Source organism: Rhipicephalus microplus, chromosome 3 (assembly GCF_043290135.1).
Source record: "Rhipicephalus microplus isolate Deutch F79 chromosome 3, USDA_Rmic, whole genome shotgun sequence".
Lineage (NCBI taxonomy): Eukaryota > Metazoa > Arthropoda > Arachnida > Ixodida > Ixodidae > Rhipicephalus > Rhipicephalus microplus.
This window is the reverse complement of record NC_134702.1, coordinates 180,641,196-180,785,374: the sequence shown is the minus strand read 5'-3', so window position 1 is coordinate 180,785,374 and position 144,179 is coordinate 180,641,196. Positions and strand designations below refer to the sequence as shown.

Sequence of the window (144,179 nt, the reverse complement as noted above, 5' to 3'; positions counted from 1 at the left end):
AGCTGTTCGCTTTGTTGACCCATTATGAGCAGAACATTCGAAAAGGCTCCAAAAGGTTCCAGTAAAATTAGGCATTGCCTGCACAGAGTGATTATTATTTGAATTATTATTATTTGATTTGCATACACAGATACAGAAGGACACAGAGGAAAGAGGGAGAGAGCAGGCTGGCAACTGCCACCTGGAGGGGCACAACGCGTGCTCACTCTAGTGATAGCACGTTTATTCGGAAAAAAGCTGTCGCACTGGAACAGAAACAAAATGAAAGTGCGCATCTCAACATGTAGTCTCGCAGCAAGTCACACTGATTAGACGTCACTGACAACAATGCATAATAATCGCATACTCATTCTTACATTAAATCAAGACATAATGCGAGAAATCAAAATAATTGCCTAAATCGATCTGCTCCACACACGCAAAGCCGAATGTTCCGCTTTGCGTCCTCTTGTCCACGGTTCGCAGCAATTCCTTCTCTCAAACCATCGCACCGCCTTTCTTTATTATTTTTTGTGTCCGCGGAAGCCCGAGCGTAATTCTATGCTCGCGACTGAACAGCCTCGAGGACAGACTTCTCGACGTACACTCCCGCAATCTCTGGGGCATTCCACCTTGTTGTCCTTTCATAATTATATTCGCCGCAAGGGGTGGCCGTCACGTGACTCACTTTCCTATGTACACCTTCGTCGCGTGCAGCTCGCGGACTTCGGGGAATCGTCACCTTGGTCTACTTTCGCGAATACACTGTCTCTTGATCCAAACACGGTCTGCGGGCAGAAATGATAGCTGCTTCAGCAGAACGCCTTCAGACCCACAGTGGCCTGCGAAAGCATTTCTGTTTTCAATGCCCGCATAGGTCTTTTGCGCTATGGGAACACGATTTTTGTGCTAGTTGTGGTTTCGTCAGTGTTAGTGAGGTGCTAAACTAGTTGTCTTTCTATTTTCACAGCAAGAGAGCTTGAATCGCCATTCATGCTCTTATATTTAAAGGCGTTCCTGAAAAATGCAACAGAACTTTACAATGAAAAAATAAATTACTTTGCACAATGAGAACACTATATAGAACATTGAACGTGCTAATCTGGTTGGTCGTTGCGCGAGGAAACTGTTCATAATAAATTTCTATTGCTGTCGTTATAAAATATTTTCTTTCACCTACTAGGCTTCATACCATAATTATTATGTGGAAAGCGACTATTCTGTATTGGTATTTGTTTCGTGGTTTATTGTTTTTTATATTTAGTTTCAGTGTTTAAGATGTCTCTGCGAGAATGACAGTTCAAATCAAGGACATTACATGCAACTACATTTGATGCAAGACAGCTGTGTACCCTATGTTAATGTTGTAGATGGCTTCGACGCTTGAGCACCGGCGTTGGCAGGCATCTTTTTCGGGGAGGTGGGGGACACCTTTTTGATGTCTGAGAGAAGTACTCCCATGAAATGGGTGTCATTTTTCGCTTTGTATGCAATGACAAAAACAACCTCAGGGAGAGACAAGGGGGGAGGGCTTTGCATGCCACCCTCTGTCTATGCTCTGCGCAGGACCATCATGGGTGACGTGATGGCTTTGGGCGCTGTGGATACTATAACAGACCAGTAAATACATACATGCATACACACACACACACACACACACACACACACACACACACACACACACACATATATATATATATATATATATATATATATATATATATATATATATATATATATATATATTTATATATATATATATATTTATATACCGTGCAAAACCAACGTGCGTCGTACTCTATTTCCCCTTATTCTACCGGGACTAGCGTTACTTCCTTGCTGCAACTGTTTTTCCGCAATGGCCCCCGCAACGACGCCGTTAAAGCATATCAGCCTGAGGTTTCCAAGGACCAAAACTTCCACAGTCGCCATCGGTGACTCCCGCTCAAAGTACTTGCACCAATACTTCGATCCTACTTCTCTCGGTACGCCAGCTTTTATTTCGCTAATTGGCGCAAGGATTGATGATGTTCGGTCACTCAACTTTGTGCCAGAAACAGCCAATACCCTCATGCTCCTCGTTGGAACTAATCATGTGGCAATAGGAACCGCAGAAGCTGCGTTCGACAAGTATCGCTCCGTGTTTGATTTTGTTATGAATACTATGCTGAACATATCCAGAATTTATGCAACACTCGTCCTTCCTCGTTGCACCAACCGTCGCTGCGGTAACTGCAACCTCTCGTTCGTCCGACGTTGCAACAGGGAAGCAAGTTACTTCAACCGACTGCTACGTGGATTCTGCAATCACTCAAGAAAAGTTTTTTTTCCTGGACCATGGCGCCCACCACCTGCCCCCAGCGCGCGTACGGGCTGCCGACGGTCTTCATACAGGTTTTGAAGGTGTCACTCTCATCGCCAGCCACGTTCGTGAACTTTGATGCAAGCGCAACAACAAAGTGTCACTGTACAGTGAATTCGCGTCGTGTTACCCTTCACATGGTGCTACGCAGACTTCTCCAAGGGTGTGCTACCCTCAACCCTGCCCAGACGCCTAAATCAACTGTTTAGTTCTGAGCCGCCAGATCTTGAGTGAGGAAACTGCACAGACTACTCCGTCCTTGGGCCGCCGCTACCCTTCCCGGAAGAATCCCACTCGCGACAACGCTACCAAATGACTGCCAGTTCCTGGTAAATCTGTTATGCATGCGCCTTCTAGGACATTTCTGAAATCTAGGAAGATTGTCGAGAGAAGCATTCGTTCAGAGCTGCATGTCACTATATTGTCGGCATACTTGAGTGCTTCTAAAGTTCCTAAAGGTTTACAGCTAAGATTGCAACCAGCCACTTGTGATCTATCTTCTTTGCACAAAGCCAAGTGGCAACAAGTATTGAGTGACGCTTCACTAGAACCACTACGTATAGTTATTGATCACTACAAATCCCGTGCGCTTAGACTCCATAGCGAAGAAGCCTGCCTTACTGCTCAGTTAGGGTCTCGTGAGTCGGAATCCTTAGAAGCCTATAAACATAAGAAAAAGAATAACTTAAGTACGCTTAAATGCAATAAATTCATTCGCGACGGCATAGAACCGTCTGTATATACCGCTAATACGAATAATGCTCCTGTTAAATCATCGGTCAGAAGCATGCCCACTGAACTCAGCGATTATGTCGTAAACCTATCGGCTATCGCTCTCTCTTGTGCTCAATTAGCTGCATTGTCGAAAGGTCTTACTTTTTGCCCAGCCTCAGGTGGATTTAGTGAATTCCAGCTTTTAAAAGATTTGGATAACTTTGCACGTAACATGCGCCTTAGAGAATACACTTATGACCGTGAAAATGCTAATAACAATACAATACCAGTACCTTCGCACAAGAGGTGGACACCACCACCACAACGTAATCAATGCCTTGATATTTACATCAGGGCTGTACATTACGACGTCCTTGAGGCGTACAAGACCCGTGTTCATTACCGACAAAATTTAACAAAGGAGGAAAAGGCAGCGCTCGAAGAACTATCCAATAACCCTGACGTTGTCATCAAACCTGCCGATAAGGGAGGAGCAATCGTCATTCTTGATAGGAAGGATTACATAGCGGAAGCTACCCGACAACTCTCCGACGACAGTTTTTATAGAGCCCTCCCAACCAACGCAACAGATAGTTTTAAGTCCACCTTGCAAGATAAACTAAAGACTCTAGCAAGAGATAAAAAAACTAGAGGAAATAATTGTTCGGTCACTTATTCCGCTCAGCCCTGTAGCCGGAAGATTTTACATACTCCCGAAGATTCATAAACAAGGTAATCCGGGCCGCCCAATCATCTCCGGTATAAGCACTACAACCGAGAACTTGTCGCGCTATGTTGATTCCGTTATTATACATATTCCCGAGACATTTCCATCATTCGTCAAGGACACCAATACTTTTCTTCAAGACATATTAGGTCTTAACAATCCCCAGAATGCAATACTTCTAGCACTGGATGTCGCTTCACTCTATACTAACACACCGCATGCCGATGGAATTGCTGCAGTACTTAATGCATACGAGGATTCTTGCCTCGATAAACCAATCGATAAAGAAGCCCTACAATTGCTATTGAAGCTTATCCTTGAACGCACTAACTTTGAATTTAATAATTGTCATTACGTTCACATCAGTGGCACGTCAATGGGAACCTGAATAGGCCCTACTTATGCTAACATTTTCATGGGCATTCTAGAGAACAATTATCTGTCCAGCACTGACCTACAGCCTTTGTTTTATAGATGGTTTAAAAATGATATATTCTTAATTTGGACACATGGGGAGGACGCGCTCTTAAAATTTATACATAGATTCAATAATTTCCTTCCATCAATCAAGCTTTCGCACAGCTATTCAACAAATTCTGTTAACTTTCTGGATGTCACCGTCGCGCTTTCTGAAGGAAAAGTGATCACAAAATTATACCGCAAGCCTACTGATAGAAACCAGCTTCTCCATTTTCAGACATTTTCAGAGCAGTCACGTGCGACATTGTAAGACAAGTATTCCTTATAGTGAGACTCACCGTTTTAAGCGATTGTGTTCCGATCGCGAAGACTTCCTATATAACTTCGAGCAACTTAAAAGCGCTCTCATTAAACGACGGTATCCCGCAGACTTGGTCGATGACGCTATAGACCGAGCAGCCTAATTAAATAGAGCCGACATTCTTAGCGCAAACAGTTTGCCAGAACAACGTGCTGGCACTAATCTCGTATTAACTTACTCGGCATCAGTGCCAAAGGTTCTTTCTATACTCAAACGCCACCACAACATCCTTATCCAAAGTGAGAATCTCAAAAATATTGAAACGAAGATGCGCGAGCCTACGGGGTGCGGAAGAAGAAGAAGAGTAGTGGAGCAGCGCCTGGACTGTGTGGTTGGGTAGAAGCGTTCTAGGCCTGTCTGAGAAATACGCTGCTCTTTCACAACGCTATTTCACCTTATCTTTAAATAAACACAGTCACTCGTAACAGTTTGGGGGAGGTGCGGGGTAGATCGACCTGGACGACCCAGCTCTACCGATTTTGTGACGGAGCAGACGCTTGGCAGGCTTGCCACCACAGCTACCAGACATGGAGGACGCGAGAGCAGGCCAGAACAACCTCGTTGATGATGAGCAACACGCTCACCCGCCAGGACAAGATCGCTGCGGCATGCCGTAACGTCAGCCGAGGACCTTTTCAGGGCAGCCGGATGACGATGTTGACGACTGGCTCAAGCACTACCAAAGAGTGAGTCGCAGCAACCGCTGGAGCGCTGCTAAGCAGCTCGAGAACGTGGTGTTTTTTCTCGTCAGCACCGCGTCTCTTTGGTTCGACAACCATGAGAGTGCATTGACCGCATGGGACATTTTCGTGGACGAGCTGAAGAGATGTTTTGGTGATTCAACAGCTAAGGTCAAGCAGGCGGAGCAAACGCTTTCATGCAGAGCTCAGTTACCTGGCGAAACATGCACCACCTGCATCGAGGCCGTCTTGAAGCTTTGCGGAATCTTGAGTGCGACCATGTGTGACGAAGATAAGGTAAGTCATCTGCTCAAGGGAATCGCGGAAGACGTGTACAATTTTCTTATCACTAAGAAAGACTTACACACACCTTCCGACCTAAGGAGACACTGCCGAGCGTTTGAAGCGCTAAAGAGGAGGAGAGTCCTACCGAAATTTGGGCGTCTTGAGAATGTGCCCACGATTGCAAGTGTCAACCTTCCATTGCAGGACATCTCTTCTCTTATAAGACGAGTGGTTAAGGAAGAACTTACTCAACTGCAAGCTGTGGACACCGCTGGTGTCTGCCATCATTGCTCATTCGACCAACGGCCCCGTGAACCACTGGTACCTCGGATGCGACAGAGCTACTTTGAACCTCGCCCGAATTACACCGATCGGTTCAAACAATGGAGTGAACGACCACTCGAAAACCAGGAACGCAGGCAAGCTGCATCACAGCGATTTACTCCTCGGCCACCATCGCCCGGCTTTTATCAGACGACGAGGTCTACTTCGCCGGGGACGACTAGACGCGACACCCGTACTTGCTACAACTGCGGGCTACGTGAACAATTTGGTAGTGCGCGAACGCCGGTTATTGGCTGTGACTCGGGCGACAACGTAATTCACGTCACTGAGACAAGTGACTATCACGAATGGGCCGGAATAGTTTGCTAGAAACTTCCGGTACAATCCTTTTCTACGAACAGGAGTTCACAGCCACACGTAGTCACCAGGAGAAAACTCTACGGGGATATGCTTGGCATCGTAGCGACTCTTGCTGTGTTCTTGCGAAGACAATGTTCGAAGGCGCGCTAGTTGACGTGCTTCTTCAGCGCGACACAACGTCTGAGCGATGGACAGACCTTTCTGATGCGAGAAAGGTAATAGGGTGTCCAGAAAACTCTGTGGATTCCGTGCGTAAAGCAGAAAGAAGGGCGAATGTCCAGTAACTTCATGCTTGGCGGTGTTATACGCGTAAGTAACAAACGGTAACACCTGGACACATCACTAGGTACTGCTACCGTCGCCAGCAGTGAGCTCCACGATTCAACGTGTACACGCCCTATGTACCTGCTGGCGAGTCTCGACAATTTCAGGGCTCTTTCCAACATCAACACGCAGCACGTGCTGACTCGCCTTGCTCCGACCGCAGCGTTGCCCCACCACCCGCACGCCAACAGCGATCCCCGTCTCCACGCCGCCGCTCGGGGACGCCACCACCACTGGGAAACTAACTGGTGCGACCAATGGGGGCGAGGCCGCAAAATCATCTTCCGCAAGACCCCCTTGTGTTGTAATGGTTGAAAACAAACTGAGTGTTTTTGTAGACAATGTGAGTACTGTTGCACTAGTTAATACGGGTGCTGCCGTTTCCATAATGAGCATGTCTTTTAAAAATCGCCTTCGGACGAAAGTAATGTTTGCTTGGAATCAGAGTGCTACGTTCCGCGGCGTAGGGGGAGAAACGGTGAGCCCGGTTGGAGTTCGTTCTTTTTTACTTTCTGTAGGAAATCAAACGTTTCGAGCTGAACTAACGGTGCTTGCACGAGCGACCCACGACGTCATTCTAGGTATAGATTTTTTTTGTGGGAATGTGGTGCAACTCTAGATTGTGGTAGTGGTGGGATTATTTTTCATCCCATATTGCCGTCTCCATTCACAAAAGATACCGTTGATGACTGCTTGGTAGTGTTTTCCGTGTCTGAAGACGTCTGCTTGGCCCCGCATACCGCAGTGTTTGTGCGTGTAAACTCTTCGCGTTCTTGTGCGGGTTCTTACTACGGTTTAGCCGAGCCGAACTTCAGTAACTCACTTAAGAAAAACGTTATTGTGCCTCGTTGCCTCGTGCTCCCCGTCGATGGTTGTGCCGATTTGTGGACTGTGAACATTTCCGGGCAGCCCATATGTCTGCCTGCAGGACTTAAATTGGCAAGCTTTTAAGAGCAAAGTACTCTTACAATACGGTCACTTCAACTGTCGGTGGATGTAAAGAAACCCCACGCCAACTCGTACCCCCACTATTCTGCCAGCATGGACCGTATGATTAACAAGTCACTTCCATCAACTGAACGGTCCCTGCTGCAGGAGGTGATCGCACGCTATGCCTCAGTCTTTGACTTTGCCCAAGCCGAGACGTCTACCGTTACGCCACCGTCTTCACGTACGCAACACCGCATCTATACAGGCCAAGTACCACCAATATGCCAGAAGCCCTATCGTGTATCGCCTTCCGAAAGGAAAGTCGTCGCTGAGCAAGTTGAGACATGCTAAAGCATGACGTCATACAAGAATCGCGTAGTCCATGGGCAGCTCCTGTCATTCTAGTGAGGAAAAAGGATAATTCATGGAGATTCTGCGTAGACTATCGTCGCCTAAATGCCATCACAAAAGAGGACGTCTTCTTTTTGCCACGTATAGATGACGCCGTGGACTGCCTGCATTCTGCCTCCTATTTTTCTTCTGTTGACTTGCGTTCTGGTTATTGGCAAATTCCTATGCATCCCTCAGATAGATAGAAGACGGCCTTCGTAACACCAGACGGTCTCTTTGAGTTTATTGTTATGCCCTTTTGTTTGTGCAATGCTCCAGTGACATTCGAGAGATTTATGAATACAGTACTCCGTGGACTAAAATGGGAAATTTGCATGTGCTATTTAGAAGACGTGATTATCTACGGCAAGACTTTTCAAGAGCATAACCGCCGCTTGTCGCTTGTGCCGCTTGTCGCTTGTCGCTTGTGTTTGAATGCTTACGCGAAGCTGGCCTTGTTTTGAACTCAAAGAAGTGTCATTTTGGAGAACGTCAAGCCCTCGTACTAGGCTTTCTCGTGGATAAAGAAGGCGTGCGACCAGACCCACAGAAGACTGCAGTGGCTGGCAACTTTGAACCCCCATGAACAGTGAAGGACCTGCGAAGTTTTCTGGGTCTGTGCTCATATTTCCGCCGATTTATTAAGAACTTCGCACAACTTGCCTCCCCACTGACGTCCCTTCTTCATAAAGACACACCGTACTTGTGGGATGATGAATATGAGGCTGCATTTCAACAGCTGAAGTTTTTATTGACTTCAGGACCCATCCTAAAGCATTTTGGTCCTGATGCTTTCAATGAACTTTATACTGATGCTAGTGGGCTAGGTGTTGGTGCTGTGCTGGCCCAACTTTACAACAGCCGTCAGCACGTCGTAGCATATGCCAGTCGGGCACTGACCCGAGCAGAGACGAACTACACCGTCACCAAGCTCGATACTTAGCAGTCGTCTTCGCCATTCAGAAGTTCCGACCGTATATACATGGCCGCGAGTTCACAATAGTGACCGATCACCTCTCACTATGCTGGCTTGTGGGACTTCGTGACCCGTCTAGCCGGCTGGCTCGTTGGGCGTTGCGTCTCCAAGAGTACAGCTTTTCTGTTACCTATAAGAGCGGACGATGTCACACAGATGCCGACTGCTTATCCCGCCTTCCTTCAGTACACACCAATGCCGATGACGATGACATTGATGACTATTTAGTTTGTCTCGTCCGACTTCCCAGATACCAGCAGCTTCAAACGTGAGCAGCAGCGCGACCCTACTCTGAAACCCTTGCTCGAAGCTGCACATACCTCCGTCGACAAGCACTTTAAAATTTCAAATGGCTTGCTGTATAAAAGAAACCATTCAGCCGATGGCCTCCTATTGCTTCTAGTGGTGCCGGAAAGCCTGCGCCAGGTCGTCCTTCGTACTGTGCTTCATGGCATAATATCCGGTCATCTCGGTTTCACACGTACGCTACATCGACTACGTGAGAGGTTCTACTGGCCGAAAATGTGGAAGACGACAAAACAGTACGTCGCCAGCTGCACTCTATGTCAGCGCCACAAGTGATCCACCACTGCCCCGGCAGGTTATTTGCAGCCCATCTCTCCACCAACATCCCCTTTTGAAAAAGCCAGCATCGACTTGCTCGGACCCCCTCCTAAGACCCCATCGGGACACCGATATGTTATAGTGTGCGTGGATTATTTAACGCGTTATACGGAAACGGACGCACTGACATCGGCCACAGAAGCCGCTGTTTCTTCTTTTCTGTTACAACGGGTCATTCTGCGTCACGGTGCTCCACGGGTTGTCATCAGTGACCGTGGACGACAATTTATCGCCGATGTGGTTGAAGAAATTTTGCGCCTCTGTGGCTCCTCTTATCGCCACTCCACCCCTTACCATCCGCAAACTAACGGTCCCACTGAGAGAACAAATTGAACTCTCACGAATATGCTATCGATGTACGTTGATGCTGACTACAGGAACTAGGACGCCGTCTTACCGTTTGTTACTTACGCATATAACACCGCCAAGCATGAAGTTACTGGACATTCGCCCTTCTTTCTGCTTTACGCACGGAATCCACAGAGTTTTCTGGACACACTATTACCTTTCTCGCATCAGAAAGATCTGTCTATCGCTCAGACGTTGTGTCGCGCTGATGAAGCATGTCAACTAGCGCGCCTTCGAACATTGTCTTCGCAAGAACACAGCAAGAGTCGCTACGATGCCAAGCATATCCCCGTAGAGTTTTCTCCTGGTGACTACGTGTGGCTGTGAGCTCCTGTTCGTAGAAAAGGATTGTACCGGAAGTTTCTAGCAAACTATTCCGGCCCATTCGTGATAGTCACTTGTCTCAGTGACGTGAATTACGTTGTTGCCCGAGTCACAGCCAATAACCGGCGTTCGCGCACTACGCAAATTGTTCACGTAGCCCGCCTCAAACAGTACCATCATAGGCCTATTTAACTCGCTCAGCGAGCTTCGTCTGCCGCCGGGAAAAATGAAACGAAGATGCGCGAGCCTACGGGGTGCAGAAGAAGAAGAAGAGTAGTGGAGCGGTGCCTGGACTGTGTGATTGGGTAGAAGCGTTCTAGGCCTGTCTCAGAAGTACGCTGCTCTTTCACAACGCCATTTCACCTCATCTTTAAATAAACACAGTCAATTGTAACAATATATTTTCTGAACCAACTCGCGTAGTCTACCGGCGCTCTAAGAATCTCCACGATATGCTAACATCGTCAAAATTGAACGAACCCACAACATCTGGCTGTGCACCTTGCAACAAACCACGCTGCAAGGTTTGCCTACATATGCAAACCACCCAGGAAGCCGTTAGTACGTCGTCTAACTTCACCTTTAAAATTCACGGCCCCTTTAATTGCGATAGCTTTAACGTCATATACATGCTCGAGTGCGCCGTCTACTAAGAACAGTATATTGGCCATACAGAAACATCGTTCTGAATACGCTTCAACAACCATAAATCGCATACCAATACGCAACCTAACCTCCCGCTCTCAAAACACATTCGCTTACCAGGGCACTCGTTCAAAAAATTAGGGTCACTATACTTGAATCAGGCTTTCATTCTCACCACGATCGAGAAATCCGTGAATCGTACCTCATCTACAAATTCAACATCGTGTCATCAGGCATAAACAAAAGTACAGGCACGCTTTCTAGTGTGCCCACCAAGCATTATCAACCTTAACCCATGGCCCGTAGCGTGATCGGTTAAGCTTGTTGGATACCATCTCTAATGCTTCTGTTATTGTGTATATTTGTGTATCCAGTTTTTACAGTCACTTGAGTTTATTAATCGCCGCCGCTATCACGAATGTGCATGCGAGACTTTATTTTAACGCGCACGCGCAATAAAAGCATCAACTACTCATCTTATTCATATCACAAAGACTGAGCTGTGCAAATGACGCGCAATCTGGCTGTAATATTACGCCGTTTTTTTAATATTTTGATATCCATGTTTTATTGTTGTTTTATCATTAGCTATATCCGATTCTTACAGCGGTATGCTGTGGGCACAAAGAAGTAATTTCTGTTCTTTGGTGTTCGACATTTTTATATATGTATTTACATTTTTATGTTTTTTCATGATATCTAACTGTACCGTCATGAACATTTCACGCTATGAATCGTCTAATCACTGATATAGGTCGCCAGTCTTTATTATCCCATGTTAATCGTATTTATAAGCGATTATGTATTATATATATATATATATATATATATATATATATATATATATTTATATATATATATATATATATGTAGTCTTCTCTTCGCAGTGCAGCGCCTTTACCTACCTTTACCGTCGTGACAGACTATCATTCTCTCTGCTGGTTGGTCAATCTGCGTGACCCATCTCGTCGGCTGGCGCGCTGGGCACTTCGTCTACAGGAATATGGCTTCACGGTTTCCTATAAAAGCGGCCAACGTCACGCTGACACAGATTGTCTTTCGCGACTACCGCTTCCAACGACGGAATGTGACGCGGACACCTTCGATACCTACATTGCATCACTCGACCAACAATTTCCCGATAACAAGACCTTTAAGGATGATCAACAAAGGGACAGCACCATATAACAGCTTCTTGCTACCAAACCAAAATCATCGCCTACGCGCTTCTGCATCCGAGACGGGCTAGTTTACAAAAAGAACTACACCAACACCGGCTCACGATATCTTCTGGTGGTTCCGAAAAGTCTTCGCGTTTATGTCTTGCAGGCTATGCATGATGACCCAACATCCGGTCATCTAGGTACAGCGAAAACTCTTTGCCGTCTTCAAGAAAGATTCTACCGGCCCAAAATACGCCAGACGACGGAAGAATACGTGTCTAGCTGTAACGAGTGCCGACGTGATAAGCGCCCAACAAGTGCTCCTTTAGGGCGATGATGATGATGATATTAGGTGTTTTTTTTTGGCCCCCGCAGGGGCGCCTGCGCAAGTAGGCGTTTGGTGTGTAGCGACACCACGGACCCCAGCTAACGGGGGAGTTTCGGCTCTCTCCCACGCCTAGCTGTGCGTGGCTTTGCCGTGTCTGGGGAAAAGGGGATCCTGGGGGTTGAGCTGACGCTGGGTGATTGGACCTTTAAGGCCCCCCGGCCGAGGCAACACACCCCTTTGGCCCCGGCTTCACGTAGACGGCACCCCTGGGCTGAACCACCCAGGGGAAATCGGCAGTCGCCTTTTCCTATCTCTCTGTCACTACATCTTCGTCTTTATCTCTTACTATTTATCTGTCCTGTCTTCTACTCTCTTCCGTTTACTTCCAAACTTCCTGGCGGCTAGGGTTAACCCTGTGCAAATAGCCTACCTTGGTCTAGGCGCATTGGGTTATAGTTGCGTTGTACGGCTGGCGTCTGCAGGTTTTAGCATCCACAAACATGTAGCGTCCCCTCGTTGGGCTCCGTGGTGGGTGGCCGCAAACGCTTCTGAAGAAAATTAAACTGGCATGCATAGAGCATTTCACTTATTAAGTGATCGTACCGCCTTAAAGCGTGTACGCACCGAAGACTTAGGCTTTTTGAACCGATCAAGTGAAAACTTCCCCCATTTTCATGTTATACATAGTGAGATAAGCAGCAAGCAAGCCAGAACTGTATCCCCCTTTGTAGTAGCCAGATGTCTCACAGAAACTCTTGGAGCCGGGTACAAAGTTACCAAAATGGCCAGCGGAGACCTCCTCCTTGAAGTTCGAGGAAAAGAACAGTTTGAAAAGCTACAGAATCTTTCAACTTTTGGTGACACTCCCATCACTGTAACGCCACACAGATCCATGAACACGACCCGTGGAGTAGTATCTGATGCTGAGTTGCTCAGCTTGACTGAAGAGGAACTTCTGGAGGGGTGGAAGAGTCAGAATGTGACCAATGTACAAAGGATCACCATTAGAAGAGACAACAAGGCAACACCAACAAAACACCTAATACTCACGTTTGCTTCCTGTAATCTCCCAGAAAGTACTCAAACAGGCTACACAAAGACGTCGATCAGACCATACATACCTAACCCACGTCGTTGTTTTAAATGCCAGAAGTATGGCCACGGCTCACAAAGCTGTCGTGGTCACCAAACTTGTGCACAATGTGGAGTGTCAGGCCACAATTCTGACAATTGTGAAGAACCATCACACTGTGTGAACTGTGGTGGAAATCATGCCGCATATTCACGGTCTTGCTCATTTTGGAAAAAGAAAAGGAAATCATCACATTGAAAATTAAAGAAAATATCACATTCAAGGAAGCAAGACGAAGAGTGTCGCCATTTTATGGCGCTACATATGCTGATGCGGCGCGTCAGGGGGCAACGCCGCACCAGCCCTCGCCACTCCTTCGGCCAGCGCAGAGCGAGCCGACGGCTGTGGCACCTGCCCCAAGGCGGCAGTAGTTCAGTCTACTCCGCCTCCTAGCGAATTGAGGCCGGAGACTCCAGGGTCCTCTGGTCTCAAGGCCTCCCCTCACCAGGCGAGGCCTAAAATCCGAACCACGAGCTCGCATGTGCGGGCACCCAGTGCCTCTGAGGAGGCAATGGATACAACGGTACCCTTGGTACCAAAAGAGCGGGGCGCCTCCTTGGAGCGTGCCAAGAAAAATACAAAACCAATCACGGGGCCGGACAACCGTCCTGCCACCTGAATTAACAAGCTCACTCCAACACAGGATACTCTTTGTACACACAGCAGACTCTCTTGTTTAAATGTGCAGACAGAAATATTACAGTGGAAAATCCGAGGCCTTCTTCGAAACCTCGATGACTTACAAGAACTCCTCCATGAACACAATCCAAGAGTGCTGTGTGTACAAGAGACACACTTAAAACGAACTAACACAAACGTTTTACGTAACTACATAATCTTCCGAAAGGATAGAGATGATGCCATGCTACCATCCGGTGGTGTAGCGGTTATAGTAAGTCAAGGTATAGCATGCACACAATTACCCCTTCAAACTTCCCTCGAGGCGGTGGCTGTCCGAGCAGTTATTCTAAACAAACTTGTCACTGTCTGCTCTTTGTACATACCTCCGCACCACCGTCTCGAAAAACTTCAATTCCAGTCTTTAATAGACGAACTACCTGAACCTTATCTGGTCCTTGGGGACCTGAACGCACATAATGGTCTGTGGGGTGACTCTCGCTGTGATGCACGAGGTCGTCTCATTGAACAATTCCTCATTTCATCAGGTGCGTGTCTGTTGAATAGGAAAGACGCAGCATACTATAACCTTGCCAACAAAACTTACTCTTCCATAGACCTCAGTATCGCATCTCCTTCACTTGTACCATTACTTCATTGGAAAGTCATAAATAATCCATACGGAAGTGACCATTTGCCTTTAGTTTTGAGTACACCAATAATAAATGAATGTCCACCACATGTTCCCAAATGGCTGGTAAACAAAGCCAACTGGGAACAATTTCAAAAGCTTACTCACCTGAATTGGACTGACATATGCGGGTTAGGCATAAATGAAGCTGTGCAGTACTTCACGGCTTTTCTTACTGACGCAGCAACCAAGGGCATTCCACAAACATCTGGACTGCCCGGCAAACGACACGTTCCGTGGTGGAACACTGAGTGTCAGAATGCACGAAAGGAACAAAACAGGGCATGGAGGTTGCTGCGGAACTCACCGACAGCGGAAAACCGTGAGAGCTTTAAGAAAATAAAATATCGAGGCAGGAGAACGCGTCGGCAGGCCAGACAAGAAAGCTGGCACAAGTTTTTATCAGGGATAAATTCATATACACAAGAGGCTAAAGTCTGGAACATGGTTCGTAGAGTAGCAGGTAGACAAGTACACTCACTCCCACTCGTAAACACACAGGGTGATAGCCTAGAAGATCAAGCGAACTTGCTCGGTGCACACTACGAGCAGGTGTCTAGCTTGTCACACTACACTGAAGCTTTCCAAAGACACAAAGCAAAGATGGAAAAGCAGAAACTAGAATCCAAGTGCACAAATTACGAGGAATACAACCAACATTTCAACTTAGCTGAGCTACAAACATCACGAAACTCTTGCGATAATTCCGCTCCAGGCTACGACCGTGTCACATATGAAATGTTGAAAAACCTGCCGCTCAAAACGCGAAAAACTTTACTCTCTCTATACAATGCTATCTGGCTTTCAGGCACCATCCCTGCTTCCTGGAAAGAGGCTATTGTTATCCCTATTTTGAAACAGGGCAAGGACCCTTCCTCAGTTTTAAGTTATAGGCCCATTGCACTAACCAGCTGCCTTTGTAAACTTTTTGAAAAAATGATAAACCGCCGACTTTTACATTTCCTTTTTAAACACACAATCTGCTCGACCAATTTCAGTGTGGGTTTCGGAGGGTAGATCCACCACCGACCGTCTGGTGCGTATCGAGGCACAGATCCGAGACTCTTTCGTTCACAAACAATACTTCCTCTCAGTGTTTCTCGATAAGGCCTAAGACACAACATGGCGTTTTGGCATATTAATGGACTTGTCTCACCTAGGTGTGCGCGGTAGAATGATTTCCATAATCGAGAGTTACTTGTCCAATCGGAAATTCCGCGTCCGTGTGGGCAGTATTCTCTCGCAAACATATGGCAAGAAACGGGAGTACCGCAAGGTGGTGTACTTAGTTGTACACTTTTCATTATTAAAATGAATTCCTTGCACCAGTCCATCGCCCGCAACTTGTTCTATTCCACATATGTCGATGACGTCCAGCTTGGCTTGAAGTCATGCAACTTGGCAATGTGTGAGCGGCAGGTTCAGTTAGGTTTAAACAAGGTCTCCAAATGGGCAGAGGAAAACGGATTCCGGCTGAACCCAGGAAAAAGCGCGTGTGTCTTGTTCTCCCGAAAGAGAGGCATGCACTCAGAACCCGACATTGAACTGAACGGCCAACGTCTGTCTGTGAATGCGGAGCATAAATTCCTAGGCTTAATCTTGGACAACAAGTTGACCTTCGTACCACACATAAAGTATTTAAAAACAAAATGTTTAAAAGCCATGAATGTTATAAAAGTGTTGTCGCGTACTACTTGGGGTAGTGACAGGAAATGCCTCATGAGTCTGTATAGAAGCATCATTCGCACCCGCTTAGATTATGGGGCTATTGTTTATCAGTCTGCGACTCAAAGTGCTTTGAAGATGCTGGATCCCGTGCACCATTTGGGCATCCGCCTTTCTACGGGTGCTTTTCGCACCAGCCCCGTAGAAAGCCTTTACGTTGAGTCATCTGCAAAGAACTTACATGTCCTTCGTTTATTTCCTTAAGGTGAAAGCAGACAAGAGGCACCCCTCATACTCTACTATTAATGATTTGTCGAGCTCCATTCTGTTTCAAAACAGGCCTTCAATGAGGCAGCCCTTCTCAGTTCGCCTGAAGGGTGTAGCTGAGGACACTGGAGTGTCACTCGAACACAATTTAATGGCTCCTGTAGCATACCTTCCACCGTGGCAGTGGCAGACTATAAATTGCGATGTGTCTTTCGTGTAAGTTACTAAACATGCGCCTATTGCCCATATTCGAACATACTTCCTGGAACTTCAACACAAATACACACGTCCTGAGTTCTTTACAGATGCCTCTAAGACCAACTCCTCTGTGTCCTACGCTGCTGTTGGCCCTTCCTTTTCGGATGCTGGCCCTCTACATCCAGGCACAATTATCTTCACAGCAGAAGCTTACGCGATACTTGTGGCAGCTAAACACATCAAACATTTACAAATACAAAAAGCAGTAACTTATACAGACTCCCTCAGTGTGGTAACGGCGCTGCACAGTTTTGAAAAACAAAAAACCCGGTCCTCATCTCACTTTACTCCATTTTATGCACACTCTACACACTCAACCAACATGTTGTAGTGTGCTGGGTGCCAGGACACCGTGAGACCCAAGGCAACGTGAGGGCGAATCAGCTCGCTGCATCCGTCCACAAAACCACTGCCCCTACACCCATATCAATCCCGGTCCCTGATCTGAAGCCGTCTCTGAAACGAAAGCTCAGGGACTACTGGCAGAGCAAGTGGGATAAACACACACAAAACAAACTACACGTTATCAAGCCACACCTTGGCCATTGCCCACCAGTATCAAAATCACGTCTAACAGAGGTAACACTAACAAGACTCAGGATAGGACACACATACACGACACACACACATCTTTTGTCCGGTGGTGATCTACCATTGTGTGATAAATGTGGTGAGGCATTGACAGTTCTTCATGTTTTATTACAATGTAAAGAGTTAGACACTCTAAGAAGACAACACTTTCCATTACCCTACCGACAACATATACCTTTACACCCTGCAATGTTTGTCGGTAGGGAACCACTTTTCACCCATAAATCATTGTTAGCTTTTTTAAGAGATGTCGATTTTTACCATGTTTTATACCCAGGCATTGCGTAGCGTGACCCCTCAAGAGAGGTTGCTGCTGCTGTGATTACATTTAAAAGCACTTGCCTCGCAGCCCTTGGACACAAGGGCGCTGATGAGGCACGTGTGCTAGTGCCAAATATTTTTACATGTGTTTATTATCAAAACCTTTGTCACCATTTTTATATGCATATCACGCCACTGTCATCTCTTTAATACTTATGTTTTTACCCGCATTATCGCGAGGAATTTTAAGGCCCCTATACAGCCACGCAACCTATCATTGTTCACATCTCTATACTCATTGAAATGGCGCTCTTTGGCCATCAATTGGCCCTTGCGCCATAAAACGCCACACATCATCATCAGGTGTTTTTTGGCGCAAGGGCCATTTGTTGGCCAAAGAGCGCCATTTCATCTTACTAAAAATATGGACAATGATTGTGATAAGCGGCTGTATAAGGGCCATAAAATTCCTCGCGATAAGGCGGGTAAGAACATACAAGTAATAAAATGATGACCATGCCGTGAAAGATGTGTGTGGTGTGAATGATGACAAAAGTTGGTGATAATAAAGACGATGGTGGATATGTATGGCATTAGCACAAGTGCCTCACTCGTTCATACCCTTGCGTCCAAGGGCCGTGAGGCAAGTGCTTTCTTGTGTAACCTCCGCAGCAAAAACCTCCCTGGAGAGGTCGTGCTACGGAATGCCCTGGTATATGATATGAACACAATGAATTTCTTTTAAAAACGCTAACAATGATTTATGACTAAAAAGCGGTTCCCTACCGACGAACATTGCAGGGTGTAAAGGTATATGTTGTCGGTAGGGTAATGTGAAGTGTTGTTTTCTTAGCGTTTATTACTGTTTGCACTGGATTAACATGTGAAGAGTTGTTATTGCTTTACCACATCTGTCACACAATGGTGGATCGCTACCAGACAAAAGATATGTGTGTGTCGTGTATGTGTGTCCTATCCTGAGTCTCGTTAGTATTAGCTCTGTATGACGCGATTTCGATACGGGCAGCCAATGACCAAGGTGTGGCTTAATAACGTGTAGTTTGTTTTGTGTGTGTGTATCCCACTTGCTCTGCCAGTATACCCTGCGGTTTCGTTTGAGAGACGGCTTAAGATCAAGGGCAGGGATTGATATGGGTGTAGGGGCAGTGCTTTTGTGGACGGATGCAGCGAGCTGATCCGCCCTCACGTTGTCTTGAATCTCACGGTGCCCTGGCACCCAGCACACTACAACATGTTGGTTGAGTGTGTAGAGTGTGCATAAAATGGAGTAAAGTGAAATGAGGACAGGATTTATTTGTTTTTTAAGACTGTGCAAAGACGTTACCACACTGAGGGAGTCTTTAAAAATTACTGCTTTTTGTATATGTAATTTTTTGATGTGTTTAGCTGCCACAAGTATCGCGTAAGCTTCCGCTGTGAAGATACTTGTGCCTGGGTGTAGAGGGCCAGCATCCGAAAATGAAGGGCCAACAGCAGCGTAGGACACAGAGGAGTTAGACTTAGAGGCATCTGTAAAGAACTCAGGACGTGTGTATTTGTGTTGAAGTTCCAGGAAGTATGTTCCAATATGGGCAATAGGTGCATGTTTAGTAATTTCTAGGAAAGACACATCGCAATTTATAGTCTGCCACTGCCACGGTGGAAGGTATGCTACAGGAGCCATTAAATTGTGTTCGAGTGACACTCCAGTGTCCTCAGCTACACCCTTCAGGCGAACTGAGAAGGGCTGCCTCATCGAAGGCCTGTTTTGAAATAAAATGAAGCTCGACAAATCACTAATAGTAGAGTATAAGGGGTGCTTCTTGTCTGCTTTCACCTTAAGGAAATATACAAAGGACATGTAAGTTCTCTGCAGATGAAGCGACCACTCATTTGACTCAACGTAAAGGCTTTCTACGGGGCTGGTGCGAAAAGCACCCATAGAAAGGTGGATGCCCAAATGGTGCACGGGATCCAGCATCTTCAAAGCGCTTTGAGTCGCAGACTGATAAACAATGGCCCCATAATCTAAGCAGGTGCGAATGAGGCTTCTATACGGATTCATGAGGCATTTCCTGTCATACCCCACGTAGTACGTGACAACACTTTTATAACATTCATGGCTTTTAAACATTTTGTTTTTAAATACTTTATGTGTGGTACGAAGGTCAACTTGTTGTCCAAGATTAAGCCTAGGAATTTATGCTCCGCATTCGCAGACAGACGTTGGCCGTTCAGTTCAATGTCGGGTTCTGAGTGCATGCCTCTCTTTCGGGAGAACAAGACACACGTGCTTTTATCCTGGGTTCAGCCGGAATCCGTTTTTCTCTGCCCATTTGGAGACCTTGTTTAAACCTAACTGAACCTGCCACTCACACATTGCTAGGTTGCATGACTTAAAGCCAAGCTGGACGTCATCAACATATGTGGAATAGAACATGTTGCGGGGGATGGACAGGTGCAAGGAATTCATTTTAATAATAAAAAGTGTACAACTAAGTACACCACCTTGCGGTACTCCCGTTTTTTGCACAAATGTTTGGGAGAGAGTACTGCCCACACGGATGCGGAATTTCTGATTGGACAAATAACTCTCGATTATGGAAAGCACCCACACACCCAAGCACACACCCAAGTGAGACAAGTCTCTTAATATGCCAAAACGCCATGTTGTGTCGTAGGCCTTCTCGATATCAAGAAACACTGAGAGGAAGTATTGTTTGTGGACGAAAGCGTCTCGGACCTGTGCCTCGATACGCACCAGATGGTCGGTGGTGGGTCTACCCTCCCGAAACCCACACTGAAATTGGTCGAGCAGATTCTGTGTTTAAAAGGAAATGTAAAAGTCGGCGGTTTATCATTTTTCCAAAAAGTTTACAAAGGCAGCTGGTTAGTGCAATGGGCCTATAACTTAAAACTGAGGAAGGGTCCTTGCCCTGTTTCAAAATAGGGATAACAATAGCCTCTTTCCAGGAAGCAGGGATGGTGCCTGAAAGCCAGATAGCATTGTATAGAGAGAGTAAAATTTTTCGCGTTTCGAGCGGCAGGTTTTTCAACATTTCATATGTGACACGATCGTAGCCTGGAGCGGAATTATTGCATGAGTTTAGTGATGTTTGTAGCTCAGCTAAGTTGAAAGGTTGGTTGTATTCCTCGTAATTTGTGCACTTCGATTATAGTTTCTGCTTTTCTATCTTTGCTTTGTGTCTTTGAAAAGCTTCAGTGTAGTGTGACGAGCTAGACACCTGCTCGTAGTGTGCACCGAGGACGTTCGCTTGATCTTCCAGGCTATCACCCTGTGTGTTTACGAGTGGGAGTGAGTGTACTTGTCTTCCTGCTACCCTACGAACCATATTCCAGACTTTAGCGTCTTGTGTATATGAATTTATCCCTGATAAAAACTTGTGCCAGCTTTCTTTTCTGGCTTGCCGACGCGTTCTCCTGCCTCGAGATTTTATTTTCTTAAAGCTCTCAAGGTTTTCCGCTGTCGGCGAGTTCCGCAGCAACCTCCATGCCCTGTTCTGTTCTTTTCGCGCATTCTGACACTCAGTGTTCCACCACGGAACGTGTCGTTTGCCGGGCAGTCCAGGTGTTTGTGGAATGCACTTGGTTGCTGCGTCAGTAAGAAAAGCCGTGAAGTACTGCACAGCTACATCTATGCCTAACCCGCATATGTCAGCCCAATTTAGGTGAGTAAGCTTTTGAAATTGTTCCCAGTTGGCTTTGTTTACCAGCCATTTGGGAACATGTGGAGGGCATTCATTTATTATTGGTGTACTCAAAACTAAAAGGAAATGGTCACTTCCGTGTGGATTATTTATGACTTTCCACTGAAGTAATGATACAAGTGACGGAGATGCCATACTGAGGTCTATGGAAGAGTAAGTTTTGTTGGCAAGGTTATAGTATGTTGCCTCTTTCCTATTCAACAGACAAGCACCCGATGAAATGAGGAATTGTTCAATGAGACGACCTTGGGCATCACAGCGAGAGTCACCCCACAGACGATTACGTGCGTTCAGATCCCCCAGGACCAGATAAGGTTCAGGTAGTTCGTCTATTAAATACTGGAATTGAAGTTTTTCGAGACGGTGGTGCGGAGGTATGTACAAAGAGCAGACAGTGACAAATTTGTTTAGAATAACTTCTCGGACAGCCACCGCCTCGAGGGAAGTTTGAAGGGGTAATTGTGTGCAAGCTATACCTTGACTTACTATATCCGCTACACCACCGGATGGTAGCATGGCATCATCTCTATCCTTTCCGAAGATTATGTAGTTACGAAAAAAGTTTGTGTTAGTTCGATTTAAGTGTGTCTCTTTTACACACAGCACTCTTGTATTGTGTTCATGGAGGAGTTCTTGTAAGTCATCGAGGTTTCGAAGAAGGCCTCGGATGTTTCACTGTAATATTTCTGTCTGCATATTTAAACAAGACAGATGCTGCTGTGTGTACAAAGAGCATCCTGTGTTGGAGTGAGCTCGTTAATTCAGGTGGCAGGACGGTCGTCCGGCCCCGTTATTGGTTTTTTAATTTTCTTGGTGCGCTCCAAGGAGGTGCACCGCTCTTTTGGTACCAAGGGCACCGGTGTATCCATTGCCTCCTCAGAGGCACTGGGTGCCCGCACATGCGAGCTGGTGGTTCGGATTTTAGGCCTCGCCTGGTGAGGGGAGGTCTTGAGACCAGAGGTCCCTGGAGTCTCCGGCCTCAATTCGCTAGGAGGCGGAGTAGACTGAACTACTGCCGCCTTGGGGGCAGGCGCCACAGCCGTCGGCTCGCTCTGCGCTGGCCGAAGGAGTGACGAGGCTGGTGCGGCGTTGCCCCCTGACGCGCCGCATCAGCATATGTAGCGCCATAAGATGGCGACACTCTTCGTCTTGCTTCCTTGAATGTGATATTTTCTTTAATTTTCAATGTGATGATTTCCTTTTCTTTTTTCCAAAATGAGCAAGACCGTGAGTATGCGGCATGATTTCCGCCACAGTTCACACAGTGTGATGGTTCTTCGCAATTGTCAGAATTGTGGCCTGGCATTCCACATTGTGCAGACGTTTGGTGACCACAACAGCTTTGTGAGCCGTGGCCATACTTCTGGCATTTAAAACAACGACGTGGGTTAGGTATGTATGGTCCTATCGACGTCTTAGTGTATCCTGTTTGAGTACTTTCTGGCAGATTACTGGAAGCGAACGTGAGTATTAGGTGTTTGGTTGGTGTTACCTTGTTGTCTCTTCTAATGGTGATCCTTTGTGCATTGGTCACATTCTGACTCTTCCACCCCTCCAGAAGTTCCTCTTCAGTCAAACCGAGCAAATCAGCATCAGATACTACTCTACGGGTTGTGTTCATGGATCTGTATGGCGTTACAGTGATGGGAGTGTCACCAAAAGTTGAAAGATTCTGTAGCTTTTCAAACTGTTCTTTTTCTCGAACTTCAAGGAGGAGGTCTCCGCTGGCCATTTTGGTAACTTTGTACCTGGCTCCTAAAGTTTCTATGAGACATCTGGCTACTACAAAGGGGGATACAGTTCTGGCCTGCTTGCTGCTTATCTCACTATGTATAACATGAAAATGGGGAAAGTTTTCAGTTGATCGGTTGAAAAATCCTGTCTTCGGTGCGTACGCGCTTTAAGGCGGTACGATCACTTAATAATGGAAATGCTCTATGCATGCCAGTTTCATTTTCTTCAGAAACGTTGGTGGCCACCCACCGCGGAGCCCAACGAGGGGACGCTACAAGTTTGCGGGTGCTAAAACCTGCAGACGCCAGCCGTACAACGCTACTATAACCCAATGCACCTAGACCAAGGCAGGCTATTTGCACCGGGTTAACCCTAGCCGCCAGGAAGTTTGGAAGTAAACAGAAGAGAGGAGAAGACCGGACAGATAAAAAGTGAGAGATAAAGACGAAGATGTAGGGAGAGAGAGAGATAGGAAAAGGCGACTGCCGATTTCCCCTGGGTGGGTCAGCCCAGGGGTGCCGTCTACGTGAAGCCGGGGGCAAAGGGGTGTGTTGCCTCTGCCGGGGGGCCTTAAATGTCCAATCACCCAGCGTCGGCTCAACCCCCAGGATTCCCTTTTCCCCGGACACGGCAAAGCCACGCACGGCTAAGCGTGGGAGTGAGTAGAAACTCCCCCGTTAGCTCGGGTCCGTGGTGTCGCTACACACCAAACGCCTACTTGCGCAGGCGCCCCTGCGGGCCCTTTAGGGCGATTACATCTGGTGCCGCCCCCTAGAACTCCATTCGAGCAAGTCGGGATTGACGTCCTTGGACCCTTTCCCCGGTCTTCTGCTGGAAATCGCTGGATAGTCGTTTGCACCGACCATTTAACACGGTACTGCGAGACAGCTGCCATACCATCGGCAACTGCAGCCGATGTGTCTTCCTTCATGCTACGTTTTGTAATTCTTCGACATGGACCTCCCAAAATTGTAATCAGTGACCGTGGCCAACAATTCACACCAGACGTAATGGAAGAGATGCTTCAAGTTTTTGGCACTCTACGCTATATCATCCCCAAACGAACGGTCTAACTGAATGAACGAACAGAACTCTCTTCAACATGCTGTCTATGTATGTTGCATCAGATCACAAGGACTGGGACAGTATTCTACCCTTTATCACATAAGAAACTACCGGCTACAGTCCTTTCTTACTTCTATATGCTCGACCACCTCGTCATACCCTGAATACCATCTTCCCGTGTTTGGACCACCATAATCCCTGCATATCCGAGATCATCGGTCGGGCCGAAGAAGCTAGACGCCTTGCTAATTTGCGCTCTCTTGCTTCGCAAGACCGCTCGAAGGCACATTTTGACCGCCGACGCTGACACATGACGTACAATCGCAGCGACCTAGTGTTGCTGTGGACACCAACTAGAAAACGCGGTTTGAGCGAGAAACTGCTAGCGCACTATGCGGGACTTTATCTCGTTGTAGACCGTATCAGTGATTTAGTTTACCGCATAGCGCGTCTCCATTCAAACGGCCGACGGTCTGCAAAAGCTGAACTTGTCCATGTTGCACGTTTGAAGCGCTTCATTCCTCGAGACACTGTTTGACTTGCCCAGTGGGCTTCGTCTGCGCGGAGGGAAATGTTACCACATGTGTAATTTTGGTATGTGCACCTGTGTAGCGGGGAACATGAGGGTGGCAGAAGAAGAGGACGTTCGGTTGGTTGCAAGAGCTCGCTGCTGCGCGTTCACTGCTGTATACCGTCGAGTCGACCGTTACGTCGGCTCTGAATAAACCCCTCTCGTAGACGTAACAGTATATATATATATATATATATATATATATATATATATATATACGTGTGTGTGTGTGTGTGTGTGTGTGTGACGCTTCACAGGTGAATGTGAGGAAGGAAGATAAGGAAGACGAAGGTTCAAAATAAACTGGTGTTCTGACTGACGCCATGTCTCATCCGTTACACTAAGTCGACAGGATCTACCGCAGCAACATCATGAGCCCACCAAAGAAGATGATCAGCCTGCCGAAATACACCGGAGCTGAAGACGACGTCCCTGTTCACAAGTGGTTGCACCTCTTCGAAACGACGGCGAGCAACTACAGCTGTTCCGTACGAGATCACATCAACTGCATTAGCGAGTACCTGGAATGTGAGACATTCCGCTGGTACCTCACCGAGATTTTCGACGCAGAAGATAAGTGGGAAGGCATGAAAACAAGCATGATGTCACCATTCTCTGCTCCTGTTAGCGACACTTTCCGCCAATTCATACACTGCCGGCTCAAAAAAGAACAGCGCATCAGGCACTACTACGAAAAGAAGACACACCTTGGTCGCCTCGCAGACTTAAAAGACGTTCACATAGTATCAAGATTGACCGATGGTGTACCTGAAAAGATCGAAAGGCGCCTCGCTGGATTGACGCTCACCAACCCGGCCAAGTGGCGTGCTGCTGCGCTCCAAGTGGAAGACTCTGTTCACAGAGATGCTTCCCAACACTCGTCAAAACGGCAGTTCATGCGTCGAAAGCCTCATTCTACGCGACCATGAATCCCTGCAGGATTGATGCCCACCGCTCACAGTGAGTGCCGACATCGTGCATCCGCTGGTTTGCCGAATCAGTTTCACTGGCACAATGAGTGCCCTCGTCGTGAAATGGTATCTGCTCTTACTGACAACCAGGGAAATGAAGAGAGCGGCCCAAAGCTTCATTAATACGTTTTGGTGCACTTGTGAACGGACACATGGTGAACGCAACTCTGGATACAGGAGCGACTATTACCTGTATCAATAAAGTTGTGTTGAAAAAACTCAAGCTGCAGTTGCTCAAGGATTCATGCGTTAGTGTCCAACAAGTCACCTCAACCAAAAAAAACTTTGGGCCGTGTACACATACAGTTGGAAATAGGGAAGATAAAGCGGGCAGGCCAAGCACACGTTCTACCAGACTGAATTCTTGCTAGGCCTGGACAACGACTCCTTTTTCAACCTGTCACTGGATTTAAGCACGATAACTTTGCTTCAAGACAACAAAGCTTTGCGGAATTCCTTTCAAACACAAAAGTGTGTCTTCAACACAGATACAACCCCTCTCCAAGCCGTTGATATCACGCACCTTCCACCACCGCAACAAGCTGCTTTGAGAGAGGTGCTTCACAATTACGAAGACATTTTCTCAAAGTCTCAGATGGACTTCGGATGTATCGCGGATGAACGACACTGCATTACCCTCGGCAACAACGTCCCTATCCACGGACCACCGTATCGATGCTCCCTGGCAGACAAGGAGGAAATTGTCAGGCAAGTGGACTTACTTCTCAAGCAAGGTGTAGTGCGTCCATCTTTTTTCCATACGCGGCTCGATCTCGTCATTCTTGCAGAAAAAAAAGGTGAAGGACACGCACGTTTATGCATTGATTATCGAAAGCTTAACTCTGTCACTGTGCCTGACTACCAACCTATTCCGCGTATGAACGATGTTCTAGACTACCTGGGAAAAACGAAATATTTTTCGACATTGGATATCACAACAGGCTATTGGCATGTCGAAATGAACCCAGAGGACATCACAAAAACAGCTTTCGTCACGCCGATAGGCCATTATGAGTGGCTTGTTATGCCTTTCGGTTTTAGAAATGCTCCTGCTACGTTCGAAACACCTGTGAAATCAGTTATCAGAAAACGTAACATAAAGAATGTTGTTATTTATTTTGATGATATTGTAGTTTTCTGCGACATATTTACTGAGCACCTACAGCATCTCCAAGCTCCATTGCATGCCTTAAAAAAGGAGAATATAAAACTTAAATTGAAGAAATGCCATTTTGCCCAAGATTCTATTGAATATCTGGGTCAGAGAGTGTCGCACGGTACAGTGTCGCCTATACGAAGAAACATAGAAGCTGTATTGCGATTCTGAAGACCGAAATCTCCGAAAGAGCTTTAGCGTTTTTTTAGGCACCACCAACGTTTACCGCCAGTTTATACCGCACGTCAGTGACATAGTTTTCCCACTTACGAAGCTGTAGAAGAAGGACACACCATGGGAATGGGATTCCTTATGTGAACAAGCTTTTGAGAACATGAAATACTGTCTGACCAAAGAACCCATTTTACGAATTTTTTCTTGAGAGAAACCATGCATTCTTTATGGCGACGCATCTAACGTAGGCGTAGGTGCAGCTCTGAAGCAACGAGATCATGATGGTAAAGAACACCCCGTTGCCTATCACTCGTGTAAGCTACTCACGCACAAATTAAATTATGCTATTACAGAGCTCGAATACCTCGCTATAATTGACGCTGTTGACAAGTGGCACTGCTATCTACATGGAAGACTATTCACTGTTGTCACCGATCATGCTGCTTTACAATGGCTCAGAAACATAAAAAACCCACATGGCCGGCTTTTTCGATGGTCTTTGAAACTGTCGATGTATGACGTTAATATTAGACATCAAAAAAGCAGCAAAAACATCGAGGCGGACGCATTTTCGCGAAGTCCTATGGTTCAACTCCTTTCATTACCAGAACTTCAAACTTACCAAGATGACTGCCCTCGCTGCAAGTACACAACGGAAAACGGGGTCACTATCGTGACACGTGAAGGAATTCGCAAAGTGTACGTTCCTCTCAAGCTTCGACTGGGCCTTCTGCAGAAATCGCACTGTCAGTTCGGACACGTCGGAGTAAAGAAAACTCTACGCTTGTTGTCATCGTCCTACTATTGGCCGGAAATCATCACACACGTTTCATCCTACGTCCGCCACTGTGACATATGTTAGCGTTGCAAGAAGCCGAAAACCAAGAGATTCGGATCTCTCGAGTCACTACCACCTGCAGAACAACCCTTTGATCTTTTAGCAGTGGACACTCTAGGTGGCTTTTCAGGATATGGCTCGACAAAGAAGTTTATTCACTTGGCGATCGACCACGCTACGCGGTATGTCTGGCCGTTTCCCCACAAGAACGAAACTTGTGACGCATACATTTCGTGCATCACCGCCATCTTTGCAGCAGGAAAACCCAAGAAGTTCCTATCTGATCGTGGACCAACTTTCACGGTTGGAAAATTCAAACAGTTTCTAAAACGCAATGGTGCCCACCAATTGTTCACATCCTACCGACAGCCTCAATCTAATGGCATGAATGAACGTAAAAATCAGACTATTGTAACCGGGCTAAAATGCAAAATGAATGAGCAGCCACAGAAGTCTTGAGTCAAACATCTTTCGGATGTTGTCAATGAATACAGCAGAACCCCACATGAAGTAACACGATACCCACCATCGTACCTCATGTATGGAATTCTTTCATACGACACAATTTAAGATGCACCAATGGAGGGTGTGCAAGAAGCAAGAAAAAATGCAATCAAGAACACGCTTGCATATTATGAGAAGAACAAGATAATCTACGACAAAAAATTCTTACCACAAGATCTGCAACCTGGTGAATTGGTCCTCTACGAAACACCTTGGCACCCGAGCAATGGAAAGCTCAGTTCAGTCATGGAAGGACCTTACACAATTCTTCGCAGTCTCTCCCGTGAACTATGAGATTGACCGATGCGTAGCTCCGTTAAGCAGTACTACTGACATTGTGCCCGTCAACAAACTGCGTCGCTACTATTGTCCCAATAAGCTGACACTCACTCGGGGGAAGGAGGAAACGTGTGACGCTTCACAGGTGAATGTGGGGAAGGAAGATGAGGAAGACGAAGGGTCAGAATAATATGGTGTTCTGACACGCCGTGTCTCATTCGTTACATATATGCTTAAGAAGTTTTTCCAATGGGCCAAACGTCCTTGGGAAGAAAAGAAACAGAACTTAGTGGTTGTCTTTCTTCTATATATATATATATATATATATATATATATATATATATATATATATATATATATATATATATATATATATATATATATATATATATATATATAAGGGAAAGAATTGTATGCCTTCCTAAGGGCTCGTTTTTCCGTGTTTTAACACAATAATAATGAGATCTAACAGACAGTAATGCCAAGGAATGTACAGGGGAAGTAAGTTATTAGAACCAATTGAATGTAAATAAGAAGAAAGAAAAGTGGATGAAAAAATAACCAGCCGTGAGCAAGAATCGAACCTACGACCTTCGAATAACGCGTTCGATGCTCTAACCACTGAGCTACCACAGCGACCTTCCCTCCATCCACTTTTTTGGGTTTATATGTGAATTTAGAAGTAGGAGTGACAGTCAGCGCCATCTATAGGCCAAGGGACGAGTGTGAAAACACTCCTTTATGCGCATGTTTGGCGTCACGTAGCACGTGAACTTATTATGAGCGGGCAGTTGATCAATAGTCCCTCGTATACAACCTAAACACACCAAGTCTGCCAGTACGAGACCCTTGTTCAGTAAAATAAGGGAAAGAAGTGTATACCTAAGGGCTCGTTTTTCCGTCTTTTAGCTCAATATTAAAGAGATCTAACAGACAGTAATGCCAAGAAATGTTCAGGGGATGTTGTTAGAACCAATGAAATGTAAATAAGAAGAAAGAAAAGTGGATGAAAAAATAACCAGCCGTGAGCACGAATTGAACCTACGACCTTTGAATAACGCGTTCGATGCTCTAACCACTGAGCTACCACAGCGACCTTCCCTCCATCCACTTTTTTCGGCTTATATGTGAACATAGAAGTAGGAGTGACAGTCAGCGCCATCTATAAGCCAAGCGACGAGTGTGAAATGTTTGGCGTCACGTAGCCCGTGACGATAATACTACGTGCCAGTGCATGGAGTTGAAGAAGACAAAGTAGATGGCGCGAGCTAATCTGTGTGGCTGGCGCTGCTCGCCTAACCGGCTGTAAATACATTGGTGACTACCCCTACGAGTCGGTTTACTTCTCTTAACATATTTGGTGGAGGTGCGATCCCCGTCCTCGCCACGGAACTCCGAAGCGGACGCTTCCTCGCGGCTTACAACATGACCACTCAACACTCGGCTACATCCTCTCCGGTCGCCCGCCCTTCTGCCCGGCCTGTCAACCCAGCGCCCGCAACAACTTTTGTGACGCTTCCCGCGCTCAATGTCCCCGGCGTGTTCTCGGGCAGCGAAGGTTCGGACGTCGACTAGTGGCTACGCCTCCACGAACGCGTCAGCGCCAGTTACAGGTGGGATCCCACTCTTATGCTCGCAAACGTCATCTTTTATCTCGACGGAACCCATCGTGTTTGGTTTGACAACCATGAGCATGACATAACAAGCTGGGACAGCTTCAAGGAAAAGATTCGTGAGCTTTTTGGCAACATCTCTCGTCGTGAAGCTGCGAAAAATTAGTTGTCGGCTCACGCACAATCTTCCACGGAGCCCTACATCGGTTACATTCAGGCTGTCCTCTCACTATACCGCCAAGCTGACAGAAACATGTCCGAACCTGAAAAAGTTGCGCATATCCTAAAAGGTATCGCCGACGATGCGTTCAACTTGTTCGTATTCAACAATGTGTCATCTGTTGATGCGATCATTCCAGAATGCCGCCGGTTCCAACAAGCTAAAAGCAGACGCATCTCCCATCAGTTCCAGCGCCTCCCAAACACCATTGCGACGTCCTCGTGTCTGGACACATATCATGCACCAGACACCTGTGACAACTTGACGCGAATCGACAGGCGGGAACTTGAAGCGGCTGCTCCAGCTAAGGTGGGACCAACGTCCTCTGACCCCTCTCCGCCAATTTCGTTGCCTCTCATTCAAGCAGTCGTCCGGTAGGAAATCGCCAGCTTGGGAATTCACTCTACCTCACCGCCTCCCCGCACCGACTACCAGCCCCAATACACGCCTGCACGTCCCTTCCCGACCTGCTCTCCCTCAACGTTACGTAATCCGTCCGCATGGCGACCCACAGTCAGGCACATTTCTCGCTATTGCAGAAGTCGCTGGGGTCCTCCTGCACAACCGTCCTCTCGTCCCTTCTATGCACGTCCTGCCTATCGCCATGAGACCAGCCGCGACCGTTTTGCCCAGGAACCAACTTCTGAACACCGCTACTCCCGCTCTCGATCCCCCCGTCGCCAGTCTCGTTCTCCACAGCCCCGCTGACCATCTTCCCCCGCCTTCCCACGAGGCTCCCCGACAGAATATTGAGTGCACACTAAACCGATTCTGACCCTTAAGAGTGTCAAAAAAAGTGCCGACACCCTAAGCACACCCTTTGAGCACCCTATTCGCGTCTCAGCACTACACAAGCGGAACCTAAAGGGTGAACACAACAAAAGGGTGGAAACTAGGGTGCAAAAAGGGTGCAACAACTAATGGGTGCTGATTAGGTGCACAGTTGCCGACAAAGCTTTGTGAGTAACGGGGTCATAGAGCAAAACCAACAGCTTTTAGAGGTCTACTGGTTAGCCACCATGGTCTCATTAATAGCCCCACCGCAGTAACGGATATCTGAATAGCGATAGTGGCCGGCTGAACGTAAGTTCTGCCTTGGTTCTCGCATTCTTGCTGCTTTTTTGTCGTCGCCTCACGGCCGGCGCCGACCAAGCCATGCGCTACAAGCTCACTAGACGATGGCGGAGTACGCAGCTTGTAGAGCTACAACAGGATTGTGACTTACACATATAGAGCTCTCGGCCTCGTTTGCGCCTAACATTGAAAACAAAGCTTCGTCCATGACAGTATATATAAATGGAATGGAATGAAAAAAACTTTATTTCAGTCCTGCAGGACGCGCTTAGCGCGTAGCGGGCGTCTCCCACGTAGGGACCGACAGGGAGTACCTGGCGGCCGCTTCGTGGGCCTGCTGGACGGCCCATTGCTGGTCGGCGAGAAGTGAGCTCCTGAGGGACCTCTCCCACTTGCTTGAAGTAGAGTCGGCAGGAGTTGTTCCACACTCCAAGAGCATGTGTGCGAGTGTCGCTGTGTGTCCACATGATGGGCATGTGTCGCTGGGGTATGCATCGGGATAATAAACGTGAAGCGTCGCAAGGTTTGGGTACGTGTGTGTCTGTAATAGGCGTAGGGTTAATGCCTGCGGTTGGTTAAGTTTCGGATGTGGGGGTGGAAAAATGCGGCGTTCCAAGTAAAAGTGCTTTGTGATTTTATTGTACGTAATTGGTGCATCCCGATTGGTATCTAACCCAACAAGATGAGGTTGCCCTGTGGCAGTGCGGTCAGTAAGTGCGCGCGCTGCATCATGGGCGATCTCGTTGAGGTTGGATAGGGCACCCGGCACCTGGCCGAGATGGGCGGGAAACCATATGACAGTGTGGTGCTTCAGGGCACTCGGGTCCGCATTGCGCAGGATACGTAACGCCTGGTCGGAGATGACTCCGCGTTTGAAGGCTTTGATGGCCGGCCTGGAGTCACTGTTGATGAATTCCCGTTTGCTGTCGAGCATAGCTATAGCTATAGCTACTTGCTCCGCTACTTCGGGTTTTCGGGTGAGGATTGTGGCTGAGTTAAGAGTCTGCTGCGCGGATGATACCGTGACCGCGGCGAAGGCTTGGTTGTTGCGATAAGCAGCGGCGTCCACGAACGAGACGTTGTCCGCTTCCGTGTCTATGCGCTTCGGAATTGCGGTCGCCCGCACAAGGCGCCTACCTCTGTTGTATTCGGGGTGTACATTTTGTGGTATGGGAGCGATCGTGATAAGATCGCGGATTTCACGGGGAATTAGAGTCAACTTCGGGGGGTCCCTGGCCCTCGAGGAGAAGAAGCCGAGCTCGCGCAGAATATGGCGGCCCGCCTTGGTGGTAGTGAGTCGGGTCAGTTGCACACGTTCCTGAGCTTCGGCGATCTCTTCTAGCGTGTTATGTACGCCAAACTCGAGGAGTTTGTACGTTGGAGTGGTGATAGGGAGGCCAAGGGCTCGTTTGACCACCTTGCGAATAAGCGCATTGAGTTGATCGCGCTCAGCACGCAGCCACTTGTGTATAGCGGCAACGTAGGTAAAATGGCACAAAACAAACGCGTGTACGAGGCGCAGCAGGTTGTCTTCTTTGAGACCATGGTGCCTGTTGGCTACTCTACGTACGAGTCGTATGGCATTCTCAGTCTTAGTCCTGAGCTTGTGCACTGTTTGGGTGTTGGTTCCGTGGGACTCGATGATCTTGCCGAGGACCTTGATGGTGTCTACCCTGGGTATAGTACGACCATCTCTGGTGTGGAGGGTGATATTGCGTTCTGTCGGAGGTTTCCACCCTTTGGGCTTGGCATCCCGGCGTTTGGGCAAATATATCAACAGCTCCGACTTCGCTGGTGAGCACCTGAGACCGGTGTGGTCGAGGTAAGACTCGGTGGTGTCGATAGCCTCTTGCAGGGCGGACTCGATGAAGCCATCTGACCCTGTGGAGCACCATATGGTTACATCATCCGCATAGATAGTGTGATTTAGCCCGTCTATTTTTGAAAGTCGTTCGGAAAGCCCGATCATCACGAGGTTGAAGAGCGTGGGTGAGAGGACGGATCCCTGAGGAGTGCCCCGCTGCCCGAGCTCCACTTCTTCCGACACTAGGTCTCCTACGCGGAGGACGGCTCTGCGTCGAGTGAGGAAAGAGCGGATAATCTAGTAAAATCGATGACCTAGGCCGAGGCCTGCGATCGCTTTCAAGATTGACGAGTGCGTTATTGTATCAAAGGCCTTTTCTAAATCGAGACCGAGTATTGCACGAGTGTCGCGAGTGTTCCCGCCATCTAGAATTTGATGTTTTAGGAGTAACATGGCGTCTTGTGTGGATAACCCTGGTCGGAAGCCAATCATGTGGTGCGGGATGCAGTCGTTATCTTCGAGGTATCGACCAACCCTGTTGAGGACGACGTGCTCAGCCACTTTGCCCACACACGACGTGAGAGATATGGGGCGTAGGTTATCTAGGCTCGGCGCCTTTCCCGGTTTGGGTATGAGCACCGTGTGAGCTAGTTTCCAAGCATCGGGTATCTCACCCTTTTTCCATATCTCATTGATAGTGTCAGTGAGGTAAGTGACGGAGGAATCGTCCAGGTTGCGTAGGAGCTTGTTGGTGATGCCATCGGGGCCAGGGGCTGAGCGGCCATTGAGCTCATAGAGAGCTCGGCGCACATCTTCAATAGAGAAGTCGGCGTCTAAGTTAGTGTTGTCGCTGCCAGAGTATTCAGGGTGAGGGGTCACAGGGCCCGTGGGAAGCGGGAGATATTTTCCACGAGGTTCTTGACAACATCTTCCGGTGACACTGTCCGTTTAGCCTGACGAAGTATCTTTACGATCGAATGACGCTGATTTGTGCGGGTGTTGGTTTCATTGAGGAGGTGTTTGAGTAAGTTCCACGTTTTGCCATTTCGGACCTGACCATCAATCGAATTACAAATTTCGTCCCACTGCTGTTTTGAAAGGATGCGGCAGTGATCCATCATGGTCTTGTTCAGCTGAGATATGCGTTTGCGTAACCTCCGATTAAGGCGCTGGCCCTTCCACCGGGCCAATAGAGACTGTTTGGCCTCTAGTAGGTGGGCGAGACGACTGTCCATCTTTTCGGTTGGAAGGTCTGTGCTGATAGTTTTCGTTGCCTTTTTTACATCAGCTTTCAGCTGGGCCGTCCACGTCTCGAGGCTCGGTGGGGTATCAGGAGGAGGTCGTTCTGCGCGGGTCTTACGAAGGAGGTCCCAGTCAACCCACGTGTACGACTTGGTCTTCCTGCTTACTGTGGGGAGGTGTACAGCCAATATGAAGTGGTCGCTACCGAGATCTACCGCGAGGTTGGACCAGCGGGCGTCGGAGATATTCTTGACGAAGCATAGATCCGGCGTAGTATTTATTTGCGTGGACGTACCAGTGCGAGTGGGGAAGGCCTTGTCCGTAATCAGAATAAGGCCCATATCATTCGCATTTTTCCAAAGCTCGTTACCTTTGGGTGTGTCGTACGTGTAGCCCCAGGCGCTATGCGCAGCGTTAAAATCGCCTGCAATCACTAGCGGGTTAGGCCCCGCGAGCCGGACAGCTTTCTGGAACAAGCGTGTGAATCTTTGTCTATGGTGGCTGGGACTACTGTATACATTGAGCATGTATACGCTTTGTTGTGATACGTTGCCAGGGAGAATTTCGACCATAACGTGCTCAATTTCGGGCACATTGAGACTGTGCGCTGTGCAGGTAATCTTGTTAGCGACCAGGGTGGCGATACCGCGTTTTCCCGAGGGGCCGGGCAACCACTGGTATCCGGAAAACGTGGCGGTTGGTACTACAGTCTCTTGTAATAGCATGATGTGAGGTTTGGCTTCGTGGCTACGGAGGTATTGCTGCAGGAAAGCTTTCTTGTGGGTGAAGCTCCTGCAGTTCCATTGCCAGATTCGCAACTCGTCAAATGGCCTGGCCATCTTGAAGCATTTAGGAGTTGGCCTCAGCACCCGGCGGGTGCATAAGGGCCGCGTGATGCGGTGGACTGGGCACGATTGTAAGTTGCGACAACGGCTTATCCGCGGCAACGGCAGGGGCGACGACGTGATCAAGATATTGCTCCACTTGGCCCAAACGATTACCGTGTACCGCGAGAGTAGACTGCACGAGAGCCATGCTTTCGCCAAGCGAAGGCTTTCCTTAATCGCCGATAGCGTGCTCTTAATGTCGTCTAACTCTTCCTTTAAAGCTGCCTGGTCGTGGGCGACCGCGCGTTTCTTGGGTGCGCTCTCGCCGTCGTCGTTACCGGCGCCTACCGGTTGCGGCTGCGACGGAGTGACTGCGTTGTCGTCGTTGTCGGTTGTGGGCATAGCAGCGCGTGCGTTTCTGTCAGTTTTTAGTTCGGCAATTGCGACTGTGAGTTTACGTATTGTTTCTTTCATCATCGCATTTGCGTGCTTTAAGATCGCTATCTCAGATGTGTTGTGTGTATCATGCTCTGGGAGTGAACCCGACCCTACCTGTGATGTAGTGTTTCCTTTTCTCCGGACGGCGTCCGCTCAAGTGAGAGGTCCCCGCTTATTCTTGTTGGCGTTGCCTGGCGATGGTGGTGCCGATGGGCTAGGCGATCGTTGACGCGAGACCCCGGTGAGACTGGGGTGAGGCCTGGAACCAGCATGAGGCCCGGAACCAGAGTGGGAGCCGGAGCGTGACCCGGGCCGGGAACCTGAACGGGAACCGTGACGTGAACCAGAACGAGACCTGGAGTAGCCTCGCGATATAGATCTGGTATATATAAAGTATATATAAATCATACATTTGTTAATGCAAAGAAATACAAGCCAACAATACCGTGGTAGATAAAATAGTTTTTGTGTTGTACAAATATTTGTTAACTTTACAATGTGTCAGTTGACACGTGTTACCAATTTTTATGGTGGGCTATGGACTTTGACGTTCTAATATTATAACATCAAAGAAACGTTTTCTTGATTTTGTTCATAGAAATATTCTTCTAAGCAAGTTAAAATGAGTCTTGACTAAAACATTTTCCTAAAGAAAATTCACTAAAGACAGCTAAAATATCGTTTGCCAACTAATACGCTTATTTTGTTGTGACAAATTTTGCTTGCTGCCTGTACTTTGTACTAATATACAACCACTTTAACACTGTTTTTAACAGCCAGCTTAAACACTCAACCAATGTACAGATGTTAACAAGGTATCGGTATAAGAAATAGACAAGCAAGCAAACGTTTCAAATTTCGCGCGGTCTTTCACATTTCAAATTTCGCGCAAATATGCGTTATGTGATTTTGTCATTTTCAAAAGTGAGAAATATTCTATGCAATACACACTAGCGTATCTTCTATTTTCACTATTTTACCTAAAATTTAAGCATAACTAATTCATTTACTTATCATATAAAATATTATGTGCGCAAATGCGGATCGGTGGCCTCAGTAGGACAGAAATGGCGGTATCTTTCGAGAGGCCGCAACAGCCGTGTGCCGAGCATTTAAAGTCGATTTTTTATGTTGTTCAAAGTGTGCTTGCGCTGTCTTTCGTGTTCTGTCGGTGCTGCTTGTTACGAAGATGCACTATACTCAAGGGAGGACCGGCTGCTTTGTGCCGTCGAGGGCTCGCCAAACTAAAAAGGTAGGTGTATGTTTCTGCTGTCGACGCTTTGTTTTTTGCTTCTCCGGCCAAGGCTGCGGCGTGCCCGATCCAGGCTGATGTGCTTCCGCTCGCGTCCTCGGCTCCTCCCGCGGTTAACACCGAAAGCCCTATAGTATAATAACGTTGTGAACTAAGGTTTTTTTTAGCTGGTAGACGATAAGTGAGTTTTTATTAACGTGGCGAGCCTGCTGGCGTGTCTGATTTCAATAAGCTCAAGTCTAAGCTCAGAGACGTTACGCGCGGATGAATTTTTTCTATGGGGAAGGAGGTTAAAGCAATGTGCGCTGTGATGCTGTGAGTCGGCGGGTGATGCTCTGCACGCTATGAATCACTATATTTTTGCAATGCCGTCGGACGCTGTTCGGGGACGGCGCATGGAAGCCGTAAGCGTCGTCTGTGTGTCGCGTGCGTTGCAGTATTCCGTTGATTCGCGTTGAATTAGATCTTTGCGTATTTAATTTAGAAGAATGGAGAAGAATAACGTGGTGTCCGCGTTGGTATTTACGCGGCCTTGTTCATTTTCTGTGCCAAAGAAGTATATGAAGAAAGTTTTATATGTTACGCGTTCTCTTTTCAACAGCTACAGGATCATTAAATGTGTCTGACTACTATAAGGTAGACGTGTTTTCCTGTGTGACTAAATGTGTTTGTATCCACCGGGCACGTATAATATTAAATTACCATGACATTCAGCTTAAGTGTGCGTAAACTTGACACAGCGTGCTGTAGGTGCGGTTCTCAAAGCGTGCAATTAGTTATTACACCTGGGTCAATACATTTTCTCTATGAGTGGCCGAATAGCCGTACTTTAGCTGTGCAAGTGCTAGGTTGAGCAGTAGTTCACTCGTTCGAATGCAATTTTAGTGGTTCTGCTTGTTCCCCCCTGTTCACATATCATTGCATTTTTTGGTTTGTAAAAGAATTGTGGGCGCTGCAGCCCGCTTTGGAGTTAAAACTTTGCCGAATACCTATACGTCTACAAACATTCTAAAACTAAGTTCTACCAAAACTTCCAATGACACTTTCGAATACGAGTGTAACGCTTTATCTGATATCATAAATTCTTTATGACCTCGCTGCAGATTTACAAGTGACCTGTGATACGTGCAGTGTATGAATGCCTAATTTATTGCTCAAAACACAATAAGGTTATACATCACAGTATGCGTGCCAAAGGCGTGCATATGTTGCTGCTGACATGCAAACTTAGACATTGTATTTATCTAGGGATGACCAAATCTAAACTGCCGTTTTTGAAGATGTACGCATCAGACCAATTGAATAATGTCAAAAATAATGTTCACCAAGTGATTGTTGTTTATTGCCTTGCACGGACGTCACTAAAACTGCCTTGTTGGTACTTAGACCACATGGTAGGATTCATGACGTCATAATGAATGTTAATGTCACATGATATGCAAGGTAAATTGTTATTAGCATACAGAGGCCAATAACGTTATGGCCTCATCGTTATCATAGTGAAGCAGCTAGTTAGGCAATATGTGATTCTGCTGCCTTTACGTCATGTTGGGAAACCATTACGTTATGTAGCTATCTGCAGTGTCTGAGATCCTGGTTGCCGGTCAATACTGCAGAAGCTTGCCTGCTTCACTGTGATGGCATGGGGTTCAAGATTGATGTTTTGTCTTAGCGTTTCCACTTTTCCTCCCCTATGGTCATTAGACAGCTTGTGTTGTTTGATTAGAAGTGAGGAGTAGTGCCTTTTTAGCCAACCAGAACAACTTAGATCAATGATCACTATGAAGCAGCACAAAATACTCATTTAGTGAACTCAATTTCACGCAAATTATAAACGTCCGAATGTTAGCCGTTTGAAGAAAGCTTCATTCGTTGAACTCATGAGAATGAATGGTAGAGAAGGAAAGGCAGGGAGGTTAGCCAGACCAGCAAAGACGGTCTATCACCCTACACGGGGGAACAAGGAGACTGAAGTCCTGTCGCAGTGGTCTAGTCGCTAAGGTACTCGGTTTCTAACCCGAAGGTCGCAGGATGATATTCCGGCCTTGCTGGCTGCTTTTTCGATAAAGGTGAAAATGCTGTAGGCCTTTGTTCTCAGATTTGTGTGCACGTTAAAGAACCCCAGGTGGTCGAAATTTCTGGAGCCCTCCACTACCTTGGTAAAAAATTCATGTGTCAGTATTGCTTTAATTTTATGCTTTATCTGCAGTGGATGCATATGCGCATACTGACATGTATATGCGATGGTATTGCAATTTTACAAAATAAAATATTCATATGGTGCATATTGCATGGCATTTACCTAAGAAACACATCACATGGGTATCATAACTACAGAAATGCAAATGTGCCTCTATGGATGTACTCGTGCATATATTTGGTCAGCTTCAAGAACAGAATTTATTGATTGCAGGCAACAGCATTACTCATGCATGCTTATCTCTTAATTACGCGCAGTCGATACAGCTAACAGGAAGTGTCTTCATCTAAGAGTTCTAACTTCATCTTCGTGCATGAGTGAGCTATAAAGGTGAATGAAAATCACATGTATGACATCGACATGAAAATCTCTGCAGCAGCATGTTTTTGTTGTATTTGTACTACAGCATGCCCTTTTTGTATTTCTCAGTTGCGTGCCACTTAATATATGTTGGCCATACGTTTCTAGCCATTCGTTGCAATTTGGCAAGCAGCGCATGCAGTCTAGACAAACCTCACTAAAATAAATTTTTTGAACTGGTGCAGAAATTCTTCGGCACGGTCTGTCAATTCATTTGAGTGAGGCTGCTCAAGAAAATTTTCCGACAAGGACAAGGAGCCCAAGCACCAGCGAACTCTGAACCATTGTTTCAAGCATCAGCTCTGTTCACCCTGCTTATGCGCCGTGCCTCACCAAGCTACTGGACACTGCCTACTTATATGAAGTGCTCTCCATATTCTCCTCAGTTTGGCAGCAGTGTGTGTGGTCTTCACAGTGCTTGCGAAAATCATTTTTGCACAGGTGAGACACTTATTTCTTGCTTTAATTGTGTTAGTATTACTGCATGCACTCCTGCCAAGCAAGAGTACTAATGTTTCCTCTGAATTGTTTGTCATGGTAAACAGAGGATTTCAAGCGCAAAATTCACACTGAACTTTGGTCCTTCAAGAAGTGTGGAACGAAGGGGGTGACAGTGTCAACGCGCTCTCTTTAGAAATAAAGGCTTTGCATGAAGAGCCTGTCGCACCTTGAAACAGGCACAAAAAACTTCCAGGTAAAAATAAGCAACTTCAGATAAAAATTGAAGAATTTACACTGTATTCAACGTTGAACTATTCGACATCCAAGGCGTCTCAGATGAGGGTTTTCTTTTGACGCTGTCCGAAATTTTCGGGCGATGATGGAAAAACCATTACTCGTGATGATATTGACACTGCAGACAGAGTAGGAACAAACAAGCCTAGTTTGAAAAAAAATAGTAGTGCATTATGAACAATGTTACAAATGAAATGTTCTGGATAAGACAAAAAACTTATGTCTGTCTACAGCGGCCTTTCCTTTTAGATCAAGTAGTCCTATTTATGTCAACGAACACTTGACAAGACAAGGTAAGCAGTTAGTGAGAGCACGAATGCAAAAAAAGTAGGATGGAGGTTCATTTGGATGCAAGGCACAAAATTTATAGCAAAAAAAAGATTGGAAACATTAGCAATTTTAAAGACTGCCTTCTTAGAAGATCAGGCGAAACGCTGTGTTTATGCCTTCAGAGCCACACTTTTCTTGAGCTTGCAATCTCAGTAAACTATGACTGACATGGCAGAATTTTCATACCTAGATTGAGAAAAGTTGATACCTAGATAGTGAAAAAGGCTACCAGCTATCTTCAATGCCTTTACCTTAAATGCTCTTAGCATTATAAATGAGACTAGTAGCCTGTGTCTCTATTTTGATGACATGTCGGTAAAATTTGATGCCATTCTTTTGACATAATCCTTGTATTTTTTGTGCGATATAGCCCACCAAATATACCAGGGTACAATTATCATGGCATTGTGTAGTTCATGAAATGGGGAAAAGGAATAGCGCTGTACATCAAACGTTAATTTTTGGCCGATGTCAATAGACTTTCGTGTGTTAAGCCCTGTGTTGAGTATCTAGTAGTACGACTTGGGGGTTTTGTTTTGCAGCAATTAGCACGCCTCCATTAGGTCATAAGTAGGAATTTTGAGTTTCTGGAAACTAGGTAACTTGATTTCTCGGTCACAGATGCACAGACGATTTTTCGCTCACAACCAACGGGGCAGACGCCGGCGGCGGGTTTTCTGCGACATGAGCTCTTCAACGCTATCATGTTAAAAAGCTGACATTGACAGCATTGACCAAATGAATGCAAAGAAATAAAGTCAAATGTCCTAGCAAGAATCGAAACCTAGTATTCTGCTTGGTAATTAAGTATTCTACCACAGAGCCATGCCCAACCTCGGTTATGCTTTCCAAATAGTCTCAAATGTTTATGTAACATCAACTGTCGTTGCAGTACTGGCTATCAAATTTTATAACTATTACATGTGCACTCCTATGATGCAGCCGTGAGGTCGAATCAAAGTCAATTGTAGTCAGGCACCATCTGGTGAAGAATTTGTGTAGCAGTGTTGAGGGCTACCATCGTCGCGAGTGCCAGCGCAAACACTAGTGCTTCATACCAGCCTACCACTTCTAGTGTGGCTAATATCCATGTTTTTGTTGGCATCGTTACGAAACAGCAAATAACTGCTAATGTTGTCAAAGGTGTGACATATCCCCATAACAAATGAAACATATGCGGCTGTTTAACGTATGTGTGTGCGAGAATTTGTTCTTATATTGAGCTCCACGTCATAAGATCGCTCAATAAAAAAATTAAAATACATGTTATGCGTGTATCTCATAACATCGATTCCCAAAGTATGTGGGGTCTACCAAATTTTTCGCATCAATTTTGTAACCTTAATGCTACCATAAACAATTATTTATTGAACGTGAACAGCTGGACTGCAACATACTAGGTTTCAGGTATTAGGAAAACTGCATATATTCATGACTACAGCATACCTAACAGGCAAATACTAGTACTACATACATGGCACACTATTGTAGAGCTAGACTAGAATATTGCTTATTGGCAATTCACAATTCTTTAAAAACCTTAATTAACTTCAGTGCCTTATTCAGTTTGTTCAAATCGGATGTGCGCAATTACTTGATGAATAGCTTTTTTATTCAAACCTAACTCATGTTTCACGTGTGCATCATGCTGAATCATTGGTCAGATGTTTTTTGTGTATATATTTCCTTTCTACTAGGCTGTTTGTTTTTGTATAGGAAATCTGTTGTACGTGCTACCCTCTGTAGGCCCCCAGGTACTGTCAAGTTGTTTACACAGTTTTTTGCCTGGGGAACCTCCAACAAGCATGTTTTCCATTGAAAACAAAGAAATTTGATGCTGACTTCTACTCACATAGAACTAAGAACACTCCAGCATGACAAAGCATATTGTATCTTGGACAGTCTGTCTTGTGAAACTCTTAGTGATTACTTCTGTCTTTATTTTAGGCTTCCGGGTGTGGATGTGCTGTAGAGAAGGAGCGCCCTGACCACACTATTGTAAAAGGAACCAAAGTCACCTGGGCAGCTGAAGATGGATTGTGCAAGTGTTTGAATGATCACACTATATTAATCCAACACCACTTGCATTACTTTGCCAATATTTGTGATTTTGTAACGCACAAGTTTAGAAACACACACACATATATAAAGGGAGAGCTGTAAATAGGCCTTGAGCAAGTATGTAGTCAAGGCTTTTAGCATGATGACCAAAGCATGTAATATAAGCCCACATGTTTTACCACACACCTACTTTCCTATCTATTTTCTTTTTCAATTTTGTGGGCACTGGCAACACCTTCAATAAGCGCCTTTGGACTGCTGGTGCATCTAACTTATATTTTGTTCTAAATAATTTATTACCTACTATGCAAGGAGGGAAGTCAGAATGTTCAAAGTTAAAAAAGCAGTCTCGTCACAAAAAAGGTGTCTACTCGTAAGAAAAAAGATTTGAAAAACAGAAGATTGATCCTCACTCACAAAGATCTCACCATTACAATCGATGCAGAAGGTCATAGCTCATGTTTACTATTGTCAATCTTTTTCGGCTGTATGCTATGTACAATAAAATAGTGACTATTTGCATCATGTTAATTTATTTGTCATAAATTTTTGTTGGGGGCCTAATATCTTGCATTCTCACATGCATAAAAGCTCACGTCTACTACACATAATTTAAAAGAGCGCAATGTGGTAAGGTTCTGTATTTAATGCATATTATCTGTGTGTCTTTCAAAGTTAGTATAAGGCATTTGAAATAATCACCAGTATTCGAAACTTGTGAATTTTTAATTTGCAGGCATGCATGTCTGTATGGTGACCAAGCATCCATAAATTGTGCATACATGTGTGCAGCAAGGGCCCTTGAATAGATTACATTCATTCTGGACCAAAAATGGGTAGCACAGGCCATATACGCACCCTGGGATCAATTTCATGATTATTGAAACACACATATTTATTCAATATAGCTTGCTTTAAGGTATATATTTACATATTGTCTACTTCCACCTTGAACATTGCACCATGCATCCGGCACTCTGCCGAGCGCTTCTCGAGGGCACTATGGTAACTAGTACACAAACGTACAGACAGCTGTAAGTGGGCTTCCACTTTGTTGACTGCTGGAGAACGGCGGCTTCGCCAAATCACACTTCCTTTGTGGTGAGGCTAACTTTGCTCTTGCAACAGTACAAGCTTATCTAAAATTCGACACTGTTCTTCAGAAGTGCAGCTTGTTATATCCAGAGCAGCCAAAAACGAAAACCCGAGGAACAGCACCTGGACAGGGTAAGGCACAATTGCAGCACTTCTCGATAACAGTGCCGGATTCTCTATTTGCATACACATAGAGAAAGCAAAACACTGGAGCCAACTTACCAGTAGCTTCACTGCAGAGACACTGTGTTTTAAAAGACGATGATGCAAAAGCCCCCACCTAGAGCTGTCACTGTGTTTCAGTGCTAGTTTCATAGCGCCTGCGGAAGGCACTCTGTGGAGGGCCGGCCGCGTGCATGGTGCACGTGTTCAGGGTGGAATGGACGACTTAGTACATGTGTTCAAGTACTAACAAACCGTATGTGGGCTGTCACTCAGCATGGTCTACAGAGTATACAGCAATCTGCATTTTTAGCCATCTCAAGCATCAATTCTAGATTTGGCCCACTGGTACGTCGACGTGGAGCACCCTTCCAGCACCCATTTGAAAGGGTTTTATGACATCACAGCACCTTTTTTTAAAGGGTGCACTCATTACATCCTTCAAAATTTTTGCTCTGCACCCTTTTCTTAAGGGTGCTGAGCTCTGCACCCTTTCTCAGCACCCTTTTTTGAACACCCAATAGGGAGCAAAGGGTGTTCGTCTGGCGACAACCTCATTTACACACTTAAGGGTCAGAATTGGTTTAGTGTGTGTTGCAGCCCCTGGAGGTGGCGCTGCATCGCTCGGACTGACCGAAAATCCTCTTTTGACGATACCAACAAAACAGAACCTCATAAACGTACAAGTAGACGGCGTACATGTCACTGCTCTTGTCGACACCGGCGCTCAACTTTCCGTGATGAGGAATGATTTTCGCCGCAAGCTCAAGAAGGTTCTCACACCTGCGACCACTCAGTTTGTCCGTGTTGCAGATGGTGGAATAGCATCTATCATTGGACTGTGCTCCGCTCGTGTGAGCATTGCAGATCGACACACAGTTGTTCTCTTCACCGTCTCTGATAAATGCCCCCACGAAGTAATCTTAGGCCTCGACATCATGTCCGCGCATTCTGCCCTCACAGACTGTTCTACCAGTACACTCCATCTACACTTGCCCGCAACAGAACCTCTTGCACAACGGCCCAGTCGCCTCTGCACAACGGGACACGCGCGCCTCCCACCACAAACACTGACCTACATAGAGCTCGTCTCAACCACCACCAGTTCCCCAAATACCACAAGTTCCCGACGGTGACTATGTTCTGACCCCTATCACCGATGTCCTCATAAACCGCGGTATACATTACCGCACACCATTCTGTCCGTCACAGTAAATTCTACGTGCCTCCCAGTTGTCAACTTTAGCTTGACACCTCAAGTTCTGCCACAAGGGATCTTGCTTTTCACCTTAGAAGACATTGCGGTAGATGTTTTCGCGATGGCCGCTTCTTCTGACCCCCACTATCAACATATATCTGCCGCTTGCTCCGAGAGCGCTATTATGTCGATGATCGCTTCCAACTTAACGCCGCAGCAGACTGATGAGCTCCACCGGCTTCTGCTGTCCTACATCGACGTTTTTGACATCAGTGGCCGTCCGTTGGGAAAAGCTACCGGTATGAGCCACCGCATAAACACTGGTAAGAGCATCCTATTCATAGGCGTCCATATCGGGTGTCGGCGGCCGAGCGTCACATTATCTAAAGTGAGGTCGACAAAATGGTCGCCAAGGACACCATTGAGCGATTCTGCAGTCATTGGGCTTCTCCTGTAGTGCTAGTTTGCAAGAAAAACGGTGCATGGTGTTTCTGCGTGGATTATCGACACCTAAACGAAATTACCGAAAAAGACGTCTACCCTCTGCCACGAATAGATGAGGCGCTTGATTGCTCCTATGGGTCCCACTATGTTTCCTCCATAGACCTTCGTTACGGCTACTGGCAGATAGAGGTAGATGAAATGAACCGTGAAAAGACGGCATTCATAACCCCCGATGGCCTATATCAGTTCAAGGTCATGCCCTTCGGCCTCTGTAACGCTCCAGCCACCTTCGAACGAATGATGGACTCCCTGGTCAGAGGATTCAAATGGTCCACCTGTTTGTGCTACTTGGATGACGTCATCGTCTTTTCGCCAACATTTGAAACTCTTATATAGCGCCTCTCAGCCATCCTGGGAATTTTCCGTCACGCTGGCCTGCAGCTCAACTCGTCCAAATATCACTTTGGACGCCATCAAATCACAGTGCTTGGCAATTTAGTAGACGACAACGGTGTACAACCAGATCCGGCAAAAATCAGCGCCGTCAAAAACTTTCCTGTACCACGACCTGCGAAGGATGTACGCAGCTTTATCGAACTATGCTCCTACTTCCGACGTTTCGTGAAAAATTTTGCGCACATAGCGAGGCCGCTTACGCAGCTCCTCAAGAAAGAAGTCCCGTTTTTATGGGGCTCCGAAGAGGCTTCTGCGTTCTCGACTCTCGTCGCTCTTCTCACTACTCCTCTGATTCTGGCACACTTCAACCCTGCTGTCCCTACGGAAATCCGTACAGATGCAAGTGGACATGGCATTGGTGCAGTGCTGATTCAGAAACAACATGGCCATGATTGCATTATTGCATATGCCAGCCGCCTCTTATCCGCCCCTGAACGTAACTATTCGATCACAGAGCGTGAGTGCTGGGCTCTTGTAGCACTCACGCTCTGTGGTGGCGCTCTGTGGTGGCAAAATTTCGTCCATATCTATACGGACGCCCATTTTTGGTAGTTACCGACCACCACGCACTCTGCTGACTCAACTCTCTGAAAGATCCATCAGGCCGCCTTGGTCGCTGTGCATTGCGCCTGCAAGCGTTTTCCTAATCGGTGGTCTACAAATCTGGCCGCCTACACCATGATGCCGATTGCTTCTCCCGGTAGCCTGTCGACGATCCTGAGGACACTGACGAGCCCACGGAAGACTCTATCTTGTCAGTGTCTGAGTTCCTTAATATCGGGGAAGAACAGAAGCGTGATCCAGAGCTGCTTGACATCATCAGCCGCTTGGAATCCTCCCCAAATGATGGTTCCGTCCGCTACTTTGTCATTCAAAAGGGTGTGCTATACCGTCGCAATTTCCGACCAGACGGGCCCGACCTTCTCATTGTTGTGCCTAAGCATTTGTGCCCCTGCGTTCTCACCGAACATAAGGACGCTCCCATGGCTGGACACCTTGGCGTATCCCTCACGTACGAGCGCGTCCGGTGCCGTTTCTTCTGGCCAGGCCTTGCTCGCTCGGTACGCCGATACCCCCTCAGGGGCGTCTGCGTAAGTAGGCGTTTGGTGCGTAGTGACACCATGGACCCGAGATTATCGGGGAGTTTCTACTCCCTCCCACGCCTAGCCGCGCGTGCCTTTGCCGTGTCCGGGGAAGAGGGAATCCTGGGGGTTGAGCCGACGCCGGGTGATTGGACCTTTAAGGCCCCCCGGCCGAGGCAACACACCCCTTTGGCCCCGGCTTCACGTAGACGGCACCTCTGGGCTAACCCATCCAGGGGAAATCGGCAGTCGCCTTTTCCTATCTCTCTCCCCAACAACTTCGTCTTTATCTCTCTATTTTAGTCTTTCCTGTCTACTTATATCTTCTGTTTACTTCCAATTTTCCTGGCGGCAAGGGTTAACCCTGTGCAAATAGCCTACCTTGGTCTAGGCGCATAGTGTTATGGCAGTGTTGTACGGCTGATGTCTGCAAGCTTTCACCACCTGCAAACTTGCAGCGTCCCCTTGTTGGGCTCCGTGTTGGGTGGCCGCCAACGCTGCTGAACAAAAATAAGACCGGAATGCATGGAGCATTCCCTCTACTGTCTGATCGTACCGGCCTAAAGTGGGTACGCACCGATGACATAAATTTCTTCAACCAGCCAATAGAAACTTTCCCACACTTCCACGTCATTCACTGTGAAAAAACCGGAAAGCAAGCCAGGACTGTATCTCCTTTTGTAGTTGCCAGGTGTCTTACTCAAACTCTCGGGGCTGAATACAAAGTAACCAAAATGGCTAGCGGAGACCTTCTCCTCAAAATTCGGGACAAAGAACAATTTGTAAAGCTAGACAGCCTCTCAGCGTTTGGTGACGTACCCATCAGCGTAACACCACACAGATCTATGAACATCACTCGCGGAGTGGTATCTGACGCAGACTTACTTGACCTGACCTAAACTGAACTTTTGGAAGAGTGGAAGAGCCAAAATGTCAGTAATGTACAGAGAATTATCATCAGTAGAGATAATAAGGGACTACCGACGAAACACTTAATACTCACGTTTGCATCCAGTAAACTACCAGAATCTATTCAAACAAGGTACACGAAGACATCTATCAGGCCGTTTATACCAAACCCTCGTCTTGGCTTCCAATGCCAGAGGTATGGCATGGCTCTAAAACTTGTCGTGGTCGCCAGACTTCTGCACAATGTGGAGTCCTAGGCCACGTGTCTGGGAACTGCAAACAACCGCCACACTGTGTAAACTGCGAAGGAAACCATGCCGCATATTCACGCTCCGGCACATACTGGAAAAAAAGAAAAAGAAATATTTACAGTAAAGGTGAAGGAGAACATATCTTCAAGATGCATGGCGAGGAGTCGCACCATTCTATGGACCTACATACGCTGATGCGGCGCGTCAGGGGGCACCGCCACACCACCCCTCGCCACTCCTTCGGCCCGCGCATAGCGAGCTGGTGGTTGTGGCACCTGCCCCCAAGGCGGCTGTAGTTCAGGCTACACTGCCTACTCCCAGACAGAGACCGGAGACTCCAGAGTCCTCCGGTCTCAAGGCCTAACCTCTCTAGGCGAGGCCCAAAATTCGAACAGCCCGCACGTGCGGGCATCCAGTGCCTCCGAGGAGGCAATGGATACATCGGTACCCTTGGTGCCGAAAGAGCGGCGTGGCTCCTTGGAGCGTGCCAAGATAAAAAAAGCAGATAACAGGGCCTGGTGACGGCCCTGTTACGTAAACTCAAACTCTCCGTCTAAACAGCCACTCGATTTTCGTACACACAGCACTATTTTATATTCACCATGAACACTCAAATTATACAATGGAACGTCAGGGGCCTTCTCAGAAACCTTGACGACATCCAAAAACTTTTACACGAACACTCACCAAAAGTGCTGTGGGTACAAGAAATACACCTTATTTCAAAACACACAAATTTTCTTCGTAAATACGTAATTTTCCGAAAGGACCATGATGATGCCATGACATCATTCGGAGGTGTTGCCATTATAGTGAATCAAGGGATTGCATGCACACACTTATCACTCGAAACATCCCATGAGGCTGTGGCTGTTCGAGCGTTTTTTTTTCATAAACTGATCACACTCTGCACTATTTACATTCCTCCTAGCTATCATCTGCAAAAACGTGATTTACACTCTTTAATTGATGAACTTCCGGAGCCTTATGTTCTCCTTGGAGACTTCAATGCACATAGCAGGCTATGGGGTGACTCTCGTTGCGACGCGCGAGGTCGACTGATTGAACAGTTCCTTCTCTCGTCGAGTGCGTGTCACCTAAATCGAAAAGAGCCAACCTATTATAATCTCACTCATAACACCTACTCCTCCATAAACCTAAGCATAGTATCTCCATCTCTTGTGCCTCTACTCCAGTGGAAAGTCGTCAGTAATCTGTACGGAAGTGACAACTTCCCCGTAGTTTCGAGCACAACTACAGCAACTGAGTGTCCACCACGTGTGCTGAAATGGCTCATAAACAGAGCTGACTGCGTACAGTTTTATACTACCGCCCGTCTAGATTGGAGTGACATATGTACTTTAAGCATTGATGTTGCTGTCGACTACTTCACGGCGTTGTTAATTGATGCTGCAGCAAAATGCATCCCACAAACAAATGGACACCCTGGAAAACGACGTGTCCCATGGTAGAACTCTGAGTGCCGAAATGCGCGCCAACAGCAAACTAGAGCATGGAGGTTGCTTCGGAACTCACCGACAGCCGAAAATCTTGACACCTTCAAGAAAATAAAGTCTTAAGGCAGGAGAACCCCCGCAGGGACGTCTGCGCAAGCAAGCGTTTGGTGTGTAGTGACACCACGGACCCGAGCTAACGGGGGATTTTCGACCCCCTCCCAGGATATAAAGTGACACCACGGCCCAGGATATAAAGCTTCGAGAATGGCAAGTGGTGACCTCCTGTTGGAGCTCCGCGACCAGAAACAATATGAAAAATTGCCTAACCTTGTGAAATTTGGAGATACCAAAATAATAGTAACCCCACACCGAACCATGAACACCACCCGTGGCGTTGTTTCAGATGATGACCTGTTAGGGCTGACGGAGGCTGAACTCCTGGAGGGTTTTAGCGAACAGAATGTCATCAACGTGAAACGAATTAGGATGAGGCGTGATGGCAAAGAAGTTCAGACTAAGCACCTGATACTTACTTTCAATTCAAGTGTACTGCCCGACTCTGTTGAGGCTGGGTATATCAAGTTTCTATTGAGGCCATATATACCAAACCCTCTCCGATGTTTCAAATGTTAGTGGTTCGGCCACAGTTCACAAAACTGCCGCGGCCGCCTAACTTGCGGGAAATGCAGTGCTGAAGAACACACATCTGATGCCTGTGAAAACTCTCTTCACTGTGCGAACTGTAAGGGGGAGCATGCTGCATACTCACGGTCATGCTCTTGCTGAAAAAAAGAAAAGGAAATATTCACAAGTGAAGTAAAACTAAACATTTCATTTAGGGAGGCACGAAGGCAGGTGTCCTACCTACCAGAAACTAGCTTTGCCGAAGTGGCGCGTCAGGGGGCAGCGCCACGACGGCCCCCAGTGGCTCTCTGGCACACGCATAGTGAGCCAGCGGTGACGCCATCTGCCTCCTCGGCGGTTGCAGCCAGTGCTGCTCCGCCATCCAAGAAAGACCCACCAACATCCGGGATGGGGGCCGCGAAGGTCTCGTCTTTTGAGGCGAGGCCCTCAAAACAAACGCAGCGCTGGCAAGAGCGCGTGTCCAGCGCCTCGCAGAAGGTAATGGACACAACACCAAGCGTGAGGGCGCAGCCAGTGCCTAAGGATCGGCGCGACTCCGTCGACCGATCCAAAAACGAAAGATCTCGTGTCACGGCCCCTGGAAAGGGTCCGTGAGCTAACTTTCCATCCTTGAGCACACAGCACAAAACAAATCTAAAATGGACACCCAGATATTAGAGTGGAACGTGAGAGGACTTCTACATAACCTCAAAGATATTAGAATACTACAGGCCAATACTCCAAAAGTGCTGTGTGTTCAGGAAACGCATCTCAAGTCCACACAAACAAACTTTCTAAAGCAACGTGCCATCTTCCGCAAAGACCGTGACGACGCTGCCGCCTCGTCGGGCGGTGTCGCTGTAATAGTTGATAAAGGTGTTGCCTGTAAGCAATTAAACCTCCGAACTTTTCTTGAGGCAGTTGCTGTCCAAGCAGTGCTGTTCGGGAAGCTACTAACAATTACCTCTATTTACATTCCCCCGTGCTATCAACTTTCAAAGACACAATTTCAGAGCTTCATTGATGAACTTCCTCCGCCATATATAGTCGTTGGTGATCTAACTGCACATAATCCCCTACGGGGCGACTCCCGTTTAGATGCGCGAGGACACCTAATAGAACACTTTCTGTTTTCATCAGGTGCATGTCTACTAAACAAAAAATAACCAACATAATATAGCACTACACCTAACACATACTCTTCTATTGACCTGAGTACTGTCTCGAGTACATTAATTCCATATCTGGAGTGGTTCGTTCTCAGGAACACCTTTGGGAGTGACCACTTCCCAATTATGTTGAAGTTACCAGAAGAAGACACATGCTCGCCTGACATTCCTCGTTGAAACACCAAGTCAACCAACTGGGAACTGTTCCGAGAAATTGCAATTTTAGACGGAGATGACATTGCTGATTTTAATATAGACGATGCTGTAGCATACCTACAAGATTTTATTATTGACGCTGCAGTGAAATGTATTAAGCAAACTAACGGAATGACTAATAAGCGTCGCATCCCATGGTGGAACGACGATTGTCAAAAAGCGCGCAATAGACAAAATAAAGCTTGGAGACTACTCCGAAATTACCCGACGGCTGAAAACCTCAACAATTTCAAACAGGTTAAGTCCCAAGCCAGAAGAACGCGCCGTCTTGCAAAGAAAGAAAGTTGGAATAGGTACATCTCCAGTATAAACTCTTACACCGATGAAACGAAGGTTTGGAATAGGGTAATGAAGTTAATGGGTCGGGAGTCACACCCCCTTGCCTTGGTAAGTAGCCGAGGGGAGAGCCTGGAGGAGCAGGCAGACTGCCTAAGTGAACACCTTGAATATGTGTCAAGTGCACCACACTATACAGAAACGTTCTTAAGATTCAAAGAACACGAAGAGCGGCAACCCCTTAAATGTAAACGTCCGTCCAGGGAGACTTACAACTGCCCATTTTCATTTGCTGAACTTAAGGCATCTCTTGCATACTGCAACAACTCGGCGCCAGGTGGCGATCGTATATTGTACGAAATGATCAAGTACCTTCACCCCAAAGCGCTAAAAACACTCCTAACCCTCTTCAATACCATGTGGGAAGCTGGGTATACTCCATTGTCATGGAAAGAAGCGATAGTCATCCCGGTGCTTAAACAAGGCAAAGACCCGTCCTTGGCCACCAGCTACAGGCCAATAGCATTAACAAGCTGTCTATGCAAACTATATGAGAAAATGTTAAACCGGCGCTTAATCCACTTTCTAGAAAGTAACAGTATACTTGACCCCCTTCAGTGTGGTTTCAGAGAGAGGAGGTCGACAATCGACCACCTTGTTTGCATAGAGACGTACATCAGAGACGCATTTGTTCATAGGCAGTTTGTAATTTCGGTATTCCTAGACTTAGAGAGAGCGTACGATACCACATGGCGATTCGGAATTCTACGCGATCTTGCCGCCATGGGCATCCATGGGAACATGCTAAACACGATTAAAAGTTATCTGTCGAATCAAAACTTTCGCGTAAAAGTGGGAAATGCTCTCTCTAGATCATTTACCCAAGACACTGGTGTTCCGCAAGGGGGCGTGCTTAGTTGCACACTCTTGTAAAAATGAACTCCGTGCAGTCAATCATTCCAAGCGCGATGTTTTATTCCGTGTATGTTGATGATGCGCAGATGTTTCAAATCATGCAATATGTCTATCTGCGAACGACAAGTGCAGCATGGAATGAATAAATTGTCTAAATGGGCGGATGAGAATGGTTTTAAAATAAACACCAAGAAAAGTACTTGCGCACTTTTCTGGAACAAACGAGAAGTAATGCCACTACACAATGTTGCGATCAAGAGAGACCAACTCTCTGTACGCAGCGAGCATAAATTCCTGGGGACCACCTTAGATTCTAATCTGGCGTTTATTCCCCATATTAAATATGTAAAAATAAAATGTCTGAAAGCGATGAACATCCTAAAGCTTCTATCACGTACAACATGGGGTAGTGATCGAAAGTGCCTCTTGAAGTTGTACAAAAGCCTTGTCGGGTCGCGCCTTGATTATGCCTCTATAATTTATCATTCCGCAACGCCAAGTGCATTAAAAATCCTAGACCCCGTTCACCATCCGGGTATCCGACTTGCAACCGGTGCTTTTAGGACAAGTGCGATCCAGAGCCTCTATGTGGAGCCGAATCTGTGGTCACTTCACCTGCAGCAATCCTATAGCAGTTTCACATATTTTATAAAGGTACGTGCAAACATCAAGCATCCTTCTTATTCAACAATAAACGATACGACCGCTGCCACCCTCTTCCATAATCGACCCACAGTGAGAAAGCCGTTCTCCTTGCGTGTGAGAAATTTAAGTGAAGAAATGGGTGTTCTACTGCTAGAACTTTGTCCTACGCCCACAGCAAAACTTTTACGGCCGTGGCAGTGGCAGCTTATAGACTGTGACACCTCATTTGTCGAGATCACTAAACATGCACCAGAAGCACATATTAAAATGTATTTCCGAACTCTCCAGTCCAGCTACTGATGCGTAGAGTTTTATAACGACGCTTCTATAAGTCGCATGCAGGGTTGGCTTATGCAGCCGTCGGACCATCCTTCTCGGAATCCGGAGTAGTGCACCCGGAAACAAGTATATTTACGGCGGAGGGTTATGCATTATTGTCGGCTGTGAAGCATATACGGAAATCAAACATACAAAAATCAATTATCTTTACAGACTCATTAAGCATTGTAAATGCATTAAGATCACTTTTTAGATTCATAAATAAGGTGATAATTGAGTTATATTCCGTCCTGTGTACTGCGTATATGTCCAACCAACATGTTACTATATGCTGAGTACCTGGCCATAGAAGTATCGTGGGCAATGTGTTAGCTGACCAAATGGCCACATCAAATATATCGCGTGCTATTAACCCTACCACTACTGTCCCCGCAATAGACCTAAAACTCTTCCTGCGTGAGAAATTGCGCAGCCACTGGCAACGCTTGTGGAACACAGAAATAAATAACAAGCTTCACTTGATTAAGCCGCAGTAAGATTACTAGCCCTCCGCTACGAGAACACGGCGAACTGATGTCCTATTCTGTCGCCTGAGAATAGGACACACTTATGGTATTCATAGCTTTCTGCTGATTGGCGATGAACCTCCTACTTATGGCAGTTGTGGCGAGAGGCTAAAGGTCCTCCACGTTCTTCTGAAGTGTCCGGAAGCTGAAAAAGAAAGAAAGAAGTATTTCCCTTTAGCATACCGCTATCACCTTCCTTCACATCTAAATATGTTTCTCGGCGAAGAACCGCTTTTTGATGCAAAATCAGTTCTACGCTTTTTAAAGGATGTACTATTGAATGTTTTTAGCCCAACATTGCAAGTTTTTAGCCCAAAAAGTTCATAGAGCATCCTCTGTTCAGGGGATGCCGCTGTTATAACAGCTTTCAATGAGCCATGGCCTCCATGCTACTGTTTTAAGGGCTCTGTCGAGGCACTCGTGCTCCATGCCAAGTTTTTATTTCACATACGTATTACTTTTAAACCATTTTATGGCTCCATAGCACACAACATTTGTCATTGCCATAATTTTACTATATGTATATTTTTACGCACCTACAGCGACCGTTTTTTAGGCCCATTTACAGTCACGTCACATCTGTTTTATCCACACTGCACATCGCACAGTTCATTATGATCGTTCTGGCGCTCTTTGGCCATATATGGCCCATGCGCCAATGAAATCCACTAATCATCAAGGCAGGATAACGCGTCGGCAGGCCAGAAGAAAAAGCTGGCAGAAGTTTTTGTCAGGGATCAATTCATACACACAGGAGGCTAAAGTCTGGAACATGGTTGGTAGAATAGCAGGAAAACAAGTACACACACTTCCACTCGTAAACACTCAGGGTGATACTTTGGAAGATCAGGCAAACTTCCTCGGTGCACACTTCGAGCGTGTGTCCAGCTCGTCTCACTATACTGACACTTTCCAAAAATACAGAACAAGTATAGAAAAGCAGAAACTCAAACACAACTGCACTAGAAACGAGGCATATAACCAAGCTTTCAGTCTAGCTGAGCTACGAACATCTCTAAACTCCTGCAGTACTTCTGCCCCAGGTTCTGACCATGTGGTGTATGAAATGTTAAAAAACCAACCAGCTGAAACACGAAAAACCCGACTTTGTTTGTACAATGCTATCTGGTTTTCTGGCACTATCCGTACCTCTTGGAAAGAGGCTATTATTATTCCCATTTTGGAAGAGGGCAAGGACCCTTTTTTAGCTTCGAGTTATAGGCCCATTGCACTTACAAGCTGCTTGTGCAAAGTCTTTGAAAAAATAATAAACTGCCGACTTGTACCTTTCCTTGAAACAAACGATTTGCTCGACCCATTTCAGTGCGGGTTTCGAGAAAGTAGATTCACCACAGACCACCTTGTTTGTATTGAGGCACAGATCAGAGACGTCTTCGTCCATAAACAGTATTTTCTCTCTGTGTTCCTCGATATCGAAAAGGCTTATGATACAACATGGCGATTTGGAATTCTAAGAGACCTGTCCACCTTGGCGTACGCGGAAGAATGTTTCACCTAATCGAAAGTTACCTGTCAAACCGGACATTCCGTGTCCGATTGAGCAGCGCTCTTTCCCAAACATTTGTCCAGAAAACAGTCGTGCTGCAAGGTGGCGTACTTAGCTGCACACTTTTTCTCATCAAAATGAATTCTTTGCGCTTATCCATCCCTCGCATTATGTTTTATTGTACATATGTCGATGACGTCCAGCTTGGTTTTCTATCTTGTAATCTGGCCATGTGTGAGTGGCGGGTTCAACTAGGTTTAAACAAGGCCTCCAATTGGGCAGAGGAAAACGAATTCCGACTGAACCCACAAAAAAGCACGTGTCTTGTTCGCCCGAAAGGGAGACATACACTCAGAACTCGACATTGAACTGAACGGTCAACGTCTGTCGGTTAATGCGGAACATAAATTATTAGGCTTAATCTTGGACAACAAGTTGACCTTCGTACCGCACATCAAGTCTTTAAAAACTAAATGTTTAAAAGCCATGAATGTTTTAAAAGTGTTGTCACGTACTACGTGGCGTACTGACAGGCAATGCATCATGAATCTGTATAGAAACCTCATTCGCACCCGCTTAGTTTATGGGGCCGTTGTTTATCAGTCTGCGACTCAAAGTGCTTTGAAGATGCTGGACCTCGTGCACCATTTGGGCATCCGCCTTTTTACGGGTGCTTTCCGCACCAGCCCCTCAGAAAGCCTTTACGTTGAGTCAAATGAGTGGTCGCTTCATCTGCAGAGAACTTACATGTCCTTTGTATATTTCCTTAAGGTGAAAGCAGACAAGAAGCACCCCTTATACTCTACTATTAGTGATTTGTCGAGCTCCATTTTATTTCAAAACAGGCCTTTGATGAGGCAGCCCTTCTCAGTTCGCCTGAAGGGTCTAGCTGAAAAAACTGGAGTGTCACTTGAACACAATTTAATGGCTCCTGTAGCATACCCGCCACCGTGGCAGTGGCAGACTATAGACTGCGATGTGTCTTTTCTAAAAGTAACAAAACACGCGCCCATTGCCCATATCCGAACTTGCTTCCTGGAACTTCAACACAAATACACACGTCCTGAGTTCTTTACAGATGCCTCCAAGTCTATCGCCTCCGTGTCCTACGCTGCTGTCGGCCCTCTGCATTTAGAGACAAGTATCTTCACAGCGGAAGCTTATGCGATACTTGTTGCCGCTAAACACATCAAATAACAACAACTACAGAAAGCACTAATTTATGCGGACTCTCTCAGTGTGGTAATGGCTCTGCACACTCTTAAAAACAAAAAAAACCTGTCCTCATCTCACTTTACTCCATTTTATGCCCACTCTACACACTCAAACAACATGCTGTAGTGTGCTGGGTGCCAGGGCACCGTGAGATCCAAGGCAACGTGATGGCGGATCAGCTTGCTGCATCCGTCCATGAAAGCACTGCCACAACACCCATATCAATCCCGGCCCTTGATCTTAAGCCGGCTCTCAAACGAAAGCTCAGAGACTACTGGCAGAGCAAGTGGGATAGACACACACAAAACAAACTACACATTATTAAGCCACACCTCCGCCATTGGCCGCCAGTACCGAAATCGCGTCATACAGAGGTAATACTAACGAGGCTCAGGATAGAATACACATACACGACACGCACATATCTTTTGTCCGGTGGCAATCCACCATTGTGTGACAGATGTGGTGAAGCATTAACAGTTCTTCACATGTTAATCCAGTGGAAACAGTTAGAAACGCTAAGAAAACAACACTTTCCATTACCCTACCGACAACATATACCTTTAAACCCTGCAATGTTCGTCGGTAGGGAACCGCTTTTTAGGCATAAATCATTGTTAGCGTTTTTAAAAGAAATTCATAGTTTTCATATCATATACCCGGGCATTCCGCAGCGCGACCTCTCCAGACAGGTTTTTGCTGCGGTGGCTACACAACAGAGCACTTGCCTCATGGCCCTTGGACGCAAGGGTATGAACGACTGAGGCACTTGTGCTAATGCCATACATGTCCAACATTGTTTTTATTGTCACCAACTTTTGTCATTTATTCGCAAAACACACAACTTTCACGGCATGGTCATGATTTTATTACTTGTATGTTTTTACCCGCCTTACAGCGAGGAATTTTATGGCTCTTATACAGCCGTTTATCACAATCATTGTCCATATTTTAGTAAAATAAACTTGCGCACTTTGGTCGTGAAATGGCTCTTGCACCACAAAACATCAAACATCATCATCATCGGTACGCCGATACGTCGCCACGAGTGACCTATGCCAACGCTGTAAAACACCGTCACTGCTACCCGCTGGCCATCTTCAACCGATTGACATATCCGCGAAACCATTTTACTATGTTGGGTAGACCTGCTTGGTTCTTTTCCCACATCAACATTGGGAAACAAATGGATAGCCGTTATTACAGACTACGCTACACGGTACGCTATTACGCAAGCTCTACCAACCAGCTGTGCAAGCGACGTCGCTTACGTCTTGTTACGGGACGTTATATTGTCACGGGCTAAGTAGATGCCTGAGGTTGACGACGACGAAGTGCTCTGGGGAACGTGCTCGGACTGCAGCAGCGTTGTACGCATTTTGCTCGCCAGTATATCCATTGTGTATACTTTATTCCCCGTAACATCATTGGTGGAAGGTGCGGGGTACAACTCGCTATACAGCCCCACGAGCTGGATCTTCGCAGCGGACGGCGCATTGCAGCTACCACGATGACTGACCAGGCTACTCAATGTCAACAAGAGCCGTCAGCCCCGCAACCGATCGTTGTGGTGCAACCTCGTGACCCAGGCCCATTCAACGGCACAAGTGGCATAGACGTCGACGACTGGCTGGTCCTATATGAGCGCGTCAGCAGCAGCAACCATTGGGATCCGACGCTTATGTTGGCGAACATCATCTTCTACTTGCATGGCACGGCAAAACTCTGGTACTAAACACATGAAGAAGAGTTCACCAGCTGGGACGTCTGTAAGCAGAAATTGCGCTATCTGTTTGGGAAACCCGTCGGACGTCAAGTGGCCGCAAAGAAAGAGCTTGCGACTCGTGCCCAGACATCCACAGAACCGTACATCGCGTACATCCAGGACGTGCTGGCTTTGTGCCGCAAGATCGACAAGAACATGCTCGACGAGGACAAAGTTGGACACATCTTGAAAGGAATTGCCGAGGACGCTTTCAATTTTCTGCTGTGCAAGGACTGCTCGACGGTGGAGTCGGTCATCGAAGCATGTCGTCGCTTTGAACAGGCGAAAAGTAGGCGCATAGTTCACCGATTTGAACGCCTTCCCAACACGGCTGCTACGTCCTCTTGCGAAGATTTGCCCACACTACATCAACCACCAGCGCCGGAAAACGTCACCAGAATAATCCGTCGGGAACTCGAGGCTATGGCACCCGCTATGTCTAGCGTCAGCGCGCCAGGACACAACCTCGATGCTGTTTCAATGATACAGGCCGTGGTTCGCCAAGAGATCGCGAATATGGACATTTTGCCACCTCATCAAAATGCCCCTGCTACTTCCAGCTCGGCTCTAGTCGTTGCGGCTGCCACTCCAAACCGCACGTTCGCGCCAAGACGAAACCCAGCTGAATGGCGCACTCAGGATGATCGGCCCATATGTTTCACGTGCCATCGGATAGGACACATCGCTCGCCATTGCCGTAGCTGTTGGACCTCATCACCTCGACCGAGATTCACGATTGGGGACCTCGCTCCGAACGTGCACCTTATGCCCCGTCCTACCGTGCAGAGACAGGTGCAGAGCATAATTCAGAACGTCGGACCAGCCGCTCGCCATCGCCCGTGCGTCGTCAGTCCCGCTCGCCCCAACCCCGCCGTTCTCGGTCTCCCTACGACCGTCGCTCGGAAAACTTGCCGGTGCAGCCCCAGGAGGTGACGCTGCATACACGACTCGGACTGCAAATCCTCTGATTACTCCCGACCAGCGGTGCAACCTTCTCGCAATTCTCGTTGATGATTTACGTGTCACTGCTCTTATTGATACCGGTGCGCAAATATCTGTGATGAGCTCAGACCTCCGCCGTCGCCTCAAAAAAGTTCTGACGCCTGCGATTGCACCTACCGTTCGTACAGCGGATGGGAGTACTCCTGCTGTCCTTGGAATGTGCACTGCGCGAATAACGATTTCTGAGCATAAAACTTCAGTTCTGTTTGCTGTACTGGAAAATTGCCCTCATGACCTCATCCTTGGACTCGATTTTCTGACTTCACATGCTGCGCTCATTGACTGTTCCAAAGGTCTTCTTCGGCTCGAACTACCATCCTTCTCAGAGACCGTCTCTACCAGCCCACCTCGTCTACGCTCTGTCGATTTCCTCAGACTTCCGCCGCTAGCCACAATCCAAGTCCAACTCTCGCCATATCCTCCAGTACCCGATGGTGATTATGCTGCTGCCCCAACTTCTGACGTGGTCATGACACGTATGTTGCATTCCCCAACACGGTTGTTACCGTCAAGGACAACCGAACTTCATTTCCCGTCCTCAATTTTGGCTTCTCAGTGCAAGTTATTCCTCGCGGCATGTCACTTGCGCATCTGACACCACTGGTCGACCACACAGTTTCCGCCCTAACCACCGATTCGCCACCCGATTTTCCATCAACGTCGCTTTCGTCACGTTCCTGTTCCGACCTTTTCAAGCCAATGCTATCTGACAAGCTCACTTCTGAACAAGTCTCTGCTCTCTGCCGTGTGCTTGCTTCTTATCGGGAGATCTTTGACTTCGGCGACCGTAATTTGGGCCAGACATCCGTGGTAACTCATCGCATTGACACCGGTGACGCTCGGCCCATTCACCGACGGCCCTACCGTGTGTCAACCCCGGAGCGTGCTATTATACAGCAAGAAGTCGATAAAATGCTTCATAAGGGCATAATCGAACCATAATCTAGTCCCTGGTCTTCACCCGTTGTACTTGTTAAAAAGAAGGACAATAGCTGGAGATTTTGTGTTGATTACCGCCATCTCAACCATATTACCAAGAAAGATGTCTATCCCCTACCGCGCATAGATGATGTACTCGATTGCTTACACGGTGCCAAATATTTCTCTTCAATAGACCTTCAGTCAGGCTACTGGCAGATTGCTGTGGACGACAAAGACAGAGAGAAGACGGCCTTCGAGACTCCTGATGGACTTTATCAGTTCAAGATGATGCCTTTTGGATTATGCGATGCCCCCGCGACTTTTGAGCGCATGATGGACTCTCTCCTTCGAGGCATGAAGTAGACCATCTGCCTCTGCTATCTTGACGACGTTATTGTTTTTTCGACTACTTTCGACGACCATCTTACCCGCCTGTCCGCAGTGCTTGATGTTTTTCGACGTGCCAACTTGCAACTTAACTCGTCCAAATGCCGCTTTGGGCAACGCCAAATCTGCGTACTCGGCCATCTTGTTAACGTTGCGGGCGTTCAACCAGACCCTGCGAAAGTCCGAGCAGTTCGCGACTTCCCCACACCCCGCTCAGCCAAGGACGTCCGAAGTTTTCTGGGACTGTGCTCCTATTTCCGTCGTTTTGTCGAGAAGTTTGCTGAAGCCCGTCCTCTAACCTGCCTCCTCAAAACGGATGTCGCATTCACCTGGGGCCAACAGCAAGCAAATGCCTTCTCGTCGCTCGTTGACATTCTCACCAATCCACCAGTCCTAGCACACTTCGACCCATCTGCCGCCACGGAGCTTCGTACTGACGCCAGTGGCCACGGCATAGGCGCAGTGCTTGCGCAGCGGCAACAAGGAATGCACTGCGTCGTCGCGTACGCAAGCCGACTGTTGTCGCGCTCGGAACAAAATTATTCGATCACAGAACGCGAGGGCTTCGCTCTCGTCTGGGCAATTGCGAAATTCCGACCGTACCTCTATGGCCGACCATTCTCAGTTATTACGGACCACCATGCGCTTTGCTGGCTCTCCTCACTCAAGGACCCTACGGGACGCCTTGGTCGCTGGGCGCTGCGCTTACAAGAGTACACTTTTTCTCTATCCTATGAATCCGGACAACTTCACCAAGATGCCGACTGCTTGTCCCGTTACCCAGTCGATCCCCCTGACGTGATGGAAGATGGACAAGAGGTACTCGTTCTTTCAATTACCGACCTCACTGACATAGCTGCTGAACAACGCCGCGACCCCTGTTTGCGTGCTATTATCAGTGGTCTGCACTCCCCCCACCCTGACCACTCCTTACAACTGTTCGTTCTTCACAACGACATCTTGCACCGCTACAACGCCCGCCCAGATGGTGCTGAGCTTTTACTCGTTGTTCCTGCGCATCTTCGCTCGGATGTTTTGGCCCAGCTCCATGATGCCCCCTCCGCTGGACTCCTAGGGGTGTCACGCACGTATGACCGCGTTCGCCGCCGATTCTTTCGGCCTGGCCTCTACCGTTCTGTGCGACAGTACGTTGCGGCATGCGACCTCTGCCAGCGCCGCAAGACACCTGCTTTGAGACTTGCTGGTGCCCTCCAGCCCATTGAAGTACCAGATGAGCCATTTTTCCGAGTCGGCCTCGATCTTCTGGGACATTTTCCCGTGTCGGCCACCGGTAATAAGTGGATTGCTATTGCTACCGACTACGCAACGCGGTATGCCGTTACACGCGCCCTCCCCACCAGATGCGCTACTGATGTAGCCAATTTTCTTCTTCATGACATCATTCTGCGTCATGGTGCTCCTCGTCAGTTGATCACCGACCGCGGCCGCTGTTTTCTACCTAAAGTAGTCGACGAGCTCCTGCGATCCTGCTCTACCCACCACAAGTTCACTACAGCGTACCACCCACAAACCAACGGCCTCACGGAACGCCTCAACCGTACCCTGACGAATATGTTAGCGATGTACGTCTCCAAGGATCACAAAGATTGGGACATCCACTTACCTTTCGTTACCTTCGCATACAACAGTTCACGTCACGATACAGCTGGATTTTCACCTTTTTACCTACTGTTTGGTTATGACCCGCCTTTGCCCATGGACACCATGCTCCAATCTGACGCCCCCTCATCGACTGCTTATGCTCGTGATGCCCTGGCCCGAGCTGACATCGCCCGCCAAGTCGCCCGGGATTGTTTATGGGCCTCGCAGCTTAACCAAAAGAGTGCTTACTATCGCCGGCACCGCGACGTACAGTACTCTCCGGGGTCGCTCGTCTTGCTGTGATTACCATCACGTCGTGTTGGTCTCTGCGAAAAACTGATGTCCCGTTACGTTGGCCCATATCGCGTCGTACGCAAGGTCACCAGCGTGACCTATGAGATAGCTCCACTCCATACCACGTCAGTACCAGCTTCAGTCGCGACCGATATAGTGCACGTCTCACGGCTTAAACCATACTACTCACGCCCCGAGAATTGATCGCACCGGGACGGTGCTTCTGCCACCGGCGGGTAATGTCACGGGCAAAGTAGATGCCTGAGGTTGACGACGACGAAGTGCTCTGGGGAACGTGCTCGGACTGCAGCAGCGTTGTACGCATTTTGCTCGCCAGTATATCCATTGTGTATACTTTATTCCCCGTAACAATATTGATTCACGGTGTTCTGAGACAGCTTCTCACAGACCGTGGCTGTACATTTCTATCACAAGTCATCGCCGACATTCTGCGTTCTTGTTCCACGCAACACACACTGACAACCGCTTACCACCCTCAAACAAACGGCCTCACGGAACGATTTAACCGCACTTTAACAAATATGCTCGCTATGTACGTGTCGCCCGACCACCGAGACTGGGACCTTGCCTTACCCTACGCAACTTTCGCGTATAATTCATCCCGTCACGACGCACTGGGCTTTTCGCCGTTCTACTTATTGTACGGAAGAGAGCCGACTTTACCACTGGAGACAGTCATCTCAGCTCACACCTCGTCCACCAGCGAGCACGCCCGCGACGCGATTGCGCGAGCCGATCATGCCCGTCAGCTCGCTCGCGCTCGGCTGATGGCGTCGCAAACCAACCAATGCCGTCGGTATGATGCGGAACATAGAGACGTACATTTCGCTCCCGGCACCCTCGTTTTACTCTGGTCCCCTCATCGTCAGCTGGGCCTATCAGAAAAACTTCTGTCTCATTACACGAGACGCTAACGTATATTGCGTCAAGTAACACCTGTCACCTACGAGATCAGCCCCATCTATCCATCATCTACTATGTGGCCCAGTGATATTGTACACGTCTCGCGGATCAAGCCCTACAATAATGCGTCAGATAACAACCTTTAAAGCACCGGGAGGGTGCCTCCACCGCCGGGGGTCATGCTACGTGCCAGTGCATGGAGTTGAAGAAGACAAAGCAGACAGACTGGTGCGAGCTAATTTGTGTGGCTGGCGCTGCTCGCCTAACCGGCTGTAAATACATCGGTGACTACCCCTCCGAGTCAGTCTCCTTTTTGTAACATTTATATACACACACATCGATACATATATATATATATATATATATATATATATATATATATAAGAAGTGTATACCTAAGGGCTCGTTTTTCCGTGTTTTAACACAATAATAATGAGATCTAACAGACAGTAATGCCAAGGAATGTACAGGGGAAGTTATTGGAACCAATGGTATGTAAATAAGAAGAAAGAAAAGTGGATGAAAAAAATAACGAGCCGTGGGCAGAGCATCGAACGCGTTATTCGAAGGTCGTTTCCTATATATATATATATATATATATATATATATATATATATATATATATATATATATATATATATATATATTGAACGGGCAAAACGAAAACATTTTGTTTTTCCTACGTTTCAGCCGGGGACTGGCCTTCATCAGGGAAAACACGATACATGATTTTTTTGTATCGTGTTTTCCCTGATGAAAGGCCGGTCCCCGGCTAAAACGTGGGAAATACAAAAAGGTTTCGTTTTGCCCGTCCTCCACCTTTTGGTATATATATATATATATATATATATATATATATATATATATATATATATATATATATATATATATATATATATTTATATATATATATATATATATTGTGAGCGCAGTCACCAAATCTTCTTTATTAATTGGACGTGTCATCATCATTTGTATAATTTCAACGAAGCATTCAACTAAGACGGACCGGAAGGCTACTGCTTTCCCTCTAAGTCGATTACGTTCATCCTTATTTTTACAAGGTTACTTTATTAGACGAAGGCTTCGAAGACGAAGGACCACACTACCTCGATAGTCAACGCTAGACCACGACAGTCGGTCTTGGTCTAGAAAGAATTTCAAGCTCTCGTTTCGACTCGCGATTGTGCACGAGAAATAAAAAACGCGGTATTGAATCAGTTGTACATTTTAGCTCCCCTGAGTGGCTGCCACTACCGCTGAGTATTATACAGAATACTTTCATTTGCTAACAGAAAGAGGCAACTGCACAGCCACTTGCATGCGGTAATAGCGACAACGTGACCAAGTAAAAAGAAGAAGAGCAACCCTGTACCGAGTTTCTGTTCGGGGCTTGTCTTCTAGCAGACGACGTCGACTCATTGTATTGCTTAATGATTGCCTTGTGGCTCGATGATTTTCTTACGAGTATCGATGCTGAATCCAAAGGAAGCTGCCAGAAGTACATAGGTTAATCGAAGGCAGCTGCCGATTCATTCGTGTGAGCTTAGCCGCTCAATCCTCTCGCGTGCTTCCCACCACTGCTGCGTTCACGCTCGCAAGAATTCCTCGTCTGCTCTCAATCAGCTGAGGCCCTGCCATGCGCCGCGGTTCAACTGCACACACGCGAGTAAAGGTGTTTGGCAGCTTGGGCTAGTTGGTATGACATGAAGATAGTTATAGCGCGAGAACAGAACGACGACAAAGAGACAAGAAGGACACGAAGGATACGAGTGCTACCTTCCAACTGAGTTTATTGCACAGAGCGCGAAAACATATCAAGGAGACAGTAAACCATGTGACAAAAACCATGTGGCACAAAGTCTATAAGGGAACGAAAGTCATTTTCTTATAGACTTTGTCTTTGCCTTTTTCTGTGCTTTCGTTTGTTCCCTTACTCATGTGTTGCTCTTTGTGCCACATGGTTTTTGTGACATGGTTTACTGTCTCCTCTATATGTTTTCGCACTCTGCGCAATAAAATCAGTTAGAAGTTAGCGCTCGTGTCCTTCGTGTCCTTCTTGTCTCTTTTCGTCGTTCTGTTCTCGCGCTATAATTATCGGCGAGTTAAGGTTGTTGATTGTCCTCGCAGCACTTTCCCTCCTTTGCTTTCCAGCTGGCTGCGCACCTTGGTTGAAAGAAGGGGGAGCCAGGGAGGCGGTAATGGGCGGGGAGGGGTATTATTGTTTATTGCGCACATGTACATTGTCACACGTGTTTATATATAGCAGTCGGATTTCACCCCTACAGAGTGCTAGCAGCCTTCGGCACAGATTGTGCCACACGGTTTTAGAAGTTTTTTTTTTTCAGGCCCAAGATCATTCTGCTCAGATGGCGCGCAGAACGCGAACAGTTTCGTTTATTCGAGATCTTACGCGAGCACCAGTGTTAAAGCTTGAATGTTTGACTTTGCATGTACGAATGCCGGCACTGACCAGCCTTGCTCACCGCACATCAATTTTCGGGTGGCCGATGTTCTGTTTGCCGCTATGAGTGCACATAGTCTATTGCTGTAGTTCGAGTTTTCATTTACAGGTCACAGAATAGACCACGTAAAGTTTTGCCTTGAAATTCCGCCTGTTTCCTTCTTTTACGTCTGGACAAAGCAACAATATCTGTTTTTCTTTATTTCTACTCACGTTTTCTAAATATCGCTTCTTCGGGCACTGCGTGGCAAAGGGAGGTGGGGACAGTCACTATAACAATAAAAACGCAAAAAAAAGAAAAATCATTTGATGCAGCGACATAGTTAAGTACAGTAAAAACGAATTTAGGTACAATACTAAATGAGCACTGTACACCACAAATATGATATTTAAAAAGACGCAATTCATTAGAAAACCTATTAACATGAATCAGAAAGCGTGTGTCTCTGATACATCTGAAATTGATCGTTTTCACTGAGCCAATCCGCTCTGATGATGTCGACCGTACAATGTCGTCTGTGCTCCCACTGCCACGTTCGCACGGTCGAACGCTGCCTGTTCTAAATTGCCGCTTTTTGGTGGCTATAGGTGTACAATTGGCACTTCTTCCTGTAGCTTTAATGAAAAATCATGGACACAATGGCTCTCAGTAGTCTATTCCTATGGTATATTGTGAAATGTAGGGCTCACTGAGGATACAAATTAGGCTAGTGCGTGCGAAGAAGAGTTGCTCCAGGAGTTTGAAAACATTATGAAATGTATGAATGTGGGATTCGCTGTAGGGGCACCGCGTGAAAATTAGCCTACGGAACTTCGACTGCCGAGAAATGTCACGACGATGTCTGGCACGTCGTCTTGTAAGTACCGGCTGTCAAGAAAAAGAAGCTCAGGTATTTGAGGAAGACGGCGTGGAAGACTTGTAGCTGCCAGTAGAAATATATTGATCGATAAATGAAAAGAAGAAATGCTGTGACGTTGTTGCACCTGAAGTGCAAGGCTAGAAAATCGCTGATCTTTTTAGCATAAGCTAACGTATTTGTGACATCGTGGTGGTGGTGAAGTGCTGTGTAGTTCAAGCGTGAATTACGTATTTATGAAACTGAACATTATTTTCCATACTAATATTCGCACCTATGATCGTGAAACCAATGGCAGTAAATTTCTGAAAGGTGAACTCATCGGTTTGAACGGATTGACTATTCAATTCTAGTGTCCCTTGAAGAATAATGTCGAGGAAAAAAGTCGTGATGAGTAAGATGAATATTGAACCAGTAAAGAGAACTTCTCTGATGCGGCAAAGTAGATTTACTTTTTATGAATGCCAATGTGATCAGGAGTACCGCCTCTGTGTCTCACTGGCATTCGCCGAGTGGAGCTCCGTCGAACACAAAAACGCTTCGGGGAAATCAGGGAAATAAAACTGTTCCGTTCTTCAATAGAGCATGGCAACGTCGAAAAAAGTTGCCTGATTTCGTCAACAGCGCCTCTCACACAGTTAAACGTTTTCATGTTCAGAGCTGTGTACCATGTTGCTGCGCCTTCAGTTAAACACGCCAATTAAATGTCTTCAGATAATACAAAGCTGCTTCTCGCCGTACACACATTGATCTTGTTGAAGTAATTTCTATGGCTGGGTCAGGGGCAGTGTGCTGAAGGCAGAACTTTTGAAATTGGCCATGCCAAAAAGAAAGAGCAGAAAACAGAAGAGTATAATTTATCTGCCGTATGCACGATTCTCCCCCTTATTCACCGCCTGTCACAGAGCATATTTCACCGCTTACTCCCGCATCGGTAACAAATGCGCCCGTTTGTATCGCACGTGGCTTCTCGTGGGAATCACTCGGTGGCTCATTGCCAGGATACGCTGCACAGCGCAACCATTCATGTAGCACCTAATCGACAACTGCGCACCTTGGGGCATCCAGGTGCGTGTAACGCGATTGCAAGTGCGTTCACGCGCGCGTCGTTGGCCTAGATATTCTTTCACGCCGCAAGAGAAGCATCTCCGTGCGAGAACTCTCGGAAAACAAGCCCCCTCACCGACTCCATCATGTTTCAGAAGAGGCACTGCACCTCTGCGGCAGTCTAGCACGTGATCAACAACACTCTTCTTATATCCGTGCTGCTCATTCTTCCCTAAGCTTTCGCTACGTAAATGCGTGTGCATAATAGCCGGCTGCCCCGTACCAACAACGTCCGACTCTATGTCGGTCGGCCCAAGGGTGAGATGTGAACAACGAACGAAATCGATCAAAGGCAGCTTGCAGTGCTCATGGAAATGTAGCTGAAAGATCAACGCTGTTCCTTACTTACGTTGTTGTCGGAAAGGTCTCATATTTTTTAACCTTTACTTGAACTTACCTTTTTTAACCTTTACTTGAGTTTCGTATTGCATTCTGATGATATGTGGGGTTTAACGTCCCAAAACCACCATATGATTATGAGAGACACCGTAGTGGAGGGCTGGGGAAATTTCGGCCAGCAGGGGTTCTTTAACGTGCAGCCAAATCTGAGCACACGGGCCTACAACATTTCCGCCTCCATCGAAAATGCAGCCACCGCAGCCGGGATTTGAACCCGCAACCTGTGGGTCAGCAGTCGAGTACCTTAGCCACTAGACCACCGCGGCGGGGATCGTATTGCATTCTTAAATGACATGGAGGGATTGCGGTGTTTGTATATCTACGGAAGCACACAGAGATAATCGTGGTAGCGGCGGTAGCAGAGAGCGTCAGTTAGGACATCTATGTCCATCTGTTTTTCTTTTTTGCTGTTGTGTATGTGCGCTGTCACCAGCTTCAATATTTTTTGTTAACTTTCGTCCCTAATAAAAACTTCAATGGTTCAAGATATATTATGTGTATGAGGGTAAGTCACAAAGAAAAGGGAGCTTGTAAACAGGTACATTTTGTCTAATAACATAGAACTGAAACATTCACTAATTTTGCTACAGACCCTCTGTAGCTGCACCCCAACGCACCTTTCTCAACGTTTTACAAGTTTTTTTATTCCACAGAACAAAAGTTTCTTGTTGCACCTGTGGCCAATGTTGCCCAACATCAATTACTTCTGCATCAATAGCCAATCTTCGTTCCGCGAATGCTTCCTTCAATGACCCAAACATAGAAAAATCGCTTGAAGCCGTATTTGGACTGTACAGCGGGTGTTCCAGTATTTTGAAGACAAACTCATTCATTTATTAGGCTGTCTACTTGCTGTCCGAGCATAATCTTGGTGCAGGGTGACACCTTTTCGCCTTTTCCCACCATGCTTCAATCTGACCGCATTTTTCAGTTGATGTTTTTTTTTTCCGCAACGCATCAGCATTGTTTGAACTGTTCAAAGTTTCACCTATTGGAGTGAAGCGAACAGCAACCACACCTTCCGTGCTCCCGAATATATTTAGCATACTCTCACGAGCTTGTACTTGGCGTTCAAATTCTCTGACTTCCGGTGGCGATGAGCATTTTCGAACTACGATTGCGGTCCGATTACGATTACGATTACAGATTTCCGATTAACGATCAAGAGCCGAAGTTTCAGTACAGTAACACTTTGCTCTACGCATCCCATCCTCTTCGTGGAGAGAACCGACAAAATGTTTGCGAGACATGTCGCAACGTGGCACCTGATGCCATGCTGGTGATTTAGTTGGGACCCACCTTGCTTTGTAAGATGTAAATTGGAAGCCCTGTAAGATGAAACACACTGAACCAAATATGATATGTATGTTATTGATGATTTCGTTCACTATAATTCATCTGTCTTCCATCACCAGACGCGGAAACGTCGATAGGCTGCTCTATTCATCCACGTCGAATAAAACACAATATCTGTTCGATCTTGCTTCTTGATTAACAAATGTCGTCATAGTGCGCTTACATCTAATAAATAATTTCCGCGGGTATAACATGTTCCGCAAAGCTAATCGCTGTTCTCATTTTCCTCCTGTGAAGATTACCAATGGGGCTGTCATGCATGACGGTAAGTTACACTCTACATAAGCGGGATTAAGAGTGACACGTTCCGTAGAAGTTTTGCAGACGACAATAATTCAGCAGTTTTAACGAACCATGGGGCAAGAGAGTGCCTAGATTGCTTTACTTTTTGACTTTTGGCATAATTACATATGCCTATCTTGAAATTGTTTTGTAGTTATGCGAAATACTTTTCGATGTATTTAATTGTTTTTCTTCTATGCAGCATGCAGTGTACACAATAAGTATTTTTCGTAAGATCTGCGATACACCAAGAAACTAATAGGTACACATATAAACAGACGTTGTGGTAAAAAATATCTTGCTTAGAACTAAAATTATGTTCTCTTATTTTTGTCAGTTGGACAGGAAATCTACTACATCCTTCAAGACTTCAGCCATTAGATTGAGGAGTTGATATAGTTAACGTGTACTCGAAACCGCTGGCAAACTGTCAAAATGCTTCTTGTGCAAGCACTGCTGTGCGAACATTTGTGGACTTCACAAATAATTTAATGTTGACGCACTGTTTCAGGTTTATACTTGAAACAATGCCTTGCTGTAACTAAGGCAACGCGCTGTGTTTAAGACCTTATCGCAATTTACAGCAGCCTTTATTAAACTGAATATTTTAGGTATTTTCTCTCTATTAAAACTATAATGCCTGCTTGAGATCACTCTCGAATCAGGAGGACTGTCTAGTGCAGGTACAGGCTGTTCCCTAACGCAGGCCAATGTAACTGGCGCATGCAGCAGAGAAACACCTGAAGTTACAATCGGCCGTTCTCCCAAAGCATGCTTGATCTTTATGAGGCAGGATGTATCAACGACGCTTCCATCACCAAATGTTGACGGAACATTGGCAACGGGTACTTAAGACGCTTAGAAACAGTGTGACAACTTTAAATTTAACATTCCTTTTACGACTATCGATAGTTATAAGAAAAGTTTTCATTGGTTGTCAGACAGCAACAGTTGACGAAATATACGACATGAAATTAACGTTTCTCGCACTTTTAATAGAAGTAACAAAATAAATTTTGATTCGCAATTGGTGGCCAATAGTCGATGGAAATTCGATAGCTGGCGTACAAGACTGTGTAACGACTTGTAATAGGATCGGTAGGTTCTATGGCCTTTTCACGATAAAATGTTTGTTTATGGTTGATGGGAATGTTAGGAAGGGTTAATTCAGAACTTTATTGTGGTCCTTAATGACATTCCAATGCACGTCCTAAGGAACCTTAATAAAGGTGTTTGATTCATAAAAAGAAGTTGAATTTACCTAATAGATTTTCGTAAAGGGCTTGGGGAATCTTTGAAGTAACATTTTGTACGGAGGCTCTTTTAGATTTACACGCTACCTCATATTTTTTCTAGGAAACCCTAAATTTTGTTGCAGTGTACCTTTTCAATTTTCACTGGGTGCGTTTCAGGGCTTCGAAACATGAAACAGTTGTTCCAACGACTACTAATCTGAATATCGGAACTTTCAACACTTAAGCGCGCTTTCTGTATCTCACTGACTTCCCTTTATTTTCTCAACTTCACTGGCAATGCTATTGCGTAGCTACTCGAACAACCAACACACAAGCCACACATTCAGTCATTCTCTGGTGTACGCATAGCACAGTCGCAACGATATAATGGAAGGGGACGCAGGCACTACACGGCGGCTTCTTGAAGCCCACTGCTTCGAGACAATAGTGCTTTGTTCCGTCTCAGCCCCTCCTGATTTCTTCGTAATTGGCAGATAAGAGGGCACCCCCGCCTCGCGCGAAGGCACCTCGCAATTACTCTCGCATCGTACGCCGGCGGCGAAAAGTTTTTCCACGTTTGTCGATAGGTGTTGCAGCAGGCGCGCCATCGCCCGTGGGCGATGGCGGGAGGGCATTATCCGGACCGTGAGAAAATGCCGCAACACACGACTCGATGCACCAGTGCGCAATGGGCGACCTTCCTACTTTCCGGAGTAACGGCAATGCATTCGCAAACCGTGTGTAAAAAGCAAGGCCACTGCACTTGCTATTTTCACGTCGATACGATCACACACCTCTCGGCAATTGGTATCCGCTAGTTATGAACTACGTGATAAAGAAGTTGCAATAAATCATTAGGCAAAGGTGAAAAACGAACTAGTGTTGAGTTCGAAACGCTTATCGTGAGTGTTTCACCTTGAAATGGTCATTAGCTCCAACTTTTTCACATTGTAACGGCTGCACTTGTTGAACTCATCACTACACAGTTACGCCCATTTCAATTGTTCTCAGCTCAGCCAACAAATCGCGAGGCGGAAGTTTTATTTTTTTCAGTAATGCTTGGTAAATGCGCTAGAAGCCAGGCCTTCTTATACGGCTGTGTCTTCACTTTGCAAGCAATGTGCAGGTAACATCAATCGGGAATGGTGTGGATGCGAGTGGTAGTGTAAAAAGCCGGCAGTTCTTACGTGTATTGCTTTATCGAGACACCGAGGCGAGGTCCGAAGCTACAATTGATATAAAGACAAAGGGCAAATCATAAACATAGACATCATCTATGATAAACAGAGCACGATAATGGCGCTGCAGTGACGCATATATAGTTAAGGTGCTTGACTGTTGACCCGAGAGACGCGGTTTTCATCTCGACTGCAATTCATAGGAGTGAGTTAGTGAAACAACTTCATTCGGTCCACAATAGACGCAAGTAAACTCAGCGTCACCTGGCTAGGCCCACTCGGGGACCATCAGGTTAAACCTGACGGCCCTCGCGCGGGCCCTCTGGACGGCCAGGATTTGAGAGGTCTGGTCCTGGGCCTTAATGAGTCGCTTCATTTCCTCTTGGGTGAAAGGGGAATGAAATGATAAATTTACATGCTCTGTGACATATCCGTGCGCGTTATATGACATGGCCGTGGACGTTAAGTGCGTTTCCAAGCATAATTTCTAGAGCCTTCCACTACAAATAAAGCACCTCATATTTCTGTCAAAATTTAGGCCTGTAAGATCATACAAAGTATTAATATTAGTACATTCCGTTTGCGCTTGACTACCGAAAATATTGTCTTTTGCGACCTGCTAATCTAAATATTGCTCAGTACCACGATGGCACTGTAACACACACACACACGCACACGCAACACAAACACACGCATACAAACACACACAAACACACACACAGTTAAACACACAAACACACACATACAAACGCATTCAAGCACACACGCGCACACATACGCGCACACACAAACACTCAAACACACACACAAACACACAAACGCACAAACACACGCACACATTCAAACACACGCACACACTCAAACACACACACACAAACACACGCACGTGCACACACACTTGCACACATACGCACGCAGGCGCGCTAGACCGACGCGCAAAAGGGCTTGGTCATAGTGTTGTGGTCTTTGTGGTCCACGTGTGCCCTGAGTCACGGATTCTTGCTCTGTGAACTTATCAGAGACAGCCGCTCACTCCAAGGGCAAGAAAAAAAAGAAGAATCATTTCTTTTTTTTGCTGCGTATATACCCGAAATAATGACTCTTCACGGGAATCGCAGGCAATAAACACACTAATAAACCTCCCATAAAAGCTGCGACATGCATGGTTCAACGGTAGTGCTCATGTTCCAAGTGCCAGGAAGAACACACAAGAAGTTACCGAGGGCCGCATTGTAGGAGTGGTCGCCGCACTGTCGTGGGAAGAGTTCGTGCACGCAGCGTGCGCCCAGCCGAGACCAACGTTCAAGGCCGGAATCCGCGTTCTAATTTTGACTAATAAATGCAATGCTAGCTCCCCAGCAGCTTCTGACGGCGGTCCTCTAGTCTGATGCCCCCCCCTTCCTTCTAGGAAGAGTCCTGTATTAAGGAATTAACCAGTTGATTGATTTTTAGAGTTTAGCGTCCCAAAGCCACGATATGATTTTGATAGACGCCGTAGTGGAGGGCTCCGGAAATTACGACAACCTGGGGTTCTTTAACGTGCACCCAAATCTGAGCACACGGGCCTACAACATTTGCGCCTCCATCGGAAATGCAGCCGCCGCAGCCGGAATTTGATCCCACGACCTGCGGGTCAGCAGCCGAGTACCTTAACCATTAGACCACAGCGGCAAGGCGAGTCTTGTGACATGGGTCAATTCAAATGCAAATTAACATATCTGTTTGAAGTTAATGATACATATAAGAGGTATTCACGAGGAAAAAGAAGGAGCTAAAACACTTTATTTTTTCAAGTCAGCGTAAGCAGTCGAAATAACATTCTTCTTTACGATCTGTCTTTTGCTGAATATAGCTGTAGCCACGATATATGTTACGCTATCTAGATGGGCAGTCGTCATGTTCGCTGTATACCTTAGAATTCTTGCACCAACACTCGTCTATTGCGTTGATCTGTTCTCGAGGGGAAAAAAACAAAGAATTCCATTTACGTTTTGACCTGTTTTTCAAGTGTCCTTGATTTGCATTCATAATTCCAAAATAAATCTAGTATTTCGGGAGTGTTTCAGCTGCACAACAATGCCCCGCCGCGGAGGCCTAGTGGCTAAGATACTTGGCTGCTTATCCGTCGGTCGCGGGATCGAATCCTAGCAGTGGCGGCTGCAATATCGATGGAGCCGAAAATGCTGTAGGCTTGTGGGCTAAAATTTGGGTGCACGTTAAAGAACCCCAGGTGGTCGAAATTTCCGGAACCCTCCACTACGGCGTCTCTCATAATCATATGGTGGTTTCGGGACGTTAAACCCCAAAATTCAATCAACGCTATACACAACAAGTATCGTCATTTACTTTGAGTACCTTCCTCGCCCCAGTTCCGGCAGTTCGCAGTCGCGAACGGTGTGAGCGTTTTCAATGTGGCATAGTATTCCCGAGAAGAAAGTGGTCAGCACTGGCTTCAAAGAAACGAAAGGCGAGCAAGTCAGATGAGGATAATTGTTGTGTAGCAGATACTCTCTGAATACCCCTATTTTTGTTTGAGTGATGGCGCTGTAAAAGGGCCTAAAGAAAGAACGGGCAGAATGTCGTACCAACTCGCCCAAGCAGCCGCGTCAGCAGAATTTTCCTTCGTCGCAATCGTGGACGACGGCTTTTCGCAGCAGAAACAACTGTCGCAAGCTTATCGCAAACTAAGGAGCCTGTGGAATTAGAGGCAATACACGCTCGCGCGTATGTTCGCTAATCGTCGCTTGCACACTCGAAACCTATATAGATTAATCACGAGATGGCGCGAAGCCAAATGTAAAATTTTTTATCGCAATTACGACCTTGAAACACGAAGCTCTCCCACTGTACTTCATTTCAACTGGTCGAGGGCATAGGAACTTGTAGAGAAAGACGTTAGAGCCGTTCAATTCAAGCAAAATAAAAAAAACGTCGCTGATCCTCCTATATATGAATCGGTACGACGCGAAAACGAAACGCTTCTTTACAGAGGTAGTTGAGTGCTTATGCAGCAACTAATTGCAAAGTCATGTTAGGAATGGCAAGCAGCCCGAAACTTGCAGCGCACACCTGAAGCAGAAAGGACGCAGGAAATTAGCAAACACAGGACAAGCGCGGACTAACAAATGTCACAATTCTTCCTGTGTTGTGTGTGAGCAGCACGCTCCTTTTGTAAACGCGGCTGTGGCCACGTGAGAAGTGACCCACGTCCTTTCCCGCGAGTCTGATAAGCGCGCGCGCAGGAGAGACCACGCTCTGTGGGGGCGGCACTTCGTCGAGGCGGCGAGCTTCAGAGCACGTAGAACGCGAGACCGCCGAGCCATCTTGCCACTGATTACAAAAACGTGCTAAAGTTTGAAAACTCGCAGGGCTGCGAAACTGTCTACGGTGAATATAAGTGGCTTGCCATTAGCACGGCAGAGAACGCACACTTTGTGGCGTAGTGATTAGCGCCGCGCGCTGAGAATCAGAAGTTGCTGGCCTGATTCCGAGCGACATATGCTTGCCTTCTGATTTTTTCCAGTCTCTTAGTATATATTTCCAACATCACTTCTGGGACGGAACTACGTCAGCCGATCCGTGGTGGACTCCAGCAAAAAGCACTTTCGTGTTAGAAAAAAAAAACACAGATGCGAAAGTAAAACGTCACACGATTAAAAGAACGTTACAAAAGTAAACGAATCATTTCATATTCGTAATTTACTATTTCATAATTTCAAACTTTTCTGCAAGACGCTCGGTGAGTGAAAAAAAACGCACGAAAAAGAAAATGCGGCTGTTGGCGCCACCTCGACGTTCTCTCGCCAATCACCGGGACAGCACAACGTTTCACAGCGTCTGCTTGTGCACGCACATGCCAATCGTTGAAATTGAAGTGCCATGTCGTCTTAGAGGCCATAGACTTAACATCCTAAGTTTCAGTAAAATTAGCGGAGCCAATTCCACCAAAATACGAAAAATACAGTCTTGAATTCGTGACACGAAGCGCAGAGATTTCACCAGTGCACCATTTAAAAATGAAACTCTGACCGTTAATTTCTGCTGCATTAATAAAATATGGTGGTGAAATTAGCAATGTTAGCGTTGTCAGAGTGCATTTTAATAATTTAATGTTGTTCATTGTTTCACCATCGTGTCTTTTTATTATCATCTGAACCTCGTCGGGAGTTAGCCTGTTCACGCGTATAAAACCAGCATCGAAGGCCATATGATTGATTTGATTGATATGTGGGGTTTACGTCCCCAAACCACCATATGATTATGAGAGACGCCGTAATGGAGAGATCGGGAAATTTCGACCACCTGGGGCTCTTTACCGCGCACCAAAATCTGAGCACACGGGCCTACAACCTTTCAGCCTCCATCGGAAATGCAGCCGCCACAGCCGAGATTCGAATCCGCAACCTGCAGGTCAGCAGCCGAGTACCTTAGCTACTTGACCACCATGGCGGGGCAAGTCCATATGATTGGAATAGACGCCAATTGTTTTCTTTTGCTGGTGCGTGCAAGAAGATCTTGTCATACAAAGATATCGTAAGGCTATTGACTATTTAACGGTTGGGTTTCGGTGACGCCATCCGAGGCTGTATATAGTCTTGCCGTTTTTGTATGTTTAACAGTTTAACGAACAGTGTTTCGGTAAACCTATACGCATGAAGACAGTTAGTTTGGCATATTCGACGTTTCAATGTCTTACTAGAGAGCTTTAGCGAGTTACGTAAACAGGCCATGCAAGTACGCTATACCGTTTAATGGTACCTCTTCTCATTTCCCAGCCGTCGACTTTATGCACCTCGACACCGCAAAGCCTCTTTTGAAACTTTCGGGTTTGTCGTGCCTCGTTGTAGCCTGTTAGCCTACGCATTGTTAAAGTGGAACTTGTCATCCGGGTCATGCACTACCACTGGAAACAAGGAGCACTACCGTACGTCCTAACCGTATTTGCGTATCGTACTTCCGTAAGTTGCTGACACTCTATGTTAACGCACGTGGTGTCAGACATAATATCAAAGCATTCGTCTAGAAGCCTTAGATGGCGGCATCCATGTATGGTATATAAAATGACTTATAAACTACACTTTTTTCTTACCATTGGCATGTACCCATGTTTAGAGAAAGGGTATGCAATTGTGAAATGAGTTATGAGCTATTAGCATTTACAACACAGGGCACGTTGATTTCATGCCGTATTACTTGATCGTGAGTGAACTGCAGTAGCAACCGTGCGATAAGGACAGATAGGAATCCATCATGGCCGTTACATCACCCGCAGTGGCAATGCCTATTTCTGTATTGAAAGTCAAGCGAAGCGCCCGCATAGTGCTAAGCGTGATATTTTTTGTGATAATTATGTAGTGAATCTCAAGGACCCCAGGATGCTAACCATTAATGCCAACCAGAAAAAGTCACCTATATTTTGTCCAATGGGCGTAGTTGATATGAGTGAAATTTATAATAACGCGAAGCAGCACAATGCAGCACTTGTGCTCGTCCAGCTAGTATATTTGTCGTATAGCAAATCTTGCAAGCTTGCAAGCTTGTTCACCAGCGTGTCAGTTCTTTGCAATTGAAGTAGTGTACGCAACTTCTCACTCACGTTCGCTTCTCCTCCTGTGTTTTGCTTCGTAATAGGTCGCTATGTAGTGAATAACCGTGCACTGAAACCACGGCGCCGTTTCAGGGTCATGACACGTTTTCTTTTCAGTAAATGTAGCGTGTCTACTTAAGCTTCAGTCGCACTTCATCAATATTCTGGCGAGCCGCGCATAAACCGCCGCCAATCATCTCAACTACCTCGTAGTGATTTGGTCTCTCTCTCTCTCTTTCTCTCAGGCTTCGTAGTAATGCTAGATGACTTTATTTTCACAACCTGCTCCTGTGCTCCGGCTGTGCTGGTGGATTTCTCCAGTGTATCTTTAGTTATTGAAGCGGCTTTAAGCGGCTTTTTTAAAAGTTAGTGCACTGGGCACGGGCATGCTGACTAAAGACGTGAATTCTATCGCGGACACAGCGGTCGCAATGTGATGTCGGCAAAAAGCTAGGGGCACGTATACTGTGCGATGTGAGTACATGTCAAATGACAGCTGCTCATCAAAATTATACGATGCCCTTGACTACGACGTGCCTCGTCATCAAATCCTGGTTTTGGCACAAACTAATGCTTCAGTGGAAGCAGTATGCAGTAGATTTAGGCCTTGTTGAACGGTTAGCACTTCAAAATACAACGGTACAAGAATACTTCGGTGGGGCGTAATTATGGATTTATTGCTGCGAAAATGGCTCCACGTCTCTCTTTGGACAGTGTTTCCTAAGCGGCCTGGTCAGGCAGTAATATCATAGCCGCCGTTGACAAGGCCACTTTGCCACGTTTCTACGATGAACCATGATTTAAAGTCCTCTGTGGGACGTTCTCTTAACAATTATTAGGCTTATTTAAAAGGGTGGTGCCACTGATTTTGTGGAATGCGTGTTCTTTGCTGTAAGCGTTTTATTCAGCTCCAGGAAGCTTGGTACACGTGCTAAGGTTTGTGTATTTTCGCTAAGTAATTCAATAATACTCTACTTGTGTGGACCATTTTCGGGTTTGGTTTCGCGGCGCCGAGTTGGGCAGTGACGTCGATGCATAGGTGGCTTGGTCACGTCACCACACGAGGCTGCGACGCACATCGTGTTGAGTTTTGTCTGCTCTCACACACGCGTGCCACACAAGCACCAGCAAAACTAACGCGCTGACAGTCGCCATGGCACACTGCAGTAGCATCCAGGCAATGGCAAGGATAAAGGCGGCCATAAGGAAAGAAAGTATTCATATTTACAACATATCTACAGAACATGGACAAGGAAGCCGCCCGAAGCTAGATGCGCAGGGGCAGCCCTGCTGCTGGGCGCGCGCAGCGTCTCAGACGGACGCCCCCATTGTCCGTGAAAGACGCGTCTATTGTCTCTTCGAAAGCACCCAGTGTCCTTGATGGAAGCGCGCAGTGTCTCTGCAAGAGACGCCAGCACACTCGTAACAGCCGGCGTTCGAGTTCTCTCCTTGTTCACAACGTGCGTACCCATTCGTTATACAACACATCTCTTCAACAAAAGGATCATAGTCAAGTATTTGGCAGAGAACAGAGCCTGTTCAGGTCTTTCTTGTTGTTCGCCTTGAAGAAATTGTGAAAACTCACTGAGTCTCCAACCCTGCTCGGACAGAAGTCCAATATAAACGATATTATACAGGTATGGTCGCTACGTGGAAAACCCACCGGATGCCTTCAGCACGCCAGCATGCCAAGAGCCTTTGCAGGTCTTGATGAGTAGCACTTAGCCAAGAAGTGATCGAAACTGCGCGTAATACAGCAACCGATGCTGTGCTGGTACGTTGGGTACGCTCGTTTCAAAAAAAGACGGCGGAAGTCACTGACGTCCCTACAGATCTGGTGTGACGTCACGACAGCTTCCGTTGCTTCTCCTATTCTGGCACGTCAGTGTTGCTGCGCAAGTGATGGGCCTAGATTGTAAATGTGAGAATTCAGCTGTATTTTTAGAAGTGAATTAAAATATATTATACGCGTTTCTTGTGTCCGACCCTTCGTGGGCAGAACACTTGCATACAAAGGAAACCCACAACAAGCTTGGGAAAGCCTCAAAATTTGGTGGCACCACCCCTTTAATCACTACCACGTACCACTGTAACCCTCTCTTTAAAAAGTACTCACTGTGCCAAGAGAGACGCCTGAGTGCACTAGAGCAATAAAGGTACGTGATAGTCTAGTACATCCTTTCAACCTACATGTCACCGTTCTAAATGTCATGAAATTCAGAAATCAAATAAAGGTCCTGAATGTGATACAGCATATGCCACTCTCTCAAACGCTCAAGTTGTCCGCCATTCCCTAAGAAATGTTTTGCGTTTAAAATAAGATGATGTCTGGTTCAGTGTGCAAATAGTGCACATGAGTTATGTTTAATAATTCAGCAGGTGATAGTTTAAGTCATGATTCTATCTTTGTCTGGTGCACATAAATCGTCGAGGTATTGATTTGCTTCCCATGGGAACTGCAATAAAGTGCAAATAAATGAGAATAAAGGCGGAAAGTGAGTTTTCGTCAAGAGAATCGTGATGGTATAGAAGTGGTAATACACGTAAAAAGTGAATTCAAGGTAAGATGAAGGTCCTTTCCACATCAGTTGAAGTTAATATACGTGAAACAAAGTAAAACAATGTCGCTAATCAGCGATTCGAATGGTAAATGAATGAAAGTAAAACAAAATACATACATTGGAATGATTTGCACGTGCTTGATACTGGCACTCCGTCCACACGCCTACGCCTACTAGTAGCCCTCCTTAACTTAGTATATTCTAAAATTGCCATAGGATGGTACGAGGCTATGAAGAAAATAACAGCAAAGGCTGTCGTGTTTTCTAAGACTAATCTTCTATCTTTTAGGTTGTTGAAAGATGGCACTGGTACGTGTTTCTTTTGTCCCATGATAACAAATCTCTGCGATAAGTGCTATGAAGACGACCGATTATCATCATTATAATCAGCCTGACTACGCCCACTGTAGGACAAAAGCCTCCCCTATGTTCCGCCAGTCAGCTCGGTCTTGTGCTTGCTGCAACCACTTTATACCCGCAAGCTTCCTAATCTAATCTGCCAGCTTAACTTACTGTCTCCCCATCACCCGCTTGCCTACTGTTGAAATCTATGACCTGTGGTCCTTAATGACCAGTGGTTATCTGGCCTTCACGCTACGAGCCCGCCCATTACCATTTAGTCTTCTTAATTTTGACTAAGATCGGTTTGTTCCCTGATACACTCTGCTCTTTTCTTGTCCCTTAAGGTTACACCTATCATTTTCTTTTCAGTTGCTCAGTGTGTCATCCTCAAATTGAACGCCCTTTGTACGCCTCCAGGTTTCTGCTCCGTAATTAAGTACCGGCGAGATGCAACTGTTATATACCTTCCTCTTGAGGGATAGGGGTTACTACATTTAGGATTTGAGGATGCTTGCAGAATTTGCTATACCCCATTCTTATTCTCCTAGGTACTTCAATATCGTGGTTCGGATCCGCCGTTACTACCTGTCTTAAGCAGACGTAGTATTTTACAACTTCCAGGGGACTGCTACATATCTCGAAGCACTGTTCTCTTCGGAGTGAGATAATCTGAGTGGCCAGTGGAAGTGTCTCAGACACGCTGGATGAGAGAGAGAGAAGATTTTATTCACAGGATCCTGCGTGAGGTAGGTGCCGGCCTCGCAGGGCGCGCGGTCTACCCTTCTAATGTTCTAGTCTATGCAGTCCTAGAAACACTGGGCCAAGAACTCGAAGGTTGAACCTGACCCGACAGAGGATACTTGGGTTCCCGCACTCCGCGCTTGCGGGTCACGAGTTGCCGTTCTCCTCTGCCTGGCCAGGGCCCCCTCGAGCCGCTGGATCGCCCATTTCTAAGATTGGCAGTCCCCCGAGCGGATCCACCGCTCTATCTGCGCTGGCAGTTCTTGGCGGGTGGTGCTGCCGTCGGCACCAGTTACTCCGCCATGAGATTCCCCAGCCCTGCCGCACACATCACCGTCAGCACCTTCGCACGAACCGCCGCCCGGTATCGCTGCACTGTGACATCTCACTATGTGTCCTAGTGTCGCCAGTTCTTGTTCGCATACACTGCACACCGGGCTTGCGAACATCTCGAGACACATGTGGCGCTTTGGTAGGCGTATTTATCTTTGTCAAATACGCCTTGTCACCCTTGGTGTGTTAGCTTTAAGGGATGAAGAGGAGTTTTAAGGGACGCCAAGGATGACAAGGTGCCTTTGACAAAGATAGGTCCTCCAATCAAAACGTCGGCAAGCGAGTCTGAAGCACTTCGACTGCTCACCCTCAATATCCCACGGCGTGTTTCCATCTGTCGGCTCCCATCTGGATTTTGTTCTTTTCAGAGTTTGATGTGCATTATCTTCGTTTTCTTCAGACTGCTGACCTACCTTACTTTCAGCTTTACTTGTCTGATTCCGCAATCATGATTTGGAATTCGTCCCCCTGAGTTAGTCCGCAAATCAATGTCAATCGCGAAGCCAGTTTACTAAGGTACTCTTTATTAACTTGTATCCTAGGCGTCTGAAAACTTCCTGTAAGCACGTGGTAAATAGCATTGGGTAGATCCCATCTTCTTGTCTTACACCTTTCTTTATTGGTAATCTGTCACTTTGTTTATGGAGCACTATGGTGGCGCTTCATCCGCTTCTATAACCTGCATATATGCTTCGTAGACGCCCCGATTCCGCATTGTCTTCATGCCTGCTGATATCTCTACTGAATCGACTGCCTTTTCGTAATCTATGAAGGTGATGTATAGTGGTTGGGTGTATTCTCAGCATTTTTCTATCACCTGATTGATAGTATATGAATGTGGTCGATTCCTGAGTAGCGTGTACGTCCTTCCGTTAATTGAATTACAATGGTGTGTTCATTCTGTAAGAAATAACCTTTATAAATAGCTTGTATACGTTGGAGATCAAGTGAATCGGCCTGTAATTTTTCAACTCCTTGTCGTCCACTTTCTTATGAATTAAGTTGTTAGAATTCTTTCAAAATTCAGGCATCCTCACCGTCAGGAGACATTTCGTTTTTCAAACACAATCTTTCCTCAGTCTTTCAGCTGATCTGATGCTATATAATCATCACCAGCAGTTTGCCTCTTTGCATATCCTCCCCAAGACTTTTCACTTCTTATAGCATTACTGGTGGGATGCCATCCCGGTTACTGCTACTTCTTACAGTATGGTCGTGGTTGTCCCGGCTGCTGTACAGATCTTGTAAAACTCTTCTCTTTATCACGCCACACTGAAGCAATCCTTACAAGGCTAAGAACAGGACATACATACACTACACATTCATTTCTTTTGGCTGGGGGTGACCCACCTTTGTGTGACAGATGTGGAGAAGCACGAACCGTACTTCACATTCTAATACAGTGCAAAAAATTAGACAAGCTAAGAGACAACACTTGCCATTACCCTACCGACAACAGATACCACTACGTTTTGCAATGTTTGTCGGTAAGGAACCACTTTTCACGCATAAATAATTGTTAGCTTTTTTTAAGAGATGTTCATGCGTTTCATATCATATACCCGGGCATTTCGTAGCACGACGTCTCCAGAGAGGTCTCCGCTGCGGTGGCTACACTCATTAAAGCACTTGCCTCACGGCCCTTGGACACAAAGGTGTAAACGATCGAGGCACTAGTGCTTATGCCACACGTGCCACCATGGTTTTTCATTACCACAAACTTTCGTCATTCATTAACACCACACAATTTTCATGACATGCTCATGAATTTGTTATTTCTATTTTTACCCGCCTTAGGGCGAGGAATTTTAGGGCCCTTATACAGCCGCTAATCACAATCATTGTTCACATCTCTTGCCTCATGAACTGGCGCTCTTTGGTCGTCAAATGGCCCTCAATTGCGCCACAAAACACCAAACATCATCATCGAAACTCCTATATTTTGACTATCCTATTTATAGTGGTATTTACTTTGCTTTCCTTGTCCCTTAGTGCATACATCTGGTTTTCGCCCCAAGTATTGTTCTCTTCGCCGCTTTGACAGTTTCTTCGCTCTTGAGAGCGTGTTCAATTCTCTTCGTTAAACCTTCTTACATCGGATACCTTGCTGTTACCAATCAGCTACGAAAGCTCTGCCAGTTCTATTCGCTCTGTCGTGATTGAGGCTTTCATGCTTTGACGTTTCTTAATGAGGTTCTTCATGTTCAGGGCCAGCTTGCCAATGTCTTAACTACCGTCCCTCTAACTTGCACAGCACACTCCGTAATGATACTCGTCAGATTATCATTGCGACTGACATGCCCTCACAAGCATAACGTACCTGTCGCCTACGTCGCGAGATCGCTCAGTCAAATGTAAACGCGTACCTGCATACAACGGAGCGTGCTGCGCAGTTACGCGGCTCAGGTGATTCACAGTCCATATCATACGCGGCCAGCGAAAATAGACATGTACTCCTATGAATCAACAAGTCGGCCGCAGCTCGTCCCTGTGGGGATTAGCGAGATACGCTGTTTTGATGCAACTCAAAATCCGGTGTTACGTCGGCAAGTCAGGCGCTTTTTAGACGCCATCAGCGTGCTTGGTAAACTCGCATGATGCACAAAGTTGCCTCAACTACTCCAAGACGTCTATACACCCTGCAGCTATAGTCGCTGAGCCGCTTGCAATAGATTCCCACAATATGCGTGATCGATGTCCTGAAATTTGTTTTTTTTTTGACGAACACTGATTGCTCAGAAATTTGAAGAAACATTCATTTTACAAAAATTTCGAAGGAACAGGATAGCCTTTCTTTTGTACTTTGTATTCCCTGATGCCCATGCACGTTATCTGTTTTTGTAGCTTGCCACTCACTCGCTTTCACGGCATGTCTCACCAGTGGCAAGGTGCAAAATGGTCTGTTAAAACACAACATATGGGATCTGTTACAGACACACATGTGTTGCTACACAACAACTTAGGAACACAATAGCTTATTCTATGCTTATTAGAAAGGAGCAAGCGAAGTTATTGACTTGGAACAGACATTCCTCAAAGATATATTTATCTAAATTTTACACCCCTCACGCTACACGCTGCATGTGTTTCGCAAAAAAAAACAGAATAGTTCTTTCATTATCAAAATTATAATTTTTAACCTCACTTCCACCAAAATAAACACAATATACAAAAAAGCTGTGTACAACACGGATATTTTGGCATAATGAAATGTACTTTTATAAATACCGTCTTATATAACTCGCCCAATAATGTGGGGCGAGAGCGATCATGGCGCTGCATAAGCTCCACGCAACGTGGAGCCGCAATCACGTCGCGCCATTGGCGTCAAAAAGCGCCCGCGCCTAATGGAGTTGATGTCAGCGACACAGGGTCGCCGGATCCGCTGGGGTCGTGCGTTGCCGGCTGCGTCGCGACAAAGCCCGGAATGGCGACGTAAGGCCGGTCGCTCTAGAAGAAGCCGCACCGCTTGGCCGGGTTCATCGGCGATCCGGCCGGGCACGCGAAGGCTGCCGCGAAGCCCCGGTAGTTCCTCAGCGGCAGCGTGCACGAGAGCCGCTGGCGAACCGTGGGTTCGCGGGCGCAGTGCGCCTGGCAGAACGACGCGAAGAACGCCTGCTCCTCGCTGAGGCCCAGGAAGCTGCGCCGCGGACGCCGCCCTTTGTCGCTCATCCAGTGAGTTGCGCCAAAGGCGGCATGCGCTGTCGGGGACGCACAGTGTCGCGTACCGTATTAGTAACAAGGTTAAAGGCAGTGGAATGTACTGAAGCGTGAAACATTTTGTGTATTGTTGAAGTACGTGTCGTGCTAAGAAACGTGATTATTGGACTAAATAGTTAGGTCGAGCCCTATTCCTTGCTCGTGTAACAACTTTTTACTTATGGTGTGAAAGCAAGCGAATTGGTACTGTGATGTATATATATGGAACTGTATTACTAATAAAGTGAACAAAGCTAGCAGCTCTATACATAACGTTCGATTAAACATGCACTTCCCATGTTCTATAAGTCACGGTTATCACAGTTTTGTGCTTATATAAGGTCTTATCTTGCATAATTGACAGCAAAACTCTGCTCACAGGTAAAGAACACAGAAGGCCACTGAACACTAGAATTCAATCGCACACGCTTCCGTCGCCAGTCTGTGCAGTTATGTTATACGATGCCACGTGACAAATGGCATAGCTGAGTCAGTACTGCTACTCGTTGCGCGAGTATCGCTGACCGCGAAGCAGGATGGTATAGGCTGCGACTCTTCATCAATGCGGTCTAAGCACTGCGAAATGAACTCGTACAGGGTGCCCGCCTGCTCAAGCTAACATCTTAAATGAATAAACAGTGCGAAAGAAAACGAGGCTGAGAAGAACGACACAGTACTGTGCTGAATATGGAACGAAGCAGAAGAAATAGCATTTGGGGAAAATAATGAAAACAAACTACCATCGCACGTGCGCAAAGTGACAAGATAGGTCGGCCGAAATTGTGCAGCTCATTTACTCAGACTCACCGAAATTCTCCCGAGCCGGACTCTTTCAAAATCATGCTCACTGAAGTTTTTTTACGGGCGAAGCTCCTAGAGGCGGGGGTTCGTCCATCGCTTGTATATATGTATGTATGTATGTATGTATGTATGTATGTATGTATGTATGTATGTATGTATGTATGTATGTATGTATGTATGTATGTATGTATGTATGTATGCGTGTGCGTGTATGTATGTATGTATGTATGTATGTATGTATGTATGTATGTATGTATCTGACCACCTATAGTTCCCCCTTTGCCAGCTGCCCACTACTTCGTCCTTGCAAGCATCTCAGTCAGTGCTTCAGTCAAGGAACCTTATTTGGTCCTGAGAAGACGAGAATGCCCCCGTCAGGGAGTACCAACCGTCTGGGGGCCCCACCCATGATGGCGCCGGGAGGTTCAGGCTCTCGGCGACTTCGCGGACTCTCTGAACAGCTCTTGGCTGCTGGTTCTTTGCGGAGCTGGTGATTATGTCGAGCCAGACTTCCTCAGTGGAGGGAGACCCTGAGCCTCCGTTCAATTCATGACACTGCCACAGCATGTGCTGGAGGGTGCACCTCGGATGACCACAGCGCGGACAACGTGGGTCTATTCCGTATATGAATTTTGACCAAATAAACGGACATAGATACGTGTTTGTTTGGTGCATTCACAGGGTGATTGCCTGTGGTGTGTTTAAGTGTGGGTGTGGAAGCGGAAACTTCCGACGCCCCAGCTAATAGCGCTTACAGACCTCGTTAAAACCACTGCCCTCTCTCGGCCTCCGAGTGCCCACTTCCGGCGCGGTGAGTGAGACCTCGCGCCTGGGAGTGTGCAAGTTCGTTGGCGTTTGGGATGGTTTCGTGCGCATCACTGCCCACGTGACCAGGGAACCAAATTATATGCTTTTTGCCTGTTCAAGATGCAGCAGAGAGAACGCGAGCGGCTTCTTTGCACACCCGGTCTTTCATAAATGCTCTAGTGGCGGCTCGCGAGTCCGTGTAAAAAGCAGAATGGTTCGTAGTGGGCATGGCGATGGCCACTGCCACTTGTTCGGCTTTTTTGATATCCGAATTTTCGAGCGTAAATGATTTCAGCAGCTCTCCCCGTAACGACGTAGCTGCTGAAACAAAGTGATTGGAAGCTGCGTATTGCGCTGCGTCCACGAAGGCGACGTTGTCCTCAATCGTAGCCGCTATTCGAAGAAGGGCTCTGGCCCCTGCTTTGCGTCTGCCGTAGTTGTATTGGGGGCGCATGTTTCTGGGTACCTGAGATACAGTATACATTTCCCTGACTTTGATAGGGAGCACGAACTCCCTCCGTCTGGTGATGGGAGACCGTATACTAATATGCGCTAGTAACTGTCTGCCAGCCTCCGTGGAAGCCAGTCCTGCAACTTGGGCGACCCATTGTGACTCTACTATTTTTCTAAAGGTGTTGTGGACACCCAGCGCCAATAGATGTTCTGTACTGGTGCTCTGTGGGAGACCCTGTACGTTTTTATGTTCTTGCGAATTAGTTATTCTAATTAGGCTTGATCCCTCCTGCTCCACTTGTGGGTCAGGGCGATGTAGTTGATGTGGCTAATTAGGAAGGCGTGAGTCTACGAAGGTTCTCCTCGGATAACCCCCCGCGTTTGTTGGCCACCCTCGTGATTAATTTTGTCATGAAATCGGCTTTGGCTGCGATGCGTTCTAACGTGTAGGTGTTACTGCCATCCTCCTCCAGGACATACCGAGGATTCTAACTTTCTTTACGATCGGAATAATAGAGCCGTTCGTTGTGATGATCAAGATATCGGGGAAACTTCCTTTCTTTGCACCGATTCTTGGCTGGTAAAGGAGCAGTTCCGATTCATTAGCCGACAATCAGTGTCCTGTCTAGTGTAGAAAATCTTCAGAATCCCTGACCACTGTTTGTAATCGCTCTTCAATTTTCCCATCACTACCTCCCTCGCACTGGACGGTGATGTCATCGGCGTAGAAGGTGTGACCGAGACTTTCAATCATGGCCAGACTGTGGGAAAAAGCTTTCAGCGATAAGTTAAATAAAAATGGGGATAGCACTGCCCCTTGTGGAGTGCCTCTGGGTCCGACATCAAACGTCTTCGAGCCGAGAGATCCTAGGCGAATGGTAGCTCTTCTATTCTTAAGAAATGAGCTGATGTAGTTAAGAAATTTTCTCCTAGACCTGCTTCTTTAATGGAATAAAGTATGTGAGAGTGTTTGACCTTGTCGAAGGCCTTTTCCAGGTCAAGTGCCAGAACACCGACCATGAAGCAAATACTGTTGAGAAGTGGCTAATATGAAATGCAATATGGCGGTGTACTCGTATCGAGGTGCGTGTTAAAGAACCACAGATTGATTGTCTCACAGTGCCAATTCCTTGTTTGTATGCGACCACCTACAGTTCCATTTTTGCAAACTGCCCACTATTTCGTCCTTGCAAAACATCCCACTGTGCCCCATCATCGATCCACCACTTCACCGACCACAAAGCCGTTATAATGAAAGGGGAACGAAAGTGACGTATAGCTAACACTTAGAAATTGTACGACTTTTTTGTATAAACATATACAGTACTTGTATATATAACCCTTGAGCGCTTCGCCCCACTCTTCATCATTCACTCCGTGGATATGCTGTGATTTTTTTTCAGCAGGACTAACTCGGAATCAAACTCACAAGAGTATTACTCACCAGAACTCACTAAGACTCACGGCTTGATCAGAGTCTGAGTGAGTCCAAGTGAGTGGACTGAGTAGCAAGTCCGCCAACCTATGGGTGACAAAATGTAGCAAAAAGACCTTTTGAGACTGAGAAGACATGAAGATGACATGAGGTATGACACTTCCGCATCTGATTATACCGATGACGGCTCTTTGATTTGATTTGTGAGGTTTAACGTCCCAAAACCACCATATGATTATGAGAGACGCCGTAGTGGAGGGCTCCGGAAATTTCGACCACCTGGGGTTCTTTAACGTGCACCCAAATCTGAGTACACGGGCCTACAACATTTCCGCCTCCATCGGAAATGCAGCCGCCACAGCCAGGATTTGATCCTGTGACCTATGGATCAGCAGCCGAGTACATTAGCCACTAGACCACCGTGGCGGGGCGACGACGGCTCTTTGATGCACTTGCGACCTTCCAGAGACGCCTCTGTGATTTCTCGCGTGCACTAATCTCTGTGGCAATGTAACATTCAAACTTTGAGTTACATGCTCTTCTGTAATAAAGATTGGCCAGATGCGTGCCAGTGCTATTGAAAAAGTTTAGGGCAGGCTTCTGGATTTTATTATTTAGGCTCAGGCAATTCTACCGATGTAACGACTATCGCAAGAACATTGAATTTTATACGCCACATTGGCTTGTCAAATCAAAATCTTTTTTTCTTTTTTTCCACCGCGCACTTTTCCCGTTTGTAACTTTTTCCCGGACGCCTTTATTCTGCTTAGTTTCAAAATAAAATATTTACGATTTAGCACTGTAGTACGTCAATCCCCTTTTGGTCCTCGCTTATCTGTTGGTTCGTTCAAGATGGAATAACACTGATTGCCCAGTTAACCTTTCTTATGCCTTTAAGATGAACACTGACACTCACAAGTAGCGATATGTTGTATACCTTGCCAATCACCAAGCACATAACAGGAGCAACTTATGTGTAACACGAAGCGAAACATGCACACGAGAAGGCGTACAAGGATACCACGTAAAACTCTGTATAATGTCCTTATATGCGTTCTCGTATACTTGTTTGATTTCATGCTGCATAAAAGTTATTCTGATGACTCACCAACATGTCTGTACAATGCTACCCGTTCGCACATTACCACTTCCATGTCAGCGCACTCCATGGTGCATATAACATCGGTCATTGATATATGTCACTGGATATGTCACCACGCACCTATCTCTAGCGCAGCGACGCCTTCGAAGGGCTCCAAGTCACCGACAAGAGAGGCCTCTCCGTGGGCTTCTCCCGCACATGCACCAGTCCTATGTTCGTACTCGTGGTACGAAGCCCTGGCCCACCAGAGACCTGACGAAGTCCCGCCGCGGCCCTCGAGAAGTACGCCCCGCGAGTCAAAGGCCCTCGCAAGTGCCGCAGCGTACTGCGCGCCAAGTCCGGCCATGTTGACGGTACGGCCACCGCCTTCCACAAAGAGTGGACTATTGAGGGCGTGGAGCGAGACGGACAGCTCGTTCGTGTAGTAGTGGTACCTGCAATATTTGGGATCGTACAATGTATCAATCTGAAATGAGGTGCGTGCATCAGTGACACGTCTGTCAGCCATAGAAGTAGAGAAGGAGCGCAATGACAATGTCGAACATTCCCATAGGCGCGGTATTCTTTGACATTGTTCTGCGCAACAATGCTGCGAACATGTTTTCGTGTATATAAAAAAGAGCCCCTTTTTAAAAATAATTCAGTTAGAAGTGACGCTCTATCCTGTCCCCTCTCTTTTTAGTCTATATATATACGTGGCTTCCGTGTTTAACCTTTCTTCAGTACCCGCGAAAACCTGAGGCATGGATGTATTAGCTAAATAATACACACCCAACATACTAGGTTCACCCGGTCTAATTAGAACATGGTCAGAGCTTTTGACTATTTACCTAATTGTGGGTTTCTGTGTTGTGGCACTGAGTAAAGCTCTCTTCAGATTCACTGATATGCATAACCAAGCGTATCTGGTCCCGCGTACACAAGAGCACATGACAACGAGCTGGCACTCTGAACATTTCGTGCTTGTACACTGTAGCGTTTATAACACCAGTGTGCTGCTCGTCGAAAAACCCGGGAGCCATACAAGTGGCTGTAAGTAGGCTTCACGCAACAAGATCATGCTCATATAGGAACGTATGCTTGATGTGACCCGTGTAACTAAAGAAAGGTAGCCTGATCACGTGACTCAGATCATGAATGCGCAAGCAGGATGGTGCGGCCGCAGTAAAGACCACAAGGATATTGCGAAAACAGTTTGAGAGCTCGCATAAGTGCAATTCGCAATGCCCATGGCCTATAAATGGCGCGCCGTGCAATCCAAGATGGCTGCGGAAGGATTACCAACCCGTGAGCTCTCATAAGAAAAGATGGGACGCACGGACGTACTCCCCGTGCCGCTTTCACCGGAAGAACCCTTGATCATCAAGGGTTCTTCCGCCATCGTTACTTGCGCTGTAAGCATCAAGTAGCTGCTGCTCCAACGAAACACAAGCATTTAACTTCCCATTCAGTAGCACTTGGGTCACAGCGACGTTATGATTCCAGCACTGCGCAATTCGCTGCACTCAGATGTTGCAAGTTTCATCAAGGCGTTGGCCGGTAACAGGGATATCAAAACGAATACACGCGTACGCTTTTCACAACGTCAAAATTGCGAACATTTGTCGAATGAAGTACAGGAGAAGTTAGCGCGGACAGTAGTCACCACTGCATATTTCACTGCTCTAACCATTTCGCTTCGCTGGTCGAGCTCGAGCGTGTTACCGGCATGCGGCGCTTTGTAATATCCACTGTAATTGGGATACATTGAATGCAAAAGAAAAAGTATGCTTTTAATTTGAGCTTGCTGAAGGACATTATACAATAAATGCATTCTAAGTGACTTCCGTGCGTGAAAAAAAAAACATTAGCGCATGACGGGATGTGAAGTGCAACTTTCTGCTCGTGAGCTGGCAGCTGATCGTTCATCATAGCTGTCACTCTAGCGCGTTGACAACCATCTACGTCCAGTGCGAAATCCTTCATGTCAAGGTGGTTTCTTTGAACATCACTATTCAAAGTGACTTGAGGAATTCTATCCACCAAACGACTTCGATAGCACAAAGAATGCGTCATTCACCATGCACATCACCCACACGGCATCACTCATCATGTTTATCTGAGAGTGCGGAGATCACTTCGCTCCGATACCCGGCAAGAAAAGAATTGCTAGCAGTGTGCTGCCACCTATCAGTGAACGTAAAAAAAAACAAGCAGCGCAGTGTAGGTCAAGGTTCGGAAGCGCACATCACGAACCTGTGCTACTTTGATTTATATGTGGGGTTTAACGTCCTGAAACCGCCATAAGATTACGAGAGATGCCGTAGTAGAGGACTCCGGAAATTTCGACCACCTGAAGTTCTTTAACGTGCCCCCAATTCTGAGCACACGGGTCTAGAGCAGTTCCGCCTCCATCGGAAATGCAGCCGCTGCAGCCGGGATTCGATCCTTCGACCTGCGGGTCAGCAGCCGAGTACCTTAGCCACTAGGCCACCGCGGCGGGGCAACCTGGGCTACTTTTCGCGTACAATAAATGTTGTGGGATTCATGCACTACAAAAGCACTGACGAATGCTATACGCAAGTAAAACAAGGCGAGTTTTAACTGAAATAGTCAGACGTTAACATTTAACTATCCAAAGTGACTGCACGAAATCTTGCGAAGCTGATATGTGCACTCTGCGGTCAATATTCGAAAGTGCAAGTTGCCACGTATTTTCACGAAAAGTTCGCGTCTCGCACGAACGAATCAGATTTATCGTGTCAAAGACAGTCCGGTATATTCATTGATGCACGAAGCATAGAAACTGATTTGTGTTCGTTTCTTGCTAACACATTCAAAGTGCGGCTAGCACCGCCAAAGAAGGCAGCATTGCAGCACAGGCCTACTGATCATCTATGAGGGGACGCTCCTTAATTCCACTAGGTGGCGTGACAGTCTGTTAATATTGCGGATAAGAGTGATTATTTCAAATGGGAATCATGTAAGGTATTTTAAAAACAACGTGAACAAATGTAAATTTATTGCGACATATTCCCCATAAGCTGTTTCAATTTCACTATATTTCCTTTAAACTATATATATATAAGTTTTAAGGTGGGTAGCTTTTTCACTGATAATGTGACATGCAATCACTTTTCAAAAATAACACTGTATGTAACTACTAGAATTGTATGTAATGTTGTATCCAAAGTTGAAGTGATTAAGTTGCTTTTACCGGCACGGCAACACGTACAGAGCCTTCATAGCATGCTAATTCTGCAAGTTCAGTTAACGTGTACGCAAAGAGATACTTGAGAAGCACCGTTAACTCTTATATTCAGAGCTTGGCGTGAGATGTCGGAGAATTGTACCCTCGACTTTCGCCTTTTAAAATCGGCACTCTTTCTGCTTGTATGTTTGTATTTACTGCATAGCGAGGTTAGCTCTCAATTAACCTGAATAGAGCCCGCTGCGCCTGTACGTCCTCGCTGTGCAGGACTCGTTCCAGGTCCTTCCTTTTGAGCAGCTTCCTCCGTACTTCAAGGGCGTCCAGCCAGTAGCGGAAGACGTCGTCCCTGGGCTCTGGAAAGTGTTCCAGCAAGGCGTCTGTCTCGGAGGCGTTAAACAAGCTGCCCGGTGGACACAGTGACGTGTTCACGCGGCGCAGCTTCTCCACGGCCGCCTCACGCGTCTCGGCGTCTATCCAGGAGGCCCTCATGAACAGTCCGATCGCCGCCTGTGTGACGCCCAAGATGACGTCGTCCACTTCGGACCGGACGCGTGGTGAATACTTGGTGTTGATGTAACTGCGAGAAATTTAAGCGAATGTTTTCTTCGGGTCATACGCGTGAATGATCAATGAATACGTGGAATATGCCACCGCTAAACGTTCGATGCTCATGGGATGGAACGTGATGCCAAATGTTTTGGTTTCCATGAGGTACCCAAAAGTAACCGGAACGGCACTGTGCTGGGAAAAACAAGTGTAGTACGCTATTCTCCTCTTAAGCGGACATCGTGTCATAGCTTTTAAGTTCATTGCATCCGGCATATAGGTCCTCCGAAGAACCGTTTCTCTGGGTACGGTGCCTTTTCTTTAAATAAATATCGCACACTCGGCAGCTTGAAGTGACCTGTGTCCAAGATTTCAAACTTTGTTTTGGGTTGGTGAGAATAGCACGATGACTAGCCACAATCAACAGCCATGGAGTGAAGTTTTTGGTTGATTCGTAGCTTTTCCTTCAAACACGGCCTGCTTTCACTTGACTTGTTTTATCGTTCGCTTATCGAAATTTCAAGACAGAAATTTCTGAACGACCGCTCATAGCCTCTAATATTGTGTTAATAATCCCTGAACGCAGCTCTAGGCTATATCACACCACTTCAACTCTTCAACAATTCATCGTCGGTCTTCGAGTGCACAAAATATCTACGCGTGGCAATTTTAGCCTGCCGCTCAAAACTTCGCAGACGACCACCCTTTCCTTGGAGCCATACGCATAACAGACGCATAAAGCTAGACAATGCGGTGATGGCGCAGTGGTTAGAGCGTCCGCCTCGTATGCAAAGGTCCGTGGTTCAAATCCCGGTGCCGCGCAGTTCCCAACCGGATAAAAAAAATCCGCGTAGTGATGGAACTGCATTAAGAGGCGTGAGGCGCGGCCTCACCGGTAACCACCGCCGGGAACGCACTCCCTTACCAGAGAAGGATTGGCCACCCTGGTGCAGTATCTGGCCACTACCTCCCACAAGCATACGTCAAATAACTCACGGCCATCAGTCTCCAGCAGCTGCGAAGCAACTGACTGCGGCGGTGGTCAGATCTGCAACGCAGCAGAGGGTGCTAAGAATCTCTGAATCCGGACAGGCCGCCATTGGAACCTGAACTTGGCAACGTTTAACGCTAGAACCTTATCTAGTGAGGGAAGTCTAGCTGTACTATTCGAGGAGCTAAAGGGTGTTAAATGGGATATAATAGGGCTCAGTGAGTTTAGGAAGACAGATAAGGCCTATACGGTGCTACAGAATGGGCACAACCTTTGCCATGAAGGCTTGCCAGACAGAAGAGAACTGGGAGTGGGGTCCCTAATTCACAGAAACATAGCTGGCAACATAGAGGAATACTATAGCATTAATGAAAGGTAATTAAACTGAATAAAAGATACAAGATGAAGGTGGTACAGGCTTACGCGCCTACATCCAGCCATGATGATGCTTCAGTTGAAAGCTTCTATGAAGACGTGGAATCGACAGTGAGTAAGGTACAGAGTATACTATAGTGATGAGCGTTTATAATGCAAAGATAGGGAAGAAGCAGGCTGGAGACCAGGCAGTAGGAGATTATGGCATCGGTACTAGAAACGCCAGAGGAGAGCTACTAGTAGAATTCGCAGAACGCAATAATTTACGGATTTTGAATACCTTCTATCGAAAACGAGAAAACCGCAAGTGGACATGGAGGAGCCCTAACGGCGAAAATAAGAACGAAATAGACCTTATAATGAGTGCACAACCAGGAATCGTGCAGGATGTGGAAGTGGTTGACAAAGTACGATGCAGTGACCATAGAATGGTACGGTTTCGAGTTCGCCTAGACTTGAAGAAGGAGCGACAGAAACTGATACACAAGAAGCCAATCAATAAGCTAGCACTGAGAGGGAAAGTAAAGGAATTCAGTGTGTCGCTTCAGAACAGGTACTCGGCTCATAATGAGGAAAGCAACCTTAGCGTAGATACAATGAATGATAATCTGACGAGTATCTTTACGGAGTGTGCAGTGGAAGGGGGAGGCAGGGTAGTTAGACAGGGCATTGGCAAGCTTTCCCAGGAAACGAGGAATCTAATTAGGAAGCGTCAAATCATGAAAGTCTCAAGTACAACAGACAAAGAGAACTGGCAGAGCTTTCGAAGTTGATTAATAGGCGTAAGGTATGCGATGTAAGAGGATATAACACGGAGAGAATTGAACACGCTCTGAAAAACGGAAGAAGCCTCAAAGCAGTGAAGAGGAAACTTGGGATAGGCAAAAGTCGGATGTATGCACTAGGGGACAAAGAAGGCAAAATAACTACCAATATGGATAGAATAGTTAAAATAGCGGAGGAGTTTTACAGAGATCTGCTGTACAATAGCCGAGACAACCACGACCTTAATACTAGCAGAACTAGCAGTAACCCAGATGACACCCCACCAGTAATGATAGAAGAAGTCAAAAAGCTTTGGAAAGCATGCAAAGAGGCAAAGCTGCTGGTCAGGATCAGGTAATATCAAATCTGCTGAAAGATGGAGCACAGATTGTGTTAAGAAAACTAGCCATCCTGTTTACGAGGTGTCTCCTGACGGGAAGAGTGCTAGAGTCTTGGAAGAACGCTAACATCATCTTAATACATAGGAAAGGAGCTGACAAGGACTTGAAGAATCACTGGCTGATCAGCTTGCTCTCTGTAGTATACAAGCTATTTACGAAGGTAATTGCTAACAGAGTAAAGAAAATATTGGAATTCAATCAACCAAAAGAACAAGCAGGATTTCGAACAGGCTACTCAACAATTCACCACATTCATACTATCAATCAGGTAACAGAGAAATGCTCAGATTATAACGAACCACTATACATAGCCTTCATAGATTACGAGAACGCGTTTGATTCAGTAGAAATATCAGCCGTCATGCAGACACTGCGGAATCAGGGCGTAGATGAAGTATATGTAAACATTCTGGAAGAAATCTACAGGGGATCAACTGCTACCATAGTGCTTCATAAAAAAAGCAACAGAATACCAAAGAAGAAGGGTATAAGGCAGGGAGACACAATCTCCCCAATGTTATTTACCGCGTGCTTACAGGAGGTTTTCAGAAGCCTAGAATGGGAACAGTTAGGAATAAGAGTTAATGGAGAGTACCTTAGTAACCTGCGCTTCGCCGATGACATTTCATAGCTGAGTAACTCAGGGGACGAATCGCAACTCATGATTACGGAGTTACACAAGGAGAGCAGAAAGGTGGGTCTCAAAATTATTCTGCAGAAAACAAAAGTAATGTACAACAACCTCGGAAAAGAGCAGCGCTTCGATATAGGTAATAGTGCACTTCAAGTTGTAAAACACTATGTCTACTTAGGGCAGGTAATAACCGCAGAGCCGAACCAGGAGATTGAAGTAACTAGAAGAATAAGAATGGGGTGGAGCACATTCGGCAAGCACTCTCAAATTATGACAGGTAGATTGACACTATCCCTCAAGAGGAAGGTATATAACAGCTGTATCTTGCCGGTACTTAGCAACGGAGCAGAAACCTGGAGACTTACAAAAAAGGTTCAGCTTAAATTGAAGACGACACAGCGAGCAGTGGAAAGAAAAATGTTAGCTGTAACCTTAAGAGACAACAAGAGAGCAGAGTGGATTAGGGTACAAACGGAGGTTAAGGATATCATAGTTAAAATAAAGAAGAAAAAATGAACATGGGCCGGGCATGTAGCGCGTAGACAAGATAACCGCTGGTCATTAAGGGTAACTAACTGGATTCCCAGAGAAGGGAAGTGGGTTAGGGGAAGACAGAAGGTTAGGTGGGCAGATGAGATTAAGAAGTTTGCGGGTATAAATTGGCAGCAGCAAGCACAGGACCGGGTTAACTGGCGGAATATGGGAGAGGCCTTTGTCCTGCAGTGGACGTAGTCAGGCTGATGATGATGATGATAGCTGGACTGATGGATGCTGAATTGCAAGCTATAACTGAACATCTCGACGGCCACAACAAATTTCAGCACCTGCATCAGCTCGTCAATTGTCATCCTTTTGTCTGTGACAGGGCGTGTTGTACAAGAAGAACGCTGCTGCCAGCAAGCAAACTTATCTGTTGTTCATTTCAGCAGAGCTCAGTGACAAAATTCTCTTTGCCTGGCGCGACAAACCTCCAACCGCGCACCCGGACACCACCCGAACTCTCCCGATAGGGCACGCATGCCTTATTATTGGCCGAAACTTTGCGTTCCCGTTAAACAATACATTCAATCATATTCTACGAATGCCAGTGCCTAAACTCCCAATCAGTTCAGCGTGTGGAATTACTTCACCCTATCGAGCCACACAGGACACCATTCGATCACGTTGCCCCATGTACCGAATGAGCCCGTTTGTTTTCTTTGTCGTCTTGAGAAACAGTAGATAATCATCGCTACTGATTATTTAAACCGTTGCGCAGAAACAAAGGCACTACCAAGTCTTATTCTGGAAGATTAAGCGCATGGAAATATTTTCATATTTTAGTTGGTCTATGAATTAGACTGTTGCCCAGTACGTCTTTTGTCATGCACCGCCAGTTCCACCCAATATTTTTTTTTCGAAAAAAGATCACTCATAGCAGTTAGTTTGTCCGATATCAACGTCCTTATATCACAATGTTGCGGAGCCATTATACCGAAGCACTAACAATTTTCAGCTGCGGTAGAGAAACTATTTACCAGCCTTGGCGGTAGACCCAAAGGTCGCGAGTTTAATCTCGGCTGCAGCGGTGGGATTACGATGGAGATGAAATAGGCTACACCCCGTGTACTGTACGATATCCGTGCACGCTAAAGAACATGAAATGACCTCTACTACAGAGTCTCCAATGATTCATCGTGGTTGTGAGCGGTAAAACCCCACATAATAATAATAATAATAATAATAATAATAATAATAATAATAATAATATTAATAATAATAATAATAATAATAATAATAATAATATTATTAATAATAATAATAATAATAATCGAAAAAATTCGCGGATGTTTGCTGAACGAAAAAGGAAAGAGAAAAGTGGCGTGACGCTTGTTTTATGGCAGAATTCAATACTCTGCTCATTCCTCCCAGTGGGGCGCTATTTAGCTTACATCAGTGCGCCCCAATGTCAACCCAAGCATTTGCAATTGCTCCCGCTAAACAAGCCGTATTACTACGCCCGGGCGTGCGTGCATTTACGCGTTCAATTCCGTGAGCATTTCAGAGCACAGGATGCCATACCCGTGCTCTTCATTCAACGGTGTTGTCCAGGCATGTCTCTATCTTGCTGTTTCATACAAACAGGATGCACAAGACAGATACATTTGAATTGTGAGCCTTCTCCGCACATTCACGGGAGCCAGAATATCAGCCGACTGTTTTTTTTTACTCAGCTGCGTAAAACCTGGGAATGCTCAATAGTATCGCCGTCAAATGAAACCCGAAAAGCGGCAAGCATACGGAATAGCCTAGTGCGAGGCGTTCAGTACTCAACATGGAAAGGCGGGCTTGCTTCGCCGCTGTGGTCTAGTGGCTAAGGTACTCTCAGCTGCTGACCCGCACGTCGAGGGAGTGAATCCCGGCTGCGGTGGCTGCAATTCCGTTGGAGGTGGAAATGTTGTAGGCCCGTGTGCTCAGATTTGGGTGCACGATGAAAAACCCCAGGTGGTCGAAATTTCCGGAACCCTCCATTACGGCGTCTCTCATAATCAAATGGTGGTTTTGGGACGTTAAACCCGACGTATAAATCGAAAGACAGGCTTATATGCGCATTGCTGCCAAACTGCATGGTTGCGCGCGCCCGTCAAAGTGATCACCACACGGCGGGAGGTGGGGGTGGGGGGTGCACAATATGCCACTTGGAATGATTTTCGCTGTTGATTTCATTTGACGCCGATAGCAACCTAGGCACGGCTTTCCGCTACCACCCAAGTTTTTCGCTGAAGTGCTTGATCTGGCATTTGCATGATGATGCGAGTTTTTGAGATATAGAAACGCTGCGCATTTTTGTTACGCATCAAGGATCATGCGCACTGTCGCGCGTGATGGTTTCACAACAGCAGAATGCAGAATAACGCTGCCAATTTCACAATCCGTTACTTCCACCAGTGCTTCCCAAATTGAGATTAGTGTGGTGGAGCTTCACTATAAGTTTGAAGTTTTGTGGTACACGTGTGCATACACGTTAAATTTCAAATGTTCATGCTGGAATAACTGGATTTACACGTTTACAGACTCGATAGCCACTCACCTGTTAGAGCAGACAATCACTGGACCGAGTGAAACAGTGAAATTAAAAGCAGTGACAGCAAAGTTTTGTCGAGTTGAGCATATAAGTCTTGCCTGCTAATGCTCTTTAACTTTCGCGCAGATGAAAGAGCTTTCAGAAAGCTCATACGGTCACCTGGAGAGGAAGGGCAGTCCGAAGGCCCTGTTGGCGGCCCAGAAGCAATCGGCGTGCCGGTGTTCCACAAGACGTGCGGCTACCGGCCTTCCAGGTAGTGTGGGGTCGGCCATCCAACCCAGGAGCTGCACTGCCGCCCATCCAAGCTGGTACAACACTGTCTCGGCCGGCAGTGACTCTAGAAGACCGTCGACTGCTTGTAACAGCTTCACATTGGTCGCCAGCACGCGATCGGCGTCATTTACCCTGCGTCAACCACCATGCGAAACACCACCTCCATATTGATGAGTAAGGATAGAAAGAAGAATGCTTCAAGAAAAACTGAGGGCTGGGCCACGGAATCAGTGAGGCCACGTTGAACAGAGCAGCAGCAGCGTCTTTAAAAATAAGCGGAACAACGTAAGGTCTGGTGACGTTAAAACAGAAATGTGGAATTTGTATGAGCGGTGATATAATACAGATGCAAAAGCTGCATTAAAGCAGTGGAAACAGTGAGCAGCAGCAGGCCCCGCCACGGTGGTCTAGTGGCTAAGGTACTCGGCTGCTGACCCGCAGGTCGCGGGATCAAATCCCGGCTGTGGTGGCTGCATTTCCGATGGAGGCGCAAATGTTTTAGGCCCGTGTACTCAGATTTGGGTGCACGTTAAAGAACCCCAGGTGGTCAAAATTTCCGGAGTCCTCCACTACGGCATCTCTCATAATCAAATGGTGGTTTTGGGGTGCTAAACTCCACAAATCAATCAAACAATCAAATCAGTGCGCAGCAGCAGAGGATAAGCCAGCGTTGTGAAGTTGTAAGTATAGGGTAAGGAATGCATCTGTCGGAAGCAGTACAAGGGTGCGGGCGATCCCTCGATGCAGTACCTAGTGCTCGTTATCTTAAAGACAAGATATTCGCATCGTATTTGTGGACCGCGTAGTGAAACGCTCAAAGCAGCAAAAAAAAGAGCTCAAAGCCAGGGCACATTCATTATTGAGGCTGTGATGACACGCATTTTGTATATCGGTCACAGGGGGACAACATCAACATTGCTGTTAAAGTTGTCTGCTATGAAAATGCTGTTTCTCAATGTACCCGTCTTCTGAAGCTCGCGTGTGTGGCCTGCTTCTCCAGAATATGGAAGATCTACGAAGCAAAAAAAAACTTCTGTAGTGATTGTTGTAGTTCCGAATACAGCACTACATGCCGCTTCGCTGCTGCGAAACCTGAGACAGTTCTCGAACGGGCATCCAGGTATTCCCGTTTGTCAAGTGGCCACTGTTCCGTTTACCGAATCGTGGATGGCCTCAATTTTAGAGGTAAGCGCTTTCGGTTTTTTGGCAAAAATCTTGTTGGGGAGATTCGCAATCTCGGTATGCGACGTGCGCTTCACTCTTTGTTGCGCTTTATCAAATCTGTCCTGTTCCGAAAGCTACGTGTGTACAGTCTGCTGCGAGTTCCGCTAGTTTGTTGCCTCTTTTCGGTGCAGCGCCAAAACACCGGCAAGTACCTGTAGGGGTAGGCAATAGCTCGCTCGTCTAGGCGGTATACAGCGCCCTCACTTGCGCGGCTTGGGGTTTCGGCATCATGTCCCCGAATGTTTTCAACATTAAGTTTGTTATTGCGATTACTTCCCTGTTATTTTGGTTAATAATATCAGTTCAGACCTTGTTCGTTTGCTTTTCCACATGTTAGAGCATTGCTAGTTCTGCTTTTCCACATGTTAGAGCATTGCTAGATCTGTTTGACGCTGGTATCGATCACTTCGTTTTCGTTGTGATGACGCCGACTGCGACTTGCGAAGGAGAAGCCACGCGCCTGAAGTGCTATGCACTTAAAATGAAGAATGAAGTTTGCTGGCTGAGGTGCGTTTAACCCTGATGTCCTGTTTCATGAGACGGCGTTCATACCTCTGCGTCAACTTGAGGTGGCGGTTCAGGGACGTGGCCCACTGTGCGGCGCTGATTTGTGGCGTCGCTATCTTCTGGATCTGCTTTAGCTGGAAGGCTAGCTCACTTTGGCCACGGTTTACTGCTTCTGACAGTGCACCAGCGACAGCGTACTCATCGTGGCGGAGTGCTTCCAGATCCCTGTGTGTGAAAATGACCTTAATGGCGATGTGACCTTAACGAAATAACAATGCACCTGTTTAAAATAATACCAATGAAACCGGGCAATATAGAAGCACACAATTCTTTACCTTATCATTCGTTCTCGACCAACATGTTCTCCGAACCATTTTGCGGACTGTGCTTGGATCAACCAGGAAGTGAGAGAAAAACAGCCACAAAATAGCGAACTATTTGTACCTAATAACACTTATTGGGTTGGATATCACAGCGATTGTTTTATATGTTCAATTCGTGTTGCAACAGTAAAATTTGCGCTCTTGATTGTTGTGTGGTTGGTAAGAAGTGAACAAGAGTAAAGCAGAACGCTGCGACACTGCCGCTATGGTCCATATTTCTCGAAAGAAATCCTTACACCTGTCTATGACTGCAGCGCTTGCTATAATCACGCGATCACGACGGGCTCCATCGTAGGAACGATCGCCTAGTAGAAATAAGAACTACAGGGTAAAGTGATTTTCGTGTTTTTCATGATATACACAAGTATAATAAAAGTAAAAGTATGACGGGACAATTTCCTTCTCACCTTCTACTTTGATGTGTGGTCTAGAACAGTTGCATTTCTGCGCAGATTACCCAGTTATTCTAACGAAAACAATCACCAGTCCTAATCATTCTGAATGTCTATACAGAGGAGAGTTCCGCGTCTCATTGTATCGATAGGATAACTGTTTGGGACAATAGTTTAACTCCTTTGTAAGAGGAGACATGCACTGGACAGCGATTTTGGTCTTTTAAATTTGGTGTCATTTATGAGCATATTACCACGCATTCATTTTCTTATCAACCTCTATTCCACTGTAGGCACACTAGTGTCTCTTATACCCATTGATGTCTCAGTCTCTCTTACAAAGGGATTTAACTGTATACCATATTTATGCCGAAAACGTGTGCTGTGCGACCTAAGGACAGCGCTTTGTCCAATAGACAAAACAATGTCACTGTCGCCATTCTTGCAAACTGATTTCTTTACGTTGACATTGTTTTGTGCAGTGTCCTCGCGGCACACCTGCTTACCACTAAATGCAACACAGGCGACGTGGCTCATGGAGGTAAACGTTAAGCCTTCTTACTTATCGCTCATGGAAACGAAGTTGCTGGTGCGCATCAGGTTGTAGAAACGGCGCACGCGGGCGTCGTACACTCCGCGAAGCACCAGGGCGTCCAGGCCCTTCTTCCAGGAGCTCGACACGAGGCCAGGCTCGACGCGCACCTGTCGCCGGTTGTGGCCCGGTATCGGTGAGACTCTCACGGAAAACCATAGGCCTGTTGGGGTGATAGCGAAGAACGTCTTAGAAGTGCGCTCCTAAGTACCTTTGAGCAATTTCCTAGAAATGCCACGATGGCTTGGGTACATCAAATACTTATAAAAGCAACAACACGCAAACAGGGAGGATAATAATGGAAGCAAACATATCCGAACAAGTTATGCCTGATATAAAATCTCACGCTTATGTCTGAGGATGCACCAACGATGTTATAAATTTTAAACACCAATGTTTTCCGGTAATCTCGCAGCGCAGCTGTGAAATTTAAACAAAATATTTCATTCAGCAAAATATTCCATAACAGTTGCCATCACTGCTGCCATGACACAGCGATTAAAGGCTGCAGTTTTCTGTTTGGTAGGCTGGGGAGCGAATCATTTTTTAGACATCCCGGCCATTCACTCGACTCAAACGGTAACCTCGTTACAGTATCTTACCGAACAGCGTGTATCGTTTATGCACAGGCGGCCGACTTTCGATTGTTGTATTGTTGCATAATAGAAGTCATCCAGCTCCGCTCTGTGGACTCTGATCAAACATAATCTGGTGGCGTGAAGGGTGTTGAATGAAGTGAGATGAAGTTACCATGAAGTGGGACTGACGGGGCAGCAAATGAGTGACTGAAGTAATTGGAGTGGCTGGAGCAGTGGTGGACGCGTAGTGGTTAGTCGTGGGACAAGTGATTAGCGGCAGGGGTGAAAGAGGTAGCACATGTCCGTAGAAGAATTTAGCCACTGTCCTCGGGTAAACTATGATTTTCGATCTATGGTGGTCCTCGGACAAGAAAGCTTGACGAAGAACAGCGTCGTTCATACCCATCTACCCACGCCGCGCTCTCTGTACGTGAAATGTATTAGCGCACCAAGATTCCAGTTGATGTCCAGGTCAAGGAGCACGTCGAGCGGGTTGGCTGACGTCGCGGGTTTCTCGGGCCATGACAGTGACCGGTTGGCAAGGAACTGGTGCAGCAGGGACACGTCTCCATACTGACTGGACAAGCAGGCGTGGTACGCACGCTCAGCGCGATTGCGAGGCAGTGGCGTCGGTACCTGCGCCGCAAGTTTTACGCGCCAAACAGGCGATAAATTCACATTACGAATCATTACATTTCGTGCTTTCCATTAAATGAGCATTTCTAGAAAGACGGAGCTGTGGTGAGATGATATCCGCTTAAATGTCACCATGTAGCATAGATGTCAGCAGCCTTCACTATGCGGTTTCGCTCCCTGAATACTTGGCGCTTTGCTGGCCTGATGGCTGCACAAAAGGCAGTATCTACAATAGAACAAGCAGTGCGACACTTGAGCCACAGCACGCGCTCGTTAAATAAAACAGAGTCAGTAAATGTTTTTTAGACGTAAAATAGTTGTGTACAGATGCCAAGCTGCTTAGGTATTGTATTAATATTATCTGCTCCTTTTTTTAGGATGAAAACACATCTGTCAGTATGGCTATCTGTCAGTTTGGTGTATCTGCCTGTCAGTACTGTTTTCGGCAGCAGAATAGCACTCAGACTCTTTTGGAAAACTTCTCTGGCCAGCTGAATGCTGCATTCAATAACATGATTGCCTGTGCACTCTTTCTTGATTGCAACAAGGCTTTTTATATTGTACATCATGTCTCGTTATTGGATAAGCTTTTCAAGCCAGCGTTCAAGGGTCTTTTCTGGAATTTATTGGCGAATTTTCTGTAAAACAGGCGTCAGTTATAGTATCCGTTGGGCATCTCGTAGCGCATTCAAAGTAATTAATACCGGCGTTCCGCAGGGATCAATTTTTAGTACGTTCTTACTCAATGTTTGTGTAAATGACTTTCGTAGCACTACACCGGTTTCTCCATATCAATATGCTGGTGAAACGGTAACCTTGGCGTCTGCCCGCAACTTCTATCAGGTGATTGCTCTTCTGCAGTCGGCTGATAAAAAAGTCACGCATTTGTTTTGACACAACGTTATTGTAATATATGTGTCTAAGCTAACCTAATCTGTTTCCACAATCCATTGAAGATAGCAACCTTCAACAATCTCTTCATTTTCGTTGTTATGATTGTTGATTAGGCTCTTGGAGACCGTTACAGTTTTCGTCTGTAGTGAAGTACCTTGGCTTATACATTGATAGCAACCTTTCTTGGAATAGTCATTTCGCTTACGTTTGCAAAACACTTCATGCTGTGTCATGTTTGCTATATAATATAGATTGTCTGCTATATCATGCCGTTATCAGTACAAAAAGGAAAGCATGCTTTAGGCTACACCATACTGCAATATGAAATAACCATTTATGGTCACTGTGATGTCCGACGGCACAATAGATCAAATATATTAATGCGTACGTTCCATTTAAAAAATATATCGTATGACCTGAACATGAATTCTTCGCGAGATGTTTTCAAACCGCTGTTATACCTCACTTCAACGATCTATTAGAGCAAACAGTTGTCTTAAAATACTTTTGATCAAAGAATTCCTGCTTCCGTAGGTCAGTACTCATTCTTTAACGCCCAAAGTTCATTAGGGAGGCCACTAAGTTCAATAAGATGCACACTTCGAACACGAGTCCAATGTTTCAAAAAACTACCCCTCTCAGCCCACCCCCACCCCACGTTTAATGCATAAAAACCAAGCAGAATGAATAACCTTGATGTAAATAATTGTTAGGCATGTCTTGAGTTCATTCATTTGCAAGCATGCTACTGAACAATCATACACTGTGTGCTACTGCTAAAGAAACTTCAGTGCGTATATTTTAATTTTTTCGTTTGAAATGCGGAGAATTTCTTAGTCGCACGATGTTGTGCTTGCTCGCGTCTCGTGCCGCATGCTCACGCCTAGTGCCGGCTCAGCAAGACACCCGCACAACTGTCGCTGCAGGAGCCATTAAAGAATCACCGGGCGTTCAACAAGCTGAGCATGCGCAGTAGGACTCTGGACATCTCCCCCGTACTCCGTCGCTGCTGTACCTAAGCGACGGCGCGCGCGTTCGGAATTCAGCCAAGGTCGTCTTGGCTTTCGCTTGACTTGACGCTTTGCTCGACTCGAGTAGATGCGATGGAAGCATACCTTCAACCAGTAGTGGGGCGCAACCCAACATCAGCGTTCCACCGCCCGTTGAAGGAAACGATTCTCTTTAATTCAATAAAAAAACAAAAAAGATGAAAACAATGAAACATTCCCAAACCTTACCGAATTACGCAACATTCACGCGATAGCCCACCCCCAACTCTGGGGCGCATTTACTGGAGTTCCCTGTGAGAAGATGTGGGCGGCCTTTTTTTTTGCTTACATTGAATGTTTCTATATATTGTGTAATGGTAATAACTATGTCTTGTATGCCCTGTTGCTTCTAACCTAATGTACACGTTGTTGTTGTTCTCCTATGACATTTTTTATTCAATGAAGTGCAACAGTGTAACGCATTTGGATTGTTTTGCTGTCTGCCAGGTTGTGCCACTAAAGCCACCAATTGGTTTTGGGAAGGCTAGTCTCTGGTACTGCTTTATGTGAAGAAATAAAATGTATTTTTCTTAATAATAATAATATTATTATTATTATTATTATTATTATTATTATTATTATTATTATTATTATTATTATTATTATTATTATTATTATTATTATTATTATTATTATTATTATTATTATTATTATTACTATTATTATTATTATTATTATTATTTCTACTTCCTAATTTTACATGGTAGCCTGAAAGAAGCTTCGGAAAAGCCAGGACAGAATGATTTCGCCACATACACTATACACGGTATGTATTGGTCTGACGGCATATTACGCTTATAGGTATATGAAGTTGAAGAAAAGCGTGTACATTTTTCTGAACTTTGTGCATACCTGACTACGTGCCTGTGAATCGGCTGCGCGTTGCATGTTTTGTAGCCCAGAGAGTTCTCGCATTTGTGTTATCTTGCATGCCCCTCTAGACAAATGAAGTGAAACAGTCGTCACGCAAGATTAGTGTGCGCGGCTTTCCTAAGCCATTTGGTTCGATGGCGTCCTTCTCAAGGCGTATCAGCGATGATTACGGTAGCGATGTCGCTGGGTGCAAAACTATCAGTATAATGTTCATTTCGGCCGCTTTTCTATGTGCCGTCCTAGTACCCATGTTTGGCTTAGAAGTGAGCGTTGCTCGTGCCGTACTTATATCGATACCATCATCTCGCTTATCCTCACCGGATAACTATGCCCACTTGAAAAAGCACTAAAGAGAACTATCGGAAAATATTACCGTCCGGTGGCGGCTGAGTAGCATACCATTGGCTTCTAAACGCCAGTCTTGCGGAAAAACATGCGTTTGATTCATGAGAAAATGGCCTTCGAATGATCGATATATACATGGCTTGTGCAATCCAAATCGGCCGCCCTCGGCAGAGACAATGGACAGCTTTATTTGAGCGCCCGCAACAGCTCAGTGCACATAGCCTGCCTTTGAAAATGGCTGGCAGGTTGCCCGCAGAGCTATTGCGGATGCCCAACTGTATATTTCTGTCCATTTGCAACACCTACGTCAACACCACCCTTAACTTCCCGGCATGATTCACTACTGTCTCTTGCTAAAAAGCATCTCAAACGCAAAAAACGGCTCCCAAAACGAACTGAAAACATTTCATGGACACAGCAATATTGAAATTCATTAGAGCGAGTGAGGCAATACAAGTGAACGACAGTGGACAAACAGGAGTGCGCCAGCGGCAATACTTTTAGACCACCTGGGTTGTTTTAAGGGGGTGGTGTTATGAAAATGGACACGATATGCGTTCGGCTCCGGGTGTACAGTGTGACCTTCGCAATACCAAAAATAGTGTCGTTTCGAATGACTGGCTGTTAGAGGCAATTGTCACTGGCAACTGAGCTTTTCGACTTTAGCGATATATCGCTAAAGTCGAAAAGGTAGTTTCTAAGCCAAATGTACAGAATGCAAACCCAACATTCTACGCTCGTTGCGCTGCGCCGCAATGATTTCTTGTTTATTTTCAGTATAAGTATAGTTTGGGTGTGCTATAGGACGATAACGTAACGGTGGAGCTCATTTCTCGGCCCGTACCTACTCCACATCTCAAATACTAAGGCGTCATGGGCGATTATATCAACTTTGAAGGCGTTTTCAAGTTCCAATCCATCAGTTTAGCAACAATCGCTGTTTTGTTATTTATCTTTAACCACACATTTATATCATAAGGTCCAATTTCTAGCACACCACAAGTAATACTTAAACTTTGGGAAATACTAATAGGTCAGGGCCGCAAAAAAAGGGGGGGGGGGAACAACAACGCAGGGTTTAAGTGCACACTGTCGTTCCGATAGTGACGGCATCATGTTTGGCTAGAGCCTGCTTATCATCAGTAATATGGTGACCATTTGATTGATTGATTTGTGGGGTTTAACGTCCTAAAACCACCATATGATTATGAGAGACGCCGTAGTGGAGGACTCCGGAAATTTTGACCACCTGGGGTTCTTTAACGTGCACCCAAATCGGAGCACACGGGCCTACGACATTTCCGCCTCCATCGGAAATGCAGCCGCCGCAGCCGGAATTCGAACCCGCGACCTGTGGGTCAGCAGCCGAGTACCTTAGCCACTAGACCACCACGGCGGGGCAATATGGTGACCAGCTTGCTATTGCTTTTAACGTAAAAGCATGAGAGAGTACGTTTTACATAAACGGGGGCGCTAGCGTCAGCGTCGTTTGTTGTGAACCTGACGGTGACCCTCCCAATGCTCTTTCTTTATGCCACGAGATCATGTCGAAACTGGTATTTTATGCCACTGGTATTCGAAAAATAACTGACTCGTTAAGGCTGACTTTTCATCAATGGGTATAGATGGCATTATTACTGATGAACACTAAAATTGCGAGAAGTGTGATTTTATCTAACATTTCTCAGCGGTCACTCTCATCAGGAGTGGTCCCCAAGACTGGAAGGTAGGCAAGGTCATTCCAGTCTCTAAGAAAGGTAACTCGTATTCACCCAAGAACTATCGTCCCATTTCGCTCACATGTACATGCTGTAAAATATTAAAACACGTAATCTATAATATTTCCACATAATCAAGTTTCTTGCACCTCTTAACTTCTTTCATAAAAACCAGCACGGCTTTCAGAAAGGTGTTTTTTGTGACACTCAACTAGCTCTATTTACCAATGACGTTTTACCTCTAGCGTTGATGTAAATATACCCGTAGACGCACTATTTGTAGACCTCAAAAATGCTTTTGACAATGTTCCTCATAAATGCTTGTTCATCGCCGACAGTACAGATACTCAAATTTCATGCGTAACTACATACAAGTATCTAGGTGTCCATTTTTCTTCTGATTTAACATGGTCCCTTCACATAACGCACAATAATAACGAAGCAAACCATACGCTTGGATGTCTACGCCGAAACCTTTACTGCTACCCCAGTCAAACTACTCGCTTATCAGATACTAATTAGACAAATACTTGGCTACGCATGTGCTGTTTGGGACCCTTATCAGAGTAACAACGCTAAAACTATTGAAACTGTGCAAAACCGGGCAGCAAGATTCATCTTTTCAGATTATTCATATCAGTCAAGCGTTACCGAACTTAAATCTCATACTAACCTCGCTACCCTTTCGTCACGCCGTGGCATAGCTTGTCTGTGCCCATTTTTTAAGTCCTATCATGCATCGTCTCGTACTCCCCCCATCAAGCCAGCCCATCGTCATTCAGACCGCATCAATCACGGGAAAGCTATGTACCCCGCCAAGTGCTCAGACCACTGCGCTCCTTTCGTACTTTATTTTGTTTGCCAAGACCACACAAGATTAGAATGGCATTCCCCCTGGCGTTGTGCACCACTCCGGTATCATCAGTTTCAAAGCAGCGATCGAGCATATATACTTTTTTGACTCATCGCAAGAGCCCACTCCTGATGTAAATCCCTTCATTGTTTATATACATCAATAAATAAATAAATAAATAAATAAATAAATAAATAAATAAATAAATAAATCAGCATCAGCGTTATCCGTGAGCGAAGTTCGATATATATGTTGATAAAGAAAATAATGATCTCCAGTTGGATTGGGAATCAAACGCATGACTTCTGGGCGGCAAGCAGGTGTTGTATCACAGCGCAACGCCCCTGCTCGAAATTGTTTTAGAAAAAACAAACATGAATGCCACCTATATTGATAAGACTACCCTTAACGCATGTAATATTGTGTGACAGAATAACGCATCAGGCGTCAAAAGATATGAATTGTGCAATGAGCAATCGGTTTAAGGTCCCATCAAGTGTTAAGCGCATAAGCATAACTAATTTTAATTAAAACTATCATTACGAACCAAGCATGAAGCTATGCAGATGAGTGTGTTGACTTACAAACGCGTACTGGGTACCTAGCCAACTCACAAGAGGGAGAATTATGTCGTAGCGGGCACTTCGAAAGTGTACCAGCAATAGGCATTCTCGGATAGGTTGACAGGGCCAGTTGAAACGTGCACAGTCGTTCGTTTCCTTGAGGAACAGTTGAGGCAATGCACCGAGAATCGAATCCAGCTTAGCGATTAGGAAGGCGATGTGAACTCGGTCCGATTACGCAATCGCGTTCTACCCTTGAAGGCGAAGCTCAAGTATGTCCCAGCTTTCCTTTTGGCCTCTGGAATATGCAGAGATAGCTGAAAATGCTGCGCTGTCAATAACTGAGAAATTTAGCCACCTGGAACTGTAATATGCCACCGCAATTTTTATCTTGAATGTGGCATCCTCAACAAGGCGACGTAAAATTTATATTCTTTCGGACGACCTCATGCATAAAAGCTGAACACCACAGTTACTCTGTCGGGTCAATTTTCAGTGATGTAATGGACATGCGCGCACACACAAACCTTGGCGAGGATTCCTCCTGTGGGTGGTGTCACGTTGAGGCTGTGCGCGACGCCGAGGAAGCGAATGGCGTCCGTCTGCGACACAGCCAGCAGGTCCCGCATAGCGGTCTGCGCCCCAGCCACACGAGGGCGCCACGAGCCGCACGTGAACTGGTAAAAGTCTTCGCATGGTGAGCTGTTCCTGTTCATTGAGTCTGCATAGCCCCAAATGCGCTGATAGTTAGTAGGCGCACGTAAAGTTAGTGGTTGCGAGGCCTGCCAGTGAGAGCCGAGGCTCTGCTATGGCAGGTGTCGTGAGAAGCACACAATGTGGTATCTAGCGAAAGACTATGTCGCAAACGTAATATGTCGTCTTATACAAGCCGTTTATTGGCGTTTTTGGTATTTCTAGAATATCTGTGTTTTTCGTTATTGTTGTAAGGTGCACATAAATTAGGAGAACGCGAATAGTCGCTATTTCGAACAGCAACCAACCTTATTCGTACATAGCTTAAAAGTTTGCCTTAAAAATTGAGCGCAAGTTAGGTACTTGTACTCTGGTATAGGAGAGCTGTGTGGGTGCTCTTTTCTTCCTTTTTTTTTGCTATAGACAGGCACGTTATAAGTCGGCAGAGCTGAAGCGCGACAGTTGGCTGTCTCATTTGGCAATGTTCTCTGATTGTGGGTGGGTTACCAGCCACCCGGCTCATGACGTCACATTCCCGTGGCCGCTTTCCTTGGGGCACGTTTTAGTGTATCTGCCAGTGAGGAGGAAACACCGCATACTTCTAAGCTGTATCTGACTCTAACTGAAGTTCTCGAACTAGATCATAATTTTCAATATGAGAAACACCTCTACTTATTACAGTTTCAAAGTAGTAACGTCGATGCAAGTCAAGTCTTCTCAGCTGCTCTGTTACAGTAACTGTGTGGTCAGACGATTAGCCTCGAGAACGAACACTGGCTTCCCTCCAGTCGCGGTGACTTCAAGTCACAGGAAGAATCTGCCTATTACGCCGTGGACAGCCGCCTCCTCCTTCAACGGCGATACTCCACTTTTTTGCGATATGGTGGCGATTACTGATTCGTTCCGAAACTCTAGGCTAGCCAGGTAGAATATTTTTATTAAGGATAAAAGTATGCTGTAGAAAGTTGGGAGAATAAAGTTAGGAAGGGGCAATAAATCCACTAAATGTAAGCGCCAGCTTGAAAAGCGTAATACTTATTCAGAAGAACAGGACTCTCAGTCTGTTTTTTTAGTCATAGTGTCAGCACATAAGCCAAAACAGGAGTTGGGGTTACATAACTCTCGTGTACAAACGTAGCACACGCTAAAACAATACTCAAGAATTGCGCAACATATTATAATAAAAAAACAACACACGAAGTCGTATTAAAAAATATCCTGTACAGCTCACCAATATATGTAAAATAACAGGTTCGAATACATCCCCTATATGTCACCAAAGAAAAAAAAAGAATGTTTGAAATGGTATAGTACATTGAACATGTTGAGGCAGCGGGTAACCAACAACAACACAATCGAAGGGCGAGCAAATGCTAAAGCAATGCAAATCATTCAAGAATATTCTGATAAAACCTTTCCAAAACATTGTAGACCAGAACATTCGACTATGTTTTGAGGTAACCTATTCAAATCATCAATGCTCTGAACTATAAAAATGCTTGAATAAATTTGTTTAATGTTTTATCGGTGTTGTATGTTTTGATTGTTTTGTTCTGGATGAGGTAGTTTTCTCTAGTACCATGTGTTCACCTAGGTTAACCCTGAAATCTCTGCTCAGTATGTGAAAAATTATATCAGTCGGTTAAGTTGCATTTTTCGTTTCACCGTCATTATTCCGGTTTTTGCTCTAAGCTCGCTGACAGACTGAGTTCTTGAATACGAGTTTGAATTGAACCGTGAGGGTTTATTTTGTATACGCTCACATTTTAGTGTATTTGTTCTAGTGTAAGGTTCCCATATATGACTTGCGTAGGCCAGTACTGGAAGAACAGTCATTTTGTATGCCATTGCTTTAGTCTCTGGAATAGCATTGTGCAGTTTTCGTCGCAAGGGCCAAAGTTTGCGCATGGCTTTATTACAAGCATCATCAACGTGTACTGACCAGTTTATGTCGTGTGCAAGGCGAGTACCTAGGTGTTTAACTAATTTTGCTTCTGTTAGAAGTGCGCCTTAAATGCCGTAAAAAAGATGGCGGGCCTTTATTAAGTGTCACGCGCAGGAAAAGGAATTTGGATGCGTTCAATCTCATTTGCCAATCATCGCACCAAACACTAATTTTTTGTAAGTGGTCATTAAGTACCACTTGGTCGTTAGAGGAGCAAATCTTTGCATACACGATTGTATCATCTGCATAATGTTCTATAGCTACTCGCTGCGAAAAAACCTTCACCCATATCAATAATGCAGATAGAAGAAAGGGCCTATAACGGGCCCTTATGGCAAACCTGATCGGATTGGTTTATTGGCACTGCGAACAATATTTAATTCACCAAACTGCTGTTTGTTTGACAAATGCGCCTCTATCCATTTCAGTAGCTGAATGTCGCGAAGGAAACAGGACAATTTCATAACCAACTTCTCATGTAATATTTTGTCAAATGCTTTTCAAAAAATCGATAAGTATGATGTCCGTTTGACCCTTTTCATCAATACACTGCCTCCTTTTGGGTGTAACCTCCGTAATAGTCGCAATGGTAGAGTATCCTCACCGAAACACGTGCTGAGTTTTATCTATTATGTCATTTTCTTCCACAAACTTCATCAGGTGATGATGATGATGTTTGATGTTTTATGGCGCAAGGGCCATTTCACGGCCAAAGAGCGCCAGTTCATCTTACTAAAATTATGGACAATGATTGTGATAAGCGGCTGTATAAGGGCCATAAAATTCCTCGCAGTAAGGCGGGTAAAAACATACAAGTAATAAAATCATGACCATGCCGTGAAAGGTGTGTGTGGTGTGAATAGATGACAAAAGTTGGTAATAATAAAAGACGATGGTGGATATGTATGGCATTAGCACAAGTGCCCCACTCGTTCATACCCTTGCGTCCAAGGGCCGTGAGGCATGTGCTTTCTTGTGTAGCCACCGCAGCAAAAACCTCTCTGGAGAGGTCATCCTACGGTATGCCCGGGTATATGACATGAAAGCTATGAATTTCTTTTAAAAACGCTAACAATGATTTATGACTAAAAAGCGGTTCCCTACCGACAAACTTTGCAGGGTGTATGGTATATGTTGTCGGTAGGGTAATGGAAAGTGTTGTTTTCTTACAGTGTCCAATTGTTTGCACTCAATTAAAATGTGAAGGACTGTCAATGCTTCACCACATCTGTCACACAATGGTGGATCGCCACCGGACAAAAGGTGTGTGCGTGTCGTGTATGTGTGTCCTATCCTGAGTCTCGTTAGTATTACCTCTGTATGACGCGATTTCGATACGGGCGGCCAATGACCAAGGTGTGGCTTAATATCGTGTAGTTTGTTTTGTGTGTGTATATCCCACTTGCTCTGCCAGTATACTCTGATGTTTCGTTTGAGAGACGGCTTAAGATCAAGGGCCGGGATTGATATGGGTGTAGAGGCAGTGCTTTTGTGGGCGGATGCAGCGAGCTGATCCGCCCTCACGTTGCCTTGAATCTCACGGTGCCCTGGCACCCAGCACACTACAACATGTTGTTTGAGTGGGTAGAGTGTGCATAAAATGGAGTAAAGTGAGACAAGGACTGGGTTTTTGTGTTTTTAAGAGTGTGCAGAGCCGTTACTACACTGAGGGAGTCTGTATAAATTACTGCTTTTTGTACTTGCAATTGCTTGATGTGTTTAGCCGCCACAAGTATCGCATAGGCTTCCGCTGTGAACATAATTGTGCTTGGATGTAGAGGGCCAGCATCCGAAAAGGATGGACCGACAGCAGCGTAGGACACAGAGGAGTTAGACTTGGAGGCATCTGTAAAGAACTCAGGACGTGTGTATTTGTGTTGAAGTTCCAGGAAGTATGTTCGGATATGGGCAATAGGCGCATGTTTTGTAACTTCTAGAACAGACACATCGCAGTCTATAGTCTGCCATTGCTACGGTGGCGGGTATGCTACAGGAGCCATTAAACTGTGTTCTAGTGAGACTCCAGTTTCCTCAGCTAGACTCTTCAGGCAAATTGAGAAGGGCTGCCTCATCGAAGGCCTGTTTTGAAACAAAATTGAGCTCGACAAATCATTAATAGTAGAGTATGAGGGGTACTTCTTATCTGCTTTCACCTTAAGGAAATAAACAAAGGACATGTAAGTTCTCTGCAGATGAAGCGACCACTCATTTGACTCAACATAAAGGCTTTCTACGGGGCTGGTGCGGAAAGCACTCGTAGAAAGGCGGATGCCCAAATGGTGCACGGGGTCCAGCATCTTCAAAGCACTTTGAGTCGCTGACTGATAAACAACGGCCCCATAATCTAAGCGGGTGCGAATGAGGCTTCTATATAGGTTCATGAGACATTGCCTGTCACTACCTCACCTAGTACGTGACAACACTTTTAAAATATTCATGACTTTTAAACATTTTGTTTTGAGATACTTAATGTGCGGTACGAAGGTCAACTTGTTGTCCAAGATTATTCCTAAGAATTTATGCTCTGTATTAACACACAGACGTTGACCGTTCAGTTCAATGTCGGGTTCTGAGTGCATGCCTCTCTTTCTGGAGAACAGGACACACGTGCTTTTTTGTGGGTTCAGTCGGAATCCGTTTTCCTCTGCCCATTTGGAGAGCTTGTTTAAACCTAACTGAACCTGCCGCTCACACATTGCCAGATTGCAAGACCTAAAGCCAAGCTGGACGTCATCGACATATGTACAATAAAACATATTGCGAGGGATGGTCAAGCGCAAGGAATTCATTTTTATGAGAAAAAGTGTGCAGCTAAGTACACCACCTTGTGGCACGCCTGTTTCCTGGACAAATGTTTGGGATAGAACCGTGCCAATTCGGACACGGAATGTCCGGTTTGACAGGTAACTTTTGATTATGTGAAACATTCTTCCGCGCACGCCAAGGTGGGATAGGTCTCTTAGAATTCCAAAACGCCATGTTGTATCATAAGCCTTTTCGATATCGAGGAATACAGAGAGAAAATATTGTTTATGGACGAAGGCGTCTCTGATCTGTGCCTCGATACGAACAAGGTGGTCTGTCGTGGATCTACTCTCTCGAAACCCGCACTGAAAAGCGTCGAGCAAATTGTTTGTTTCAAGAAAGTGTACAAGTCGGCCATTTATCATTTTTTCGAAGACTTTGCACAAGCAGCTTGTAAGTGCAATCGGCCTGTAACTCGAAGCTAAAGAAGGGTCCTTGCCCTCTTTCAAAATGGGAATAACAATCGCCTCTTTCCAGGAGGTAGGAATAGTGCCAGAAGACCAAATAGCATTGTACAAACAAAGTAAGGTTTTTCGGGTTTCGTTTGGTAGGTTTTTTAACATTTCATACATCACACGGTCTGAACCTGGGGTGGAAGTACTGCAGGAGTTTAGAAATGTTTGGAGCTCAGCTAGACTGAAAGCTTGGTTATATGCCTCGTATCTATTGGATTTGTGTTCGAGTTTCTGCTTTTCTATTCTTGTTCTGTATTTTTGGAAAGTGTCAGTATAGTGGCACGAGCTGGATACCTGTTCGAAGTGTGCACCGAAGAAGTTTTCCTGATCTTCCAATGTATCACCCTGAGTGTTTACGAGTGGAAGTGTGTGTACTTGTTTTCCTGCTATCCTACCGACCATGTTCCAGACTTTAGCATCCTGTGTGTATGAATTAACCCCTGATAAAAACTTCTGCCACCTTTCTCTTCTGGCCTGCCGACGCGTTCTCCTGCCTTGAGACTTTATTTTCTTGAAGGTGTCAAGATTTTTGGCTGTCGGTGAGTTCCGAAGCAGCCTCCAAGCTCTGTTTTGCTGTTTGCGCGCGTTTCGGCATTCAGAGTTCCACCAAGGCACACGTAGTTTTCCAGGGTGTCCATTTGTTTGTGGGATGCATTTTGTTGCAGCATCAATCAAAAACGCTGTGAAGTAGTTCACAGCAACATCAATGTTCAAAGTACAGATGTCATTCCAACCTAGACGAGCGATAGTATAAAACTTTTCCCAGTCGGCTCTGTTTATTAGCCACTTGGGAACACGTTGTGGGCACTCGGTTACTGTAGTTGTGCTCAAAACTACGGGGAAGTGGTCACTTCCGTACAGATTACTGACGACATTCCACTGGAGTAGAGGGACAAGAGATGGAGATGCTATGCTTAGGTCTATGGAGGAGTAGGTGGTATTAGCGAGATTATAATAGGTTGGTTCTTTTCGATTAAGGAGACACGCGCTCGACGAGAGAAGGAACTGTTCGATCAGTCGACCTCGCGCGTCATACCGAGAGTCACCCCATAGCCTACTATGCGCATTAAAGTCTCCAAGGAGAAGAGTCTTGTCAAGGAGAGTAATCTTTACAGATTATGCCCTTGGATCCCTGCCACCGCTTTCGGTGACCTGAGCCCTGTGACAGCGTCCTCTGCTCCTGCGCGTCGCTGGGGCAGCTGTCATCCCGACTACCATGGCAGAGCAGTCTCCTCCATTCTCGGCTACGCCATTGGAACGCCCGTCGCGTTCCCTGGTTCCCACATCGTCACACAGACGCTCAGCGAGCGTCGCGTGCACCCGCGTGCTGTGGAACCTCATCTCCAGTGCCAAAGCGGTGCGGTTGCATCATGAACAGGCACAGAAACTGTGCAGAGTCGTCAGCGAGAAACCGACATCACTTCGCCTACCGGTGCTTGCTGCCGACGTCGAGACAACTGCAAGGGGCCTGACGTCCTCGGCGGCCTCCAGCCCTACCACTAGCATCACAGCATCTTCGACCACTGTAGCGGCGCATCATACAGCCCAACTCGAAGATGCCGGGTCAATTCTGTGCGTGAACGTCACCGATCCGCAGAACGTACCACTGCCGTTAGACGTGGAACCTGATATTGCAGACATGGACACTACGTCAACGCGAAAGCGCTCGCGTCCTAGCGAGTCGGGCAGCGACGATGAGGGTGGCTCGCGGAAGATGCACGCAGTAGCGCCTGAACGTGCCACAGTTGCGTGTCTTACCCCAACGTCAAATGATGCGGTTGCCCACGAAGACGCCGTCACTCACGCAACTGACGAAACCAGCCAGTCTGAGTTTCAGACCGTCCTCTCCAAGTCTAAGAAGCGCCGACAGCGAGCCTCGACATCTCAAGGACCCGCTGCCCACACTGGTCCTCGTGCCGCCACTGAATCGACGGCTATGCTTGCCCACGTTGCTCCAGGGACTTCTAATGCGCCCACTGCGACTCAGACCGCTCCTGCAGGGGTACGCGCCACTGAACACACCATGCCGGCTTCTGCTTCATCGTCGCTAGACTCGGGCACTATTCTTTTTCGACCAGCAAACGCCAGCGCTTCCTTTCACCGCACCTCTCGTCTTGCCATTGCGCAAGCTCTCTCTGCGCTGCCCGGAGTCAAGGAGGTGCGAGTAAACACGAAAAAGAACATCGTGGCAGCAGACGCATCTACACCAGAATGGATGAATCGCCTACTAGCAACATCGGAGCTCGCAGGAATACCCGTGACTGCCCGCCTCCCTGCTGACCGTTCACAAAGCAGTGGCGTGGTGCAAGGCGTCGATGGCGACTATACCGACGAAGCCCTCCTGGCCGCCGTGACGTCCGATGTGCCGGTGATTGCAGCCAGGCGACAAGGGACATCACTAGTCTTGCGGTTCGCCTCTCCCGTGCCTCCCACCCGGGTCCGCCTTTTTCGCATGGTGTTCGAAGTGAGGCCATCCCGACCTCGCCCGCTTCAGTGCCGGCGGTGCGGACGCTATGGGCATATCGCCGCCACTTGCCGAGGACCAGAGCGGTGCCTGCGATGTGGTGGCCACCATGGGAAAGACGCCAACTGCACCAACAAATTAAGATGCCTGCACTGCGGCAGGCCACATTCAGCTGATTCCGCAGACTGTCAGCTCTGGCAAAGAGAGCGGCGCCTGGCCACCATCAAGGCGTCAGCTCCCACCTACCTGCCTCACCGCGAGGCTCAAGCAGTCTTGCGGGCAAGCCCTAGTGTAACTGATAGTCCTCAGCTGAAGCAGACCATGGGCAAGAGCTATGCTGCCGCAGTGGGATCACCATCCAAGATGACGGTCAGCTCGACCCATCCAGGCCAGACAGGCGTACAACAACGGGGCCCTTCGGCTGGTCTCAAGCACCCAGACTCTACCACGACTCGTCCACCCGCGAAGGTACCTTCCCAGCCCCGTGTGGACCAGGAAAATGCAAACCTGAGGCTCCTGTTAAGAGCAGTTGCGGACCTGCTGCCTCCTGAAAACCAGCTGCGCTCCATCTGCCTTCAGGCAGGTGGCGCGCACCCTCATAGCAGCCACCATGGCTGACACTCATCCGCATGCTGCAGAGAACCACCGCCGCCGCCGCCCGTGTGTGCTTCAATGGAACGCTCACTCGTTGCGGCGGCGGCATGCAGACCTCTCCTCACATCTCCTGCAGAGCGAGTATGATGTGCTTGCTTTGCAGGAAGTGTACGTAGCAGCGACCGACTTGCGACTTCCCGGATACATCGGTTACCAAAGTATCACGTCGTGTACTCTAGACACGTGCCAGGACGCGCCGTGCATAGCGAGTGCACATCCCCAGGGACGACCACGTTGTGCAGTGTACGTGCGACGAGAACTACCACATGTGCACATAAACGTGGCTGATGTCACTGGAGGGGCTCTTGAGTGTTGTGCCGTGACGGTGCGGCTTCGCGGTGTGGACACGACAGTGGCCTCTGTGTATGTGCGACCTGGACAGCGGTGGGACGCCTCCATGCTGTTACAGCTCACGGCTAAATTCGGAAGAGACTACCTCATATGTGGGGACATGAATGCTCATCACACCATGTGGGGGAGTAGCACCTGCTCCTCTCGAGGAAGGGATCTGGTGGACGTTATCCATCAACTGGGCCTACAAGTTTTGAACACCGGATCCTTCACTTTCGTCCGCAGAACAGCACGACCGTCATGCTCCGCCATTGACGTCACCTTGGCCAGTGAAGGGGACCGGTACGATTGGGCAGTGGAGCCTGACTCCTGGGGTTCAGACCACCTGCCGATCGTCATCTCACCTGTGGGCGGAAAGATCCCAAGGAGGAGGCTGTGTAGTACGATCGATTGGCGGGCTTTTCGAAGGCAGCTTCGAGACGTCCCAGAGGATCAGGATTTCCTGAATCTGGTAGCAGTGGCAGCGCAGGCGGCAACTATCCAGATCAGGGTGCCAGAGCACCATCCTGTGCCAGACCTCCATCACTTGAACTTACGGGCTGCGAGGCGCAGGGCTGAGAGAAGGTACCTAAAATCCCATGACCCAGCTCAACGTACACTCTTCAATCGTGTGGATGCGGTATGTCGGCGACATGCCAACCGTCGCAGGCGGCAAAGCTGGCAAGGCATCTGCCTCTCCCTGAGTCAGGCAAGAGGTGGCGCAAAAGCATGGCGACTTCTACGATCCCTCGTCACTGGACCAATGGTGCGGCAACCCGTCATTGCGGTGGCCATCTACTTGGGCATTAGTGAAAAAGAACTGGCAGAGCGACTGGCCGATCGCTTCACAGAACTCCCACCAGCCAATCCTTCAGCCCTCATCGCCACGCCTGCTCCCAAGCCACCGCAAGGTCATCACCCTGCCTGGACGGCCAGCCAGATCGCATCTCTGTGTCAGGATCCTATTTTCGAACACGAACTGAACGTTGCTCTAGCCAGAACCAAGCGCCGCAGCTCCCCTGGTGCCGACGGCATCACATACCAGATGCTGCGCAACCTGGATATGGCCTCACGACGACACCTGTTGAGGACTTTTAATGAAATATGGCAGAGCGGCAACCTACCTGAAGCCTGGCTGACCGCTGTTGTGGTGCCGATCCGGAAACCTCGCCGCCCTTGTGCCGCCATTACGTCCTACAGACCCGTTTCTCTCACCTCTGCTGCCTGCAAGCTCATGGAAGCCATAGCACTGGCACGCCTAAATTGGATTGCGGGGGCAAAGGATTTCCTACCAGAACAGCAGACGGGCTTCCGACGCCACCGATGCACAGCAGACTCGATCGCGGACGTCGTCTCTACCTTGGAGGAGGCCAAGAGCAACGGCGAAGTGGCCCTCCTCGTCCTGCTGGATGTACAGAGCGCTTTTGACAGCTTGCCTCACATAGCGATAGAGAGTGCTTTGGACACACTCGGCATCGTGAGCTGCCTACGTACCTTTATCAGTGCCTTTCTGGCAAAACGCACCCTCCGGGTTAGAGTACGACGCGCGCTCAGCGATCCACGGCCAGTGACAGCAGGCGTTCCACAAGGTTCCGTCCTGAGCCCCTTTTTGTTCAACCTGGTGCTAGCGGGGCTGCCGACCGCGATGCCCGCAGACAAGCGTTACCCCACGCAGTGCTCCTTGTACGCAGACGATGTGGCACTGTGGGTTAAGGGGCCTAGGCAAAACTTCACGGCCATAAGGCGTTCCCTGCAGCGCTCCTTGGATGCCGTCGCCTCTTTCTTCAAGGCAATCGGACTGAACGTGTCGCCCACGAAGACGGAGGCACTGCTGGTTCACCCCAGAGCCACTGCGCGGAGGGCCGTCCGAAGGCTTGTGCTAGGTGACCGACCTATCCCGTGGAGCGATGCAGTGACGTACCTGGGGCTAAGGATCGACCACCGCCTTACCTGGATACCAGCCGTTAAGCTCGCCGTCTTCAAGGCCACCAGGGTCGAGACTGCCGTAAGCAAACTGCTCAGCAGGGGCCAAGGGTGCACCTCACGGCTGGCTCTAAGACTCTACGAAGGGGCTGCAACGACAGCGCAAACTTATGCACTGCCCTTGGTGCAGCTGGCGCCACACCGCAAGGAGCAACTGGAGCGGCAACATCGCATGGCAATTCGGCGCTTCATGGGACTTTCCCGTCAGTCACCCATAGCTGCAACCCTGGCGGAGGCCCAGACCTGGCCTCTGTCACTCTTGATGCTACGACAGGCGCTGCATCACGTGGATCGCCTTCACAGGGCCCTCGGGGGCGCTGCCCTCCTTCGGAGACTGCGGAGCCGACCAGCGTCACGGATGGCACAGATCTGCGCTCTCTATGAAGAGCTGATCCCCGATCCCCCCAGTCCAATCCAACCCCCTCCACCACATCAGCAGCCTCTGGACGTACAATTAACTCTGGACAACCTCAGAAAAAGGCGCACACCGGCATGCGAGCTCCATCAGGCAGCCGTGGCGAAACTTCATGAAAGACTTAAGGGGCAGCTCCTGGTATTCACGGACGGGTCCGTTCGGGACAGCCCCCATTCGGCCGCGGCTGCCTGCGTCATACCATCGACTGGGACAACCATCCGCTGCCGACTTCCCTTTCACGCCAGCTCCACTGCAGCTGAATTGGCCGGCCTTCACTTGGCAGCCGACCACCTTGCTGCCACGTTACCCCAGTTGCCTGTGGCGATTCTGTGCGACTCCCGACCAGCCCTACAAGCGCTGCTCCAACCAGACCAAGCAGGCATAACTGTGGCGTTGCTGCACGCAAAACTGACCGCCATCAAAGAGAGTGGTGTGCGCCTGTCCCTCCACTGGCTTCCCTCGCACGTTGGAATAGCTGGCAACGAGGAGGCTGACGCCGCCGCTAAGGCAGCACACCACTACGACACGCCAGTCACTAAGGCGGTAACCCAGTCGGATTACTCACGGCAGCGTCTGCGGAAGCTCTTACCAACGGCCCACCCTGACACACGGGTGTCAAGCGGCAAACCTCCACCATCCCTTCCGGAGACCGGCCTGGACAGATGCGAGCGGCGGTTGTTGCTTCGCCTGCGTACTGGCAGCGTCTGGCCTGCGGCACGCATGTATTCCGCGGGTCGCTCTTCATCGCCAGCGTGCCGAAGGTGCGGTGATGACGAAACGCTGCAGCATATTGTTTGCTCCTGCCCTGACCTGGCCACTGAGCGTTGCACACTGGTAAGCCGCTATCGTCTGCTTGGACTACCTGCCGAAACAATGGAAGACATACTTTTTCCCGCGCGCTCGAAGACGAAAGCCCTTCGAGCCTTCCTCGAGTTCTGTGCTTGCGCGGACCTCGCCGCCTTATAGACGAACTCTTTTCATTCGCACTACTGACTGTACTGACAAGACGTTCTCTTGCCATGCCATTCACTTTTTCTTTCCCTCCTCTCTTCTTCCTATCATCTTTACTTCCCCTTCCCCGATCCCTAAAGGCGCTGAGCCGTGCCCCCGCGACGGGAGGCAGAAAATAGCGTCCTTTTTATCTCTTCCTCTATCATTAACCTCTCTCTCTCTCTCTCTCTCTCTCAAGGAGAACATAAGGCTCCGAAAGTTCATCAATTAGAGAGTGTAAATCACGTTTTTGCAGCTGATGGCTAGGAGGAATGTAAATAGTGCAGATTGTGATCAGTTTATCAAAAAGAACCGCTCGAACAGCCACTGCCTCAAGAGATGTTTGGAGTTGTATGTGAGTGCATGCAATTGCATGCACTCACATACAACTCCAAACATCTGTGAGTGCAAAATGTGAGTGCATGCTCCGGATGATGTCATGGCATCAACACGGTCCTTTCGGAAAATAATGTATTTACGAAGAAGATTTGTGTGTTTCGAACTAACGTGTGTTTCTTGTACACACAGCACTTTTGGTGAGTGTTCGTGTAAGAGTTCTTGGATGTCGTCAAGGTTTCTGAGAAGGCCCCTGACGTTCCATTGTATAATTTGAGTGTTCATGGTGAATGTAAAATAATGCTGTGTGTACGAAAAGCGAGTGGCTGTTTAGACGGGGATTTTGAGTTCACTTAACAGGGCCGTCACCAGGCCCCGTTATCTGCTTTTTGTTTTCTTGGCGCGCTCCAAGGAGCCACGCCGCTCTTTCGGCACCAAGGGTGCCGTTTTATCCATTGCCTCCTCAGAGGCACTGGGTGCCCGCACATGCGAGCTGGTGGTTCGGATTTTAGGCCTCGCCTCGTGAGGGGAGGCCTTGAGACCAGAGGACCCTGGAGTCTCCGGCCTCAATTCTCTAGGAGGCGGAGTAGACTGAACTACTGCCGCCTTGGGGGCAGGTGCCACAGCCGTCGGCTCGCTCTGCGCTGGCCGAAGGAGTGGCGAGGGCTGGTGCGGCGTTACCCCCTGACGCGCCGCATCAGCATATGTAGCGCCATAAAATGGCGACACTCTTCGTCTTGCTTCCTTGAATGTGATATTTTCTTTAATTTTCAATGTGATGATTTCCTTTTCTTTTTTCCAAAATGAGCAAGACCGTGAGTATGCGGCATGATTTCCGCCACAGTTCACGCAGTGTGATGGTTCTTCGCAATTGTCTGAATTGTGGCCTGACACTCCACATTGTGCACAAGTTTGGTGACCACGACAGCTTTGTGAGCCGTGGCCATACTTCTGGCATTTAAAACAACGACGTGGGTTAGGTATGTACAGTCTGATCGACGTCTTAGTGTACCCTGTTTGAATACTTTCTGGCAGATTACTGGAAGCGAACGTGAGTATTAGGTGTTTTGTTGGTGTTACCTTGTTGTCTCTTCTAATGGTGATCCTTTGTACATTGGTCACATTCTGACTCTTCCACCCCTCCAGAAGTTCCTCTTCAGTCAAGCCGAGCAAATCAGCATCAGATACTACTCCATGGGTTGTGTTCATGGATCTGTGTGGGGTTACAGTGATGGGAGTGTCACCAACAGTTGAAAGATTCTGTAGCTTTTCAAACTGTTCTTTTTCTCGAAATTCAAGAAGGAGGTCTCCGCTGGCCATTTTGGTAACTTTGTACCCGGCTCCAAGAGTTTCTGTGAGACATCTGGCTACTACAAAGGGGAATACAGTTCTCGCTTGCTTGCTGCTTATCTCACTATGTATGACATAAAAATGGGGAAAGTTTTCATTTGATCGATTGAAAAAGCCAAAGTCTTCGGTGCGTACGCGCTTTAAGGCGGTACGATCATTTAAGAAGGGAAGCGCTCTATGCATTCCAGTTTAATTTTCTTCAGAAGCGTTGGCGGCCACCCACCACGGAGCCCAACGAGGGGACGCTACAAGTTTGCGGATGCTAAAACCTGCAGGCGCCAGCCGTACAACGCTACTATAACCCAATGCACCTAGACCACGGTAGGCTATTTGCACAGGGTTAACCCTAGCCGCCAGGAAGTTTGGAAGTAAGCAGAAGAGAGTAGAAGACAGGATAGATAAATAGTGAGAGATAAAGACGAAGATGTAGGAAGAGAGAGATAGGAAAAGGCGACTGCCGATTTCCCCTGGGTGGGTCAGCCCAGGGGTGCCGTCTACATGAAGCCGGGGCCAAAGGGGTGTGTTGCCTCTGCCGGGGGGCCTTAAAGGTCCAATCACCCAGCGTCGGCTCAACCCCCAGGATCCCCTTTTCCCCGAACACGGCATAGCCACGCACGGCTAGGCGTGGGAGGGAGTAGAAACTCCCCCGTTAGCTCGGGTCCGTGGTGTCGCTACACACCAAACGCCTACTTGCGCAGGCGCCCCTGCGGGGAAACTTCATCAGGTGAATAGTCAAAATGTGTTCGAAAGTTTTTCTAGTACTTGTCAAGGAAAATGGTCGGTATTTTGGGACGTTATTTAAAATGGAAAACGTCAAGCATCCAGAACAGCTGCGGTTGGCAGGCAACATACGAAGAAATTGGCAGATGTTCAAGCAAAAACTGGAACTTTTCTTCACGGCGACGCCCACTAAACCACCCAGGACGGAAGCCTCCAAGACAGCAATCTTGCTCAGTATCGCCGGTTAGGAAGCCCTCGACATCTACAACAACTTCTCGTTCGCAGAAGGTGAGAGCAATGAAGACTACCAGACAGTGTTGCGGATGTTCGAGGAGTACTGTGTCGACGAGGGGAACGAGGTTTACGAGAGGCATGTTTTTCGCCTTCGCATGCAGAACGAAGGAGAGCCGTTTGAGCATTATTTGTGAGAGCTTAAAAACCAGGCGAAGCTATGCAGTTTCAGCACGCCAGAAGAATCCATGATACAAGATCAGGTTGTTTTTGGCACAAACAACCCGAAGATAAGGGAAAAGATGCTGCGAGAAAAGGGCTTAACCCTATAGAAGGCTGAGCAGATTTGTAAAGCAGCCGAGGTTTCAGCACGACAAACTGTTGCTTGGTCGAGTCAAACGTTGCAAGTAGACTACGCCCACAAGGCAGAGCACAACAAAAAAAGATTCCGGTGCCGACAGTGCAACAAGGAGCACGCGCAAAGGCAATGTCCAGCATATGGAAAGACATGCTTTGCTTGCAATAAGCCGAACCATTTTGCTATATGCTGCAAGCGTCGACCGAGCCGACACATAGACCAAGTACAAGAAGTTGAGGCAGAGGACGGATTTGACATTTTGGACATCGGTGTCTACGGTGTCAGCCTCCGGGAAAGCGCAGACTGGAGGGTGAGGGAAAGCTAGGCGGACGGGAAATCAGATTCAAAGTGGACACAAGTTCACAAGCCAACATAATTCCGTGGTCTCTTTTCCGTCGTTTCAAGGCAGCAGCGGACCTGCAGAAAAGTAGTGCAGTTATGAAGGCTTACAACGGCAGCGCCATCAAGCATGTCGGATATGGCAGGGAATTGTTGCTACTAAACGACGCGACGCATGCTGTGACCTTCTTCGTAGTCAAAAAAGGGCGCCAGTTCATATTAGGGCTGCACGCATGTAAGCAATTTAGGCTTGTCCCGAAATCTGTGGATTCGGTAAGGTGGAGCGAGCCGGAACCCGAGAAGGCCTTTCCAGACTTATTTCAGGGTACGGGCTGTGTCGGAAGGCGATACCGGATGGCCCTGCGGGAGGATGCTGTTCCAGTCGTTCACCCAGCCCGACGGGTACCCTTGGCCCTTAGAGAGCCTCTTCGACAAGAACTGGAACGCATGGAAACTGCCTCCATTATCAAGAAAGTGGACGAACCGACAGAATGGGTAAGCCCTCTGGTTATTACGCGTAAGAAAGATGGGGTCTTTCGTGTATGCATGGATCCGAGGGAAATAAGAAAGAACATGAAGCGTGAGCACTATCCTATGCCAACAAGGGAAGAGATTGAGGCAGAGCTGTCAGGTGCAACATTTTTTTCGCGCCTAAACGCCAAGGCAGGTTTCCACCAAATTTTATTGGACGCAGCTACATCACGAGTGTGCACTTTTGTGACGCCGTTCGGGCGTTACTGCTTCTTGCGACTTCCGTTCGGAATTTCGTCAGCAAGCGAAGTTTTCCAGAAAACGCTAACAGAAATATCTGAAGGATTGGCAGGTGTACGCTTATACATAGACGACATTTTAGTGTGGGGCGTCAGCAAGGATCAGCAGAACGAACGCCTGCAGGCCGTGCTGAAGCGGGCACAAAAGACGGGCCTGGCTTTTAACCGGCGGAAATGCGTTTTTGGCGTGAAAGAAATTGAGTTCCTGGGTGACGTAATAAGTGAGCAGGGAATAAGTCAGAGTCGCAACCTGGTTGAAAGCGTCCGTTCACTGCCAACACCTACAGATAGGCACACCGTGCGCAGAATGATGGGCGTAGTCAACTACTTTTGCAAATATGTGCTGCCATTGAGTGATAAGACAATCTTGCTGCGCGGCATTGTGAAAGAAAACGTCACGTTTGAATGGACCACAGCGCACCAGCGGGAATGGGAAGCAGTGTGCAACACGTTAACAAACTGACCGTTACTCGTGCTCTTTGACGAGAAGGACACTAAAATCACTGCGGACGCTTCGGGAACCGGTTTAGGCGCGGCCCTGCTGCAGAAACGTGGCAATGACTGGCGTCCAGTGACGTATGCATCAAGAATATTAACCGATTGCGAAACCCGTTACTCGCAAATTGAAAAGGAAACGCTCGGTATAGTGTTTGCATGCGAGGAATTTCATCATTTTGTTTATGGTCAAAAGTTATGGATCGAAACTGACCATAGGCCCCTGCTTGCCATTTCTCAAAAGGGCATTGGAGACATGCCACTACGATTACAGCGTTTTTTCATCAGGCTTTTACAATGTGTTTATACTTTGCAGTTCGTGCCTGGCAAGGAGCTGGTTCTGGCGGACATGCTGTCGCGTGCACCTATGCCATCACAGTCATCGAGTGCCTTCACAGACGTCGACATCCATGCGACAGAGGTCGTCTCCGGCATCGTAAGCACGCCCATGAAAGTACGTCTGGAAAAGAAAACAAGGAACGACCCGTATTTGAGCGAGGTGAGAGAACGAATCTCACGGGGTGACGCCGTCGAAGGTGAACTCAAGCCCTTTGCCGGAGTACTGTCAGTGGTAGAAGGTACACTACTGAAGGGATGCAAAGTGGTCATACCCAAAGCCATGAGAGCAGAAATTCTTCGACGAATTCACTATGGCCACCTCGGACTAAATAAATGCAAGGCGAGAGCACGCAGGTTGGCATTTTGGCCTGGACTCAGCAGTGCCATTAACTCCTTCATTCGGGGGTGCAGTACTTGCCAGAGGTATGCATACAAGCAGCCGAGTGAGCCCCTTCTCATGCAGCCAACCCCGGACAGGCCATGGAACCGAGTGGGAATTGACATTTCTCAGTTCGGGCCCACTCCAATTTCCCTGACATAGAGAAGCTAAGAAGCACAACGGCCATAGAAGTCATAGATAAAATATCGGCCATCTTCTCACGGTACGGCATCCCGGTTTATGTATGTACTGACAATGGGCCCCAGTATGGATCGTAAGAGTTCCGAGAGTTCACGCAAAGATATGACTTTTAGCACATCACATCGAGTACAGAATTCTCTCGTTCAAATGGACTGGCAGAAAAGAGGGTTCAGATTGTTAAGCGCATCCTAAAGAAGACCAAGTACTCCAACGGTGACTTTTGGTTGGGGCTTTTAGCCTATCGGTCATCCCCACTAGAAGATGGTCGCTCTCCGGGTGAACTACTGCATGGCCGGCACCTTCGCACGACCCTTCCCGAGTACCAAGGCGATCCCGGAACTACAGTGGAAAAGCGTCGCCAGTCTTCGAAGGGAAAGGCACTACCACCACTCGGAAGTGGAACTGCAGTACTCACTCATAATGGACACTGGTCACGCACGGCGACAGTAAGCGAGCAAGCCGCACCAAGATCTTACACGGTGAAGACCGAGGACCAGCGGATGCTGAGGCGAAACAGGCAACACCTGCTGCGCATACCCGGAAACGGTACAAGCGAGGATGAAGACCAAGACGCCGACAGCCCTGAAAACATGGTCAATAGGGACAAAAGCCAGGACAGCAATACACCTGGCGAACGAGCGCACGGAGACTAACAAGGCATAGCGGATCGCACAGCTATAACGCAAGGTGCCCACCATGAAGAGGACAATTTCAATTTTTCAAGTGCATGAAAGTCTACCAGGAAACGTGCGGAACCACGACGATTGCATTACGACAACAACTTTCATCGAGTTTTCTAAAATGTTTTTTTAATCAGCACGAGAACATGTATCAGAGTGCAGCTTATCAGTGTGACTGTACGTCACATTTATTCTGTCCTCCCTTTGTTCCCTTTCCCTCTTTCATATCGTTTGCTTCAAAAGGGGTCGAAACAAACCACCAGGGGCTCTTTTGGGTGGCGCAGCTGTAGTCAACATGACAGCCTGTTTCTTTTAGAGCCACAATACTGTAAGGTGAATTTATGTGTAACAATAATATCAGTTAGCGTACTAAAATATTACACGCTCTGACAATGTCATTTACTTAACGCAGCTGAAGTATTGGTACTTGGTCAGTCGCAGTGATTGTGAAGCCACTCTCTGCTTTTGGACATATTTTTAAACAGAAAATTGACACGGACGCCTCTAGTGTAGATGGAACACACCACAGCGGTGAGCTTGCGACGGGCCCAGCTTTCTATTCTCATAAATGTATTTTCCTGAATAGCTCGTTCGATCGCAACGGTAATCTTCGCTTCGTATATGGACAGCCATTGATATATGATTCGTCCACACAACAAACGTCACTTATGGGAAATGAGCGTTCTTAATTGGTTTGACAGTGCCCTTCATGAAGTGGTCCAAGTAGTCATCCACTTAAATGAGGCGGCGACTCGTCGCGCGAGCCTTGTCTACATGACGCTTGATGCAGCGCATTGGTAATTTAACTGCAAGCAGAAATTTCGAGCTTGTTTTCTAAAGTGGTAGAAACCAGCTTGACAGCATCGTTCTCACGATGTTGCACAAAGAGACAAGTGGACAAACATTCTTCAGCAATAAACCTCGGACATTGCCCAGGCGGGGCTGCGAAAAACGCCGCCATCAGCGCCATCGTTGACGCGCTGCCCTCACTGGGTAGTGCAAAGAGAACTATCTGCATGGGAACGTACAGAGGCCCTCCCTCCTCTTTCCTTGGGCGCGGTGTCCTAAAATCAAGAATCTAGATTCTTGATTTTCAGGAGTAACGGTGGCCAATTACTACTAGACTCACATTAGGTACGCATTAGGAAAACGCATTAGAATCACATTAGACAGTTTAAAGATTGTGATTTCGAATGACATTAGCCTGTTTATAAAAGTACATTAACTTTTTTCACAAGGGCTGGCAAGCTTCTGTCAACGCCGCTTCACTTCCGAAAAGTTGGAAGCTCATCAACGCGAACTGCGTGTGCAATGCAAAATATATGTTCCTGCTGATTCGGCGTGCTGCAACTCGCAATTTCAGTGCAAATTGCATGCATCGTATGGCATCGAGTGCGAGGAAGCACTCAAACGGGTGTTCTGCGGCACCTAAATGCATTAAATTTGGGCATACACATGAGGCTAAAACGATTAAGTACAGTGCCAATTTTTTATGAAAGGGAACACGGCAGCTAGTGGCCAAGCGGGCACGAAAGCAACCACAGGAGCGCGCAGGCTACGCGCTCCCGTGTTCCCTTTCATAAAAAAATTGGCACTGTACGTACGCGAGCAACTAATCTTACGATCAGTGGTGCGAAACTCATTTGATCAGGTGGCCCCAGCGATTTGCGCCTTTACAGTTGCATTCCACATCCATCTCTCGCTTTGTGTGCATTGAACTGTTTTATTACGCAAAATGTTCTTTGTATGGTTGTCTTTTGCGTTTCTTTACTGCAAATGGAAATACATGCATGTCTACTTTCTTGATGTACAACGAAAGGCTAAACCGAGGCCTCCGAGATAGCTCAGGCAATCGTGGAGACCAGCTTTAAGAAAACGCGATTTTCTTCATGACCACCATTTTGCGATGCAACTTTATGGCGCATGTTTTCGCATTTGCTACGTTAAAGCCGGAACTTCGAGCCTTCAAAGTTTTCGAGCGCGATGCTGTGCGGTGGCGACCACCTCAGATTATTGGTGGTCGTGGCGTGTGCAGTGTTTATCGCGCGTCACCAGTCTACTGTTGCATGGCGCGCACGATGCTCAAAGGCTCTGTTGAACTTCAGAATGAAAGTTACCACGGTTCTCCATCAATGTTGCTCAATATAATAACAGGAGACCTACATTATCACAGTCTTTCATGCGAGCGGCTGTGGGGCACGCGAGTAATTCACTTTTGTAACACGTTCGCAACGGCCCGTATCCAGCCCTCTCGTCGTCCTCCTTCGCGAAAGCTACGAAATTTGGTAAAACTGAAGACTTTTACGTCTGTGGCAATTCACAACGCAACAGTAGCGTCGACTGAGGTCTATTTTAGTTGAGCGCTGAGCTGTTGCGTCTTCTCTAGTTTTTGCCGTAATTCTGGCGAGGGAATCAAGCACTTCGAGGCAGTTCAGTGACGCGTTCAACAACGAGAAACTTGCAGCTCTTTTTCTGGGTGTTCCATGCGCAAACACACCTAATATATCGCTCAATCGTCGCGTCGCGCGCGCTAGTTGCACCTGGATGTGCAGCAAACTCTGCAAGGGAGTCTGGCTTCGAACTACCCGGAAATCTGCGCCGAATGGTGGCGCTACGTGTCTGTCAAACTCCAGTTTCGCCCGTCTATGAACACAAACTTCTCTTGTCATTCAAAACGTCAAAACTATTGCGAGTTAAAAGCCACACAAATAAATAATTTCGTTTCATTTTCAATAAATAATTTCATGTTTTTCAATGCTGCTCATATTTATGTGAAAGTCTGATAATTTACCATGTCTTGAAACTTGTAATAATCTGTTGTTGCATTTGTGCTGTTATGACTGCAGTAGAATGCAATTGAGCCCTTTCAGCACTGTGCTTTTAGGACTGCAATTGAGTCCATGTGTCGCAGCTTTCATAAACACTCTCTTTCACAACTCAATGCTGGACATCATTTTTTCCTGGTACATCAGTCCGTCTTTACCTGAAATTGTTTGCGATTCATCCACAAGGGATGCTTTACTCTCTTCTGTGGAAAAAGTAGTGGTTGCCTCAACGCAATATGTCCCATGTGACAGTCCTTAAAGGAGAAGTGCATTGTGTATTCTTACTCTTCCAGAGAGAATCTGATTCGTATGACGCCAGGGGCACTGGGTGGTATCGCAAGATGCGTTCGTAGAACAAAAATGCGGTCTGCAATGATTTAGCTAAGCAAACGCGGTAGCATTGACTTCAATGGAACTTCGACAGGTAAAGAAACTTTTTGCAACTGAATATATAGTTCGTTGAACTGACGTTCGTTCGGGAGGTATTTTACTGTATCGTGTTCGCGTTTAAGCATACGCAGGTACGGTCGTCGTTCACAGGTACGCAACGACGCCAACATCGTCGCAAACATGCGTGTGCTCCTCTGGGTAAGGAAGATTAATTATTCGTACACGAAAACGCTGCTCATGTGAGCAGCTTCTGCCCTGAAGATCCGTGTTTCACAGAAAGGTGGCTCCAGCGGCATTACATGTTCACCGACTTCTCACCACATTCAGCCTTCATATTCAGCATAATTTGTTTACAATGAAACTTTAAAAATTTTATCCGTTAACAATTCTTCGTGTAGTGTTTGTACGACGAACCGATATGTTCATCATCACTACTCTGCTGTGAATACTAAGAAGTAAAAAAAAAGTGCCGCCATATCCCCGAAGTGAATGATGATGAGTGGACGAAGCTCCGGAGGTAAACCTGGTAAAACGTGAATCCTCCGTAAATTTTGCCCATTCGATATTATTACAAAGCTCCCCCTAGCCTACGTCGCCGCACTAAATCGAACGATTGCCTTCCACCAATGACACGCGCCATATGTGACATCATTCCTATTTTATAACATCTCGCATCTTTCATCATCAACTACAAGTACCGCCGTCTAATTTATAACATTTTGCATTTTTTCATCGTCAGCTACAAGTACCGCCATCTAGTGAACACTGCAAGAACTAAACGAGAGGTGGCTACATGCAGGGGACGCACAGCCCACGCCCTAAGGAGCTTCGCCCCTAAAAACAAGTATTCTGATAAATATTACGCAGTTTCATTAAATTGCATATGACAGTAGTGTTAAACATACAGGCAATAGACGATGTTTAGCATTTTAACTTTCTGGTAAAATGCTGCGGCGCACCTTCAAACCTCCGGAAGTGCATGAGGCAGAGCTTGGAGTGGCAGGTGTTCCACGTGCTGCGAGCCATGCCGAGGAAGCCACCACCGTTGCGGTAGTTGAGCACCGATAGGCCGATGGTGATGGCGCTCAGGGTCACCGCCACGCCCAAACACGAAGACGCCAGGGGCCCCAAGCCCGTCGCAAGCGGTTGCGGGTGCTGATGGCAGTGAAATATGTAAAACTGTTAGGCTAGATAACGAAGAAACAATTTTTTCCTAGCACAGTCAAATACAACGAATACTCGTGGCAAGTTAGCATTTATAATTGTATGTAGGCACCGCTGAGGCGACGGCACGAAGAAAACAATGTTCGAAGCATCTTGAAACCCTCCGGGATCGGAACTGTGCTGCTGCATATTTGGATGAAATAAGCAGTGCGCCGCATGTAGCTTCAGTACAAAATACACACAAATCCATTTGAACAGGAGGACTGGTGGTAAATAGTAGAAAATGAGGTGTCAACGAGAAGAATAAATAGGCCAAAACATAAAACCTTTCGCTTGCAAGCATTGTTCTGAAATCACGTCTTACGCTGATAGACATGAAATAGCGACAGAAACGAGACAAATACCGCCCTGTGTAGTATGCTGTTCCGAGTCTTCAGAAATTTTCCTACGCGCTGTAAAGAACTTATGTATAAACCCTAATTCCGCGTGCTAGATTCGCTCGCCCCTTTGCGATATTTCCAAGAAAATAGCTGTACGAGACCAGATTCTTAAACTTAAATTTTGGTGCAATCGTTAGAAATTCTAGACCGTGGATAAGAGTTGCTTCACTTGTCAATGGGCTCTCTAATACGCTATCCCAAATTAAAGGAACGTCCAGGATATATTCATTCAGATACCCATAAACTGTTTTCCCGTTTCATGTGTATTTGAATACGCAGCATGGAAGTGGGCTTCAAGTTCAGGCACGTTTATAAAATGTCTATTGCTTCTGAATAGCCTGAAACTAGGGAGTCTTGCCTCAATTGCATACACCGACATATATGACGCACTTTTATCTTTCCTGTTCCCACACAGCTTCACCACATCGTTAAACCATCTAGCCGTCTTATACGCATTAGGCTCGCACGCCAACGGTACTCGCTCGCTGTATTTCGTGCAGACCAGTTGTGTCCTCGCGATCTCCGACGACAGCGCAGCTCTGGCCGACTGGACTCCAAGTAGCCCTACGCCATCTCCTGACGCCGATGGGAGCCCTCGTCGAGTGGTGCCCCATCCTGGGACTCCTGCGACCATGTCCATCTTTCCTATCTCATCTTTACTTCCGTCGCTCGCTCTTCCAGTGCCTCGCTCTCTCCTTCCTTTCTCTATATATACCTTTTAATCCTATTCTTTTCACCACTCCTTACCCCCATCCCTTTTGAGCTACTGTTGAGGTATCGCACTCTGATGCAAACAGTTACGGGGTTCACTTTTCCATTATTTACCTTTAAGAACCACATAAGAAGACAAAACGCCAACGAAATTGGGGATTTTCTGCGCTCCAGAAAATCGTCTGGGCCCCGTTGACTTAAGCGGGAGTACTTTGTATTCTAAAGAAACTAAAATGATCGATTCCCCAATAGGAGGACGAAAACAACCTCTCACTGCACCCTTATGCACTAGCTCTCATTAAGTCTCGTGCTCCACAGTTGAGCCATGGATGATAGAATGACCCGAGTTTGCCTTCGGTATCCGTATTTATTTATTCACTCATATCTCTAGCTATCGTGAGAACTACGAGTGTTCACGGCACGTTGCACACACGAGTGGGTGTTTTAAAAAGAAAAATAGTAACGCTGCTTCTCGTGTCTAAATAGAGTCCATCGGTGGCCTTACGCCTCGTGCTTTGCTGCTTGGCCTTGCAGCAGTGCTCTATAGGGCACTGTTTTTCAGCACCTAACACTTTATTTACTACTGCGCTCAGGCACTGACTCGAAGGCCGCGTGTTGGATTCCGGTAGCGGCGGTGGCAATCCCATAGAGCGATATGCCACAGGCCAGTGTTCTCTGCTATGCCAGTGTACGGTAAAGAGGACCACATCGGGGAAATTATCCGCATCTCTCTACAACGACATGCCTCCTAATCATGTCGCGCGTGTGGCATCTAATACCTGGATGGCGGATGCACACAAGCCTTCACCAACGGTACTCGATCGGGGGGCCGGTCTCAGGGGTAGGCAAGCGGGTGCCACGCTTCGGTCATCGGAGCGGGGTCTATCTTGCCTCCTTAGAATGTACCTGCTTCTGCTAGCTTTACTGACTACCGCACGATTCGTAAACTCACCCGGCTGTCTGGAACATTCATTGAAGGCTCCTCCGGTGCCATTCTTCACTGCAATCAGTACAGCACGTAGGGATCTCCCGTGCCGCGTTCTCGCGTGGGCGGGTTGGGAGCACGTTCACAAGAGAACAATGATGATGATTAGTATGAATAAAATGACTGGTATTACAACTACATGGGACACACCCACTGTAATGAACAAGCAGAAAACGCTTACAACTCACATTTTGAAATTGGCCTGTATTCGGCTTCAAGCAACGTTACTGTAAAAGGGGACAGGTTGAGGACCTTGAAAGCTTAGCTCCAATTTTGGATGAACTGCACGATGCGAAAAACAGAAAACGAACAAATCTTCAAAACGCATATACGTGGCAGAAAAAAAAAAGTTGGGGGATCCTTAAGCTTCGTCTTTGTAAGTTGAACGTGATCGCGATAGGTATATCCTGTGCCTTGTCCGTAGGTAAACCGCTTGGTGCATACTTTTTACTATAAGATCTAATTTAAGAAGTTTCATTGGCGGAATACTACAGTGTAATCGATCAACTTGAAAGTTGCTTGTATGAGTGAAGCGCTCGCATATGGCAGCACTCTTTTTAATGGGTAGCACGTTTTAAGGTTAAAACCTTGGGTACGCATAAAGTGTTTTTGAGCTTGCTATGCACCCTCTACGTAGTCTTTGAGAAATACGCGCAATGACGTGCATGTGTTTTGTAACGGGTGGCCGGCTTTGAACTATGAAATCGTCATGACAGAAATCCGTTGTTACGGCCAGTGGCAATGCACGCTTTTACCGCACAATATTACTGCAATATTACATGTATTGTGAAGCCTGAATTCAGGACGGGCGTGTTTGTATAACATGATCGTTATTTTCATTGCATTTCCAAGCAGAGAGAGTTCTTTTAACTGTATTATTAAGAATACGTTTGGCTGTGTGGCAGAACTGCTTTCTATGCAAATGGCCCGGGTTCGACTCACGTTGCAACCCTGAATTTTTCGGTTACGAACATGATCAGGATTTTTCGCTATCAACCAACGACGCCGACGCTCAAATTTGTGCAAAGCGATCTCATCAAACGCTGTCGTGTTAAAATAGGCTGCCGTGAAAAAAATTTCATACGTGTACCTTCTTCCTTTTGTTGCATAGAAAGGGACGCACTGGATCAGTCAGTGATTCTCGAGAGGAGGAGAAGCATGGCGTTGGTCCCCGGCGAATCTAGCCATGCGAAATTTGCAGGCAACTTTCCCTGCTCATTTCCTCTTTTCAGATTATGTTGAAAGTCCTCTTTTTTTTCTGAAGCGACGCGTGGGCACATTAAAAGAAGGCGCTGGCAGCGTGAGCCAACAGTATACATACCGGTGGCCCATGAGCTCTACCGCATTCACTGGTTATCATAATTTTAGGTCACATATAAAGTCCAGCGGACTCTTCCTCTGCTACTGCGCGATGGTGTGAACTCATTGTTCACTTGCTTACAACAACTGTAATGAAGATGATCGTGATTGTTTTCTCAGCTACGAAACATTGTGAAGGGAGAGTGAAGAATGTGGAGAGGTATTCACAAAGCTCAAGCCATTTCAAGCTATCAATCTAACCATGCGTATTTTTATTCCAGACGATAAAGCGGAATGTGCAGAGCGTGTGGCGATGTTAGTATCCTCAAAGTGTCACTCCAAATTTTTTTGACACTCTCATTTTCAATATTTTAACAACAGAATGGGTAGCTATAGGAAGATGGGCGTTCACGGAGACAATAAATAACAAAAAAGTAAGACTGCTCTCGCGAAAATTGCGCATCCAAAGATTTCGCTTTGCCCATTACATGAGTATACAATGAAGATTACAGGAATAACGTGGTTCGGACGAAAACGTGACAAGGGTCGAAGCAACTCGTCGTGTAGTGAGCGATTCCATCGAGTTACAGAGCGGTGCGAAGGGTTTTAGGCTGTTCGGCTGACGCGTATATGCATTCGCCGACAGCGGTCAAGATGGAGTACTTTGTATTTTTTATCAATCAAAAGTCATTTCATCCGTGTGGCACTTATGAGCGTCGCCATTACACATTCGACACGGTGCCGCGGGAAACTGTCCTCACTCGAACTGGTGAGGCAACCTGGCAGTAGGATCTCAGACAAGGCGTAACAGAAAGCAATTGGCCGGAGAGGCCAGCTGTGGTCTGGCTCGGACAAAGGGATGTCTGTGTATACGAACGTGAACGAAGCGCCACAATAATAAAGAAACTGTGAATTCTAGATTGAATAAGAGATGCCACATGCTCGGACGCTTAAGACAGTTGCCACGAGTGCGAACTGCTTCACTGTCATTGCTAGCTCCATCTGGCCACGAGGTACCAAACATTCAAATTTGTTGACACTAGTTGGCGTTCCGAGGTCACAGCAACTTTGGCGCTTCTTGCAAGTGGTGTACAAAACTGAATGCTGAAGTGTGCGCTCTTATTTCACGGGTCAGGCCTTTATAAAAAAAGTGTTAGCATACCTAGGAGTCGATTGACGTTCACCGGCCACAAAGAAAGTGGTCACTGTGCATATATACTTTTATTGGCAAACATTATAACTGTTGGTCCCAAATATCCGGTTTGTTCTGCGCTGAGAAATTGTAATAACTGATAATAATGTCACTGTTACCACTAGCAGTCCTAACATGAAACAGGGCAATGTTTCCTTTGAAAACAAACGCAAGGCATCGTAAGCCAGCTTATCTATGACCGGCTGGTTATTCAGGTTAATGAGTGATTCTAAAAAACAAACAAAAAGTAAAATTACTCCAAACAATCTTTTCAACTGTTCTGTATCTTGTCAATGTATTTATATACAAGGCGTTTCAAAAAACATATTCTAGAGAAAGAAAGAAAAAAAGAAGATAGAAAGAAAGGTAGGCTGGCTAACCACGGCTCAGCCCTCCAGACTGTACAGCCCCTTCACGGCACAGTGTAAAGAGAAGGAAATCGCCCAACACATCAAACCTGCTGTCTTCGAAGTACGCGCCCGATGTTCTACCACAAAGCTAATGCGGTGTTCGTCCCTCTGCCACATTATAGGGTATATCTGTACATTTAAACGTAGGCGCGAGAGTGAGCGCCGCAAGTAGCAACTACGGCGAGTATGGAACACTCTTCTTTTCGCTTCTGGCTTCACGTTGCACGTGACCTTACTACGAGTTCGCAGCTGACCGATAGTCCCTCGCTATTTAACCTAAGGTATCAAGTCTGCCAGTACGAGTGCAATACATGAGTGACAGAAGTGTAAACTTGAGGGCTCGTTTTATTCATTAGACACAATATTATTCACAGCTAACAGACAATGATGCCAAGGGAAGTATAGAGAACGTTAGTAGAAGCAACTGTTCTGTTATGTAAATTTGAAGAAAGATATCTTGCTCGTCCCTGCCCACAGCAAAATATTTTTTCGCCTGCTTTTCTCTTTCCACATTTAGATAACAATAGCTGCAAATAACACCCCATATACTCCTCTTGGCACCATTGTCGATTAGTTTTCAGTGACTTTTTGAATAGGTTGGACGTTATACAATATATTTGTCAACTGCTCACAAAAAAATAAGTGTAAACAAATTGGAAAATTTCACTCCAGTATTATTGTAAATCACACTGACAAAGCGCAACCCGTTTCTTATTTTCCCATGTGTTTTGTGCTGTTAACTATGAATAATAATACATTCAATGCCGTAGTAGTATCGCTACTGACTTGTAAGTAAACTGTAAGTAAGTGTTGAGGCAGTAATGTTAACGACTGTTACTATATACGTAGTGAATATTGTCACAAATTCTTACTCCACCAATGTTATTGAACACCAATACGTATTCATAAGCGCGGCACTTATTCAGTGGTCGGCAGTGGAGGATTGGCCATGCGGGCACTGGCTGGTAAAGCAGTAGCGGGGCATTCACAACGAAAGAATAACGCTACAGTAAATCAAGTCCGCTCGGTGTGTTCCTGAGGGAAGTGCGCGTCACGTAAGGTGACATCGGCGTCTCAAGGCCTGCATGCGCTCTTGCCGACGGCAGACGTGGGACGTCGTCGGCCTAAAACTCGCTTTTGTTTCGGTGAAAGTGGCCGAGCCTGGGGCGTCGCTCAGCGCCGTATTGGGGCCACTCGCCCGACGGCAGCGACTCGGCCAGTCCTTCGACTAAGACACTCAGTGACGTGCCTGATCCGGCTGTCCGCCAAACGGCCCCCGAGGACAGACGATCGCGCCTTTCCGGGCAAGGTCGTGCAACTGCGCTGTTTGTGCAAGGTTCCCTTCGACGCCTGTCTTAAGTGTCCGGACAGCGAAGTTTGTGTGCATCTGCTCATTCACATGATTGCTGTCGCTTCCTAATAAGTAAAATACGCACGCAAGCACGCACGCACGCACACAGACACACAAACACACATGCACGCACACCCGTGCTGTCTTCGCAGTTGTTGGGCTTCGAATTTTTACTAAATAAACCTTCTGATCAGAATAATAGAGCAACAAACAATCTTCTTGTTAGGAAATTAGCCTAAGAAACATTTTAGGCCAAAGGCGTTCCCTGCTTGAAATATTTTACGAGATGTATAGATGACTACGCAGGTTTAAATGTCAGTCGCACGTGGCACTTAAAGGTTCTGTTATCAATCGCGTGGCTTTTAAAGGGCCACTCACCAAGCTCCCAAAATAAAAAAAAACGCGATTGTCTTTCGTGATAATTCTCGTCCTTCTTGGCGCACTACTGCAACGCAGACAGTATATGCCGTAACGTCTACAGCGTACATGCTCTCGATTTGTTGATTTACGCAAAATATTGTTACGTGGAAACATTTTGGTGGAAGTGCTGGGTGCTCATCTGACAACGAAGCTACGCAGTGGACGCCTCCTTAAGTCTGCTACCATGGCTCCGGGTGAAGATACGGCTTCGCCACCTACCTCAGCAACGACAGCAACCCGGTACGTCGCCCTAACGCAACCCTGTGATCCCGGTACCTTTACTGGAGAGGACAACGTGAATGTGGACAAGTGGCTTAGCATGTACGAGCGTATCAGCAAGCAATATGGCTGGGACCCAACCGTTATGCTTGCGAATGTCATTTTCTATCTTGACAAGACCCCTCGCACCTGGTTTGAGACCCACGAGCACGAAATCACAAGCTGGGAAATGTTTAAACAACAGCTCCGCGACCTTTTTGGCAACCCGTTTGGTCAACAACTTGATGCCCGAAAGCAATTGGCTGTCCGTACACAGACGTCCACTGAGCCCTACTTGACTTATATTCAAGACATCTTAGCGTTGTGTCAAAGGGCCGATCCCAACATGACTGAGGCCGACAAGATTTCGCACGTGTTAAAAGGAATCGCCGACGATGCGTTCAGTCTGCTTGTATTCACCAACGTAACGACCATGGACGCCGTGATCAAAGAGTGCCGCCGTCTCGAGCAGGCGAAGAGTCGACGCATTTTGCAGCAGTTTCAGCGCCTACCCAACACCGCGGCAACGTCGTCTTGCGAAGCCACTCCTTGTCATCCGTCTACAACCGAAGACGTGACGCGCATCGTCCGACGTGAACTCGAGGCCGCTTACCCGGCGGCCAACAAACTACCGACGTTGCCCGACGCCTCAACGCCAGCTGTCGCCTTGATCCAGGCTGTTGTCCGCCAGGAATTCGCAAACCTTGGTATCCTGTCCACTGCATCCACACTGGATAATACTGGTCCCTCGATAGCTTCTGTGGACATGAGACGTCGCCGTCCGTACTCTATTCAAACCAGGAACCCGTCTGAATGGCGAACAGCTGATGATAAGCCAATCTGCTTCCGCTGTGGTCGCGCAGGACACATCGCTCGTTACTGCCGCAGTCAATGGCCATCTATGTCTTCTGGCTCGTACCCCGCTTACAGTAGCTCATTCCGTCCACCAAACCACCGTTATCCGACCCGCACTCAGTCTACAGCATTTACTGCCCCTGAGGACTACGGCCACTCTGCCCCGTCGTCGCCACCGCCTCAAAGCCGCCCTTCTCGTTCAAACACGCGTCGCCGTTCTCCCTCGCCATCGTTCAACCGCCGCGCGTCCCCGGAAAACTAGGCTGCGCAGCTTCTGGAGGTGAAGCTGCCCTGTCGACCTTACCCAAAAATCCTCTGTTGCCCTTACGTTTGAACCGGAACACCCTAGAAGTATATGTTGATGGTACACCTGTTGAAGCTTTGATAGATACGGGCGCTCACGTCTGTATTATGAGTTCGCGTTTTCGTCGTCGCATGAAGAAGGTCCTCACGCCCCCCTTGACCAGTGTCATCCAAGTTGCAGATGGTGCAAAAGTCCCTGTCGTCGGTATGTGCACAGCTCAACTTACCGTAGCCGGTCATCAAGTGGTCGTCCTTTTTACCGTGCTTGAAACATGTCCCCACGACCTCATACTAGGCCTCGATTTTCTTGCCGCTAATTCTGCTCTGATTGATTGCTCCGCTGGTGTGCTCCGCCTTGAACTACCACAAATCAGTGCCGCCCCGTACCAACCTACATGCCGATTACAATGCAGCGATTTTGTTCGCCTGGCCTCGAAAACTGTGACGTACGTCGATTTTCTGTGCTCACCAGCTGTGCCCGACGGTGACTATTACGCTACGCCTCTCACCGACGTACTCCTTGCGCACAATGTTGCAGTGCCCTATACGGTGCTCAGCATCACAGATAACAAAACTTGTCTACCTCTTGTCAATTTCGGCTACATGAATCATGTGCTTCCACAAGGCATTTCTGTGGCCCACCTGTGTCCGTTGCTCGATTCACAAATTGAAGTGCTTGCCTTAGACACACTTGCTTCACCGCAGCGCACATCACTCGCAACACATTCGGGCAGCCGTCAAATTGTAGACGTGATCGCCACTGATCTTCCACCTCCGCAAGTTGAAGCCCTACAACATCTTCTCGAGGCCTACC

The 144,179-nt window shown here is 46.9% G+C and overlaps 2 protein-coding genes across 2 annotated transcripts; one reads left to right on the top strand and one right to left on the bottom strand.

Annotated features, from left to right (window-relative positions):
- Nucleotides 1-86,137: 86,137 nt before the first annotated feature.
- Nucleotides 86,138-135,248, bottom strand: LOC119171319 (endothelin-converting enzyme 2-like). The gene is made up of 12 exons (XM_075888167.1): nucleotides 134,937-135,248; nucleotides 112,358-112,551; nucleotides 105,349-105,535; nucleotides 104,292-104,484; nucleotides 103,000-103,179; nucleotides 101,110-101,355; nucleotides 94,401-94,751; nucleotides 91,105-91,418; nucleotides 89,912-89,969; nucleotides 89,141-89,208; nucleotides 87,577-87,723; nucleotides 86,138-86,388 (listed from the first exon to the last, which is right to left on the bottom strand). Exons 1-12 carry the CDS (start codon nucleotides 135,001-135,003, stop codon nucleotides 86,138-86,140), a joined length of 2,256 nt encoding a protein of 751 aa, XP_075744282.1. The 5' UTR covers nucleotides 135,004-135,248.
- On the top strand, nucleotides 128,253-130,735 carry LOC142802662 (uncharacterized). Its single transcript, XM_075887640.1, has 3 exons — nucleotides 128,253-128,393; nucleotides 129,480-129,945; nucleotides 130,320-130,735. Exons 1-3 carry the CDS (start codon nucleotides 128,253-128,255, stop codon nucleotides 130,733-130,735), a joined length of 1,023 nt encoding a protein of 340 aa, XP_075743755.1.
- Nucleotides 135,249-144,179: the final 8,931 nt, after the last annotated feature.

What these genes read in the sequence shown, in the direction of transcription:
- LOC142802662 (XM_075887640.1), top strand. Translation starts at nt 128,253, where the DNA reads ATGGCCCTGCGGGAGGATGCTGTTCCAGTCGTTCACCCAGCCCGACGG. An exon ending in TGGACGAACCGACAGAATGG is followed by an intron (nt 128,394 to 129,479) that starts GTAAGCCCTCTG and finishes TATACTTTGCAG; the next exon opens with TTCGTGCCTGGCAAGGAGCT. An exon ending in GTATGCATACAAGCAGCCGA is followed by an intron (nt 129,946 to 130,319) that starts GTGAGCCCCTTC and finishes TGGGGCTTTTAG; the next exon opens with CCTATCGGTCATCCCCACTA.
- LOC119171319 (XM_075888167.1), bottom strand. Translation starts at nt 135,003, where the DNA reads ATGGCTCGCAGCACGTGGAACACCTGCCACTCCAAGCTCTGCCTCATG. An exon ending in CAGGAGGAATCCTCGCCAAG is followed by an intron (nt 105,536 to 112,357) that starts GTTTGTGTGTGC and finishes CTTGCGGCGCAG; the next exon opens with GTACCGACGCCACTGCCTCG. An exon ending in CACCGTCCAGTGCGAGGGAG is followed by an intron (nt 87,724 to 89,140) that starts GTAGTGATGGGA and finishes AATTGAACGGAG; the next exon opens with GCTCAGGGTCTCCCTCCACT.